This window comes from Hyperolius riggenbachi, chromosome 8, assembly GCF_040937935.1.
Source record: "Hyperolius riggenbachi isolate aHypRig1 chromosome 8, aHypRig1.pri, whole genome shotgun sequence".
Classification (NCBI taxonomy): Eukaryota; Metazoa; Chordata; class Amphibia; order Anura; family Hyperoliidae; genus Hyperolius; species Hyperolius riggenbachi.
The window spans coordinates 36,071,373-36,215,551 of NC_090653.1; the positions used below are offsets into that span (position 1 = coordinate 36,071,373).

The 144,179-nt window shown below is 47.1% G+C and overlaps 3 protein-coding genes and 1 long non-coding RNA gene across 4 annotated transcripts in view; 3 read left to right on the top strand and 1 right to left on the bottom strand.

Moving 5' to 3' along the window:
• Window positions 1-10,857: 10,857 nt before the first annotated feature.
• On the top strand, window positions 10,858-45,980 carry LOC137528720 (class I histocompatibility antigen, F10 alpha chain-like). The gene is made up of 8 exons (XM_068250231.1): window positions 10,858-10,974; window positions 11,797-12,057; window positions 32,456-32,734; window positions 34,173-34,448; window positions 39,482-39,583; window positions 41,143-41,181; window positions 42,562-42,610; window positions 44,427-45,980. Exons 1-7 carry the CDS (start codon window positions 10,926-10,928, stop codon window positions 42,582-42,584), a joined length of 1,029 nt encoding a protein of 342 aa, XP_068106332.1. The 5' UTR covers window positions 10,858-10,925; the 3' UTR covers window positions 42,585-42,610; window positions 44,427-45,980.
• Window positions 35,688-71,674, bottom strand: LOC137528722 (uncharacterized). The gene is made up of 3 exons (XR_011023459.1): window positions 71,597-71,674; window positions 55,577-55,686; window positions 35,688-35,748 (listed from the first exon to the last, which is right to left on the bottom strand). It is a non-coding gene; the product is annotated as an uncharacterized lncRNA (long non-coding RNA).
• A 65-nt stretch (window positions 71,675-71,739) lies between these two features.
• LOC137528721 (class I histocompatibility antigen, F10 alpha chain-like) lies at window positions 71,740-110,251 on the top strand. The gene is made up of 7 exons (XM_068250232.1): window positions 71,740-71,900; window positions 90,884-91,144; window positions 93,114-93,392; window positions 94,967-95,242; window positions 98,310-98,408; window positions 102,123-102,152; window positions 107,894-110,251. Exons 1-7 carry the CDS (start codon window positions 71,852-71,854, stop codon window positions 107,917-107,919), a joined length of 1,020 nt encoding a protein of 339 aa, XP_068106333.1. The 5' UTR covers window positions 71,740-71,851; the 3' UTR covers window positions 107,920-110,251.
• Window positions 110,252-127,550: 17,299 nt separating this feature from the next.
• Window positions 127,551-144,179, top strand: part of LOC137528719 (class I histocompatibility antigen, F10 alpha chain-like) — a 296,676-nt gene continuing 280,047 nt past the window's right edge. The window contains exon 1 of the mRNA XM_068250230.1: window positions 127,551-127,637. Within this exon, the coding sequence (XP_068106331.1) occupies window positions 127,589-127,637 (49 nt within the window). The 5' untranslated portion in view covers window positions 127,551-127,588. The remainder of the gene's footprint in view (window positions 127,638-144,179) is intronic.

The following is a 144,179-nucleotide window of genomic DNA, read 5'->3' on the forward strand; positions in this document are numbered from 1 at the left end:
TTGGTCACTGGGGGACTGGAATCCATATTCAGGAAAGTGGGTGGAGCTTAAAACAGCCAATCAAATTTCACCTATTGATTTTCAATTGGAATATTTACATTGCTGCCATTCTTACACTGTGAAGGTAGAGGTCTCAAATCTGGTACAGTTGGTCATTAGGTGACTGGGGTTCAAACTCTGAAAAGGGGCAGGCCACAAACAGCCAGATTTGTTGTTGTCTTTAAGAAAATACAAATTATTGATGCCAAGGACCCCAAAGCTCATAAACTTGGTCATTGAGTGACTGTATGTCAAGGCTAGAAACAGTGGGCGGAGCCAAAAAAGCCAACTTTTTACATGGGAAAATATAAACTGCAACCATTCTCACACTGTTAATGGCAGGGTTCTCAAACTTGGCATACTTGGTCACTGGGTGACTGGGATTAATATTCAGAAAAGTAAGTGGAGCCTACAACAGCCAATCAAAATTCACCTATTGATTTTCAAGGGGAATATTGAAGCTGCTGCCATTCTTACACTGTTAATGACAGAAGCCTCAAACCTGCTACATTAAGTGATTTGGATTCAAATTCACTAACTGGGCAGAGCCACAAAGGGCCAATCACATCTCTTTGCTGGATAATCTGCTTCCATTCACACAATTTTGATGCCAGGAACCTGAAAGCTTACAAACTTCATTGAAAGACTGTGTGTCAAGGTCACAAAAAGTGGGCAGAGCCAAATACAAATTTCACGGTGAAAATATAAACTGCAGCCATTCTTACACTGTTAATGGCAGGGTTCTCAAACTTTGCACAGTTGGTCACTGGGTGACTGGGATTAATATTCAGGAAAGTGGTGGAGCCTACAAAAGCCAATCAAAATTCACCTGTTTATTTTCAAAGGGAATATTTAAATTGCTGCCATTCTTGCACTGTTAAGGCACACGTAGCAGAACAGGATTGAAGCCCAACAAAGGCTATACAGCTGAAAGCTTGCTTACTCTTTTTCTTTTATGTTAGCCAATAAATGGTATCATCCTAATACAAAACTTCTTGCTTTTAATTGCCGAAGACTCAAACCTGGTCATTGGGTGAATGGGGTTCAAATTCAGAACAGGGGGTGGAGCCACAAACAGCCAATCAGATTTGTTTCATTTCAATGGGAAAATAAAATTATTGATGCCAAGGACCCCAAAGGTCACAAACTTGCAGTGCTGCTCATCCAGATTCCGGATATCCGGGTAACCCGGATATCCAAACTTTTTTCAGCTATCTGACCAAATTCGTATTCCGGATACCTGGGCCCAAATCCGGATAGCTATCTGCGGATAGTTGGCTGGAAATCCGGATACTGTAACTAAGTAGATGACGTCCAGGACGTCATTGAGCCAATCAGAGGGCTCCCAGCAGAAGTATTAGCAACCAATCACAGAAGGGAACCCTGGCCAGGCCCACCTGACCTCATTGAGCAAATCAGAGGGCTCCCAGTCTAAGCCCTGGCACCCAATCACAGAAGGGAACCCTGGCCAGCCCCCCCCCCCTGTATAATAAGGAGGGCTGCCATCATTTGCTTGCTTGTGAATGCTCACTGAGAGACATGCTCCAGTGCTGCTGGCCTAGCAAGTGCTGTATACAGTGATAAACCTAATGCTGTTCAGTGATTAACCCCTTCACTATCACTACACTATTGTTGTATTGTTAATGAGCTTGATTTCATTGTGTGACAGTCAGAGTGTGTGCTGCAGAGCTGCTGCAGGCAGCTGCTATGTGTCTGTGTGTGTGCTGTGCACAGACCAGGCCAGCTGCTGCCTGCTGGCCTGCTAGCCTTAGCTACAGTATAGGTTATGTTAGGGAATAGGATTACTGTGTTATTGTGTAGTTAGTACTGTAGTGCTGAGGTCAGTGCTAGTTAGTTGTTAGAGTAGTAGTACTACTGTGTTAGCTTACTACTGAACTGCTGTGCTGCTGAACAGTGCCAGTGTGACGACAAGTGTGCAAAGTGCCAAAAGCAAAGTGCAAAGAGCCAAGTGCAAAGTGCTAAGTGCCAATTGACAATGCTAATTGACAGCCATTTTTTTTCTTGGGGGGGGGGGGGATTTTAAGTCCCCACATCATCAAGTAGTGTTTCCCTTTAAAAAACATGATGCTACATGCCTCATTTACCCTAAAAAACATTTTAGAAGCAATTTAAAGGCCACTTCCGGTTTTCTATGCGGATATCCGAAACCGCCCAGATACCCCGGATACTGAGGTCGAATATCCGATTCGGATCGGAAAATTTTGAACTCGGATATCCGACCCGGATCCGGAAATCTGGTATCCGAATTCAATCCGGATTTTGAAAATGGGTATCCGAGAAGCACTGCAAACTTGATCATTGAGTGTTTGTGTGGTAAGGTTAGAAGAAGTGGGCGGAGCCAACAGCAGCCAAATACATACCCGGGCAACGCCGGGTCATCGGCTAGTTAACTACTAAATTCAGCGGCCGTTGAAAGATTTCCCACACTCAGATGAGAACTTTAAAATCGATTTTCTCAAAAAATATAAGGTCTCTTAAAAAAAAAAACTTTTTGAACCCACTGTCCTCTTTCACATACCCAGCACATTTGGTGTTTCTAACACGTAAGAAAGCGTTGCTATTAATCGCTAAAAGTCGGTGGCCATTGACTTCAATGTAATATGTGAATGCAAATTTGTTTCATAAAAATTTGCATAAAACGTGAATGGCGAACAGCTCAAGTTCACCAGGAATTGTCCGTCAGTAAACGGTTTGAGTCATCTCTAACAGGAAGACGCAATAAGATCCAGATCCTTCCGCCTCCATAGGTAAGTATCTGCCTTGCTCATGCATGAAGAGGAGTGCAGCCGCGATGTTCAGGAGGGTGCCAGGCAGCAGTGGAGGACAGCACCAAAGCTCTGGAGGATCCAAAGTCTTTCCTCTCCTTAGGTAAGAATTTAGCTTTTAATCCAACCTTGGGTTCTCTATAACCACTTCTGGACCTGTAATTGAAATATATGCCCTGTTTGGGACCTGTTATCCCTGCCAGGGCGTAGATTTCAATAACGCGCCACACGCTCCCACCACTACCGCCGCTCTCCCGTTGCTGCAGCTCACTCGCTCTGCTGTCAATATGACAGCAGAACTCCTTGAGCCGGTCAGGAGCCGATTTCATTGGCTCCTGACCCTGTGATCACTGTAATTGGTTCACAGTGATCACAGGGTCAGAAACCAATAAATCAGCTCCTGACTGAGCTCTGCTGTTATAGTGATAGCAGAGCGAGTGAGCTGCTGCAATGGGAGAGCAGCACGAAAGGTGAGAGAGACGGGTCCATGCGGCGTGATGTTGGTAAGTCCCATTTGTGTACCAGAAAGTGGCTGGTCCTTAAGAGGCCTGACACTTCTGGTACTAAAGTGGATAAAGTAAATCTGTAATCAAGAGAAAAAAAGTTCGATACTTACCTCTTGTAATGATTTGCACATGCAGATCACTATTGTGACAAGAAACGAACAGGAAATCACTTGCAAGAAAATACTGAGGTCTTCACAATAGATTTGAAATAAATTTGTCAATTTACAACACTGCAATATATCTCACTAATATTATAAATGTGAAAGTTTGGATGTTTGTTACTCGATCACGCAACAATGGCTGAACGGATTTGAATAACATTTGGCACACACATAATACATTACCTGGAATAACATATAGGATACTTTTTATTACCATAACCAAAAAGTGGGCGGAGACAAACACAAATTTTACTGGGAAAATGTAAACTGCAGCCATTCTTACACTGCTAATGGCAGGGTTCTCAAACTTTGCACAGTTGGTCACTGGGTGACAATAAAAATTCACCTATTGATTGTCAAAAGGAATATTTAATTGCTGCCATTCTTGCACTGTTAATGGCAAAAGCCTCAAACCTGCTACAGTTGGTCATTTCAATGCAAATGATTGATGCCAAAGACTGCAAAGCTCATAAACTTGGTCATTGAGTAATTATGTGTTAGGCCAACACCAGCTAAATACATACCCAGGCAACGTCGGGCCATCAGCTAGTATATGTATAATATATATATATATACATACATACATACATACATACATACATACATACATACATACTGTAACGATCGGTGTAACACAGAGAGGGTCTGATTACCGGTGAACTGCAGTATCACAGAGAATACAGAATATACCCGATTATTGGTGATCTGCAGTATCACCGATAATCAGATATATCTACTAACCTCTGGACACCTGATAGAACAAGTGAGTGTAATAACTGAGTGTTAGATGCAACAGTATACTTTGAGTACTTCTCCAGAAGTATGTTCCTTCCTCTGGCCTAGACTCTCCAGGAGGGAGGAGCTAGGCTGAGGGGAGGAAGGACAGAGCGTGAGTGACACCCGAGAGGTAGGGTGTCACTAACAGGTCTGGGAACTGCCTCTAACAGTAAGGCCAGTTCTCGAGGTCGGCAAGCCAGGTCGTTAACACACAGACAGATAAGGTACAGATTCAGGAGGCAGATACGGAATCCAATAAACAGACAGGGTTTGGCAACGGAGTATCAGAATAGCACAGTACAGAATCAGGAGGCCAATACAGAGTCCAGGAACGAGCAGAGATTGGCAACAGGGTAACAGAAATGGCGAGGTACAGAATCAGAGTTCAGAGGAATGGTCAGACAGGCAGAAGGTCATAACAAATCATACAGTTCAATATTCCTAATGCTAAGGTGTGAGTTCCTTGATCGTCAACACCTTTGGAAACTATGCTAGAACACAGATACAGACAAGGTCTGAGTGCTACCACGTAGTGATCGCAACGGCAGACAACCAGAGAATGACCAGCACCCAGTATATATAGTAAAAGCGCTCTCCAGTGCCCCCCCTAAGTGCTGGACCAATGGCAGGTGGTGAAAATGTCAGCTGACCCGCCTGGTCAGCTGACCCTTTTCTGGCTGTCATATAAGCTCTGCTTCTGAACGCGTGCGCGCGTCCTTCTGAACCTGTGTGGACTAGCAGTCCCAGCCACACCAGACATGTCTTACAATGTGACCACTGATTCAGGCGCGGGGACCGCCGCCCCGCTCTCTAAGCGAGCGGCGGTTTCCCCGCGTCCAGCCGCAATGCCAGGTGCTTTGCCATGCGTGCAATCCGCCGCATCCAACGCGGACTCCACCGCTCTGCCCATGCGGCATGCGGCGGTTTCTTCGTGTTGTGCCGCCATGTTAGACGCGGAAACAGCCGCCTCACTCTGAGCCCTTGCGGCGGCTTTTCCGCGTTTCCTCACACATACATACATACACACACACAACAATATGCATGTATTCGTACAATCAGTAACACATGGTGCACCACAGATTCCACCCTGACAAACTACACTAATATATACATTAGCAAATATGCAAGAGCACGGACCACACAATATATACACAAAGGCAAATATACAACAGAATCGGATCATACTGACTTGTATATCCAAATCAGCACATAGACCTTCAGCATCTACAGTATACGATATGGGTGAGATCACATTCTTGTCTTATAATCTACATTGGACTGTATACCTGTGATCCATATTGGACTATTAACTACTCACATTGAGCCTGTAAACTGTAATTGGGTGTTTAGGTGCTCTGGACTGAGTTGCCAAAGTCAGTCGATTGATCACCAATCTTTTATATCATAACCAATGGTTATGGTTTGCCAAGCTCTTTTGGTGTCCCCTTTGAAACGCATTCACTTACTGGCTTTTGATAAGCTAGCTGGAACTGTTTCCTGCTTGTGCTGATTGCTGTTACCCATGTGGAATGCTCTATTGATCTTGCTGTACTTAGTGGCAGTTGCAGTAATGTATTATGTATTATGATACAACATCAAGAGCTTTTCCTGAGTCTACCTCACACTGTAGAGTCAACCTCCACAGGAGAAGTCAGCTGCAGCATGCGATCAACATGCTTCGTTGCATAACGCAGTTCTTCCTTCCATACTGTTGATGTTATTTCTACCATAGATGGAAGCCTATGGAGCTGATTCTCTGGAGCTGATCCTCCACAAGCCCTCAGCCGCCTTCCAGGACACTTATCTTTGTAGCCAGGATCTCCCCAATGAACACGGCTGCACTGCGCAGGCCGTAATAGGTTTGTGCTTGTGCAGTAGCACAAAGCCGCACATGCACAAAGAAAAAAGCCCAGCACAAGAGTCTCAGGGCTATTGCTCAGGGCATACTTTGCGCTTGCACAGGGGGGCCACGCTCAAACATGGAGGGGCATGCAACCACAAGCAATATTCATTATTAAAGTTGAATACTGTGAAAGGGGGCCGAGCTCAGGAACGGAGGGACTAGGGAGACTGGATAAGGCTCTAGACCAGTGATGGCCAACCTTGGCACTCAAGCTGTGGTGGAACTACAAGTCCCATAAGGCATTACAATACTCTGACAGCTCTAAGCATACATCGGGGAGTCAGAGGCATGATGGGATTTGTAGTTTTGTCACAGCTGGAGTGCCAAGGTTAGCCATCACTGCTCCAGACCATCCAAAGGGTTCCCCGTACTGAAAAATCTCAGCGACTGAAAATAATTAGATCATAACATTGTATGCGCTGTCATCATCTGTGGCACTGACCAAAGTAGTGAGAACCTATCAATATCAAAACAAATGTGAGCAGTAGTTAGGAAGTACGGCATATCAACCTATAGCAAATTCATGCCTGTCTCGCCTTTAAAGGTACCACATAGGAAAAAAAATCTGTAAGGGAGCACAGGGCTATAGACATACAAATATTTATTGATAAATGTATTAGCCTAATCATATCAAAAATTGGACAGAGAAATATGAAACAAGAACTCCCTTTAAAACCAAACATTAGCAGCAAAGGGCACCGTCAGTTCAGGAATAGGAGTGCACTCCCAGTCCTTGCTGGGAGTGCACTCCTATTCCTGAACTGACGGTGCAATTCTTCAGACCCAATTGCACTTATTGCCAAACATAACGTCCTGGTGGGTAGTACTAGTAATGTGTAGTTTCCCACATTGCTGCACAACCCCGTGTCACAAAAGGTGCAAACCTCTGGGATTTGCCCTTACACAGCCATTACTGACACAAACAGTGTCAAACCTCCCTGCACATGTGCCAAGCATGGACCTTTGGACAGTGAGTGTCACAAACGCTGTTTGATACATTAACGTTACCCTCCTTAGTTGCGTTGTTGCCTGCCAGATATAGTTTCATAGTTATTTGGGTTGAAAAAAGACATACGTCCATCGAGTTCAACCAGAAATGCCTTAGAAGTCTTTCCACCCCCGTAGGGAGCGTTGCGCAGCAAAGTTCAGGCCATAACCACCATAGGCGGTGAGTTGACATCCACTAGCTCAAGCCACAGCCGCAATGTGGTACGCATAGTACGCGTGCATCAAAGGAACCACGCCATGCAGGGGAGGAAGGATGCAGAGGATGCAGAGGCCACTCAAGGATGTCACGCAACACGTGACGTGTTTCGTCCAATCCTGGACGTCTGCATGAGCAGTAGTCAGAAGGTAATCTGTACACTGTTTGCATAGTGTATGGAAGGCAGAGACCAGAAGACACCTAGTAGCCAGAGCTGGATCATCCACAAGGCAAACTTAGGCAGTTGCCTAGTGCCTGGAGAGAGTCTAGAGGCCTGCAGAATGCTGGTCCCCACCAAATCTTATAAAAAAAGACTGGTAACCATCAGCGGTGAGCAAAAACTGCTATCTTGCCCAGGAACCTATTACAGCTTAATCCATTTCTGCTAGTGGCTAGAGTTGTCCTGAACGGTTTGGCCGCAAACATATTCGCGTGAACATTGGTGGCAAACTTTATGGTGAGTTCGACCCGCCCCTATACCCCTATACTACATCATTGGGCTAAACTTTGACCCTCTACATCACAATCAGCAGGCACATGATAGCCAATCAGGCTGCACTCCCTTCTGAACCCCCCCATATAAGGTAGCAGCGTCGGCCGTTATCTCACTCGGTGTTGCTGCAGTAGTGAGAGAAGAGAGTTGCTGCAGAGATTAGGGAAAGCATAGATAGGCTCTTGTAGCTTGCTTCTAGCTGATATTTGTTGTTGAAAAGCACCACAAAAAGAGCTCTTTTCAGAGCTAATGTTCTTGTGAAGTTTTTTTTTTTTTATTTTGTGTGCCACTGACACTGCATTATACAGCCCTGTGTGTCGCAACTAGCCCCTGCTAATTGCTACACTGTGCAAGGCCCAGCACATTCAGTGCCTACCTTTTCACTGCACCTGTGTGTGACAGCTGCACATTTATAATACCAGTCCAACCGTGCATACCTGTTCATGTTCACTGCACCTGCATGACAGCACGCAGTGTTACATAATACCAGTCACTGCATAACTTTTCAATGCACCTGTGTGTGTGACAGCTGCACATTGTATTGTGTAATACCAGTCCGTGCAAACCTGTAACTGCACCTGTGACTGACCGCACATTGTATTATATACCAGCAGTCACTGCATACCTTTTACTGCACCTGTGTGTGTGACAGCTGCACATTGTATTGTGTAATACCTGTCAGTGCATACCTTTAACTGCACCTGTGACTGAACGCACATTGTATTGTATATCAGCAGTCGGTGCATTCATTTTCACTGGACCTGTGTTTTTGACATCTGCACATTGTATTGTGTAATACCAGTCCGTGCATACCAGTAACTGCACCTGTGTGTGTGACAGCTGCACATTGTATTGTGTAATACCTGTCAGTGCATACCTGTAACTGCACCTGTGACTGAACGCACATTGTATTATATATCAGCAGTCGGTGCATTCATTTTCACTGGACCTGTGTGTGTGACAGCTGCATATTGTATTGTGTAATACCAGTCCATGCATACCTGTAACTGCACCTGTGACCGCACATTGTATTATTTACCAGCACTCACTGCATACCTTTTACTGCACCTGTGTGACTGCACATTGTTGTACCAGCAGTCACGGTAACCTTTTCACTGCACCTGTGTAACCACACATTGTTGTACCAGCAGTCACTGCAACCTTTTCACTGCACCTGTGTAACCACACATTGTTGTACCAGCAGTCACTTTTTCACTGCACCTGTGTAACGGCGCATTGTATTAGACAAGTCAGTGCATACCTTTAACTTCATCCCCCCAATATGGACAAAACAAGAGGCAGAGCCAGAGGCAGGCCACCTGGCAGGTCTGTTCGAGGTCGAGGTTGCGTGATTTCGTGCGGCCCTGGACCAAAATACAGTGTTCAGAAGGCATGTACCGTCAACTCCCAAGATCGCCAAGACATACTTGACTATTTAACACAGAACACCTCATCTTCCTCAGCTACCTCAGCCCGACCATATGGGCTTGAAAACCGCCATCGACTGCACTCTCTCCATGGTGCGCACCAGTCCAGCACGGCTATCACTACACAAACAGCTGTTTGTGGTGTGTTACACAGTGACTTTAGTCTGTCAGTGTGAAGCAGTACACGAATTACACTACCTGATTGATGTATACACATGCAAGATGTTTTAAAGCACTTTAGGCCTCCAATTTAGCAATAAAATGTGATTTCTGCCCTTAAAACATGCTGTGCGTCAAATCCGGATTTTTCCCCAGGACTTTTGGTGTGTATCCCACTCCGCCATGCCCCCCTACAGGTGTTAGACCCCTTGAAACATCTTTTCCATCATGGCCACAATTAGTGTTTGTAGTTTTGAAAGTTCGCCTGCCCATTGACGTCTATGGCGGTTCGAAAAGTTTGCATGTTCGCAAACTTTTTTTGCATGTTCGAGTTCGAGGTTCGTGAACCAAAATCGGAGGTTCGCGACAACTTTACTAGTGGCTGCAGCGGGAGCACCGGAGAGACCTGATGGTGGGAGAGATAAGTCCCGGTGGTCACTGCTGCCGTGCTGATATGAGGGTTTTGACTTGTCAAAATGGACACAGCCAGCCAAGCAGGGAGGGGGGCCCTGGCAGAGGAAAGGAGAAGTACAGGCCCCTCCTCCCTGATGGGTCGGGAGTTAGAAGCTAAATGTAGGGAGGGGGAGCTCCCTAAAGGTTTTGCAAGAGTGCCCCTTTAATCATAGTTACGCCCCTGCCTGAGGCTCATTCTCCAACGTTTCATAACCTTTTGTATAATACATAATTTATTATTTCCTTTAAAGGACATCCGAGGTGAAAATAAACTGATGAGAAAAACAATTGTATCTATCCTCCTTCTCCTAAAAACGACTCCTAATGTTTTAGATATCCCACAGTTTTATTTTATAATTAAATCCAGTTTTTAAGTTTTTATTGTTTCATTGTTTCTGCTCAATGACACCTTCATTGAAGTGTGCCAGAGCTAAAATCTCTGAATTATTGACCCGTTTTATCTCTTTCCTGCTCTCAGAAGCCATTTACTGACAGGAAAGTATTTTATGGCTGTAGTTACTAATTAGTGAGGGTTATCGTGCCTATAGTCTGACCCAGTCCGACCCGGACAGGAACTGCCACTTACATACCTGATTTTTAACGCTTTCAGGCAGAGAAAGAAAAAAAGGAACACAGCCTAGTTATTTGTGTGCTTGGCACTATACATACCTGTCTATCTCATCACGTCACCTCAGTTGTCCTTAACAAATTGCCCTGAAAATCGAAACGCTTAGTGATTGGGTTTTTCAGTGTGAACTAAGGCTCGCTGTCGCTTATGTTCCTTGCAGTTTTTTCTTCCTTGTATCTTCCTTGTCTCTGCCCGGCAACAGCTGACTGCGCCTCAACTTATTCTCCTATTGGACAGAGATCAGTGTTCCTCTGCTATCTGTATAAGTAGCTTATGTTCCTTAGTATAATGTACACAGACTCCTTGCTGACTTGCTGTGTGACTTCCTGAGACTTTCAGAAGCTGCTGCTGGTGTTTGGGGGTGTCAATATCTCCCCAGAAGGAAGAAGATGGCTCCCCTCATCCTGCTTATCCTGGGGGTGTCAGGAGTGTATGGTGGTGAGTAGAGGGGGAGGGGAGATGAGAAATTATGAGGGGGATTCTGCTGGGTTCAGTGTGGACAGAGGTATAACTTAGCAAAGTAAATAATATCCTGCTTTGACATCCCTCTTTTCAAGGACAACTGTAGTGAGAGGTATATGGCAGCTGACATATGTATTTCCTTTTAAAGGACACCTAAAGTTAGAAGAATATGGAGGTTTTTTATTTCCTTTTAAACAATTCCAGTTGCCTGGCAGCCCTGCTGATCTATTTGGCTGCAAACAAACATGCAGCTAATCTTCACAGATCTGACAATATTGTCAGAAACACCTGATCTGCTGCATGCTTGTTCAGGGTCTATGGCTATTGCTGGATACACACCATGCGTTTCCGTGTCGAATGCGACCGTCGATACGCGTCGATTTGATTATTTCCGAGCATTTCCAAACGCATTTCGATGATTATTAGGTCGAATGCCATGTAAAGTATGGCAAATCGACCTAACGATCCATCGAACCGCGAATCGGACATGTCGGAAATAATCGAATTGACGCGTATCGACGGACGCAACGAACGCGGAAACGCATGGTGTGTATCCAGCATAAAAGTATTAGAAGCAGAGGATCAGCAGTATAGCCAGGCAACTGGTATTGCTTAAAAGAAAATAAATATGGCAGCCTCCGTATTCCTCTCACTAGAGTTGTCCTTTAAGTAGAGTCACACAATTGTCTTCACCTGTCTGCTGCTTTATGTGGTTTACACTGAAACACAAATGCTTGTAGGACTTTTTTTTTGCTCTCCAGCTAGCTGCATTCTGTCTCTGTGTCTCTCTCTCCCCAGACAGTCACACTCTGTGGGTTTATGTCACTACGGTCTCGACTCCAGGCTCTGGGCCGTTTCAGTTCTCCTCGGTGGGATATGTGGATGATAAGAAAGTCTTGAATTACAGCAGCGACACCCGTCAGCTTCTGCCCGAGGCGGAGTGGATGAAGAAGCTGGACGCGGAATACTGGGAGAGATATACGAAGATAAACAGAGCCAAGGAGCCATCCTACAAGCACTACGCCCAGACACTGATGCAGCGATTCAACCACACTCACGGTGAGGGACACATCTTTCATGCAAGCCGGCTGATGGTTTGGACAGAATTCATCACTTTGATCAAATACGCTTGAGATTTGTCACACCCATCATAACCTATCTATAATTTTCTGTCTTATAGTCTTATAGTCCAAAAAATACAGTACATATTTTTCAGTGAGTGGGAAGGATCAGTATCAATGTCCGCAAAGCTTTGTATTTTGTCAAGTGGTAGAAGGCTTAGCGGAGCAGAGGTTCAGCTGAGTCTGATTATCCATAGTGGTAGATCGATAACTGCTTCCCAATCATTTTCAGATCAGGCTGATATCAACCCATGTTGTTAGATGTGCACATTATAACACTAGAGATGTACCACACACTGGCCTATATGCAATTCACTTTTTCTCCTATGTTTTTTCCTTGGTGAAATTTTCCCACCTTAGTAATAAAACGGCTTTGAAGCCACCAGCAAGCAAGAAAATACTCAGAATAATTTTGGCAGTACTTTTTTACCTACCTTTTAGTATTATTTCAGTTGCAGAGCACTGAAAAGTTAGTTAAAACAGAAGATGAAAAATTATCTCCTAGGAGGAAACTTTGGAGATAAAGTGAATTGCATATGGCTTATTGGGCTCTATTCACAATGGGCAGTTTGGCAAATTCATTTTGGATGTTAAATACCTCATGTGGTATTTTACACTTTTTTCCAGATTCACTAAAGTTTTCCACCATGCGGTAGAAGTTTGGTAATGTACTGAACAAACATGCCTCAATTCACTAAGCCCTGCTTGGTAAGTGTCACTTACCAGCCTTCTAGCAGGGCAGCAGGGGCGTAATAGACCCTGCAAAGGATGCAGCCGCAGGGGAGCCCAGAAGCTGCAGAGGGCCCCATGGGGGGAGAAGTTTATTTTCCCTGTCCTGAGAGACTTAAAACTAAGAGCACAGAGAGAAAGCAACTTTCTGCACAATTGATCTAATGACTGCATCTGCTCAGCCACTGATAAGGAATCATACAAAGTTTTGCAGACAAAGATTTCTAGTCTGTTTTTATCTGCAATCTATCTATCTGGTGAAAGCACATTGAAGTGTGCACTAGCCAGTTGACTAACATACTCAGTTTACCTGCGCAGAAAGCGAGGGGGGAGGGGGCCCCATCTGAAGTTTTGCAAGGGGGCCCAGTGATTTCTAGTTACGACCCTGGCAGGGAGCTGTGTGTGTGACTCGGAGGTTCTCTGTCCTGTGCATCCAGTCATTCCTTTAGATGTGCTGCAGCCACCAGGGTAAGCTCTTCTGTATGTTAGAATACAGATTTACACATCTAAAGGGATGCAGGAAAGCCCTCAGAATTGTCAGCTTCCTCTACTTTGATACACTGAAAGACCCACCTGATACCCCTTCGCATCGAACCACAGTGAGAAGCAGGCTGTGTGGCTTTCCCTATTGGCTGCCTGGCTCTTCCCAAAGGCTGTCTGTCAAAACTACCGCACAGAGACAGCATGGGGAGAGCCAGTTATTGGCTGCTGTGAGCTGGAGAAAAATACCAAACACTTTTGGGCAGTAAATTAAATATGGAAATGTTTGTGAATTGACATTTCTTGACATTTTCCGAGGTAATTACCAGACAAGTCGGTAACTTACCACACTTGTCTGGAACTGTGATATTCTGTGCAGAGATAGGTTTAGTGAATTGTAATTTGGAAAGGTGATCAGTAAAATCAGCTGTTTTCAGCATTACCGAATGCAGTAATGCTTTGTGAATAGAGTCCATTATGTGTGCATTTGAATGCAATTTGTGACATGTTTACAGTTATTTTACTTATAACACACACAGTGCATTAAATAATGCATGTAGACCAGACCAGGCTGAGGGAGAGACTCTGGCTATGTATACAGCATGAGAGACTCTGGCTACCTATACTTGGGGGGGAATAAGACTACCTATACGGGAGGGAGTCAGGCATCATATATGGGGAGGCATAAGGCTAACTATGTTTGGGGGAAATCTAATTAATATTGGATGCACATTGGCTACCTGTACTGGGGGGGGGGGGGGGGGCCTTGGCATCTCTGCTTCGGGTGCTGGAGAACCTACATCAAAAATGACGGTGGCCGTGCTGGGCATCCTAATGCACATAGTGTGAGCCACCACATTCAAAGCTGTAAGTAGTGCATTGCTACTGTATGTGTTGATTATGTCCCTAAAAACACCATGCATGTAGTGTGAACAAGTCTTTGTCATATAAGAAAACCATAACATTATGTGTACAGCATTCACACTGTACACATTGAACGTAAGCTAATGGCTGTGAAGAAGCAAAAAGAAAGACACGGCTCTCAGGAGCTGTATGCAGCAACAAGCTGTATTGGAGCAAGCGATAACACTACATGTTTCGGGCGGAGCCCTTCCTCAGGTGTTAAGAAGCATGTTCAGTGTGATCACGTGACTTTTTTTTCTTTTTTTTTAGATTTTAATTTTCTGTGATCACTTCCTGTTTTAGCCTACACAATACACAGAAGTGACACATGACCATGAGCAGAGCCTTAAATTCTATCACTTGATCAAACTGGTCACATGCTTCCTTATGAGTTGTTAATTATAACTAGTGTGGGGCAAGCATACATTTTTTGAGGGAAGTTACTATGTGTTTTTTCCCAAATGTGTGGGTGAGCTAATCTAGTTTTTAAAAATCTTTAAAGTAACTCACCAGGCATAATAATATTATGTGTTGAGTGTGAGATTAGAAAACTTTCACCATTTATCACACAACACACCCAGTTACATAGCTATTTTGGTTGAAAAAAAAAGACTTCTGTCCATCAAGATCAACCTGTAGAGAAAATTAATAAATAGGTAAAAATAAGATACATTTCTGTCTTGCACCCGGCCCGCTGCAATTTGGCTGCAGTGGAAACAGGTCAGTACTGTACATGGCTGTCATTGCCATGCTATTGTGGATATAATACCTGTATATCCAATAGGAATACTGGGTATATTAGTATATGGTCTGTGTAGATGTATAATGTACATTTTTATTCCATCCAGAACTGATGTGGCTTTTATATACAGTAAATCTGGTATCATATTAAAGTCTAAATTCAGCAAGTAAGAAAAGCATCTTTATGGGCCTGATTCACTGTTCGGTGCTAACCCAGTTAGCACGCCTAAAGGCAGAAAAGTGAATCAGCTCGTGCGTGCAAAACTTTGCGCGCGCAAAGCCCGATGCGCGAGAAACGTCGAAAATGGCGTACCTGATGCGACTATAACAGCGCATTGGATGCGACCTTAACGTCGCACCCATGCGCCGTTTAGGTCGCATCTAATGCGCCGTTATAGTCGCATCAGGTGCACCGTTTTCGTCGCACCGGGCGTGCAAAGTTTTGCGCGCAGGACTTTGTGCGTGAGCGCTAGATAGCACGCACTAACTGCTTTTAGGCATGATAGCAGGCTTTTCACAAGCGTGCTAACAGTTAGCACCGCTTTGTGAATCAAGCCCTATATGTCTTATCAGGCACCCCATCTAGTGTAACATGTTTCACTTGTAATGAAGCAGTCACATAACTTAAGGCTTAAACTTATTGTAGTCATTTACACAAGCCTGATTTATTCAAACAAGGGGTCGTCAGACCCGCCCACGGGGCAGCCAATCTAGCGACAGTTTGTGTGTGTGTACAGTCTGTCGGCAGGCTGATAAGGCTGGTTTTGACGGATCCACGTGTGTACGCGCCTTTATAGTGATTAGATATGAATCTGATAGTATGATCTCAATTGTTCTGATCTTAATTTACATGACAGAACTTAAAAGGAAAGACCTGTGTGCGCAGCCAACTGACATTAACTGCATTTGTTTCAGGCTGGGAATGGGGCAGTATTTTTAGCCTGATGCTTACTATAACATCCTTACTGTCACAATATCACATGGAACCTATCCTTATCATATGGAACCACTCTAAACTTCAAGTACTCAATTCTCATGATGCTTTTCAGCCATTAATTACAAGTTACAGTTACAGAATTTTTAAAGGTTTCTGTCTTATCAGTACATAAAAATCTATATATATAATAGACTAAGTGCCTCAACCTTGGAGCAAGAAGAAGAAGTACTTTGCATGAGAAAATTTATGCGTGCTCAATTACCAAGTTTAAGGCCTCTTTTCCACGGACTGTTGAGCTGTGTGCTCAGCAAGCAGTTACCAGGGAGCAGCAAGCAGTTACCAGGCAGCAGTAAGCAGTTACCAGGCAGCAGCAAGCAGTTACCAGGCAGCAGCAAGCAGTTACCAGGCAGCAGCAAGGCAAGCAGTTACCAGGCAGCAGCAAGCAGTTACCAGGCAGCAGCAAGCAGTTACCAGGCAGCAGCAAGCAGTTACCAGGCAGCAGCAAGCAGTTACCAGGCAGCAGCAAGCAGTTACCAGGCAGCAGCAAGCAGTTACCAGGCAGCAGCAAGCAGTTACCAGGCAGCAGCAAGCAGTTACCAGGCAGCAGCAAGCAGTTACCGGGCAGTAGTGAGCAGTTGTAAGAGTTTGAGAGGCATTTTACTGCCTATCAACTGTCCGTGGTAAAGAGGCCTACCCTAGCAAGTCTGGCTTTGCAAATCTGGCCTAATTGGCTATTCATGAGGCAATGCTAATGCAAATTTGCTTTTGCATGCCAAACTATGCAGGGTCAAAAAACCAATACCGCAAAGCGGTCGCCCTGCTACATGCCAGTGATGAGCGAAAATGCAAAAATTTGTTTCGACAAATTTTTACCGAATTTTCGCCTAATTTCGTTTTGACAAGCAAATTTTCCATCTAATTTTTTCGCGTTAATTTTCGCCTAATGCCAGTCATTTTCGCGTTACTTGCGTATTATTGCTGACATTTTCCGCATAAGGGCATTAGCGTCCGCATTCAGAGAAGTTTCTTGCGCATCATTGCGGACATTTTTCCGTATAAACTTCCGCATAGACTGAATTTCCATGCGGATTATTGTGGACATTTTTCCGCATAAGGGCATAAGCATCCGCATACAATGAATTTTCGATGCTGGTCGAAAACGCAAATATTTCTGAAGATTTTCGTGAAAATTCGCCAAAAACGAAAATGGGATTTTCGATGCGAAACTGCTACATGCTACATTAGCACTATCCAGGAGCGCCACAGGGAGGATTCCCAATGCCCCCTTTTTATACAACCGGGGGGACCGCGGGTCCCAGGCTCTCTCACTGCCTGGGAACCACAGCGGCATCCCGGAGGGGGAGGCTAGGTGGTGCAGGCGACCCCCCCCCCAAGCGTGGCCAGTGCCGGGAGAGCCGTCTGCACCCACCTCCCAATATTAGAAACAGGCACTTACCTTAACGTCCATTGCGTTCTGCTACATGCGCATTAACTTGGGGGCACCACATGAGAAAGGAGTGAAGCATGGGTCACCCCAAGCTTTAGAGCTCAGGGCTGGCTCACATACAACACTCCAGAGGGGGGGGCAGGTGCAGACTACTCACTCCAGGGCTCACACCACCAGAGCAAGCCATCCACCACCTGCCTCCAAAGGATACAAACTGCAAAAAATGCTTTCCATGAGAAAATTAATGCGCATGTAGCAGAACGCAATGGACGTTAAGGTAAGTGCCTGTTTTTAATATTGGGAGGTGGGTGCGGACGGCTCTCCCTGGCGCTGGCCACACTTGGGGGGGGGGGGGGGGGGGGTCGGCTGCACCACCCAGCCTCCGGGGTGCCACTGTGGTTCCCAGGCAGTGAGAGAGCCTGGGACCCTGCGGTCTCCCCGGTTGTATAAAAAGGAGGGCATTGGGAATCCTCCCCGTGGCGCTCCTGGATAGTGCTAATGTAGCATGAACTTATTCCCGCAGGGCGACCGCTTTGCAGTATTGGTTTTTTGACCCTGCATAGTTTGGCATGCGAAAGCAAATGCATATTTGCATGAGCATTGCCTCATTAATAGCCAATTAGGCCAGATTTGGAAAGCCAGACTTGCTAGGGTTAAACTTGGTGTTTGAGCACACATACATTTTCTAATGGAAAGCCTAAAGGTGGGTACACACATCAGATAAAAGTCTTTGGAAAATGAAAGATCACAGACCAATGTTACCCCCTTCCATGTAGTATGAGAGCCATACCTACACAGTCTATTCTATTAAGCTGAACTCCCCATCAGATAAATTTTTTTGCAAGATGCTGCACACAAAGATGCTGTACACATGCAACAGATCAGTATCTGCAAAAGATCTGTTCCTGCAAAAAATCAGTTTCTGCAAAATGCATTCATAGTCTATGATATCTGCAGATCTCATGCTGGGCATACACGGTATGTTTTCTACCATGTAATCGAGCCGCTGATGGCTCGATTGATAATTTCCGACGTGTCCGATACCCCGCCGGATAGATTCTGCGCTCGATACCGGCGGGCAGGACAAAAGAAGAAACGAGTGGAAAATAAGAAAGCGCTCGATTACACGGTAGAAAATGTACCATGTATGCCCAGCATAATACACACCTTGTTTGACGGACATTCATCTGCAGATCAGACAATCATCTGCAGATCCAAAGATCCATCCTGGTTGATCTGATCTGCAGATGATTGTCCGTTAAACAAGGTGTGTATGAGATCTGCAGATATAGACTATGAATGTATTTTGTAGGTACTGATCTTTTGCAGGAACTGATCTTTTGCAGATACTGATCTTTTGTGTCTGTACAGCATCTGTGTGTGCAGCATCTTGCAAAGATTTCTATCTGATGGGGAGTTCAGCTCAATAGAATAGACTGTGTAGGTATGGCTCTCATACTACATGAAGGGTGGTAAGATTGGTCTGTGATCTTTGATTTTCCAAAGACTTTTATCTGATGTGTGTACCCACCTTTATTCTTCTTGCTTCAAGGTTGAGGCACGTACTCTATTAGATAGATAGAAGATGCGGCGTATGCTACGACGCGGGTCGGCTAGTAATAATAATAATAATACAAGGGGAATGTGCCATAGTGGAATTCTATCACCAGGGCAATATTATGATCTTGAATCAGTCTATAGGTACAGTAATGGGTAAAGGCCTTTAAGCCAGACGACTTCCAACAAAGTCATGCTAGACCCCTCTGGAGGAGCCTCTAGCAATGGCCATGCGTGTCACTTCCTCATCCTGCTTCATTCAGTGATGCACTTCTCTAACAGAGAGGACAGGGGTGACCTGGACGTTATAACATAGCCAAGATGGCAGCAGCAATTTTTAATTTGAAATAAAAAAAAAAACTATTTGGTGTAGTACGGCGATTCAGGCATCAAATGAAAGAGGAGAGCACAAGCTACAGAAAGGTATGCATCATCTTTAAAGGGGTTCTTTCGCGAAAAAAGTAGGCAGTTAAAAAATGTGACAGATGACAGGTTTTGGGCCAGTCCATCTTTTTAAGGGGGATTCTCAGGGCTTTCTTTGTTTTCAACAGCATTTCCTGAACAACAGTTTAACTGCCAAAATAGCAAGATACCAGCCGGCCTCCCTAATCACTTGCACACTCTTATGTCAGTTAGATTTTGCATCTGTTGTTCAGGAAATGCTGTTGAAAACAAAGAAAGCCCTGAGAATCCCCCTTAAAAAGATGGACTGGCCCAAAACCTGTCATCTGTCACATTTTTTAACTGCCTACTTTTTTCGCGAAAGAACTCCTTTAAGTACTTTGCAGTACTGGTCGGAGTCTTAAAGGCATGCCCATGAGAGGTGCTCGGAGTCCCTTTAAATGGGAATTTCCATGACATTCTACTTTTTGGCACTTGAGCCATGCCTAGGAGCCAGTTACGGCCGGTCTGTCTGCGGCCTGCTACACAATGTTCTGATTGTAGTGATTACACTGCCTTTTAAAAGATTTCTGCTGATATGCTTGTACTTCCTTCTATATCTTATGGCTGAATTCCATGAGGTAAAAATTAACTGGGAATGCCCCAATAAATATGTCCATTATGTAATTATGAAATGCCATGGAAGGTACTTGAGGACAGGAAAGAATGAGCACACATCAGAACATTGCACAGTGCATACTGCACAACCTCTCTTGCCTTGCTGCTGTCATGTTCTCCAGGCATACAGGCCATTCGTGGAGCACTACCAACACTGAATTTCTGAGGTAGATTCATGCAGTGTATAACCCTGAGTTACATTAAGGAACCACTGTTTTAGTAAGAAGACTGGCTGTGCAGAGCATCTCTTTAAAGAGACTATGTAAGGGCTGGTTCAGACGGACGTTTGTGCAGCGTCTACCGCCAGCGTTCGGGGCTTGGCGTTAAACGCTCCCATTCAAGTGAATGGGAGCGTTTGTACCAAGCTTTTACGCGCGTTTACACGAACGTGGCGTTCGGATCCCGATTTTCCCTGGCGTTCAAGGAGCCCCTGGAAGCTACATGTAGCTTCCAGGGGCGGTTAACCGCGACGGGTAATGTCCCTCTAGGGGAAGAAAAAACACGACCGAATGCGAACGCAACGCGAACGCTGCTGAAAGCCTGAACGCAACGCCAACGAACGCAACACCTCCGAACGTCCGTCTGAACCAGCCTAACACATTTTTCAGCCTTATTTCTTCTATCCTATAAGCAGTGGTGCTCATCTGAGCTAGGATAACCGAGGTACTCGGATATCCTAGCTCTTTTTTCACTATTCGAGCTCGAATACCGAGCTCGAATAGTATTAGCTATCCGGGCTGTGCTATCCGAGCACACTCGGATAGCAAGCAGCTATCCGGAGATATCCTAGCTATCCGAGCTCGGATAGCGTCACGACAGACGTCACCTCGAGTCCTCACAAGCGAATCAGAGGGCTCCCAGCCCTCTGACTGCAGCCAATCACAGAGGGGGAGCCTGGCCAAGCCCCCCTCTATACATAGCGGACGCCATCTTGCCTCACTCGTCCTGCTTGCGACTTACTGACTAAACTGTACTGAGAGACTGCTCCAGTGCTTTTTGTCTGTGTGCAAGTGCATTTATTGTGTTCTAAACCAAGCGTTCTTACACTCCAACACTTGATATTAAACTGTATTGCTTTGTATTGTAGATAGATTGTATTTTAGGCAGTTTAGTTTGTGTGATTACTAGGGACTAGGGAGGGAGATCGTCACTGGTGCTGCTGCAGGCCTGCAGCCAGCAGCTAGGCCCTGTGCCTAGGCAAGGCAGCCTGCCCTGCTCTGTGCTCTAGTCACCTTACCTGTGCTCTCACCTGTCCTACTCCTGTACTACTACTACTTCTGTGTTAGATAGATTTGTACTATTTTGTAGTTAGCAAGGCCCAGCTTTACTGCTATACCTATCCTGCTGTATCTGCTCTCTGTAATCTAGTCACACCTGTTCTATTATTTAGCTAGATTCTTCTATTGTTTAGTTAGTAGTACTGTAGTGTACTGTACTCTAGTCTGTGTATAGGGACCGTCCGTCACCGCGTTACCTAGGGTCTTTGTGTGCGCAGTGCACGTCTGTGCTGTCCGCACCCTCTCGTTAGTGCTACACCCGTCCTATTGTTTATATATTACTTCTATTGTGCATTCGCTGACTTGTACTGTAGTCTGTGTATAGGGACACCGTCAGTCAGCGTCAGCTAGGGTCTTTGTGTGCGTAGTGCACATCTGCGCAGTCCGCACCCTCTCGTTAGTGCTACACCCATCCTATTTTTTCTATTACTTCTATTGTGTATTTGCTGAATTTGTACTGTACTGTAGTCTGTGTATAGGGACACCGTCAGTCAGCGTCAGCTAGGGTCTATGTGTGCGCAGTGCACATCTGCGCGTTCTGCACCCTCTCGTTAGTGCTACACCCATCCTATTTTTTTCTATTACTTCTATTGTGTATTTGCTGAATTTGTACTACTGTAGTCTGTGTATAGGGACACCGTCAGTCAGCGTCAGCTAGGGTCTTTGTGTGCGCAGTGCGCACTCTCTCGTTAGCGCTACACCGATCTCTGCTGTAGAGTACACCTGTCCGTCACCTCACACACCCACCACCACCAGTCCCACCCCATTAAAGTGCCCCACTTGTCCCACCCGCCTTTACATACATAAGTTTTTTTTTTTTTTTTTTTCATTAGTATAATATTAAAAATATACAATGTCTGGCACTGGCAGCTGCGGTTTGGGCAGGGGCAGCAAGGGCATCGCCAAGAGAGGAGGTCATGGGCGTGGCAGCCGCGCCACCACCACCATGCGCAGTTCTGCATCTGCACCAGTGGCTATTCCGCCATTAGCCACTGGCCGTGGACGCCTTGGCCGCCCAACAGCTGGGAGTCACGCTGCAGAGACGCAGCAGCAGCAGCGTGTGGCCCAGATGTTCCTCCCACTGCCAGGTTGTAGCCGTCCTATTGAGGAGAAGGACGCAGACGCTGTGGTGGAACTGATGGTGGATGAGCAGGCCACCATTAGCTCTGGAACCGAGTCCTCCACCCCCGCCACCACTCCTGTTTGCAAGAGCAGCAGCAGCCGAACAGCACTGCCTGGGGGGGAGGAGTGCAGTTCTCCAGCCCCAGCGGGCGACACCAGCACCCTGTCACTCAGCACCTTCTTATCCCCAAGCACAGCAGGGTTATGGAGTGCTGTTGCGGCAGAAATGGAGGAGGAAGGAATGCTGATGGGCACTTTGGGGGATGATGCTTTCAACAGTCAGACAGTGGTGACTGTCCATCCGCCCAAGCATGCAGAAGGGGAGTTTGGGGGATCCCAGCAGGACATGTTTGCGGAGGGGGAGGATGATGATGACAGGGTGAAGGACAAAGACAGGGTGCCAGGTCCTGGGAGTGGGGATGTCATCAGCTCTGAGGAGGAGGATGCGTCTGTGGGCCTTGCTAGAAGGATCAGCATCGCAGGCATGGGCAGGATCACGAGTGGGCGTGGTATGCAGGCCACACAGCGTGCTGATCAGGAGACGAGTTCTGCCAGTGCCACCACCAGCCGCACCAAGAAACCCCCCCCCCAAACACCACAGGGAGACCAGCGGCAGCAGCACCTTCCAGCCGAAGGGGCAACTTCACCTCCCCAATATGGAATTTTTTCACCCTGCCATATTTGGAGTGCAAGTATGCCACCTGCAACCAGTGCCGCAAGCAGCTCAGCAGAGGGAAGGAGCCCTCTGCGTTTGGCACAACCTCTCTGGTCAACCATCTTGCAGGGAAACACTTTCACGAGTATGAGGAGTTCGTGAAGTTGAAGAAAGCTGGCAGTGGCAGACCCGCCACCACTGCGAAGCCGTCGGCAGCAGCCACCCGCTCTCCTCCACCTCCTCCAGCAGCACCAGCAGGAGTGTGTCAGCAACGCACTGCTCCTCCTCCCTCTGCAACTCCTGCCTGTTCTGGCAGCCAGTCCTCAGTGGCCTCCTCTGCTCCCTCCAGTGATTCCCGTGCCAGCAAAAGGCGTCGCCAGACCCTGCTCAGCGACACCTTCCAGGGGGTGGTCAGGGTTCTGCCTCCCAGCAGCCGTCGCGTGCGTCAGCTGAACGGCTTGCTGGCACGGGCCATGTGCTCCCAACTCCTGCCTTATTCCCTTGTGCAGGAGGGGAGCGACATGCGTGCGCTCCTGACGTGTGCAGCCCCCGATTGGCTAATCCCCAGCCGACATTATTTCGCACGCACGGCCATCCCTGCACTTCACCGCTCTGTGATGGCCAATGTCGGGAGAGGGCTGGAGCACGCGGTGGGTCAACGGGTCCACGTCACCATGGACTCGTGGAGCAGCCGGTTTGGGACAGGCCGCTATCTGTCCTTCACCGTGCATTGGGTCAGCTTGGTGGAAGGGGGTGAGGAGGGGGAGCAGCATCGGGCACTGTCAGAGCAGCAGCACCAACAACGCAGTGGGTGGTGCCACCATGCAGGGTCAGCGGAGCAGCAGCAGGTTCCTCTGATCCGCTTCCATCCTCCGGCACACCAGCCCAAACCCCCCGCCTCAGCAGCAGCGTGAAGCCCCGCCACTGCCAAGCGCTGCTGGAATTGGTCAGCCTGGGGAAGTCCAAACTGACGGCGAGCCACGTCCTGGCCAAACTCCGAGAGCAGGAGAGGAATTGGCTGACCCCCAGAGGCCTCAGAGTCGGAGAGGTGGTGTCCGACAATGGGGAAAACCTGGTTGCTGCCATCAGCAGGGGAGACCTGACCCACATCCCCTGCCTGGCGCACGTCCTGAACCTGGTAGTCCAAAAGTTCCTGCGGACCTACCAGGGGATGGACCGACTCCTTGAGTCAGCAAGGAAGGTCGTGCGTCATTTCCGGCTCTCGCCTGCAGCCGTAGCGAGCCTGGAAGAGGTGCAGAAGGAGCTGCACCTGCCACAGCACCGGCTCATGATCGATGTTCCAACTCGCTGGAACTCCACCCTGGCGATGTTGGAGCGTCTGGTTGAACAGAGGCAGGCTGTCAGCCAGTACCTTGCACGTGCAACAGTTGCCTCCATCACTGCAACTGGGCGTGCCGCCACCAACCTCCCGTCCATCATCTCCACAGAGGACTGGGGGTACATGCAGCAGGTGTGCTCAGTCCTGGCACCCTTCCTGCAGGCCACCAACATGGTCAGCAGGGACCATGCAATGGTGTGCGAGTGGGTCCCCTTGGTGTGTGTGCTGGACAGGGCCCTGTATGCACTGCTGGAAGAGGGAGCGGCAGCCTTGGACCAGCAGGAGCTGCAGGCAGCTTCACAGGCCACTTCTGAGGAGGAGGAGGGCTTGGAGTTGGTGGAGGTCCCTGACCTTGCTGCTGATGAGGGGGAGCAGCAGAGCACAGCTGGACTGGTGCGGGGGTGGAGAGAGGATGAGGTGAAGGGGGCAGAGGAAGAGGAGGACAGCACTGTCGGCTCTGGGGCTGCCGATGATGTGCCAACAGACGTGGCCAGACTCTTCCCAATGGCAGCGCACATGCTGAGGTGCCTGCGCAAGGACCCAAGGGTGATCCAGATGAAGCAGAGGGAGGACATCTGGATCTGCATGATGCTGGACCCACGTCTGCAGGGGAAGCTCAGCCAGTTCCTGCCTGCAGGAGGAGACCGTGCGCAACAAATGAGGGATTTGCAGCTGTCCCTTGTTGAGCGCTTGGAGGAAGCCTTCCCTCAGACATCCACCCCCACTGTCCAGCCAGCACAGAGGCAGCAGCAGGTGCTGCTGCCTGCATCCACCAGCAGCAAGCGCACACGCACCAAAGACCTGCTGTCTCTGAGCCAAGAGCTCTACATGAGTGTAGAGCTGCCAAGGACTACAGAGGAGGTGCCTGCAGCAGCATCCTTCTCCAGTCACAGGCAGCGCTTGACCCGCATGGTGGCTGACTACATGGGGTCCTTCAGCGGGCTTGACAGCGTGGCCCCTGTTGATCCCATGGAGTATTGGGTCAAGCACCTGCCGATCTGGAGCGAGCTTGCGCCGTACGCCCTGGAAGTGCTCTCCTGCCCCCCTTCCAGCGTACTGTCAGAACGTTGCTTCAGTGCAGCCGGTGGAGTCGCCACTGAGAAGCGATCTCGTCTGTCTCACAAGTCTGTGGACAGACTGACGTTTCTCAAAATGAAGAGGTGTCAGGGTTGAAAACTGTGCTGTCCCAATTGTATATTGGACACAATGTGGGCTTCACAACCGCTGTCTGGAACCTCCGCTAGGAACCAGGGCCTATTATGTCTCGCTGCCTGCCCTCCTGCCTGCTGCCAAATGCCAGTCTGCCACACACTTATCCTCCTCACGCTGCCTGCTGTTATATTTCCTCCTGCTGTCTGTGTGTCTCCACTGCCAGGGAACACATTACAAGGTGCTGCTGCCCATGCACCACCAGCTATTACGCTCAACAATAGCTGCATTCATTTGAAAAAAAAAAAATTGTAATTAATTTAGAGGTGTCCGGGTTGAAAACTGTGCTGTACCAATTGTGTATTGGACACAATGTGGGCTTCACAACCGCTGTCTGGAACCTCATGCTGTGTATTTACGGCCCTGGAACCACCGCTAGGAACCAGGGCCTATTATGTCTCGCTGCCTGCCCTCCTGCCTGCTGCCAAATGCCAGTCTGCCACACACTTATCCTCCTCACGCTGCCTGCTGTTATATTTCCTCGTGCTGTCTGTGTGTCTCCACTGCCAGGGAACACATTACAAGGTGCTTCTGCCCATGCGCCACCAGCTAATACGCTCAACAATAGCTGCATTAATTTGAAGAAAAAAAAAATTGTAATTAATTTAGAGGTGTCCGGGTTGAAAACTGTGCTGTCCCAATTGTGTATTGGACACAATGTGGGCTTCACGACCGCTGTCTGGAACCTCATGCTGTGTATTTATGGCCATGGAACCACCGCTAGGACCCAGGGCCTACTATGTCTTGCTGCCTGCCCTCCTGCCTGCTGCCAAATGCCAGTCTGCCACACACTTATCCTCCTCACGCTGCCTGCTGTTATATTTCCTCCTGCTGTCTGTGTGTCTCCACTGCCAGGGAACACATTACAAGGTGCTGCTGCCCATGCGCCACCAGCTATTACGCTGAACAATAGCTGCATTAATTTGAAAAAAAAAAATTGTAATTAATTTAGAGGTTACATAGTTACATAGTTATTTTGGTTGAAAAAAGACATACGTCCATCGAGCCCATGCGCCACCAGCTATTACGCTCAACAATAGCTGCATTAATTTGAAAAAAAAAAATTGTAATTAATTTAGAGGTGTCCGGGTTGAAAACTGTGCTGTCCCAATTGTGTATTGGACGCAATGTGGGCTTCACGACCGCTGTCTGGAACCTCATGCTGTGTATTTACGGCCCGGGAACCACCGCTAGGAACCAGGGCCTATTATGTCTCGCTGCCTGCCCTCCTGCCTGCTGCCAAATGCCAGTCTGCCACACACTTATCCTCCTCACGCTGCCTGCTGTTATATTTCCTCCTGCTGTCTGTGTGTCTCCACTGCCAGGGAACACATTACAAGGTGCTGCTGCCCATGCGCCACCAGCTATTACGCTCAACAATAGCTGCATTAATTTGAAAAAAAAAATTGTAATTAATTTAGAGGTGTCCGGGTTGAAAACTGTGCTGTCCCAATTGTGTATTGGACACAATGTGGGCTTCACGACCGCTGTCTGGAACCTCATGCTGTTTATTTACAGCCCTGGTACCACCGCTAGGAACCAGGGCCTATTATGTCAGTCACATCACACTGCCTGACACACACTACTCCTCCTCCTGTAGCTGCATTGAGCTTCTGCTGTCTGTGTGCTGCTACCACTGCCAGGGAGAACAGAAGAAGAACTATTTTCTGCTGCCACCTGCCCACCCACTCTCCTACCGAGTACCGACTATTACCACACACTACAAATAGCTGCAAACCTGCAACTACTTCCTCCTCCTGCTGATGTCTGTGTTTTACCACCGCCAGGGTACACAGAAAAAGGCGCTGTGGCTTGCAATGTGCCACTACCTACCTATTATGCCATCAACACAAATATAACTATGGTGTTATTAAAATAAAATATTTCCACAAATGAAGTATAAAAAAAATATTACAAAAGAAAGGAAAACCAAGACACATAATATAATGATAGAGAAGAAGAAGAGGAAGAAGAAGAAGAAGAAGAAGATATAGAAGAAGAAGAAGATATAGAAGAAGAAGAAGAAGAAGAAGATATAGAAGAAGAAGAAGAAGGATGATCTAGAAGAAGAAGAAGATATAAAAGAAGAAGATATAGAAGAAGAAGAAGAAGATATAGAAGAAGAAGAAGATATAAAAGAAGAAGAGGAAGAAGAAGAAGATATAGAAAAAGAAGAAGGTGTTAAAAAAGAAGAAAAGGAAGAAGAAGAAGATATAGAAGAAGAAGAAGGTATAAAAGAAGAAGAAGAGGAAGAAGAAGAAGATATAGAAGAAGAAGAAGGTATAAAAGAAGAAGAGGAAGAAGAAGAAGGTATAAAAGAAGAAGAAGAGGAAGAAGAAGAAGATATAGAAAAAGAAGAAGGTGTTAAAAAAGAAGAAAAGGAAGAAGAAGATATAGAAGAAGAAGAAGGTATAAAAGAAGAAGAAGAGGAAGAAGAAGAAGAAGGTATAAAAGAAGAAGGTATAAAAGAAGAAGAAGAGGAAGAAGAAGAAGATATAGAAGAAGAAGAAGAAGGTATAAAAGAAGAAGAAGGTATAAAAGAAGAAGAAGAAGAGGAAGAAGAAGAGGAAGAAGAAGAAGATATAGAAGAAGAAGAAGGTATAAAAGAAGAAGAAGAAGAAGAAGAAGATATAGAAGAAGAAGAAAGCATAAAAGAAGAAGAAGAGGAAGAAGAAGAAGATATAGAAGAAGAAGAAGAAGGTATAAAAGAAGAGGAAGAAGAAGAAGATATAGAAGAAGAAAAAGATATAGAAGAAAAAGATATAGAAGAAGAAAAAGATATAGAAGAAGAAAAAGATAATTGAAGAAGATATAGAAGAAGAAGAAAAAGAAGAAGATATAGAAGAAGAAGAAGATGAAGACGACGTAAATGAAGACTGTTACAACAACCATTTTGGACACACCTTCTCATGCAAACACTTTTCATGAAGTTAATTTACTATTTTTGATACCTTTTTTATAACTACTACATCACCACATAATCACTAGATGTTTTTCTTCATAAAAAAGGTGGTTTCATGCATCATTGACCTCCAATACAAGTTTTACAAGCTATTTAAAGTGAATGTTTACCAAGTTAAAAATAAAAAAGTCAGATACTCACCTAAGGAAAGGGAAGGCTCGGTCCTAATGAGCCTTCCCTCTCCTCTCCCGGTGCCCGGTCCCGCGCAGGATCCCCCGTGGCATTATTCGACCAGTTCGGTCAAATACTGCCACTTCCGCATGCCGAAGGGAGCTTTCGGAAGCCTTCGGGAGCACTCGGGCTCCCGAAGACGGGCCGCTCCATACTACGCATGCGCGAGCGCCCTCTATGACGCACTCGCGCATGCGTAGTATGGAGCGGCCCGTCTTCGGAAGCCCGAGTGCTCCCAAAGACCTCCGAAGTCCCTGCGGCGGCGGACGCGTACGGGGGAGCCAGCGCAGCACCGAGGCCACCGGGAGAGGAGAGGGAAGGCTCATTTGGACCGAGCCTTCCCTCTCCTTAGGTGAGTATCTGACTTTTTTATTTTGAAATTGGTAAACACTGGCTTTAAGGCCAGCTCGAATATTTTACTCGAATACAGACTCGGATAGTGACGTCGGATATCCGAGGTCGAATCGGATATTCGATTAAATCGGATATTGAACTTCGAGTGAATTCGGATAGTTTACTATCCGAATTCGACCAAACTCGGATAGGATAATGAGGTATCCGAGCAACACTGCCTATAAGTTCCTATACCTGTTCTAATGTGGTCTGTGTTACTGCAGCCTTTTCTAGTTGCACAGTGGCTGTGTTATCTCTGTTATATGATCTAATCTTCTCTCTTCTGTCGGCTGAGGCTGGAATGTGTGGAATGTGCTGCACTGCTTGTCATTGGCAGAAGCTATACACACCCTCTCCAAGCTCTGTATGAGTCAGAGACTGAGCAACTCTCAAGCCTATCACACTCTAGATAGAAGCCATGCCTTTTGTTTGTAAACACTGCCTAAAACTGGCAATTACAAGCCATGATTGCAGCAGGGAGTGGCAGAAACAGCACAGAGGGGCCCAGGAGAACATAAGGAATAGAATGGTATGCTTTTTATTGTAAGAATTTTAGAGTACAGATTCTCTTTAAGAGACATTTTCTAGAAACAATAGTTTATATTTCACCAAGGGCATAGAACAATTTATCAGGCTTGGGCCTAGACATTCAGTCTAGGGATGTATAAACAATTCCTAACAGAATAGAAACATGGTCAGCGAAAACCGAAAACATATTCAGCTAGAACATACCAGGGACATATTACCTCATTCTGAAGTATTGGTCCTTATCAGGCAGGCTGCATCTACGTCTGTGCAGTGTCCTGTCAGTCACATGACCACAGGAGCCAATAGTTGGCTCCTGTGATCTTCTACAGGTGATAGACTGATATGACACGATCAAGATACACCCCTCAGGTGATGTCACATTTAACTCTTTAGAGGATAGTATAAAAATCCAAACCTAAGCTGCAAAACTAAGCACATGCTACAGGATCCCATACAAAACCAAATACATGCTACAGGATTCCCACATAACTAGGCACATGCTACAGGTTCCCATACATAACTATGCACATGCTACAGGATCCCATACAAAACAAGCTACATGCAACAGGATGCCCTACAAAACTAGGCACATGCTACTGGACCCTTACAAAACTAGGCACATGCTACAGGACCCCTACAAAACTAGGCACATACTACAGGACCCCTACAAAACTAGGCACATGCTACAGGACCCCTACAAAACTATGCACATGCTACAGGACCCCTACAAAACTATGCACATGCTATTGGACCCCCTACAAAACTAGGCTCATGCTACAGGACCCCTACAAAACTAGACATATGCTACTGGACCCCCTACAAAACTAGGCACATGCTACTGGACCCCCTACAAAACTAGGCACATGCTATTGGACCCCCTACAAAACTAGGCACATGCTACTGGACCCCCTACAAAACTAGGAACATGCTACAGGACCCCTACAAAACTAGGCACATGCTACTGGACCCCCTACAAAACTAGGCCCATGCTACAGGACCCCTACAAAACTATGCACATGCTATTGGACCCCCTACAAAAACTAGGCCCATGCTGCAGGATGCCCTACAAAACTATGCACATGCTACTGGACCCCTTACAAAACTAGGCACATGCTACAGGACCCCTACAAAACTATGCACATGCTACTGGACCCCCTACAAAACTAGGCACATGCTACTGGACCCCCTACAAAACTAGGAACATGCTACAGGACCCCTACAAAACTAGGCACATGCTACTGAACCCCCTACAAAACTAGGCACATGCTACAGGACCCCTACAAAACTAGGCACATGCTACAGGACCCCCTACAAAACTAGGCACATGCTACTGGACCCCCTACAAAACTAGGCACATGCTACTGGACCCCCTACAAAACTAGGCACATGCTATTGGACCCCCTACAAAACTAGGCACATGCTATTGGACCCCCTACAAAACTAGGCACATGCTACAGGACCCCTACAAAACTAAACACATGCTACATGATTCCTACAAAATTAGGCCCATGCTGCAGGATGCCCTACAAAACACCCTCCAAACTAAGCACATGCTATAGGACCCCTCAATAACTAGGCATTGCTACAGGATCCCCTAGATAATAAGGCACATGCTACAGGATGGCCTACAAAAGTAGGCTCAAGTTACAGTGTCCCCATAAAGGAATTCATTCTTGGCGAGCAGAATACTTGCTGCTGATATCCTTCTACTTCCTTCTATATTCTATGGCTGAATTCCATGAAGTAAATAATTACTGGGAATGTCCCACTCCCAATGAATATGTCCAATATGTGATTATGAAATGCCATGGAAGGTACTTGAGGACAGGAAAGAATGAGCACACATCAGAACATTGCACAATACATACTGCACAACCTCTCTCGGCTTGCTGCAGTTATGTTCTCCAGGCACACAGGCCATTCGTGGAGCACTACCAGCACCAGCCAGTCACTACTATATTACCTAACAGAGGTTTCAGGGTAATTCACCTGCTCAGGCTCGTGACTTGCACACATCAGTGCCCATACCTGGGTCTGTGTGCCAAACCGTGGCCTTAGGAATGTCATGTTTCGATACGTGTACTTTTTTTGTGCAACCAGGGCTTCTCTACAAAACTAAGCACATGCTACAGGATTCCCAAATAACTAAGCACATGCTACAGGATTCCCACATACCTAGGCACATGCTACAGGATCCCATACAAAACCAAGTACATGCTACAGGATTCTCTACAAAACTAGCTGCATGCAACAGGATGCCCTACAAAACTACGGATATGCTACAGAACCCCTACAAAACTAAACACATGCTACATGATTCCTAAAAATCTAGGCACATGCTAGAGGACACCCTACAAAACTAGGGAGTAGGTACATCCTACATGATGCCCTATAAAACTAGAACCATACTACAAGATTACCCTCCAAACTAAGCACATGCTATAGGACCCCTTAATAACTAGGCATTGCTACAGGACCCCCTAGATAATTAGATACATGCTACAGGATGGCCTACAAAACTAGTCTAAAGGAATTTATTCTTGATGAGCAGAACACTTGAAAACTGGATGCAATACATGGGCTTTGGGAACCTTGAAATGATTGGAAGCTGGGAAGACATTGTGGGATGCACCTAAAGGTGGAAATGCTTTATGTTAAGAATTGTAAATCGAAACACTATTTACTATATACGGCTATGTCCACTTTTAGCCAAATACATCCCTACACCAATCTAATGTGTTTCCAGATCAGTCTTCATGAACCACAGATTGTACACGTGACACTATATGCGTTGGTCCTATGTAACATGTTATTTTGCCGTGTGCAGGGATCCATAATTACCAGCATATGTACGGATGCCAGCTACGAGAAGATGGCAGCACTGAGGTGTATAATCAGTATGGATATGATGGAACAGAGATCATATACATGGACACAAAGAGATGGATCTTCATCCCGGCCAAGAACGAGGCTCAGATGACCACACAAGCATGGAACAGGCCAGAGCGGGGAATGGAAGACATATGGAAGAACAATTTAGAAAAAGACTGTATCGGCTGGCTGAAGAAATACATCAGCAATGGGAGGGAAGATCTGGAGAAGAGAGGTAACGATACACTATACACCATACATATAATGCTGAGGAGGATTCACAGAATAACCAAAAAAGTGCCCTCACACATTCACAAAGCGAAAAATGCCCGTGCATACATTCGGGGGCAGCTGTCAGTGGCTGTACAGGAATTTACTAGGACTGAAGGGCCAGCAGCAATAATAAGAGGAAATAATGGGACAGACAGGCAGCAATGACATAATGGAGTACTAAGGAACCATAATTGTGGAGTCAGACAAACAGTAGTGATGAGTGGGATTATTGAGGAACGGTAATTAAGCAAGCAGCAGAGACAAGAGGGAGCATTAAGATGATGTAGTTATGGAAGAAGAAAAGCAGCAATGATGAGCTAGAGTACTTGGGAACAATAATTATGCAAGCAGCAATGACACAAGACAGTACTACTGAGGAAAGTAATTATGGAAGTAGACAAGCAGCAGTGATGCGAGAGTGTACTGGGGAATAGTGATTATGGGATCAGACAAGGTGCAGTGATGAGATGGAGTGCAGAGGGACAATAACTATGGAAGCAGACAAGCAGTAATGACGAGAGTTAATATAAGTAAAACACAAACAGCAACCCAAGAAGATCCTCACTGTGTTCTCTCTCCTGTCAGTGCAAAGCACACACAGCGCCCCCTTCTGTGCCCCCAGAAGCTCCTCACTGTGTTCTTTCTCCTGTCAGTGCAGAGCACACACAGCACCCCCTACTGTATCCCCAGCAGACCCTCACTGTGTTCTCTCTCCTGTCAGTGCAAAGCACACACAGCGCCCCCTTCTGTTCCCCCAGCAGCCCCTCACTGTGTTCTCTCTCCTGTCAGTGCAGAGCACACACAGCGCCCCCTTCCGTGCCCCCAGCAGACCCTCACTGTGTTCTCTCTCCTGTCAGTGCAGAGCACACACAGCACCCCCTACTGTATCCCCAGCAGCCCCTCAATGTGTTCTCTCTCCTGTCAGTGCAGAGCACACACAGCGCCCCCTTCTGTTCCCCCAGCAGACCCTCACTGTGTTCTCCCTCCTGTCAGTGCAGAGCACACACAGCACCCCCTTCTGTTCCCCAGCAGCCCCTCACTGTGTTCTCTCTCCTGTCAGTGCAAAGCACACACAGCGCCCCCTTCTGTTCCCCCAGCAGATCCTCACTGTGTTATCTCTCCTGTCAGTGCAGAGCACACACAGCGCCCCCTTCTGTTCCCCCAGCAGATCCTCACTGTGTTCTCTCTCCTGTCAGTGCAGAGCACACACAGCACCCCCTTCCGTGCCCCCAGCAGACCCTCACTGTGCTCTCTCTCCTGTCAGTGCAGAGCACACACAGCGCCCCCTTCCGTGCCCCCAGCAGACCCTCACTGTGTTCTCTCTCCTGTCAGTGCAGAGCACACACAGCGCCCCCTTCTGTTCCCCCAGCAGATTATCACTGTGTTCTCTCTCCTGTCAGTGCGGCCAGAAGTGAAGGTGTGGGGCCGTCAGCAGCCAGACGGGGTGACAAGACTTCAGTGTCTGGCGTACGGGTTTCACCCCCGAGCTGTGGATGTGAAGTGGGTGAGGAATGGAGAGGACCATATTCCTTCAGATGAAGCCAGTCCCATCCTCCCCCATCCTGACGGCACCTATCAGACCAGAGTCAGCGTGGAAGTGCCAACAAGGGAGGGCGACACTTACGCCTGCCATGTGGAGCACAGCAGCCTGGAGGAGACACTCACTGTCCCATGGGGTAAGTGGTATCTAGCCAGGGTGCATATGTTCCAAAACTCTCTTAAGTCTTCGCTCCTTAGCTGACTCTCTGTTAGGTCTTATGCATCAGTCTGTACATTTGTGAGAATATTTCCCGATACCCCAGTTTTTGTGTATCAGGAAATTAAAAAAAATATATATATCATTACATTCTTAACAAATGAAAAAAAAAATACAAAAAATACAATCTGAGATGAACAACAACACATGACCTGTTACTCGCTGTCGTAGCGTGTAACAGGTCATCGTAACAGTGGCGTAGCTAAGGAGCTCTGGGCCCGATGCAAGTTTGAAAATGGGGCCCCCCAAGCACTCTATAAATAACAGTTGATACGGCACATCAAAACCTGCCAATGGCAACTACAATATCAGAGGTGCAAGAAGGGAATGGGGAGCAGTTTGTTAATGGCTACTACTATTCAGAGTATCTATAGAAGTGATTATTATGAGCACAGGATCAATAGAGAGCTAATATTGCAGTTGAGGGAGGGCCCTTCGGGGCCCCTCTGGCCCAAGGGACCCGATGCTGTTGCAACCTCTGCAACCCCTATTGCTACGCCCCTGCACAGAAATAACTATGCTGTATTCCTTTTTCTCTTTATCTGCCTGAAAGTGTTAAACATCAGGTATGCAAGTGACAGTTTCTGTCCGGGTCGGGACGGGTTGGACTGGGTCAGACTATAGCATAACCCTCACTGATAAGTAATTACAGCCATAAAATACTTTCCTGTCTGTAAAATTGCTTCCGAGAGCTGGAAAGAGATAAAAAGGGTCAATAATTCAGAGATTTGAGCTCTATCATACTTCAGTGAAGGTGTCGTTGTGCAAAGACAATAAAACAGTAAAAACGTAAAAACTAGATTTAAATCCTATATAATAAAACCCCTGTGTCTCTGCGTCCTGTGTCTCTGCGTGTGTCCCTGCTTCCAGACTTGACAGTTTGCTGTCTGTGAACCTCATTGCATTGTGGGAAATAACAGCTTTTTCCAACTGCCAAGCAAGCAACATCTCCCTGTGTGCATATACTGCGGACAGCGGGGGAGGATGGGCGAGCGGGCCGCATCTGTGCTCGCGCTGCGGGGCGGGGGGTCTGCAGCGCCCGTAGCCTAGCGCCCATTTTTTAATGGGCGAGCTTCTTTGCTAGTATAAAATAAAACTGTGGGATATCTAAAAAAAAAAGGCAATTTTTAGGAGAAAGACGACAGATACAATTGTTTTTCTCATTCGTTTATCTTCACCTTGGATGTCCTTTAATTCACCAATAACAAGTGTGACTGGTTCTATAAAAGAAGAGAAGAGGGTTTAGAAGTTTGCTTGTTGGGAGCCTTCAGATGTGTGTTAGCATAATGCTAAGGAGGAGAGTCCTCAGCAATGATTTTATGCCTGGTACACACCATGCAATTTCCAGTCGATGGGTTGAAACAATAATTTCCAACAAGTCTGATTTTCCGATCGATTCTGTATAAAAGTGATCCGAAAATCATCCAGAAAACTGGAAATCTGATCGGACCTGCTGGAAATGACGGTTTTGACCAGTCGATCTGACGGGAAATCGCATGGTGTGTACCAGGCAATAGATAAGCAGTTGCTGCTTTCCGTCAATTGTATAATAGTTATAAGGTTTTGTCTAAACAATCTGAAGTCTATAATGCAACAGTGAAAAAATATGTACAAAGTGAAACACATTCAAGACCGTTGCCATTCTTCCCAGGAGTGGGCATGCTAGAAAGTTTACCCCAGGATCAGACTGTGCAATATTTAAAGAAATTACAGAAACCCAAGAGCCACATTTCAGACTCTACAGACCTTAATGTTAAAGTTCAATTATGGTTTGTTTGGAAGGGTTGTTAGGAGAAAGTCCCTTCTAGGGTTGTGGAGTTGGTACAAAAATCATTCAACACCACAGTTTATGAAACCACCCACTCCAGATACCCAAAATTGCTCCGACTCCTCGACTCCGACTCCTTGCAGGGCTATGGAGTGGGTACTAAAATCATCCAACTCCGACTCCTCAGTTTATGTAACCACCGACTCCAAGTGCCCAAAAATTACTCTGATTCCTCAACTCCACGGCTTTGCTGAAAAGAATGTGAAGTTGCATCTGTACAAACTACAAAACTTCGGACAGTGACCTTTGGAGAGAGATGAGACCAAAGTGTAGATGTCTGGTCATATTGCACAGCGCCACAGTTGTCAAAAAACAAATACAGTGGTGTGAAAAACTATTTGCCCCCTTCCTGATTTTTTATTCTTTTGCATGTTTATCACACTTAAATGTTTCTGCTCATCAAAAACCGTTAACTATTAGTCAAAGATAACATAACCAAACACAAAATGCAGTTTTAAATGATGGTTTTTATTATTTAGTGAGAAAAAAAACTCAAAACCTACATGGCCCTGTGTGAAAAAGAAATTGCCCCCTGAACCTAATAACTGTTTGGGCCACCCTTAGCAGCAATAACTGCAATCAAGCGTTTGCGATAACTTGCAACAAGTCTTTTACAGCGCTCTGGAGGAATTTTGGCCCACTCATCGTTGCAGAATTGTTGTAATTCAGCTTTATTTGAGGGTTTTCTAGCATGAACCGCCTTTTCAAGGTCATGCCACAACATCTCAATAGGATTCAGGTCAGGACTTTGACTAGGCCACTCCAAAGTCTTCATTTTGTTTTTCTTCAGCCATTCAGAGGTGGATTTGCTGGTGTGTTTTGGGTCATTGTCCTGCTGCAGCACCCAAGATCGCTTCAGCTTGAGTTGACAAACAGATGGCAGGACATTCTCCTTCAGGATTTTTTGGTAGACAGTAGAATTCATGGTTCCATCTATCACAGCAAGGTCCAGGTCCTGAGGCAGCAAAACAACCCCAGACCATCACACTACCACCACCATATTTTACTGTTGGTATGATGTTTTTTTGCAGAAATGCTGTGTTACTTCTACGCCAGATGTAACGGGACACACACCTTCCAAAACGTTCAACTTTTGTCTCGTCGGTCCACAAGGTATTTTCCCAAAAGTCTTGCCAATCATTGAGATGTTTTTTTAGCAAAATTGAGACGAGCCTTAATGTTCTTTTTGCTTAAAAGTGGTTTGCGCCTTGGATATCTGCCATGCAGGCCGTTTTTTGCCCAGTCTCTCTCTTATGGTGGAGTCGTGAACACTGACCTCAATTGAGGCAAGTGAGGCCTGCAGTTCTTTAGATGTTGTCCTGGGGTCTTTTGTGGCCTCTCGGATGAGTTTTCTCTGCACTCTTGGAGTAATTTTGGTCGGCCGGCCACTCCTGGGAAGGTTCATCACTGTTCCATGTTTTTGCCATTTGTGGATAATGGCTCTCACTGTGGTTCGCTGGAGTCCCAAAGCTTTAGAAATGGCTTTATAACCTTTACCAGACTGATAGATCTCAATTACAGTACTTTTGTTTTCATTTGTTCCTGAATTTCTTTGGATCTTGGCATGATGTCTAGCTTTTGAGGTGCTTTTGGTCTACTTCTCTGTGTCAGATAGCTCCTATTTAAGTGAAATTTTCGATTGAAACAGGTGTGGCAGTAATCAGGCCTGGGGGTGACTACAGAAATTGAACTCAGGTGTGATAAACCACAGTTAAGTTATTTTTTAACAAGGGGGGGCAATCACTTTTTCACACAGGGCCATGTAGATTTGGAGTTTTTTTCTCACTAAATAATAAAAACCATCATTTAAAACTGCATTTTGTGTTCAATTATGTTATCTTTGACTAATAGTTAACGGTTTTTGATGAGCAGAAACATTTAAGTGTGACAGACATGCAAAAGAATAAGAAATCAGGAAGGGGGCAAATAGTTTTTCACACCACTGTACATAACATGATGGTGTAGGGGTGACAGTGTGGGCCGTTTTGTAACCACTGAACGTGAGTACCTTCCAGTAATTTATTACGGAGGTTAAAGGGAGGTGGGGGGAGGGGGGGTTAAAAGGGTCTTTTTGATACGGCATTAAAAAAAAAATACCTCCTGTGAGACTCAGGAGGAAAGTTAGCTTAGCCAACGTGTAACAAAAGGCCCAACGTCCAGATCAATTTTAATGCTGTGGCAGGATCTAAAAGTAAATAATTTATCCATGTTTCACTATGTATAACACAAAAATTAACTTACATTCGGTTTACAAACAATCTCCTGGAATAGTACCAGTTTTTAAGAAGCAGGGCCGCCTTTATTTATTACAGCAGAATCTCGTTCTAGTAAACTCTGATATAGTAAATCTCCGGATACAGTAAACTCAGTCCTCAGGTCCAGGGATGAGCAGAAACTACGCCAGTGCGAATTTACGCATCGTAGTTCGCATCTATGCATCGTAGTTTGTAGATGCAGTTTTGAAAACTACGCTTCCGTACCGATATGCGTTACTCGCGTCAATTTTTCCGCATGCGTTTGTATGCGTACAAATTTACGCATTGGAAAGGGGAATGTATGCATAGAAGAGTTCCCGGTACAAGTAATTACAGAGGAATTCATGCGTAAAATGTCCTGCATACAGGCATAAGCATCCGCATACACTACGCTTCGCACTACACGTAACTGCGTATTTTAACGCGTAGTCTACGAAATGCATACGAAACGAATATTTGATTTCAAAGCCGTAGTTTGGCGAAGCGTAATTGCGGAAAACTACGCGTAGTTCCAGTGTAGCGAAGTTGGCTGACTACGACCATCCCTGCTCAGGTCCCAGCAAATGCATCTGTATAAATATACAATGAATGACTAGTTCTGATTTAGTAAACTTCTGATATAGTAAACTACTTTTCCTGGTCCCTCAGAGTTTACTATAAAGGGATTCTACTGTATTCCTTTACTCTCTGCCAGCTGTATACACATCACACATCCATGGATCTACAACCCAATATAGATTTTTTTTTATTCCCCAGTATATGTTGTTTATTATATTTCTATAGCAGTGAAATGTTCCTCAGCTCTGTACAGAGTGTGTCATGTATGATCTCTATAGTGTCTCATTTACCCACCATGTTTATCTCTTACAGACCCATCAGCCAATGGCCCCTCCCTCACAGTGATCAGTGGTGCTGTTATTGGTGGCCTTGCTGTTCCGGCACTTCTCGTTATTACCGTTATTGTCTATAAAAGTAAGTGTAAGAGTGGCGTGTGCCTGGTTATAGTTTGTATTTAATTTTGTGGGCAAATTAATGTAAAACTAAAATCGGAAAAAAGAAAGTAGCAGTATGCAGCGATGTTCAAAGTTCTGCCTTCTAAAATTACATTGTTTTCAATATATTACACTTAAAAGAGGAATCCGAGGAACTCGAACTCGAGGTGAGACATATATACAGGATGAAAATATATACAGGATGAAATATTTATTTCCTTATAAACAATACAGGAAATGAATATGGCAGCCTCCATATGTCTCTCACCTAGGTTTCCTTTTAAATGTTTGGGGAGCATGCCTTCTGAAGTTATTGTACTCTTATGCTAGACCTCTTTCTGGTATAGTTTTTACTGAGGATATATATATATATATATATATAGATAGATAGATAGATAGATAGATAGATAGATAGATAGATAGATAGATAGAGATATATATATATATATATAATCTGTCACCACCAGATTCTTATATCTCTAAGGGCTTGTTCACACTGCAGATGTTTTTGTTATTTTTTTAAGCGCAGCGATTTTTCGAAATTGCCCTGAAAGCGTTCACACGATTCTGTATGAGATAGTTCACATATGAGCGGCTCATTTGCGTTTCGCTTTGTAAAGCGGTGCTTGAGTCATTTTTGAGGTGATTTCGCCTCAATGGAAGGTATAGGAAAAACGCAAAACGCTCACAAAATCGCTTTGTGGAGCGATTGTGTTCATGTTTTTAAGAATAAATATATTGTATTTATTATTTTCCGGATCAAAGAGTTCACTTCCTGACTTGCGTCAGGGAGTGAATTACCAAAACGCTCAGGAAAAACGCGTCGGAAACCGCTAACCACAAAAACGAATTGCCCACCCAAGCGCAGGGAATTGGAAAAAAATGCCTCAAAAAATCCCACCGCGGACGGACGCGCAGACGGAACGCAATGTGAACAAGGCCTAAATAGGGTTGGTTCACAAGCGGGCAGTAACATTGCCCACTGTGCGATAATGTTGCTGCGTGGTACTCAAAAATGTAATGCTCGTTGCGGCGAGAAAACAAGCGTTATGGCAGCAACGCACGTAAACAGTGTACCAAGCGTTAGGAAGTAGTGAACGCTATTTCCGTACCACGTGTACACGCATTGCTGTGGTAACGTTAGTCGCAATATTGCCACGGCGAGCGTTACTATTTTCAGTGCCGGGCAGTATCATTGCCGCGCAGTGGGCAATGTTACCGGCCTTTTGTGAGTCAACTCCATTGACTCTGTTTGGCCAGATTACTGCTTTGCAGTTCCCAACTCCTCCCACCAGCTGCATTGGTTATATCTGTAGAGAGTGCAGTAGAAGAAGGGAGACTCCTCTTTATGAACAAATACTTTCTCCCTTAGCAGCTGAATTACCAGCTCTGTGCACAGCCTGTAACAAGCCGCGGTGTGTCTGGTAGAAAATGTCCCATTTACACAACAAGCACAGATGTTGATTTATTATGTGATAGGGGGTTTTGGGCCACATTTCTGCTTTCTGTTCCTGATTTCGTGTCTTCTGCTTATTTCAGAGAGGAAGACTAACAGCACTGAATACAGCAGCACCAACAGTGAGTTCCCTATTATGGGTGTACCCTAATATACCAGCGACTACATCATCCCATTATTATTGATGACCTGGGTCATACGCACACTAATATAGTATAACACTGACATCTACCAAATATGCATAATATGAGTATTAGTATTACTATTAGTTTATTAACATAGCTCCAATATCTTCCCTAGCATTGTACAGAGTACAAAAACGACAATAGTAAGTAACATAGATGCATGAGAAGTTCAACTCACAGTACAAACACAACATACAGCAGCACAATTACAAAATACGTACGTGGTTAGTGTATGGTTTAACCACCTCCCCACCATAGGTTATTTCCCCTTAAAACCAGAGCAATTTTCACACATCATGCTTATTCGCCATTAACTTTATCGCTTTACTCGAAAAAATAAAATTAAAAAAAATTCATTATTTCCAGTTTTCAACCATTACAAAAACCAAATGTGCTACAGAAGATAAAAGCCACACATTTTATTTGCCCATTTGTCCCGGTTATTGCAATGTTTTAATGATATTCCTAGTACAATGTATGGTGACAATATTTAGTTGGAAATAAAGGTGTATTTTTTTGGTTTTGTTTCTTTATACTTTATCAATAATTACAAGCCCTAATTTGCAAAAATAATAGTGATATACACTTATAACATACATGTTAAAAAAGCTGTGTGCCAAAGTTAACTGCTTATGTATTTGTTTTAATGCTATCCCTTTTTTTTCCACGTTCAGCTGCAAACTGCCAGATACAAGTGTCTATGCCTTTGTGCTGAAGTGAAGTCCACAGGGGTGTAAATATAGAAGCTTTCTCTTCTTTAAGGGGCAATTGAAGGTTTCCAGGCTCAGAGCATGATGGGCAAGCTGTGGGTGATGCTATGCTACACTTGGTGGGCCAGAACAGTAACTACAGCCTGATTTCTGGTGTGCCAGGGTTAAATACTTACTTGATCCGACATCTTCAGGTCAAGGGTGATGCTCCACCCCTCTCCTGTGTTGCTGCAGCCTGCCCCCAGCTCAGCAGCCATCAACTGAGTTGTGGGCAGGCTGCGGCAACGTAGATGGGAGTGGCCAGAGTCTCAGCGGCATTCACATTGGGGGCGGTGTAATCTCTTGCCTGGAGGGATAACTTCAGTACAGGTAAGTATTTAACCCTGACACCTCCCCCAGCCCATCCCCCCAACCTCCATCATTTTTACCTTAGGTACTCTTCAGAGTATTTAAAATCATTTAAATTGCTTTTCAATGCATACATACTGATTGAGGGCTATCCAGAGTTCTACTCTAGACAGCCTGTAATGAGTGTGTGATTGGATGATTCTGGTAGCAGTGTTAGCAGTGACTGGTAGCCATGGTGACCATTGTTTATGTGTTGCAGCTTCTGAGGCCTCGTCTGACTAAGCCAACAAGCCGCTGAAGGTTTGAGTGTAAGTATCCAATTATAGTCTCGAAGCTTCAGACATGGGGGCAGCATTGTCTGCCTTTTACCCCAACAGCCCAGGGGCGTAACAATAGACCCTGCAAGGGATGCAGCTGCAGGGGGGCCCAGAGGCCACAGAGGGCCCTGTCCTGACAGACTGACAACTAAGGGCAAGGAGAGAAAACATTTTCCGATCTTTGCTCAGTTGTTCTAATGACTGTATCTGCTCAGCCACTGATAAGGAATCATACAAAGTTTTGCAGACAAATATTTGTAGACAGTCCCTATTCAGTGGGCACTGGGCAGCAGGGTCTTGTGTACAGCGCTGAGCCCCGACCTCTCTATCCCTCCCCAAGAGCTGTGTACTGTAGTGATGCTTGAGAAGACTGGGCACGGAGAGAAGGCGAGAGGGGGCCCCATCCAAAGTTTCGCAGGGGGGCCCTGTGATTTCTAGTTACGCCCCTGCAACAGCCAATCAAGTTCCAGATCTCAATTCCTAATATGCATATCTGGTAAATCCAGCTTTTTCAGCTGAGCAACTGCTTCTCCCACTGACCAATCATTACTGGATGAAATCATGATTTACAACACTTGAAAGGGGTCGAGACCACACAGGCAGGGGCTGAAGCCATAAGCATAGGGATTGGAATTACACATACAGGGACTGGGACTGCAGTCACAGGGATTAAGTCTAAACTCACAGGGATTGTGACCACACTTTCAGGTAATAGGAGTACACTGTTACCAGGGGCATAGCAATAGCTGTAGAAGCCATAGCTGCATAGTGAGGAGTTTGAACCAAACACAGTACAGTCAGAGCCGGGACAAGGTCCTCCATCACCCAAGGCTGAGACACCAAAGTGTGCCCCTCCATCCCTCCCACCCCAGCCGTCACACACTAATTCTATTAGACTAAAGGGGCCCATACACCTAACGATTTTCCCGCCGGTATACGGACGATTCGATCACAGTGATCGAATCGGCTGTGAAATCGCGCGCACACCGCTGACCGAACGATCGATTTCCATCCGAAATCGATCGTTCCCGCCGATTCCGGACTATCCGTCCGTGCGGAAGTTTTTTCTCGATCGCCGGCGGGTCGGGAGTGCGTCGATAGCGGCGTTTGAATGCCCGGCGACCGACGCAATACAGAGGGTATACATTACCTGCTCCGCCTGCGCAAATCCCCGCTGTCACTGCTGTCTTCCCCGCTCTGATCTGGTCTGGTCTCCGGCATGCTTCACTTCTTCCTGCCCGGCAGGGAGTTTAAACAGTAGAGGAAGAAGTGAAGCATGCCGGAGACCAGAGCGGAGAAGACAGCAGTGACAGCGGGGATTCGCGCCGGCGGAGCAGGTTATGTATGCGGGCATACGGGCGGGGGGAGCGGCGGCAGCACCACCACCACCACAGATTGTGATCGGTTTCAGGCTGAAATCGGTTCACAATCTGTTTGCAGTAAAGGCAGCCATACGATCCCTCTCTGATCAGATTTGATCAGAGAGGGATCTAACTGTTGGTCGAATCTGATGGCAAATCGACCAGTGTATGGCCACCTTAAGAGGTGCCCCAGCGTCCCCCCCCCCCCCTTTAATCTCTAGTTATCTGGCTTGCAGTCACTGCCATGTACACCCTTTTCTTATTCCTCTCTGCTTCAAACACAATAGGGGAATGATAGCTGAGTGAGTTGTGCGCCCCCTCCTACACTGCACTCTGAGGCTGGAGCCTCTCTGCCTCGTCCAACCCTGAGTACAGTCACACTTTAAAGAGACATTAATTGGTATTGTAAAGACGATGAAAGTAAATAACTGTTACTGTTTCCACAGTACCATGGAAGACGGGAGCACTGCAGTCTCTGTCCGTTATACACCAGACCAAACACCTGCCTGACATCTGCAAGCAGCTTCTCTGATGATTCAGGACTCTGAATAGCCAGGTGGTGACATCTGGCAGCGGATCAGGTCATCTCCGCACCACGCTGTGCCCGACTTGGGGCCGCCATACACTGTAATGTTAAACGGTCTATAGCAGCGCAGGCGGATCTCTCAAGAAACCCCTGTAATGTGTGTATTGGCAATAGCCAGACCCTGAAAAACGTGTCTTCCTGGAGTTGCTACAATTCTGAGAGAGAATAGTATTTAAGGTATCACCAGAGTTTCAGTGGGAGCAGAGTGAGCTGTCTTTCGGCTAACCCTGCGTCCAACTGAACAGCGATGGGATCAATGTCAGACTGGACTGTTGTAAAGCTGAGGGAATCCACTTGCTGGCCAAGCAGCAGTAGTCAGCTGCTCACAGTGAAATCTTGCTGCAGGTTCCTATTGGGAGTGATAACACAGGGTTACTGCAGCTTGGTCAGCAGGTGGATTTCCTGAGCTTTTTCACCCCCGAGTCCGACACTGGATGGGATAATAACTACAGTCTGGCAGCTCCTCTGACTGCTGCTTCTTTCTAAAGAGGGTCTTTGCAAAGAGTTGAAATTGTTCCCTTTACTCAGCATCATGACGGCTGCTCAGTAATTTACTGCCATCAGCTTTTCTGATGGCAGTAATCAGATGGACTGATTCATCTACCAGCCTGTGTAGTTGGTCCCATCCTCCCGTAAATGTCAGTGTGCTGAGGGCTGTAAAGAGCTGACTGTCGTATGAGTATGGAATATTATGGACTTTTTTGTTTAAAAATATACATTGATAAGGCAGCAAACTGAAGAAAAAAGGTGTGTGTTCTGACCAGGTGTCACCTGACTCATATGTTGGCTACTGACTCATTAAAATGACATAGCATTTGCTTGCCAGAATATTCAGGGTCTAAAAGTTAGTCACTGCTATCCTGCAGGAGTTGGCCCACGCAAAATACTTTGTATCTCAACAGGAATGCCGCGTGTAGGCCCCCTATGCCCCTAAGAAATACTGTACATTTATAAAGAACTAGCAATCAGCTTTTGGAATCTTTATCTGAAGTGCAGCCCTAGTTAATTAGCCGTTCGCACTGGTAGGGCATTACAGCAGTGCTAGCACATGTGGGTTCTAGTTACTGAGAATGGAGCAATGGCCGCCATATAGACCAGGAAGTTACAATAAATGCTAAGAGGATTCTCAACCATAGCGCTAGCCTCATAGGTCTAAGCCTAAGAGTAGTATTAGGCCAAATATACAAAGACTTGTTGGTGCAGTTTGCTTTTATTCTTTGTTCAAGAGACTCTGAAGCGAGAATAAATCTCACTTCAGAGCTCATAGTTAGCAGGGGCACGTGTGCCCCTGCTAAAACGCCGCTATAGCGCCGCTAAACTGGGGTCCCTTCACCCCCAAACCCCCCACTGCGACACTTGGCCGCTGACTTGGTCGCTCCTGGAGGCAGGGCTAACCGCTGCAGCCCTGCCTCCAGTCGCGTCTATCAGCGGCGCATCGCCGCCTCTCCCCCGCCCCTCTCAGTGAAGGAAGACTGAGAGGGGCGGGGAGAGGCGGAGATACGCGCTGACAGACGCGCGTGGGGCAGGGCTGTGGCGGTTAGCCCTGCCCCAACCAGGAAGCGCTCCCCCGCTGAAACGAGGGGATTTGGGGGATCAGGGACCCCCGTTAAGCCACGGGATAGCGGCGGTTTAGCAGGGGCACACATGCCCCTGCTATCTATGAGGTCTGAAGCGAGATTTATTCTCGCTTCAGACTCTCTTTCAGTTCATGCCCAAGACATGCCAACCAATGGAAAATTGAGGTCAACCTGAACTGACAAAGCTTTGTGTACCCATAGCCCAGACTGAGTATCTGACTTTAAAGAGCAGCCGGAACTGAAATCAATCTTATATTGAATGTTGATATTAAGCTGAATTCAAAGGTCCACTACTCTGGATGTATCCCAAGCTAGGGGCCCACTATAGCGATTTCAGCTGTGGGTGATTTTCTTCTTTTAAATAAAGTTTTAACTACCTGCCTTGTCTACCGAGGTCAGTTCCAAACGTCTTCTGGCACGCAGCCTCTTCCACTTTCATAAAAAGGGGCGATGGATCATGGAACCTCGGGAGACCTGGCAGGTAGTTCAAACTTTGTTTAAAAAAAAAAAAAAAAAACGCAAGTCGATTTCAGCTGCAAATGCAAGTACTGTACAATCGCAGACAGTAAACTGTACAGCACTCGCAATCACAGCTGAAATCATGCCACAAAAATGCAAAGCGCTTGGGCTGCCCTCAGTGAGCCCCTGGCCTCAGGGCTATACTGTACATGGACTTCAGTGCAGGACTTCACTTCAGTTTCTGAGGGCAACATGAACTTAAACTGATATACAGACCTGTGACCTCCAGAATGATCAAATCCCTTCATACTCTGACTGACCTGCAGTTGATCAGTGCTGGACCTGGAATAATGTTGTTATTACAGTTGCACTGAAGGTCTGTGTACACTAGGCCAATGTCTGTTACAAGCTTATTAGTTGTCTTGGTAACACACATTAATCCTTCAGCAGATGCTGATTCTGTAACTGAAGCTTAGTGAATTAGAGAATTTCTGAGGCTCGCAAATCAAAAAAATGAGCAAACGTGGAGGGTTTGCTCAGAGCGATCAATTATGTTTGAGCTGTAGACTGAAGCAATGGTCATGTTTTCAGCTTTTGACTGAAACAACAGGGGCGTAGCAATAGGGGGTGCAGAGGTAGCGACCGCATCGGGGCCCTTGGGCCAGAGGGGCCCCAAAGGGCCCTCCCTCAACTACAGTATTAGCTCTCTATTGGTCCTGTGCTCATAATAATGACTTCTATAGATACTTTGAATAGTGTCAATCATTAACACACTGTTCCCCATCCCCTCCTTGCACCTCTGACACTGTAGTTGTCATTGGCAGGGTTTGGTGCGCCGTATCAATTGTAATGTATAGCGTGCTTGGGGGGGGGGGGCATTGTAAAACGTGCATCAGGGCCCACAGCTCCTTAGCTACGCCACTGTGAAACAAGGATTCTGATTGGTTGCACCAGGCAAAGGCTCCCCTTTTAGGGGCTGGAAGAAGCGCCAGGTAAGTAAAGCTTATCTCCCGCCACCTCAGTAGCCCAGATATCCTTGAAGTCCATGGTTGGAATCCAGGACATTACCTCCATGAAGTTCTCCTCCTGTTTGTATTGGTTCTCTCCCACAACCCAAAACACGCTGCTTTCCCCTAAACTGCTGAGGGATGTGACATTCAGAGATACTCTGAGGGACTTCAAGCGACTTAGAGCTGAAAACAAAATTATGATATAATGATTTGTAGGTGTAGTACAGCTAAGAAATAAAAAATTAGGAGCAGAGACATTGTTTCCAGTACAAGAGGAGTTAAAGAGACTCCGTAACAAAAATTGCATCTTGTTTTTTATCATCCTACAAGTTCCAAAAGCTATTCTAATGTGTTCTGGCTTACTGCAGCACTTTCTGCTATCACAGTCTCTGTAATAAATCAATGTATCTTTCCCCTGTCAGACTTGTCGGCCTGTGTCTGGAAGGCTGCCAAGTTCTTCAGTGTTGTGGTTCTGCTATGAACTCCCCCTTCCAGGCCCCTCTCTGCACACTGCCTGTGTGTTATTTAGATTATGGCAGATTCTCTCTTCTCTCTTATCTTTTACAAGCTGGATAAATCGTCCTCTGAGCTGGCTGGGCTTTCACATACTGAGGATTACAGACAAGGGCAAAGCTGTTTGCAAGAAGAAAAGAGCAGCCTGAAACTTCAGTGCATGAGAGCAGAACGGAGAAAGAAACACACAATGATCTCTTGAGATACAAAAGGAAGGGTGTATACAGCCTGCTTGTGTATGGATGTATTTTCTATGTGTGGACATACTGTACATCAACCTACTTCCTGTTTTGGTGGCCACTTTTAATGCGGCGAGGAGCGGCGAAATTGTGACAGAGGGTAATAGGAGATGTCCCCCTAGGACATCTCCTATTACCCTCTGTCACAATTTCGCTGCTCCCCGCCGCATTAAAAGTGGTTAAAAACAGTTTTAAAAAGTTTGTTTATAAACAAACAAAATGGCCACCAAAACAGGAAGTAGGTTGATGTACAGTATGTCCACACATAGAAAATACATCCATACACAATCAGGCTGTATACACCCTTCCTTTTGAATCTCAAGATATCATTTGTGTGTTTCTTTCCCCCTTCTGCTCTCATGCACTGAAGTGTCAGGCTGTTTCTTCCTGCATAGTGCAGACAGCTCTGCCCTTGTTTGTAATTCCTCAGTATGTGAAAGCCCAGCCAGCTCAGAGGACGATTTATCCAGCTTGTAAAAGATAAGAGAGAAGCTGCACTAATCTAAATAACACACAGGCAGTGTGCATAGAGGGGCCTGGAGGGGGGAGTGCATAGCAGAACCACAACACTGAAGAACTTGGCAGTCTTCCAGACACAGGACGACAAGTCTGACAGGGGAGAGATAAGCTGATTTATTACAGAGATGGTGATAGTAGTAAGTACTGCAGTAAGCCAGAGCACATTAGAATAGGTTTTGGAACTTGTAGGATTATAAAAAACAGGATGCAATTTTTGTTACAGAGTCTCTTTAAGAAACTCCAGTTGTTATCTATGCAAAAGAGCCATTGAACTCCATGACTGACTTTCAAAGTCGCAGAGAACTCTGTCTTCTGAAGCTTATTATCTCAAGTGTCTGGCACTGTATTGTTTGTTTGTTTTCTGCTGAAGACAGTTTAAAAGTTCACTGGCCTGCTCTGTAAAATCATTTAGAATGCTGTGTAGTGTGTAAACTGCAAATATTAGAGAGTGATGCAATGTTCTAAAAAAACCCAATATAACGGAAAATAAAAATATGAGAATATTTTCTTTGCTACTAATGTTCTAGTAGTTATCCGTACTACGCGACCAATTCATTATAATTTGTTTTTCGCTTCAGTGTCTCTTTAATGTCATGCAAATTGTTCCGTGCTCTCTGTTACCCACTGCAGAAAATGTGTCATTTTTCTATACGTGAATATTATTATTTAAAAAAATATATTTTTATGCAAAAGAAAAATCAATAACATTTTGTAAAAACACATAAGCATTTCTATTTTTTTTTATTTGTATGTATTTCTTCTGCATTTTTACAGATCTTAAGGTGTACCTGTAGGGGGAAAAAAGTGCCCCTGGGGAGTACTTACCTTGGGAGGGGGATAGCCTCTGGGTCCTTCCCCCTTCCTCCTAAGTAGAGGTGATCCAGCGCTGGCACCCCTGAAAATCCTCGGACACGGCTTGTTGGCGGTGCGCGCAGGCACAATACCGGCTTCCCACTTGGGCTCCAGTGAAAACAGCCAAGCCTGATTGGGTCTGCTGTACTGCGCAGAAGAGTGGACACGATTGGGCTCAGCTATTGCCACCGGAGCCCGAGGGGGAAACTGGTACTGCGCCTGCGCAGGAAAGCAGATTGTAAACATTGCTGTGTGCTGTTCGGGGGCTGCCAGCGCTGGATCTCCAAGGCTGAAGAGAATCGGGGGAAGCCTCAATAGGATCCAGAGGATCACAGAGGTAAATACCCCTAGGGGATTTTTTTTTTATTCATTACAGATATTCTGTACATTGAAAACAAACCAAAAAACATACCGTATTTTTCGGAATATAAGACACACTTTTTCTTCCCCAAAACTGGAGGATACAAGTGGGTGCATCTTATTTTCCAAAGGTACGGTTTTGGGTCCCTGAATATACTTACTGGATCCTACCGCCGCGTTTCTGTCCTCCGTCCGCAGTAATCCGAGGCTGCCCGATCATCCAGGTTTAGATCTTCTGCATCACGAGGCTGCCCACTCATGGAGGATCCAGCTCTTCAGCATCTCATCCGCCGCGCTCGTCATCACTGCAGTCTCAGACTGCATATAGACTGCAGCTTTCCGGTGTATGTGTGCCTCTGCCGACACCCTTCCTAGTTACAGCGTCATAGGCACTTCCTGGAAACAGTGCCTCTTCTGTGTGACCAGGAAGTGCATATGACGCTGAAACTAGGAAGGGAGTCGGCAGAGGCACGCGTACACCAGAAGGCTGCAGTCTATATACTGAGACTGCAGCGATGAGGAGCATGGCGGATGGGACACTGAAGAGCTGAATCTTTCATGAGTGGGCAGCCTTGTGATGCAGAAGACCTGAAACTGGGTGATCGGGCAGCCTCGGATTACAGACAGAGAACAGGAGTGCGGTGGCAGGATCAGGTGAGATGCAGAAAGGGTTGGTTAGTGAAGTGTAGTGTAGTTGGTGGCGGCAGCAGAGGTTAGTGAAGTGTAGAGTAGCTGGCCAGTGTAGCTTAGATACAGACATTTTAGAGGGGAGTAGGTCAATAAGACACCCCTGCACCAAAGACGCACCTAGGTTTAGTTTTTTTTTTTACCTGATTTTTGCCCTCTAAAACTAGGTGCGTCTTATATGTCGGAGCCTCTTATATTCCGAAAAATACGATAGTTTATACTATATGCCCAATCCAGAGTTGTCCCAAAGACTGACTAGCTGTGGTGCGTGTTGCAGTTTTGCAGCAGCAGGAAACTGTCTCATGACACGTCTGGATGTTTGCCCAGATGTAATTGCAAAATGACAGCTGCCACCCCACTGCCTATGCCAAGCACTTGCTATTGACCTACAGGTCCACAGTAGCAGCTGACAGACAGGCAGTGGATTCACCACCTGTAAGCCGCCCCCACTAATGCCTGGGACATACCATGCAATTTCCCGTCAGATAAGACGGGTCAAATCAATTAAGTTCAATCTGATTTCCAATCATTTTTCTGGTTGATTTTGTATAGAAGGGATCAGAAAACCAATCAGAAAAAAATGATTGTAAATTCCATACCTATTGGAAATAATCAATTCAACCATCTGGGAAATTGCATGGTGTGTACCAGGTATTAAAGAGGCGTATGGTCTAATTTTTCCAAACCACCGGTTGTTTGGAAGTCAAGTCAGACGTGTGTACAAACGATCGTTCTGCTGATAAGACTAGTTGTGACGGATCCACTTGGCGGATCGGCCAAAACCAGTCTCATCAGCTGAACAATCGTTTGTACACACGTCTGACTTGACGTCCAAACGGCCGGTCTGGTCGACCGGTGGTTTGGAAAAATCAGACGTGTGTACGCACCTTTAATGTAAGCTGACCTGTCTCAGTGTTTACATTCTTTGTTTATCACAGGATCAGGCAAAGTGATCTGGTAAAGTTTTCTCTCACCTGCCAAACAATGGAGAAGATTTGTAAAGGAAACTGGTATAACTGACAGGAAGTTCCCACAAGAAACAAGCTTGCCAACCTATCTTACCACAAGCCGTGCAGATGTTATACTGGTGGCAATGTAGTATCTGGGTATGCATACAATTACATCTGCTTACCACCTGAATGAGAGCTTTATCTGAGTGACAGTGGGGTTGATTCATTAAACATTGGTAATATTACCGTGCTCGCACAGCGCACTGCAATATGGTGTAATGGTTAAGGGCTCTGCCTCTGACACAGGAGACCTGCGTTCAAACCTTGGTTCTTCCTATTCAGTAAGCCAGCACCTATTTAGTAATGAGTTCTTGGCCAAGACTCCCTACCACTGCTACTGCCTACTGAGTGAGCTTTAGTAGCTGCCTTACAATCCTTTTCAGTCCAGCAGGATTATTCAAATATTGGAATCAGTATTAGTAATATTACCGTTACTTCCACATGTAAGTACTGCTGGATACGCTGGTAGCGTGACCTGCGGTACTCCAGTAGGAGACCTGGGTTGGAATCTCGGCTCTTCCTGTTCAGTAGACCAGCACCTATTCAATAAGGAGTCCTTGGACAAGAATCCCTAATAATGCATATTGAGTCTGCCATGAGGAAAGCGCAATAGAAATGTTATTTGTCTAGTCTTAGCTAATTCTTTGTAGAGTATGTACATATATAACATTTATATCGCGCTTTTCTCCTGGCAGACTCATAGCACCAGAGCTGCAGCCACTAGGGCGCGCTCTATAGGCAGTAGCAGTGTTAGGGAGACTTGCCTTAAGTCTCCTACTGAATAGGTGCTGGCTTACTGAACAGGCAGAGCCGAGATTCGAACCCCGGTCTCCTGCGTCAGAGGCAGAGCCCTTAACCATTACACCATCCAGCCACTAGCATGTATGTGTACATTGTCATTAACAATGTTTTAGCTTTATGTTTCAGTAATAATATATTTCAGTAATAATCTGGTAGAGGAGTTGCAGTGTAAACATCCTGTGGTAAGCGTGACCATTACCGTGAAGTGCAGATAATGTCACATTTCTAGGAAGCAGGGCCGTTATCAGAGGACACCAGGCACAGAGACTGTTTGGAGTCTGGCACTCCAGTCTGCCTCATCCATCCCCCCATAACTCAGGCTCCTCCTCTCTGCTCTACACCCGTTCCTGCACAAGACGAGTGAGGTCATTGCTTCTTCTTGAAGTGGTGATCTGTCGAAAACTGCCAATCGGGGTGTTCTCCAGTGTAGGCTATAGAGTACTTCACACTGAAAATGGCAAATGCTATTTGGCAATCTATGATCAAGGATATCAGAACCTTATAAATAGGACAATAATGGAATTAATGTCAGATTTTCTACAACAGTAGAGTCTCGGTTAACCGACACTGATAGGGATCGGCTGATTCTGGATAAGTGTCCTTTCTGGTTGCTGGAGACTCAATGATAAAAATAGGCCTAGCTAATACAGTACTATACCCCACTCTATATACATACCATGAACTCCATATACAATGTTTAAATACAGTAACTGAAAGTATATTACCCTTGGGAAAACCATGGATCCCAGTCTTTAAAGGATACCTGAGATGGGCAGTGGGGGTAAAAATATACATACCTGGTGCTTCCTCCAGCCCCCTCCAGGCTAATCGCTCCCTCACCGTCCCTCTGCCCCAATCGTCCGCAATTGGCCTCGGAAAATCCTTCAGAAAATCCTCCAGTCGGGGCCAGTAAGCGCAGGCACAGTCCGGGCGCGTGCGCTCCCCCGTAATGCTTCCGTAACCAGGAGCATTCTGTGACTGCGCAGTAGTACATTTCCAGGCCGTGCACACACAGTACCCCCCAGGCTGGAGGACTTACCGGGGCCAACTGCTGAAAGATCCAGACAGCAAAGGAGGGCAGCGTTGGAGCGATTAGCCAGGAGGGAGCTGGAGGAAGCCCCAGGTATGTATATTTTTTTCCCCACTGCTTATCTCAGGTTCACCTTAACCTCTCGAGCGATAACCAAAAGCATGGCTCGGGATAGCCACTGGAAGCTCAATGCAAAACAATGGTGCGCAGCGGGCGTTTTTACTCACCTCCCGGGGGATCCAGATGCCGGCAGCCATTTGCCTTCCTGTCCTCAAAGGCTCTGAATGCCTCTGGTGAGATCGACGTTGGCCATTTCAGAGCGCCACCCGGAGGATGGAGGGAAAATTGCAGTGCTGGATTCCAGGGAGGTGAGTGAGTGCAGGGGCTGCTGCAGGCATGATTTTTCCCTGATTTTAGGGTCTGAAACGTGCTGAAAAGACCCTAAAATCTGGAAATAATCATCCCGCCAGGAAGGTTAAGCACAGCAGAGCCCATAAACAGCCTAAGAAGCTGACCTTCACCACTGGGAGTGCTGCCGGAAAGTTGTGCAGGTTGGTTGAGACTTCTAGTTAGTTGAGTTCCTTATAATCGGGACTCTACTGTATTTTGGTGATCAAGAGGAAAGTAGTGATTCTGCATAACAGTGGTGATCATTTAAACTGACCAGCCTGTTTGTAAATAGAGAAATCTGGAAACAATAATGCTATTTGCCTTGTTATACACTGGCCCCATGTTAGGAAATGCAACCATAACGGCAGGCCCGGTCCGCCCATGAAGCTAAGTGAGGCGACTTCCTCAGGTGGTAGAAGTCTGGGGACAGCACCTGGCAGAAACAGGAAGTGAAGAGAGTGCCTGGCCAACCTATACTGGGGGCAACTGTACCTAGCTACTATTACTGGGGGCACCTATACCTGGCTAACCTACACTGGGGGCACCTATACCTATACTGAGGATGTTTTTTTTGGGGGGGGGGCCTCACCGCAGCTACAACGTGCGGTGCAAATTGTTGGGTTCTGTGCGACTATTCCAATGGGGGGGGCGCAGCCTCACAAGTTTGCTTCAGGCAGCAGAAAGTCTAGAACCAGCCCTGTGTAACGGGCTCAGGCGTTTTCCTGGAGTGAGGAAGTTTTCTAGCATGAGGCACATTTCCAACAGCTTCCCTGACTTATACTGAAAGTATCTGTAATAGTAAAGCAGACGTCAAAACTTTTGTGCAGTGTTCTTTTAATATTCGCTTATTTGTATAGCTGAGCAGCCGGAGACCCCGGGAGGAGTATGTTGGGACACTTCAATTTTTAGCACACTTTTCAATTTACTGTTGGTGCAGATCAAGCCCCAATTATTGTATATACTTCAATTATATCTTCTCTTCACAGCTTAGAAGAAAACTACTTCACACAAGGACTATGAGTTACTCTCTTTGGACGTCATACTGAACTTGTAGTATCTGCAGTAATAATTAACCCAGTTGCAAGTGTATGACTAGATAACACAAACTAGATAACGCTGGGCTCACCAGCAAAACCCTGGGTGCCCCCGCCCTCCCCCATCTACCAGGATTAGGTAGTCTTCATGCTCCCAAATATCAGATAGATAGCCTTTGTGCTACTCTGATATTAGTATTAGGCCATCTTTCTGAATATCAGTATTAGGTAGCCATTTTAGCACAAGTGAAAGTTCCCCCCTCCCAAGATATTGGTATTAGGTGGCCTTTGTAGAGACAATATATCAGTATTGGGTTTCCTTTTTGTGCTCCCATATATGAATAGCCCTTGTGCCCCCAGGTATCAGTATTAGGTGGCCTTTGTGCAGACAATATATCAGTATTAGGTAGTACTTTTGTAATCTTAGATATTAGTATTAGGTGGCCTTTATACCCCCAGGTGTCAATATAAGGTAGCCACACTGTTCTCACTCACCAAATGCAGAGTAAGGAGTGGAACATGAACTTACAGTCCTGCCGCCTTGCTGCTTCATTCTTCCCAGTCGCTGCTCTGGCCTCCTCATGTCTCCCTGCCACCAGCATTGCTGTTGCTGACTGATAACCACTGTGACATTCAAATCTAAAATATAAATATATTTGGAAATCAATTCCATTACTGCTCAATGTAACCAAGGATTGAACTTCATCCCGATCAGTAACTGATACCTCCTTTTCCACGAGAAATCTTTACCTTTTTGCAAAAAGATCATCAGGGGGCGCTGTATGACTGATATTGTGGTGAAACCCCTCCCACAGCACCTAGGATTGTTGCATTGTGGGAAATAACAGCTGTTTCCAACTGCCATAAAGCAAGCAGCATCTCCTTTCACAGACATCCCCTGACAGCAGTAAAGATGTCGCCATGTAATAAATGTCAGAATGTAAATCAGGAAGAGGAAAGATTTTACAATGGGCAAACATTGACCAAATCATTTATAAATAATTATTGTAAAAATTAAGCACTTTTTTTCATAAACGTTATTTTCACTGCAGTTCCGCTTTAACCTCCCTGGCGGTAACCCTGAGTTGAGCTTGGGGTAGGAAAAATTAGGCAGGAGCGGTAATGCCGAGCTCAGCTCGGGGTAGCTAAATACCTGTCTCCACATGCTCCAGCTGCATTCCTGGGTCCCACATGCGATTGGCGCTGCCCAATGCCTAGTGATGCGTCTGTACAGCACTATGGCCCCCAAACTGTCACCCTAGCGAACGCATCCGAATGCTACAGACGCGCAGGCTGAGGATAATGGTCCGCCACTTGCTCAGCTAGTAATAAAATATGGCATATGGGGTATCATTTTAACCAAATAATTCATTTTTATGTGTTTTATAACTGTGGGACGTGTCATGTGAAAATTAGGAAGGTGAGAAATGAAAAAATTGGGTATTTTCCACATTTTTGCTTTTGTTAGTGTGTTGGACACATAAGATGTTTTGTGTCTCCATGTCTAGTTACTAAGAAGCACATGTTTTTACATAACGTGGAAATGTTCTGTCTCCGGTGGTTTGATCTGGAATCTTGTCACAAACACTTGCATCCTTAGCAACACTCCCTAATGGCCCTTTCACACTGTCACGCTGCTGTGCAATGCAGATTGCTGTGTGTCTTAGTGCCCGTATAATGGAGCTGCAGGGAGGATCACAGATTCCTACCCTCAATCATCCCACCTGTAGGACCACAGATTCCTAACCTGCATTCAGCCCACCAATAGTAAGGGCTTGTTCACACTAAGGGCGTTTTCGCCTTTTTTTAAGCGCCGGCGATTTGCAAAATCACCCTAAAAGCGCTTGTGCAATGATGCCCTATGAGAGTGTTGACATCTGAGTGGTTCGATTACGATCCATTTTTGGGGGGTGGGAAGGGACGCAGGCGGGGACCGGAGCTATGGAGGAGGTGGGGGGAGCGGTGGAGAGCGACAGGACAAAGGTAAACACAGCCTGCTGTGTGTCAGCAGCATGGCTGTGATTTATGGGGGATAGCGGCTGTGATTTATGGGGGATAGCAGAGCGCAGGGGGAACTTAGGGGGGATTGAAATAGCAACAGAGGATGGGCAATATAAGCAGACCCAGCCTCTGAGCGCAGATTTCATTCTTAGAACCCCACCTCGGGTTCTCTTTAATATCTGAACTTGAACTGTTCCGCGGCGCGCTACACAGCTTCTTTACACAGGCGGCCAGCTTGGGGACACATCGTGCAGTGCTGATCAGGCACTTGTCATGTCATCCCTGCACACAGTTGATAAATCTGCTGTGCGCAAGGATGACAAGTGCCTGATCAGCACTGTAACAGTACAATAAGAAACAATAAGAGACGGGCAGCATGGGGACACATGTAGTGCTGATCAGGCACCTGACATGTCATCCTTGCACACAGCAGGTTTATAAACTGTGTGCAGGGATAACATGACAGGTGCCAAATAGTCATCACTGTATCAGTACAGTGAGCAGCAATAAGAGGCATCCAGCATGGGGACACATCTGCAGTGCCAATATAAGACATCCCCTGAAAATAAGTCCTAGCACACTTTCTGGAGCAAAAATTAATATAAGACACTGCCTTATTTTCGGGGAAACACGGGTATGTTGCACATGCAGTGAAGGCCTGAACACACTTGCACACTTCTGTCCGCTTCTGTAATGATTTCACCAACACATCAATGTTACATCGTGTTCACGGTACAGATCTGTGTTTCCTCTCATGCACTTGCTTTGCTTTTGTTTGTGTGTTGGACACATAAGATGTTTTCTGTCTCCATGCCAAGTTACTATGAAGCACATGATTTTACATAATGTGGAAATGTTCCGTCTCCTGTGGTTTGATTTGGAATCTTTTGTCACGAACACTTGCATCCTTAGCAACACTCCCTAATGGCCCTTTCACACTGTCACGCTGCTGTGCAATGCAGATTGCTGTGTGTCTTACAGAAATACACGGCACTTGCGTTGCTCTCTGCTGCAATGCTGACCCGTTCAGAGACACTGAATGGGACAGCGCTGCATGGCACACAGAAATACATATAGCAGTGCATTGTCAGAACTCAGTGCTGTGCAGTGCATTAGTGTGCCCATCGGACAGCGTTGTCTATGTACCATCTGGGGTGTAACCAGGGCTGTGGAGTCGGTACAAAAATCTTCCGACTGAAACCACCGACTCCGACTCCAACTCCGGGTACCCAAGACTCCGACTCCTTAGTCTAATACTTACCAAGGCTGAGGATTTCGTACAAAAATCATCCGACTCAGACTCCTCAGTTTATGAAATCCCCGGCTCCAACTCCGACTCCGGGTACCCAAAATTGCTCCTACTCCTCGACTCCAACTTCGACTCCACAGCCCTGTGTGTGCCCACAAATCATGGGGCTCCCATCAAAACTCACAGCCTGGGGGTCCATCTTGTAAGGGTCATAAAACAAGTGTGGCCATCATGCTCTTCACACCCATAACATGCGTAGCCACAAACACATCCGATCTGAAGGATGAACCCCTTTCTCAGAGGGAGTGGAGTAGTAGTTTGGGGCCTGTTACAGCTCTGGGCCCCTCCTGCGGTGGCAGGGACTGCTCCCCTGTAGTTACACCCATGATCTGATATTCCTGCGCATCACAACAACAATATGATAGCGCCCCCTGGCCCCAACTTAGATATTACTTGCTTTTACTTGAAACAACAACATATGTGTGCGGATATCAGTTGTTAAAGGACACCCGAAGCAAAAACAAACGAATGAAATCAATGATTGTATCTATCTTCATTCACTTAAAAATGAATTTTTAAGAAATTCCACAGTTTTATTTTATGTTTAAACCTGCTTTTTAAGTATTAACTGTTTTATTGTTTTTGCTCAATGACACATTCATTGAAGTATGCCAGAGCTAAAATCTATCAACTATTGACCCTTTTTATCTCTTCCCTGCTCTCAGAAGCCATTTTCTGCTTGGAAAGTGGTTTATAGTTGGAATTTCTTATCAGTGAGGGTCACACTGTAGTCACTTCCTGTCTGAGTCAGGACTTTCAGGCAGAGAAAGAAAAAAAAGGAACACAGCCTAGTTATTTGTGTGCTAGGCACTGTACATACCCATGTCTATCTCATCGTGTCACATGTCACCTCGGGTATCCTTTAAGTTTACTGCTGTTTTTCTGACACTTCCCTGCAGTGGTGTAGCCAGAGATCATGGGGCCCCATAGCAAAACTTTCATGGGGCCCTGAGATGTAGGCACGCTTAAGCAATGCCACATGCCCCTACCCTATGGATATGAGTTAACTGGGCAATTTACATTTTCATGCAATCAACACAGAACACAGTTCATGGGCACTGACACAAACCCTGGACTAACATATAAAAGTTCATGGTGAATATATTGAAGGGAAGCTAAACCAAAAGAAAGAAAAAGAGTATCACTTACCTGGGGCTTCTACCAGCCCCCTGCTGCCATCCTGTCCCGCACTGGTCCTCAACGATCCTCCGTTTCCCCCCAACTCAAATTAGTTTCGACTCTGCCGACTGAGAGTCAGCGGGCCATTGTGCCTGCGCGGCCCTGGCTGCGTGCGTCCTTGTTCGCGTTCCCGTCTGCAAGAGCATTTTCTCTTACTGCGCAGGACACTTTTGTGGACAGGTACACAAACAAGGATGTGCTCGGCCAGTCGGCAGAAACGAATCTAAGCCGCGGCGGGGGAACGGAGGATCGCTGAAGACCGGCTTGGGCACAGGATGGCTACAGGAGGCTGGTAGAAGCCCCATTGTAAGGGAAAATCTTTTTCTTTGCTTTGATTTAGGTACCCTTTAAAGCAGATCCGAGGTGAAAAAAAAACTATAACAAGCAACTTCTAAAGTGTAGATAGTTTACACAGCAAATCTAGCTGCAAACAGCTTCAACAGTATATGATTATTTCTTCCAGCCCTCAGCCTGTGAAAACTTCACTTCCCTCTCCTCCTCCCCTCTGCCTCTGAAACCTCTGGCTAGTAACACCTCCTCATCCTCCTGCCCAGACTGAGCTCCCATAGGCCCTTGCTACATGGCTCTCAGAGTGCCAAGCCTGTGGACGAGGCTTGTTTAGTTTATAAGAAATTAGAGTATTAAAAAAACAAAAAACAAAAAAGGCTTGAGGAATGCCCTATAAACTATATGAAAGGAACACAACTATGCAATGAGTAAAAGTTTATCTCGGATCCACTTTAAGTACCACCTAGACCCCGTTCACATCACAAACGCGGATGGCCATGCGTGCGGAACGCATGCGGACCGCAACGCGTACGAACGCACGCCATCCGCGTTTGTGTGCGTTGCGTGGCTGATCCCATCACTGAAAAGTGAATGGGACAGCCATGCGTTTTTACAAAAAATGCATGCAGCATGCGTTCTCGGACCGCACAGGTCCAGAACGCATGCAGTGTGAACATCAGACATTGCACTCTATGCAATGTCTGATGTCGTGCGTGTCGGCCACCTGCACGCGTTTCCAAAACGCGGCTGGAAACGCGTGCAGTGTGAACGGGGCCTAAGTTCTAGGTCCCCATAGTAGCTGCTATGGCTATTGCTACGCCCCTGCTTCCCTGACAGAATTCATAGAACTGGGGAGCCCGTTACACATAAATAGTTACGACGTTCCCCACCCAACGGGTTCTGCATGACAGACCACAGCCTGCCGAGTATCGTCACCAGGAGAGTTTAACAGGTCAGACCTGTTTTTAAGCCAAGTCATTCCATGATGATTCTGCCAATTTCACTGTGTACTCTAGAGTTTTAAAGATGAGCCACAAAAGTGAAAAAATGTACATGAGGCGAACCTCTCATCAGCCCCGCCCTCCTGTACACAGAGCTATTCACTCAATGCGTGACTTTTCCTGAGCTGCTTCTAGTGTCTGGGGGCTTTTAGTAGTGTTGGGCGAACAGTGTTCGCCACTGTTCGGGTTCTGCAGAACATCACCCTGTTCGGGTGATGTTCGAGTTCGGCCGAACACCTGATGGTGTTCGGCCTTTTAAGTTCGGGTTCGCCCCAAACTACTAAATGGCCGCCGAACAGGGCCCCTGTTCGGCCGAACAGGGCCCTGTTCGGCCGAATACTGCCCTCCTATGGGGTCGCAGGCATAAGGGGGGGAGCATGCCCCGATCGCGGGGGGGGGGGGGTGTCGGAAATTCCCCCCACCCCCTCCGCTAGCGCTCCCCCCTCTGCCCGCTTCCCCATACAAAAGTTTAAGGAAGTACCGGTCCGGTGGTAGTGGGTGGCTGGCAGTGGGCGGCACTGTGAAGTGAGTGACTGAGGAGGAGGAGTCCGGAGAGTGACGCGTTGAGGGAGGCCGGGCAGCGGGCGGTTCAGCAGTAGTACGGTACTACTGCTGAACCGCCCACTGCCCGGCCTCCCTCAACGCGTCACTCTCCGGACTCCTCCTCCTCAGTCACTCACTTCACAGTGCCGCCCACTGCCAGCCACCCACTACCACCGGACCGGTACTTCCTGAAACTTTTGTATGGGGAAGCGGGCAGAGGGGGGAGCGCTAGCGGAGGGGGTGGGGGGAATTTCCGACCCCCCCGCGATCGGGGCATGCTCCCCCCTTATGCCTGTGACCCCATAGGGCCCCCAAAAGCGGGATGTTCGGGGAGTTCGGGGTTCGGCCCGAACATGCCGAACATTGCGGCCATGTTCGGCGAACTTTCCCGAACCCGAACATCCAGGTGTTCGCCCAACACTAGCTCTTAGTAACCTCAGTACAAAAGAAAATCCCAGAGCTCAACTGTGTAGTAGTAATTCAGCATCAGGGAGTCAACCAGTCAGCACCTGGATCCAACAAGATGCATAAACAGTCATGCAAAGGAGAAAGGAAGACTGGGTCTCTACCTGGATTTAATCAATTGTAGCAAAGACTTTTATTGCGCCATAGCAAGTGAAAAAAACAACGTTTTGGCCTAGCGGCCTTTATGAAGTGTTACCAAATACAACCAGTGCTCAAATATATGTAACAAACTCAGTAAAAAAACACACCCAGAACTGGGCGGGCACATGCTTAGTTAGAAAGAGAGAGAGAGCAGCCATAATTTAAAGAGACAGTACAGAAATAGTACAAAAAATCTTTTTACAAAATTCCTTACAAAAAATGTCTCAGACTAAAATCATCATTCAGCAGGGATGGTCGTAGTCAGCCAACTTCGATACGCTGGAACTACGCGTAGTTTTACACAATTACGCTTCGCCAAACTACGGCTTCGAAATCAAATATTTGCTTCGTATGCATTTCGTAGAATACGCGTTAAAATACGCAATTACGCGTAGTGCGATGCGTAGTGTATGCGGATGCTTATGCACGTATGCAGAAAATTTTATGCATTAATTCCTCTTTAAACGCTTATAGCAGTAACTCCTCTATGCGTGCATTCCCCTTTCCAATGCGTAAATTTGTAAGCATACAATCGCACGCGAAAAGTAGACGCGAGTAACGCATTCGTAGTTCACTACACAATACACATGTTAACTACGCATAGTGGGCGTAAGCTACGCGTAGTGGTACTTCCCTACGCGTAAATTCGTAAGCGTAGTTTTGAAACTCCACCTACAAACTACGATGCGTAGATGCAAACTACGATGCGTAAATTCGCACGGGCGTAGTTTCTGCTCATCCCTGTCATTCAGTCCATTGGGAGTAAAGGTGCATACACACATCAGATAAAAGTCTTTGGAAAATGACAGATCACAGACCAATTTTACCCCCTTCCATGTAGTATGAGAGCCATACCTACAGTCTATTCTATGGAGCTGAACTCCCCATCAGACAGAAAGCTTTGCAAGATGCTGCACACAAAGATGCTGTACACATGCAACAGATCAGTATCTGCAAAAGATCAGTTCCTGCAAAAGATCAGTTCCTGCAAATTGCAGGAGTCTATGTTATGCTGGGTACAGACTATGAGATTTTCTGGTCGATTTACTGTCAGATCGATTATTTCCAACATGTTCGATTTGCCTTTCGATAGTTTTCCGAGCATTTTCCGATCGATTTCCTATTAAAGTGCACGGAAATCGATCGGAAAATGCTCGGAAAACGATCGAAAAGCAAATCGAACATGTTGGAAATAATCGATCTGACAGTAAATCGACCAGAAAATCTCATAGTGTGTACCCAGCATTCTATGATATCTGCAGATCTCATACACACCTCGTTTAAAGAGACTCTGAAGCGAGAATAAATCTCGCTTCAGAGCTCATAGTTAGCAGGGGCATGTGTGCCCCTGCTAAACCGCCGCTAAACGGGGGTCCCTTCACCCCCAAACCCACCCCCGCAATAGTTGGTCGTAGAGTTGGTTGTTCGTGGAGGCAGGGCTAACGGCTGCAGCCCTGCCTCCAGTCGCGTCTATCAGCGGCGCATCGCCGCCTCTCCCCCGCCCCTCTCAGTGAAGGAAGACTGAGAGGGGCGGGGGAGAGGCGGAGATACGCGCTGACAGACGCACGTGGGGCAGGGCTGCGGCGGTTAGCCCTGCCCCAACCAGGAAGCGCTCCCCCGCTGTACCGAGAAGATTTGGGGGTGAAGGGACCCCCGTTAAGCCGCAGGATAGCGGCGTTTTAGCAGGGGCACACATGCCCCTGCTATCTATGAGGTCTGAAGCGAGATTTATTCTCGCTTCAGACTCTCTTTAACAGACATCTGCAGATCAAATCCACCAGGATGGATCATCAGATGATTGTCAGATCTGCAGATGAATGTCTGTTAAACAAGGTGTGTATTGAGATCTGCAGATATCAAGATGCTGTACACATTCAAAAGATCTGTTCCTGCAAAAGATCCGTTCCTGCAAATTGCATTCATAGGGCTTGATTCACAAAAGAGTGCTAACTGGTAGCACGGCCGTTTTTCACGTGGATTTTTGCGTTCAATTAGCAGTTTTCGCGCGCAAACGCGAATTTTCGCGTGAAATCATTACCGTTTCGCGCAAAAAATCATGTTTGCGCGCGAAAACGATAAGGATTTCGCGCGAAAACAGTTAATTGCGCGTGAACGGCCGTGCTAACAGTTAGCACTCTTTTGTGAATCAAGCCCTATGAATGCAATTTGCAGGAACGGATCTTTTGCAGGAACAGATCTTTTGAATGTGTACAGCATCTTTGTGTGCAGCATCTTGCAAAGATTTTATCTGATGGGGAGTGCAGCTCCATAGAATAGACTGTGAAGGTATGGCTCTCATACTACATGAAGGGTGGTAAGATTGGTCTGTGATCTTTCATTTTCCAAAGACTATGGTCTGATGTGTGTATGCACCTTAAGAGTATTTAGCTTGTCAATCCATCTGCTTTCACGTCTCAATAGAGCAGTCTGCCCATCAGCAGCAGTATTCATTATCACTTTCTCAAGTACGCACCATCGCAGGTCTGTGGTCGCATTCAAAAAAGTGCTTACCTGCAGGAGAGACAATTTTTTTATTTGGATCATTAAAATACTTTCTATACAGTCTGATGTCACTGCGATGTTCCTTTATTCTTACACGTACTTCCCTTGTGGTTTGGCCTACGTAACCCACGCCACAAGGGCACTTCAGGAAATACACCACATTAGTGGTTACGCAGGACAATTTGCCATTCACTTTGATTTTAGTGCCTCTCATAGGGTGACATATATAGTCCCCTTTTATTATACTCGAACAATTCTGACAACTGAGGCATGGGAATGTTCCCATTTTTTTAGGTAGGCTCTCAGTATCCCCCCGGGAGACTGAAGATGCCCCTCCCTTTATCCTGCTTATCCTGGGGGCGTCAGCAGTGTATGGTGGGGAGTATACAGGGGAGGGGTTATTATGGGAGATTCTGCGAGGGTGTTTGGGGTCTCAGTATCCCCCCAGGAGGGAGAAGATGGCCCCCCTCATCCTGCTTATCCTGGGGGTGTCAGGAATGTATGGTGGTAAGTATAGAGGGGGAGGGGTTATTATGGGGGTATTCTGCTGGTGTTTGGGGGTCTCAGTGTACCCCCAGGGGGGAGAAGATACCCCCCTCATCCTGCTTATCCTGGGGGTGTCAGGAGTGTATGGTGGTGAGTATACAGGGGAGGGGTTATTATGGGGGGATTCTGCTGGTGTTTGGGGGTCTCAGTATCCCCCCAGGAGGGAGAAGATGCCCCCCCTCATCCTGCTTATCCTGGGGGTGACAGGAGTGTATGGTGGTGTGTATACAGGGGAGGGGTTATGGGGGATTCTGCTGGTGTTTGGGGTCTCAGTATCCCCCCAGGAGGGAGAAGATGACCCTCTCACCCTGCTTATCCTGGGGGTGTCAGGAATGTATGGTGGTAAGTATAGAGGGGGAGGGGTTATTATGGGGGTATTCTGCTGGTGTTTGGGGGTCTCAGTGTACCCCCAGGGGGGAGAAGATACCCCCCTCATCCTGCTTATCCTGGGGGTGTCAGGAGTGTATGGTGGTGAGTATACAGGGGAGGGGTTATTATGGGGGGATTCTGCTGGTGTTTGGGGGTCTCAGTATCCCCCCAGGAGGGAGAAGATGCCCCCCCTCATCCTGCTTATCCTGGGGGTGACAGGAGTGTATGGTGGTGAGTATACAGGGGAGGGGTTATGGGGGATTCTGCTGGTGTTTGGGGTCTCAGTATCCCCCCAGGAGGGAGAAGATGACCCTCTCACCCTGCTTATCCTGGGGGTGACAGGAGTGTATGGTGGTGAGTAGAGGGGGAGGGGTTATTATGGGGGATTCTGCTGGTGTTTGGGGTCTCAGTATCCCCCCAGGAGGGAGAAGATGACCCCCCTCATCCTGCTTATCCTGGGGGTGACAGGAGTGTATTGTGGTGAGTAGAAAGGTTGTTGGGGGGTCTCAGTATCCCACTATGCCAGGTGCTATGTGGTACAGGCGTCTACGGTAAAGTATACAGCTGTGAGGTGCAGAAATCATGTCAGCGGACAGGTGAGGTTTTGCGGATTGCGGGCATCGGGGGGACATTTTATACTTGGGAGGTGGCCAGACAGAAGATGGAAGTGGAAATGTCTGTAGTGTGTGGGCAGACAACAGATTACTCTCTCATCAAATTCGATCAGAGAAAGATCTGTCTCATGGTCGATGCCGACTGATGTATGAGCACGTTTACACTCACAGTGATGATGTTTAGGAGAACTCATGGAGAAGTATATGATCAGTTTGGCAGGTGATAGATTTGTAAGTCTCTGATTTGCTAGTTATGATCATGTGCTAAAGTAGGATGTGATTACTAAAATATATCAGCTGATCAAACAAATCACATGATCATTTATGAATTCTCCTAGACATGACCATCACTGCTCACAGAAGTTTGCCTGGCTGGATTGCTTTTACAATAAATCCACAATTGCACACTCTCCAGGAAGTCCCCACTGATTGCCCTCACATGAGTTCACTGACTGGAGCCTTCCCTGATCCCAATGATGGGAGCCTTTCCTGGATTCTCTGACAGGAGCCTTCCCAATCCCGCTGATGGGAAACTTCTCTGATCCCGCTGTCGGGAGCCTTTCCCCATCCCCCTTGAGCTCACCACTCCACCGCTGGGACCAGGGGCATAACTATGATGTGCCAGGCCCTCCAGGAAACATCTCCCAGCCCCCCCCCCCCTCCCCCACACACATCACAGTACATAGGTGCCCTCCAGCCCAGTCCATACCCCCTGACCCAAATTAGCCAGAGCGGCAGAGCTAAGGTGGCCAGCTCCTGTGACCAAATGTAGCGTTAAAGGGACACTTAAGTCAAACAAAAAAATGAGTTTTACTCACCTAGGGCTTCCAATAGCCCCCTGCAGCTGTCCGGTGCCCTCGCCGTCTCCCTCCAATCCTCCTGGCACCGCCGGCAGCCACTTCCTGTTTCGGTGACAGGAGCTGACAGGCTGGGGACACGAGTGATTCTTCGCGTTCCCAGACACATTAGCACCCTCTATGCAGCTACAGTATATGGTATATGATATATGCTATAGCAGCATAGATGGCGCTATTGTGGCCAGGAATGCGAAGAATTACTCGCGTCCCCAGCCTGTCAGCTCCTGTCACCGAAACAGGAAGTGGCTGCCGGCGGGGCCAGGAGGATCGGAGGGAGATGGCGAGGGCAGCGGACAGCTGCAGCGGGCTATTGCAAGCCCCAGGTGAGTAAAACTCATTTTTTTTGTTTGACTTAAGTGTCCCTTTAAATGCAAAGCAGTGGCAGAGGAGTGTTATACACAATTCCTGTTTACTTCTGTTCAGCATAGCCGCAACGACTCATCATGAGGCTCACCATGCTGGTCACTTGACAGGGAGAGGCGGGAGCCACATGGTGACTGGCTGCATAGCGCAGGGTCAGAGCCGGGACAAGGTCCTCCAGCACCCAAGGCTGAGACACCAAAGTGCGCCCCTCCGTACTTCCCACCCCAACCAGCACACACTGATTGCTGGGGGACTAAGAGGCGCCTCATGTCCCCCAACACCTAATCTCTAGTTATCTGGCTTGCAGTCACTGCCATGTATCCCCTTTTCTTATTTCTCTCTGCTTCAAACACAATAGGGGAATGATAGCTGAGTGAGTTGTGCCTCCCTCCTACACTGCGCCCTGAGCCTGGAGCCTCTCTCGCCTCTGTCTCGGGTTGCACTGTAGAGGGGTGAGGAGGACCTGTCCTGCTGCGTGTATAAAGCCATACTGCCTTTAAAGGGTCAGCTTCATGTGCGCTCCACGGCGTGGGTCACGTGGTGTAAGCGACGTCATCGGTGCAGAACTACTGCCCCTGCGCAGTTGAGACCCGATGATGTCACGTACACCACATGTCCCGCGCCGTGGGGCGCACATGAAGCCGACCTGGCGAGGTCAGCTTCTTCAGTGCAGGACACCGGGAGTGAAAGGAGCTGCGGCGAGGGCACAGATCGACTGGCAGGGGCTGGAAGAAGCCCCAGGTAAGTGGAGTTTGTTTTGGGTTTTTTTAGCTTGGCCCTTCCCTTTAAAGCCATGTGAAAAATGCCAGGACTATATATGTAAACAGCAAATAAATGTATTTAAAAAAAAATCTAGTGACAGAAAATAAAATGTTGAATGCAAGTTAGGCCCAGGTAAGTGTAATTAGGAAGGGTCTCTGAAGCCCAAACGTTTCATGGCATGCTGGAGAGATCTGCATTCATAGGACTCCTGTAAAAGTATAACATACTAGCCGACCCGCGTCGTAGCATACGCCGCATCTTCTATCTATCTAATACGTGCCTCAACCTTGAAGCAAGAAGAATAAAGGTGGGTACACACATCAGATAAAAGTCTTTGGAAAATCAAAGATCAAAGACCAATCTTACCACCCTTCATGTAGTATGAGAGCCATACTCTACACAGTCTATTCTATGGAGCTGAACTCCCCATCAGATAGAAATCTTTGCAAGATGCTGCACACACAGACGCTGTACAGACACAAAAGATCAGTATCTGCAAAAGATCAGTTCCTGCAAAAGATCAGTACCTACAAAATACATTCATAGTCTATATCTGCAGATCTCATACACACCTTGTTTAACGGACAATCATCTGCAAATCAGATCAACCAGGATGGATCTTTGGATCTGCAGATGATTGTCTGATCTGCAGATGAATGTCCGTCAAACAAGGTGTGTATTATGCTGGGCATACATGGTACATTTTCTACCGTGTAATCGAGCGCTTTCTTATTTTCCACTCGTTTCTTCTTTTGTCCTGCCCGCTGGTATCGAGCGCAGAATCGATCCGGCGGGGTATCAGACACGTCGGAAATTATCAATCGAGCCATCAGCGGCTCGATTACATGGTAGAAAACATACCGTGTATGCCCAGCATGAGATCTGCAGATATCATAGACTATGAATGCATTTTGCAGAAACTGATTTTTTGCAGGAACAGATCTTTTGCAGATACTGATCTGTTGCATGTGTACAGCATCTTGCAAAAAATTTTATCTGATGGGGAGTTCAGCTCAATAGAATAGACTGTGTAGGTATGGCTCTCGACTCATACTACATGGAAGGGGGTAACATTGGTCTGTGATCTTTCATTTTCCAAAGACTTTTATCTGATGTGTGTACCCACCTTTAGGCTTTCCATTAGAAAATGTATGCGTGCTCAAACACCAAGTTTAACCCTAGCAAGTCTGGCTTTCCAAATCTGGCCTAATTGGCTATTAATGAGGCAATGCTCATGCAAATATGCATTTGCTTTCGCATGCCAAACTATGCAGGGTCAAAAAACCAATACTGCAAAGCGGTCGCCCTGCGGGAATAAGTTCATGCTACATTAGCACTATCCAGGAGCGCCACGGGGAGGATTCCCAATGCCCCCCTTTTTATACAACCGGGGGTACCGCAGGGTCCCAGGCTCTCTCACTGCCTGGAAACCACAGTGGCACCCCGGAGGCTGGGTGGCGCAGCCGACCCCCCCCAAGTGTGGCCAGCACCAGGGAGAGCCGTCCGCACCCACCTCCCAATATTAAAAACAGGCACTTACCTTAACGTCCATTGCGTTCTGCTACATGCGCATTAACCTCCCTAGCGGTATGGACAGAAATGTCAGTTCCAAAAAAACATGCTGTGAACAGTGTAAACATGCATACACATCAATACTCTCCTGCACTGTATACTAGACCCTTGCTTGACACGTTTGGCAAGTTACAGAAAAAAAAAAGTTTTAAAAATAAATTTTATCACTGTTTGCACAGAAATCCTGGGGAAATTGAACGCTGGGGAGGTTAATTTTCTCATGGAAAGCATTTTTTGCAAAATTGTATCCTTTGGAGGCAGGTGGTGGATGGCTTGCTCTGGTGGTGTGAGCCCTGGAGTGAGTAGTCTGCGCCTGTCCCCCCCCCCCCCCCCTCTGGAGTGTTGTATGTGAGCCAGCCCTGAGCTCTAAAGCTTGGGGTGACCCATGCTTCACTCCTTTCTCATGTGGTGCCCCCAAGTTAATGCGCATGTAGCAGAACGCAATGGACGTTAAGGTAAGTGCCTGTTTCTAATATTGGGAGGTGGGTGCAGACGGCTCTCCCGGCACTGGCCACGCTTGGGGGGGGGGGGGTCGCCTGCACCACCTAGCCTCCCCCTCCGGGATGCCGTTGTGGTTCCCAGGCAGTGAGAGAGCCTGGGACCCGCGGTCCCCCCGGTTGTATAAAAAGGGGGCATTGGGAATCCTCCCTGTGGCGCTCCTGGATAGTGCTAATGTAGCATGTAGCAGTTTCGCATCGAAAATCCCGTTTTCGTTTTTGGCGAATTTTCACGAAAATCTTCAGAAATATTTGCGTTTTCGACCGGCATCGAAAATTCATTGTATGCGGATGCTTATGCCCTTATGCGGAAAAATGTCCACAATAATCTGCATGGAAATTCAGTCTATGCGGAAGTTTATACGGAAAAATGTCCGCAATGATGCGCAAGAAACTTCTCTGAATGCGGACGCTAATGCCCTTATGCGGAAAATGTCAGCAATAATACGCAAGTAACGCGAAAATGACTGGCATTAGGCGAAAATTAACGCGAAAAAATAGATGGAAAATTTGCTTGTCAAAACGAAATTAGGCGAAAATTCGGTAAAAATTTGTCGAAACAAATTTTTGCATTTTCGCTCATCACTGGCATGTAGCAGGGCGACCGCTTTGCGGTATTGGTTTTTTGACCCTGCATAGTTTGGCATGCAAAAGCAAATTTGCATTAGCATTGCCTCATGAATAGCCAATTAGGCCAGATTTGCAAAGCCAGACTTGCTAGGGTAGGCCTCTTTACCACGGACAGTTGATAGGCAGTAAAATGCCTCTCAAACTCTTACAACTGCTCACTACTGCCCGGTAACAGCTTGCTGCTGCCTGGTAACAGCTTGCTGCTGCCTGGTAACAGCTTGCTGCTGCCTGGTAACAGCTTGCTGCTGCCTGGTAACAGCTTGCTGCTGCCTGGTAACAGCTCGCTGCTGCCTGGTAACAGCTCGCTGCTGCCTGGTAACTGCTCGCTGCTGCCTGGTAACTGCTCGCTGCTGCCTGGTAACTGCTCGCTGCTGCCTGGTAACTGCTCGCTGCTGCCTGGTAACAGCTCGCTGCTGCCTGTTAACAGCTCGCTGCTGCCTGTTAACAGCTCGCTGCTGCCTATTAACAGCTCGCTGCTGCCTGGTAACAGCTCGCTGCTGCCTGGTAACAGCTCGCTGCTGCCTGGTAACTGCTCGCTGCTGCCTGGTAACTGCTCGCTGCTGCTCGCTGCTGCCTGGTAACAGCTCGCTGCTGCCTGGTAACTGCTCGCTTGGTAACTGCTCGCTGCTGCCTGGTAACTGCTCGCTGCTGCCTGGTAACTGCTCGCTGCTGCCTGGTAACTGCTTGCTGAGCACACAGCTCAACAGTCCGTGGAAAAGAGGCCTTAAACTTGGTAATTGAGCACGCATACATTTTCTCATGCAAAGTACTTCTTCTTCTTGCTCCAAGGTTGAGGCACTTAGTCTATTATATATATAGATATATTCTATCCTGTATCCTTTGTGTGTCTTCTTGTCTTGTATCGTGTAGTATTTGTAGCATCTTATCTTGTCTTTCCTGTACAACTTACACATTCCATTTATCCAGAGACGTCTCCAGGCTTCACTTTCACTTTCAGTTCTCAGTCTTCCTGACTTGTATCCTGTCCCGCCCCCGGCTGCTGCTGGCCACGCCTCTACTCATCCTCCCATCGGACAGACAGAGCGCAGAACAGCTTTCTCGATCAGCACAGCGCTCTGCCCTCCTGTACACAGAGCTATGCGTGACCTTTCCTGAGCTGCTGCTGGTGTTTGGGGGAACTCAGTGTCCAGCCAGGAGGGAGAAGATGCACCCCCTCATCCTGCTTATCCTGGGGGTGTCAGCAGTGTATGGTGGTGAGTACAGGGAGAGGGGGGTTATTATGTGGGATTCTGCTGGGCTCCATATGGAGAGAGAAATAACTTTATGGAGCAAATAGAAACAAGCACTGAGGCATAGCTCCCCAACTGTCCCTCTTTTGGAGGAATAGTCCCTATTTGGGAGCCCTGTCCGTCTTGCCTCCCTATTTGTCCCTCTTTCGGGACTTTGTCCCTCTATCTATGTAACAAAAAAAAAAAAAAAAAAAAAAAAAAATATATATATATATATATATATATATATATATAATGTTAATATGAGGAAAGAACCAGTGTGGTTTGAATGATAAAACAACACATTTTTCTTATGAAATCTTTATGGAATGCGTGACTAGGGATGTGGCTTAAAGAGAACCCGAGGTGTGTTTAAAGAAGGTTATCTGCATACAGAGGCTGGATCTGCCTATACAGCCCAGCCTCTGTTGCTATCCCAAACCCCACTAAGGTCCCCCTGCACTCTGCAATCCCTCATAAATCACAGCCGTGCTGTGAGGCTGTGTTTACATCTGTAGTGTCATTCTCAGCTGCTCCCCCGCCTCCTGCGTAGCTCCGGTCCCTGCCCCCGTCCCTTCCCTCCAATCAGCAGGGAGGGAAGGGATGAAGGCGGGGACCAGAGTTCTGCAGGAGGCGGGGAGAGCAGCAGACTGACACTATAGAGATAAACACAGCCAGCTCTGACAAGCTGTTTGTCAGCAGCGTGGCTGTGATTTATGAGGGATTGCAGAGTGCAGTGGGACCTTAGGGGGGTTTGGGATAGCAACAGAGGCTGGGCTGTATAGGCAGATCCATCCTCTGTATGCAGATAATAATCTTCAAACCCACCTCGGGTTCTCTTTAAGGCCTGGTGCACACCAAAAACCGCTAGCAGATCCGCAAAATGCTAGCAGATTTTGAAACGCTTTTTGTTATTTTTCTGTAGCGTTTCAGCTAGCATTTTGCGGTTTTGTGAGGCGTTTTTGGTGTAGTAGATTTCATGTATTGTTACAGTAAAGCGGTTACTGAACAGCTACTGTAACAAAAAACGCCTGGCAAACCGCTCTGAAGTGCCGTTTTTCAGAGCGGTTTGCGTTTTTCCTATACTTAACATTGAGGCAGAAACGCCTCCGCAATCCAAAATCTGCAGCAGCCCGGGAGTATGCGTTTCTGCAAAACGCCTCCCGCTCTGGTGTGCACCAGCCCATTGAAATACATTACCCAAGCGTATCCGCACACGCAAGCGGATCGCAAACCGCAGCGGAACCGCTCTGGTGTGCACTAGGCCTAAGTGTCCCTTTTTCTCATTTCAATAAGTTGGGAGGTATGCTGAGGTTCCCCATAAGTGTAATCACATCTATATCTGTCTTATGGCAGAACTCTGCTCTTGACACATTTAGATACATTTTGGGCATATCAGGTATGTATCTTATCAAGTTCTTGCACTGTACTAAAATACCGATAGCATTCACAGAATCTCTCCCTGATCATATTCACTGGATTGCACTCCAAAGTTAAAGGTCGCTATACATCAAGCGACTTGGCGGATTGACCATCCATTTTGATTGGACATGATTCAAAATGTAGGGCCAACTTGCTCGGTGTTAACTGCATGCGATATCGGGATGAGTGACAAAGGCACCGGAACCCCCAGCGCTGCCCCTCCCCCAATGTAAAATGTTCCCCACCCCGTAGAGTATACTTTACCTATCCATGTCCTCTGCTGGTTCCGTCTTCGCACATGCCCCCCACATGGTTGACGGCATAACATGGGCATGTGTGACGTCGCACACATGCCCAGGTAAACAAAGCAACCACCAGGGGCGCGTGTATGAAGAGGAAGCCAGCGGCGGACACGGACAGGTAAAGTACACCGTGGTGGGCACCAGGGGGGAACATTTTACAGGGGGGGGGGGGGGGGGAAGGGGAGACAGCGCAGAGTGGCAGATGTGGCATCACAAGGCAAATTTCCTGAGAGATTTGATGCTAAAATCGACCTGACAGCATGACACATGTGGCTTACTGCATGATATCAGCCCAATAGTCGTGTGTGTTGATCTACCAGTTGTATGTTTGACTATTATCAGTCACTCGTCTAGTTGTTTGACGCGTGTAAACACTCCCAACTATCACCCAAAAGACCAAGTTTGGACTATAGTTGGGCGGAAAAGTTGCACTTGTGTACGAGCCTTTAAGGTGCCCATACATCACTCAGTACTGCTGCCCGATCGACCTTCTCATTAAATAATTGTATTGAATCGAAAGAGAATTGGTGCCGCAACATGCCCCCTTGATCTTTTGAGTGATTTCCAGAAAGATCAGATATGCTGGAATATCTCGCTCACCCAGTACCTGTTTGCAGTGTTTTAATACCTTACCTCTCTGCCGGCGCAAATCCTGGCCATCAAAGTCATGTCCACCTTTACTGCAAGCACTTGTACCACATGGCATCAGGTGCGTGTGTGATGTCACACACACACCGGGTGCCACATGGTATATGTGTTTATGGTTAAGGACACGGCCCTCAAGGCCAGAAATCATGTCTATGGACAGTAAGATTTTATGGAGGGAGGGTGGGGAAGGGGGAGACAGATGGTGGAGACGGAAATGTCTGTGTTGTGTGGGCAAATTCAAGCAGAGAAAGATCTGTCTAATTAATGGCTGATGTGGCCTGATGTATGGGCACTAAGATAGTAATGGTCATGTCGAGGAGAACTCATGGAGAAGCATGTGATAAGTTTACAAAGGGAGAGAGAACCGAGAGCCCGATATGGTGTAGTAAGTTTAGGCAAATGGTATAATGAAAAAGAGTAAAATTATACTCACAAACCAGGGTTACCTCCAGGCAACCACTGTATAAGCAGGTGAGGAGTTTGACCTGTCCCCACTCAGGATTAAGAAGTCGCTCTCTGTAGACAAGAAAAATCATGTGATCAGTTTGGTCAGGTGATAGATTGGTAAGTCTCAGATTTACTAGTTATGATCATGTGATCACAACAAATCAGAGCTTTGCAAATCTATCAGCTGATCAATCAAATCACATGCTTCTCCATGAGTTCTAGAAACAACCATCACTACTACTTGCTTTAACTATAAATCCGCAATTGCACACTCTCCGGGAAGTTCATACTGATTGCCCTCACTCAATCTTTCTGACTAGAGTCTTCTTCGATTCTGCTGATGGGAACCTTCCCCGATTCCGCTGACGGAAGCCTTCCCCGATTCCGCTGACGGAAGCTTTCCCCGATCCCTCTGATGGGAGCCTTCCCCAATCCCTCTGACAAGAACCTCTCCTGATCCCTCTGATGTGAACCTTTCGCGATCCCACTGATGGGTGCCTTTCCCGATCCGTCTGACAGGAACCTTTCCCGATCGCTCTGACAGGAACCTTTCCCGATCCCATAGATGGGAACCTTTCCCGAGCCTTCCCCGATCCCTCTGATGGGAGCCTTCCCCAATCCCTCTGTTGGGTGCCTTTCCAGATCCCTCTGATGGGAGCCTTCTCTAGTCCCTCTGATGGGAGCCTTTCCCGATCTCCCTGATGGGAGTCTTTATCGATCCCTCTGATGGGAGCCTTCCCCAATCCTTCTGATGAGAGCCTTCCCTGATCCCTCTGATGGGATCCCACTGATGAGAGCCTTCCCCAAGCCTGCTGACAGGAACCTTCTCTGAGCATGCTGACAGGAGCCTTCACTGAGCCTGCTGATGGGAGCCTTCAGCCTTCACTGAGCCTGCTGACGGGAGCCTTCTCTGAGCCTGCTGACGGGAGCCTTCTCTGAGCATGCTGACGGGAGCCTTCCCTGAGCCTGCTGACGGGAGCCTTCCCTGAGCCTGCTGACGGGAGCCTTCCCTGAGCCTGCTGACGGGAGCCTTCCCTGAGCCTGCTGACGGGAGCCTTCCCTGAGCCTGCTGACGGGAGCCTTCCCTGAGCCTGCTGACGGGAGCCTTCCCTGAGCCTGCTGACGGGAGCCTCCCCTGAGCCTGCTGACGGGAGCCTCCCCTGAGCCTGCTGACGGGAGCCTCCCCTGAGCCTGCTGACGGGAGCCTCCCCTGAGCCTGCTGACGGGAGCCTCCCCTGAGCCTGCTGACGGGAGCCTCCCCTGAGCCTGCTGACGGGAGCCTTCCCTGAGCCTGCTGACGGGAGCCTTCCCTGAGCCTGCTGACGGGAGCCTTCCCTGAGCCTGCTGACGGGAGCCTTCCCTGAGCCTGCTGACGGGAGCCTTCCCTGAGCCTGCTGACGGGAGCCTTCCCTGAGCCTGCTGACGGGAGCCTTCCCTGAGCCTGCTGACGGGAGCCTTCCCTGAGCCTGCTGACGGGAGCCTTCCCTGAGCCTGCTGACGGGAGCCTTCACTGAGTCTGCTGACGGGAGCAGATTTCGGATTTACTAGTCCTGATCATGTGATCACAACAAATCAGAGCTTTGCAAATCTATCAGCTGATCAATCAAATCACATGCTTCTCCATGAGTTCTAGAAACAACCATCACTACTACTTGCTTTAAAAATAAATCCGCAATTGCACACTCTCCGGGAAGTTAATACTGATTGCCCTCACGCGATCCTTCTGACTGGAGTCTTCCTCGATTCTGCTGACGGGAACCTTCCATGATTCCACTCACAGAAGCCTTCTTCGATCCCTCTGGATGGAGCCTTCCCCAATCCCTGTGACAGGAACCTCCCCTGATCCTTCTGACGGGAACATTTTGCGATCCCTCTGACGGGAGCCTTTCCCGATCCCTCTGAAGGAAACCTTCCCCGATCCCTCTGACGGGAGCCTTCACTGAGCCTGCTGACGGGAGCCTTCACTGAGCCTGCTGACGGGAGCCTTCACTGAGCCTGCTGACGGGAGCCTTCACTGAGCCTGCTGACGGGAGCCTTCACTGAGCCTGCTGACGGGAGCCTTCACTGAGCCTGCTGACGGGAGCCTTCTCTGAGCCTGCTGACGGGAGCCTTCTCTGAGCCTGCTGACGGGAGCCTTCTCTGAGCCTGCTGACGGGAGCCTTCTCTGAGCCTGCTGACGGGAGCCTTCTCTGAGCCTGCTGACGGGAGCCTTCTCTGAGCCTGCTGACGGGAGCCTTCTCTGAGCCTGCTGACGGGAGCCTTCTCTGAGCCTGCTGACGGGAGCCTTCTCTGAGCCTGCTGACGGGAGCCTTCTCTAATCGCGCTGATGTGGAACCTTTCCAGATCGTACTGACTGGAATCTTTCCAGATTCCAATAACGGGAGCCTTTCTAGAGCCCAATGAGGTTCCCTGGTATTATTCACAGAAGCTCTTCCTGATCAAATCACTGTCACAAGTCACTGTCTTACTGGAGCTGACACTCTTTACACTCTCACCGCTGCCCCTGGAATTTAATGTTCCTAGAAAAAAAAGCCGTTTTTCAGTTTGGCTTACTGGCCCAAAATATTCAGATCTCAAAAGAATTGGAATCTGAACACCACTGTAGATAATGAGAAATGATTGAGCTGGTATGTACGGCCCCTATAGGGCAGCTATTGGCACCAAAATGGTTTGAGAAGTCCAACACATCTCTGAGGAACATGTTATTTTAGAAATGAAAGAAAGAGGAAATGCATTGGGGAGGTGCATGAGAAAGTCACAAGTTCCACAATCATCAGCTTTGTGATCCTTAAAGCGACACTAAAGTGAAAAAGAAAACAAAACAAAAAACTTGTTTCCACCACATTCCTTTAGAGCAGGGGTCTCAAACTCAATTTACCTGGGGGGCCGCAGGAGGCAAAGTCAGGATGAGGCTGGGCCGCATAAGGAATTTCACAATTGCGGTACATCGCTGCCTCTGCCCGCCCCTCACTCTCCCTTCACAGAGAGGGGCGGGGAGAGGTGGCGATCCGTGCGGCGATTGACGTCAGAAGGGGCAGAGCTGAAGCTGAAAGCTCTGCTCCTTCCAGGAAATGCTGGCGGATTGCCCCCTGGGCGATTTGGGGGCTCTGGAGCCCTCATTTAGCGGCGGGGATGCGGCGGATTACTTGGGAGCACTGATCAAACTATAAGTAAGCTTTTGCCGGCGAGGGCCACAAAATATTGTATCGAGGGCCGCAAATGGCCCGCGGGCCGCGAGTTTGAGACCCCTGCTTTAGAGTGTAAGCTCACAAGGGCAGGGCTCTCTTATCCTTTTGTGTCTTGGAATATTATTCATTTCATAGCTTGCACTCAGTTATACATTTTAGTCATCATGTTACATTTGTCATTGTTTTCACCAGTTCTGTATCTTGTACCAGTGTCTATATTTGATGTATATCATTGTCTGTATCATTATGTACCCCTTGTTTGTTTTCCTACTATGTACAGTGCCACAGAATATGTTGGCGCTTTATAAATAAACAATATTAATAAGTTGTATGTGTAGTACGGATACTTAATAGATCATTAGTAGCAAAGAAAAGAGTCTCATGTTTTTATTTTCAGTTATATAAGCTTTACTTATAACAATGCATCATTCTGTCATCTTTACAATTTACAAACCACACTCTGTATTTTAAACTATAAAACAGAGCAGAGCTAATGACCCTTTACACTTCCATGCAGTAAAACCTTAACACAAACGGTCTCTCACTGTTTCTTTGATATATAAGTGCTTTAGAAAACGGGCCTATCTTCCACCCAAGTTGGGTCAGAGAGCCCAGAGAAGCACTTTTGCACAGATATCAACTGAAGTTTCTTAACTCTTCATGTTCTAGGAAACAATATGAGACTATTTTCTTTGCTACTAATGTTCTATTTCTAGATAGATAATATCTAGATAATTCATTATCTGATAACTTTATTTTTGCTTCAGCTTTGCTTTAATGCTGTATTACAGAACCACTAAAGGACATGTCTGGGATTTCCAGCAGCAACACCCTATGTTTGCACCATGTAGTTTCCTACCTATGTGCAATAAAGGATGTTTTAATTAATGGTTGCTGGCTATAATTACCAGCTGTGTAAAGCTGAATCACAGTTTCATACAGCCATACAGTTAAAAACCTGTCACTCTAGTAATTTCCTGTATAATTATCCTACCTACCTTACACCTAAAAGTAATGTCATCTATGTAAAAATCACAATTCCCCCACACCAGCGTTTGGTGTGTAAACGGCCATCTTGTCTAATAATGTAAAATGCACTTCAATCAGAAAGCTTTGCAGTCAGTAAAATATCAATCACTGTACCTTGCTCAGAGAGGTTGCCTGCTGTGGATTAAGGCCGATACAGACGTCGGATTTTTCCGAACGACGGGTCGCCCGGCGGATCGCTCAAACTCAGTCTTATCACGCAGACGACAGTCTGTACACACGCCCGATTTGGCGTGCGGACGACTGAACGACGGGACGTTCAAACGACCGTCCGGAAAAATTCGACATCTGTATGGGCCTTAAAGTGGACCCAAACTAAAAATACAAGATTTCAGAAATAAAATCTATTTTCTAAATTATAATAATAAATAGCAGCCTTTTTTGAGCTGCATGATGACAAATATAAAATATTTTACATTTATTGGAGAAACCCCTCCCTTCCTTTCATATTGCCGGCAAATAATCCAGCAAACTGGTGGAGTAGATGGTGTCCAGCAAAGGAGGAATTGCTAATGGCTGCCACCTGTATAACCCTAGTTATGCAAAGAGGAGGGTGAAAAGCATGCACTGAAATGTTCATAGGCTTGAAGGAGTGTTTATTTATATTTGTATGTGTCAGAGTGGTGCAACTAAATATTTTGAATAAAAAAAATGTTTGGTTTGGGTCCGCTTTAAAGAGACACTGAAGCGAAAAAAAAAAATATGATATAATGAATTGGTTGTGTACTATGAATAATTACTAGAAGATTAGCAGCAAAGAAAATATTCTCATATTTTTATTTTCAGGTATATAGTGTTTTTTTTCTAACATTGCATCATTCTCTAATATGTGCAGATTACACAACACTTAGCATTCAAAATGAGTCTTTCAGAACAGTCTGTGAAGTAATGACCTCTCCTCTGGCAGAGAAAAAGTAAATTGTTCAATAACAGTTGAGATAATAAAAGTCAGAAGACAGCCCTCTCCAGGACTTTGAAAGTCGTAGAGATTAAAGGCTTTTTTGTATAGAGATAACAACTGGAGTTTCTTAACTCTTCCTGTACTGGAAACTATTAGACTGATGTATCTGATCTTAATGTTTTATTTCTTAGCTGTACTACACATACAAATCATAATATCATAATTTTTTTTTTCGCTTCAGTGTCTCTTTAAGTGTTTCATCATCTGTACTCAGAGATAAAACAATTGTTTCTTGGCAGTCTTGCAAGCTCCCTGCAGCTCAATGTCCACAACGATAAACATCTCGGGAAAAGATGAAACTAACTACTAACCCTTACAGGCACTTAAAGGGCCACTTTTGCAAAAATAAATAAATAAAATGAAATGAAAAAAAAACCTCACATAAATAAAAAGCAAGACGTTTTGAATCAGGATGATAACACTTTACTGCTTCTACTATAAATAAAAAGTACATTGCAAATGTGCTATAAAATACTTTGCTCCTATATTGCTGTCACTTACAGTAGGTAGTAGACATCTGACAGAACTGACAGGTTTTGGACTAGTCCAGGTCCTCGTGGGGGATTCTCAGGAAGCACATAGTGAATGGCAGTTGCTCAGTCCAACTGCCAGAATAGTGTGTAAACAGTTGAGGGGGGGGGGGGGTGGCTTGCATCTTTATATAGATCCTTTTCAGGGAGTGCTTTGGTAAAGAATAAAATAATTACTGAGAATCCCCCAATGAGGTTATGGACTAGTCAAAAACCTGTCAGGTCTGTCATATTTCTGCTAACTACTGTAAGTGACAGCAACATAGGAGAGGAATAATGTATAGCTCATGTTACTCTGGAAGAAACATACTTATTTGTATGTGTTTACATGTATTTAAAATGTTACTATTTTTTGCAATAGTGGTCCTTTAAAGGGGAACTGAAGAGAGAGCTATATGGAGGCTGCCATGTTTGTTTCCTTTTAAGCAATACCAGTTGCCTGGCAGCCCTGCTGATCCTCTGCCTCTAATACTATTAGCCATAGCCCCTGAACAAGCATGCAGCAGATCAGGTGTTTCAGACTTTAAAGTCAGATCTGACAAGACTAGCTGCATGCTTGTTTCTGGTGTTATTCAGATACTACTGCAGAGAAATAGTCCAACAGAGCTGCCCGGCAACTGGTATTGATTAAAAGGAAATAAATATGGCAGCCTCCATATACCTATTACTTCACTTCCCCTTTAAAAAGCATTTGTCCTTAGGACTTGTAACAGCATAGTTCATTGATTGGGAGAGAGGGAAATCTTGACTACTTCTCTGTTACATCGTGCTGCACTCCTCCCTGGTGCCTGGGTTGGACATAGTCGCTCATGAAATTTGAACATTAAAAGTTAATTAGCTGTCTCATGGATTTGAGAAGCTACAAAGGAGCAAAGCCACAGTAAAGAATTACGTTATTGTTTTATTTAGATGAGACACAGAAAATTTATATTGTGCTTTTCTCCTGGTAGACTCAAAGCCACTAGAGTGCACTCAGCAGGCAGTAACACTGTTAGGGAGTCTTGCCCAAGGTCTCCTACTGAATAGAAGCTGGCTTACTGAACAGGGAGAGACGGAATTCAAACACAGGTCTCCTGTGTCAGAGGCAGAACCCTTAAAGGACACCCGAGGAAAAAATAAACTAATGAAATAAACAAGTACTAGCCAACCCGCGTCGTAGCATACGCCGCATCTATCTATCTAATAGAGTACGTGCCTCAACCTTGAAGCAAGAAGAAGTAGGCTTTCCATGAGAAAATGTATGCGTGCTCAAACACCAAGTTTAACCCTAGCAAGTCTGGCTTTGCAAATCCGGCCTAATTGGCTATTCATGAGGCAATGCTCATGCAAATATGCATTTGCTTTCGCATGCCAAACTATGCAGGGTCAAAAAACCAATACTGCAAAGTGCTCTCTCGCTGCCTGGGAACCACAGCGGCACCCCGGAGTGGGAGGCTGGGTGGCGCAGCTGCCCCCCCCAAGCGTGGCCAGCGCTGGGGAGAGCCGTCCGCACCCACCTCCTAATATTAAAAACAGCCACTTACCTTAACGTCCATTGGGTTCTGCTACATGCGCATTAATTTTCTCATGGAAAGCATTTTGTGCAGTTTGTATCCTTTGGAGGCAGTTGGTGGATGAGTGCGCCTGTCCTCCCCCCCCCCCCCCCCCCCCCCCCCCCCTGGAGTGCTGTGTGTGAGCCAGCCCTGAGCTCTAAAGCTCGGGGTGACCCATGCTTCTCTCCTTTCTCATGTGGTGCCCCCAAATTAATGCGCATGTAGCAGAACGCAATGGACGTTAAGGTAAGTGCCTGTTTTTAATATTGGGAGGTGGGTGCAGACGGCTCTCCCCGGCGCTGGCCACACTTGGGGGGGGGGGGGGGGTCGTCCAGACGTCCACGCCACCCAGCCTCCCCCTCCGGGGTGCCGCTGTGGTTTCCAGGCAGTGAGAGAGCCTGGGACCCTGCGGTCCCCCCAGTTGTATAAAAAGGGGGCATTGGGAATCCTCCCCGTGGCGCTCCTGGAGGCCTGGAGCACACCAAAAACTGCTAGCATATCCGCAAAATGCTAGCAGATTTTGCAACGCTTTTTCTTATTTTTCTGTAGCATTTCACCTAGCATTTTGCGGTTTTGTAAAGCGTTTTTGGTGTAGTAGATTTCATATATTGTTACAGTAAAGCTGTTACTGAACAGCTTCTGTAACAAAAACGCCTGCAAAACCGATATGAACTGCCGTTTTTCAGAGCGGTTTGCGTTTTTAATATACTTTACATCGGAGGCAGAAACGCCTCCGCAATCCAAAAAATGCCTCACCTCGGGAGTATGCGTTTCAGCAAAACGCCTCCCGCTCTGGTGTGCACCAGCCCATTGAAATACATTACCCAAGCGTATCCGCAGCCGCAAGTGGATCGCAAAACGCTGCCGAACCGCTCTGGTGTGCACTAAGCCGGATAGTGCTAATGTAGCATGTAGCAGGGTTTGTGCATGCATTTGCATGAGCATTGCCTCATGAATAGCCAATTAGGCCAGATTTGCAATGTCAGACTTGCTAGGGTAAGGCCTCTTTTCCATGGACTGTGAATAGGCAGTGAAATGGCTCTCAAACTCTCACAACTGCTCACTGCTGCCTGGTAACTGCTTGCTGCTGCCTGGTAACTGCTCGCTGCTGCCTGGTAACTGCTCGCTGCTGCCTGGTAACTGCTCGCTGCTGCCTGGTAACTGCTCGCTGCTGCCTGGTAACTGCTCGCTGCTGCCTGGTAACTGCTCGCTGCTGCCTGGTAACTGCTCGCTGCTGCCTGGTAACTGCTCGCTGCTGCCTGGTAACTGCTCGCTGCTGCCTGGTAACTGCTCGCTGCTGCCTGGTATCTGCTCACTGCTGCCTGGTAACTGCTTGTTGCTGCCTGGTAACTGCTTGTTGCTGCCTGGTAACTGCTTGTTGCTGCCTGGTATCTGCTCCCTGCTGCCTGGTATCTGCTCACTGCTGCCTGGTAACTGCTTGCTGAGCACACAGCTCAACAGTCCGTGGAAAAGAGGCCTTAAACTTGGTGTTTGAGCACGCATACATTTTCTCATGCAAAGTACTTCTTCTTCTTGTTTGAAGGTTGAGGCACTTAGGCCACATACAGACATCAGACCATAGTCTTTGGAAAATGAAAGATCACAGACCAATCTTACCACCCTTCATGTAGTATGAGAGCCATACTCTACACAGTCTTTTCTATGGAGCTGAACTCCACATCAGGAAAAAATCTTTGCAAGATGCTGCACACACAGATGCTGTACAGACACAAAAGATCAGTATCTGCAAAAGATCTGTTCCTGCCAAAAATCCATTCCTGCAAATTGCAATGATAGTCTATGAGAACTGCAGATCATCATACACACATGATTTAACTGACATTCATCTGCAGATCAGATCCACCAGGATGGATTTTCAGATCTGCAGATCTGCAGATGAATGTCAGTTAAATCATGTGTGTATGATGATCTGCAGTTCTCATAGACTATCATTGCAATTTGCAGGATTGGATTTTTGGCAGGAACAGATCTTTTGCAGATACTGATCTTTTGTGTCTGTACAGCATCTGTGTGTGCAGCATCTTGCAAAGATTTCTGTCTGATGTGGAGTTCAGCTCCATAGAAAAGACTGTGTAGAGTATGGCTCTCATACTACATGAAGGGTGGTAAGATTGGTCTGTGATCTTTCATTTTCCAAAGACTATGGTCTGATGTCTGTATGTGGCCTTAGTCTATTATATATATACTAGCCGACCCGCGTCGTAGCATACGCCGCATCTTCTATCTATCTAATAGAGTACGTGCCTCAACCTTGAAGCAAGAAGAATAAAGGTGGGTACACACATCAGATAACAGTCTTTGGAAAATCAAAGATCACAGACCAATCTTACCACCCTTCATGTAGTATGAGAGCCATACCTACACAGTCTATGGAGCTGAACTCCCCATCAGATAGAAATCTTTGCAAGATGCTGCACACACAGATGCTGTACAGACACAAAAGATCAGTATCTGCAAAAGATCAGTTCCTGCAAAAGATCAGTACCTACAAAATACATTCATAGTCTATATCTGCAGATCTCATACACACCTTGTTTAACGGACAATCATCTGCAGATCAGATCAACCAGGATGGATCTTTGGATCTGCAGATGATTGTCTGATCTGCAGATGAATGTCCGTCAAACAAGGTGTGTATTATGCTGGGCATACATGGTACATTTTCTACCGTGTAATCGAGCGCTTTCTTATTTTCCACTCGTTTCTTCTTTTGTCCTGCCCGCTGGTATCGAGCGCAAAATCGATCCGGCGGGGCATCGGACACGTCGGAAATTATCAATCGAGCCATCAGCGGCTCGATTACATGGTAGAAAACATACCGTGTATGCCCAGCATGAGATCTGCAGATATCATAGACTATGAATACATTTTGCAGAAACTGATTTTTTGCAGGAACAGATCTTTTGCAGATACTGATCTGTTGCATGTGTACAGCATCTTTGTGTGCAGCATCTTGCAAAAAATTTTATCTGATGGGGAGTTCAGCTCAATAGAATAGACTGTGTAGGTATGGCTCTCATACTACATGGAAGGGGGTAACATTGGTCTGTGATCTTTCATTTTCCAAAGACTTTTATCTGATGTGTGTACCCACCTTTAGGCTTTCCATTAGAAAATGTATGCATGCTCAAACACCAAGTTTAACCCTAGCAAGTCTGGCTTTCCAAATCTGGCCTAATTGGCTATTAATGAGGCAATGCTCATGCAAATATGCATTTGCTTTCGCATGCCAAACTATGCAGGGTCAAAAAACCAATACTGCAAAGCGGTCGCCCTGCGGGAATAAGTTCATGCTACATTAGCACTATCCAGGAGCGCCACGGGGAGGATTCCCAATGCCCCCCTTTTTATACAACCGGGGGGACCGCAGGGTCCCAGGCTCTCTCACTGCCTGGGAACCACAGTGGCACCCTGGAGGGGGAGGCTGGGTGGCGCAGCCGACCCCCCCCCCCCCCCCCCCAAGTGTGGCCAGCGCCAGGGAGAGCCGTCCGCACCCACCTCCCAATATTAAAAACAGGCACTTACCTTAAAGTCCATTGCGTTCTGCTACATGCGCATTAATTTTCTCATGGAAAGCATTTTTTGCAGTTTGTATCCTTTGGAGGCAGGTGGTGGATGGCTTGCTCTGGTGGTGTGAGCCCTGGAGTGAGTAGTCTGCGCCTGTCCTCCCCCCCCCCCTCTGGAGTGTTGTATGTGAGCCAGCCCTGAGCTCTAAAGCTTGGGGTGACCCATGCTTCACTCCTTTCTCATGTGGTGCCCCCAAGTTAATGCGCATGTAGCAGAACGCAATGGACGTTAAGGTAAGTGCCTGTTTCTAATATTGGGAGGTGGGTGCAGACGGCTCTCCCGGCACTGGCCACGCTTGGGGGGGGTCACCTGCACCACCTAGCCTCCCCCTCCGGGATGCCGTTGTGGTTCCCAGGCAGTGAGAGAGCCTGGGACCCGCGGTCCCCCCGGTTGTATAAAAAGGGGGCATTGGGAATACTCCCTGTGGCGCTCCTGGATAGTGCTAATGTAGCATGTAGCAGTTTCGCATCGAAAATCCCGTTTTCGTTTTTGGCGAATTTTCACGAAAATCTTCAGAAATATTTGCGTTTTCGACCAGCATCGAAAATTCATTGTATGCGGATGCTTATGCCCTTATGCGGAAAAATGTCCACAATAATCCGCATGGAAATTCAGTCTATGCGGAAGTTTATACGGAAAAATGTCCGCAATGCTGCGCAAGAAACTTCTCTGAATGCGGACGCTAATGCCCTTATGCGGAAAATGTCAGCAATAATACGCAAGTAACGCGAAAATGACTGGCATTAGGCGAAAATTAACGCGAAAAAATTAGATGGAAAATTTGCTTGTCAAAACGAAATTAGGCGAAAATTCGGTAAAAATTTGTCGAAACAAATTTTTGCATTTTCGCTCATCACTGGCATGTAGCAGGGCGACCGCTTTGCGGTATTGGTTTTTTGACCCTGCATAGTTTTGCATGCAAAAGCAAATTTGCATTAACATTGCCTCATGAATAGCCAATTAGGCCAGATTTGCAAAGCCAGACTTGCTAGGGTAGGCCTCTTTACCACGGACAGTTGATAGGCAGTAAAATGCCTCTCAAACTCTTACAACTGCTCACTACTGCCTGGTAACTGCTCGCTGCTGCCTGGTAACTGCTCGCTGCTGCCTGTTAACAGCTCGCTGCTGCCTGGTAACTGCTCGCTGCTGCCTGGTAACTGCTCGCTGCTGCCTGATAACTGCTCGCTGCTGCCTGATAACTGCTCGCTGCTGCCTGGTAACTGCTTGCTGCTGCCTGTTAACAGCTCGCTGCTGCCTGGTAACAGCTCGCTGCTGCCTGGTAACAGCTCGCTGCTGCCTGGTAACTGCTTGCTGCTGCCAGGTAACTGCTTGCTGCTGCCAGGTAACTGCTTGCTGCTGCCTGATAACTGCTTGCTGCTGCCTGATAACTGCTTGCTGCTGCCTGATAACTGCTTGCTGCTGCCTGATAACTGCTTGCTGCTGCCTGATAACTGCTTGCTGCTGCCTGATAACTGCTTGCTGCTGCCTGGTAACTGCTTGCTGCTGCCTGGTAACTGTTTGCTGCTGCCTGGTAACTGTTTGCTGCTGCCTGGTAACTGCTTGCTGCTGCCTGGTTACTGCTTGCTGCTGCCTGGTTACTGCTTGCTGCTGCCTGGTTACTGCTTGCTGCTGCCTGGTAACTGCTTGCTGCTGCCTGGTAACTGCTTACTGCTGCCTGGTAACTGCTTGCTGAGCACACAGCTCAACAGTCCGTGGAAAAGAGGCCTTAAACTTGGTAATTGAGCACGCATAAATTTTCTCATGCAAAGTACTTCTTCTTCTTGCTCCAAGGTTGAGGCACTTAGTCTATTATATATATAGAAGATAGATATCTATCCTCCTTCTCCTAAAAATGACTTTTTAAAATATTCCACAGTTTTATTTTATATTTAAATCTACTTTTTATGTTTTTTCTGTTTTATTGTTTTTGCTCAATGACTCATTCATTGAAGTATGCCAGAGCTAAAATCTATGAACCAATGACCCTTTTTATCTCTTTCCTGCCTCTCAGAAACCATTTTCTGTTAGGAAAGTGTTTTATAGTTGTAATTTCTTATCCGTGAGGGTCACACTGTAGTCTGACCCAGTCCTGACTGGAACTGCCACTTACATACCTGATGTTTAACTCTTTCAGACAGAAAAAGAAAAAAGAAACACAGCCTAGTTATTTGTGTGCTACGTACTGTACATACCTGTCTATCTTATAATGTCACATGTCACCTCCGATATCCTTTAAAGGACAACTGTAGTGAGAGTATGTTGATGCTGCTTGGCTATCCTGCTGATCCTCTGCCTCTAATACTTTCAGCCATTAACCCTGAACAAGCATGCAGCAGATCAGGTGTTTCTGACATTATTGTCAGATCTGACGAGATTAGCCACATGTTTGTTTCTGGTGTTATTCAGAAACTACTGCAGCCAAATAGATCAGCAGGGCTGCCAAGCAACGGGTATTGTTTAAAACTAAATAAACCTGGCAGCCTGCACATACAGTGGTGTGAAAAACTATTTGCCCCCTTCCTGATTTCTTATTCTTTTGCATGTTTGTCACACTTAAATGTTTCTGCTCATCAAAAACCATTAACTATTAGTCAAAGATAACATAATTGAACACAAAATGCAGTTTTAAGTGATGGTTTTTAATATTTAGTGAGGAAAAAAACTGCAAATCTACATGGCCCTGTGTGAAAAAGTGATTGCCCCCCCCCTTGTTAAAAAATAACTTAACTGTGGTTTATCACACCTGAGTTCAATTTCTGTAGTCACCCCCAGGCCTGATTACTGCCACACCTGTTTCAATCAAGAAATCACTTAAATAGGAGCTATCTGACAAAGAGAAGTAGACCAAAAGCACCTCAAAAGCTAGACATCATACCAAGATCCAAAGAAATTCAGGAACAAATGAGAACAAAAGTACTGTAATTGAGATCTATCTGTCTGGTAAAGGTTATAAAGCCATTTCTAGGGCTGCACGGTTTTTCGGTTTAAAACCGAAACCGCGGTTCGTGGCAAGACGATCTGCTGATCGTCAGTACCATCGGTTTTTCGGTCCGCTGTTTAATACTTTGCTTCTGGCCCCGCTGTGCCCGGATTGGCCAGAAGCAGTGAATATGTATGAGGGTTAATGAGCAGGGGGGCGGATCCACTCCAGCGAGCGGCCGGGCACATACAGCATTACCAATCACTGGCTAGCGATGGAATGACGGCAGCGGTAGGCGGAGCTGTACAGAGCATACAGCTCCGCCTACTGCTGCCGTCATTCCATCGCTAGCCAGTGATTGGTAATGCTGTATGTGCCCGGCCGCTCGCTCGAGTGGATCCGCCCCCCGCTCATTAACGCTCATACATATTCACTGCTTCTGGCCAATCCGGTCCGCACTGCCTGGTTCGCTGTCTGTAATACTTTGCTTCTGGCCCCGCTGTGCGCGGATTGGCCAGAAGCAGTGAATATGTATGAGTGTTAATGAGCGGGGGGCGGATCCACTCGAGCGAGTGGCCGGGCACATACAGCAGCATTACCAATCACTGGCTAGCGATGGAATGACGGCAGCGGTAGGCGGAGCTGTATGCTCTGTACAGCTACGCCTACCGCTGCCGTCATTCCAACGCTAGCCAGTGATTGGTAATGCTGTATGTGCCCGGCCGCTCGCTGGAGTGGATCCGCCCCCTCCCCCTGCTCATTAACATTCATACATATTCACTGCTTCTGGCCAATCCGCGCACAGCGGGGCCAGAAGCAAAGTATTACAGACAGCGAACCGGGTAGTGCGGCGCCCCCCCCCCCCCCCCAGCATTTGAAAAAAAATCGGGGAAAAATCGAAATTGCAATTTCTGAGAGAAAAATCGCAATTTCGATTTTTCCCTAAAATCGTGCAGCCCTAGCCATTTCTAAAGGGTTGGGACTCCAGCGAACCACAGTGAGAGCCATTATCCACAAATGGCAAAAACATGGAACAGTGATGAACCTTCCCAGGAGTGGCCGGCTGACCAATATTACCCCAAGAGCGCAGAGAAAACTCATCCGAGAGGCCACAAAAGACCTCAGGACAACATCTAAAGAACTGCAGGCCTCACTTGCCTCAATTAAGGTCAATGTTCACGACTCCACCATAAGAAAGAGACTGGGCAAAAACGGCCTGCATGGCAGATATCCAAGGCGCAAACCACTTTTAAGCAAAAAGAACATTAAGGCTTGTCTCAATTTTGCTAAAAAAAAAACATCTCAATGATTGCCAAGACTTTTGGGAAAATACATTGTGGACCGACGAGACAAAAGTTGAACTTTTTGGAAGGTGTGTGTCCCGTTACATCTGGCATAGAAGTAACACAGCATTTCAGCAAAAGAACATCATACCAAGAGTAAAATGTGGTGGTAGTGTGATGGTCTGGGGTTGTTTTGCTGCTTCAGGACCTGGAAGGCTTGCTGTGATAGATGGAACCATGAATTCTACTGTCTAGCAAAAAATCCTGAAGGAGAATGTCCAGCCATCTGTTCGTCAACTCAAGCTGAAGCGATCTTGGGTGCTGCAGCAGGACAATGACCCAAAACACACCAGCAAATCCACCTCTGAATGGCTGAAGAAAAACAAAATGAAGACTTTGGAGTGGCCTAGTCAAAGTCCTGACCTGAATCCTATTGAGATGTTGTGGCACGACCTTAAAAAGGCGGTTCATGCTAGAAAACCCTCAAATAAAGCTGAATTACAACAATTCTGCAAAGATGAGTGGGCCAAAATTCCTCCAGAGCGCTGTAAAAGACTTGTTGCAAGTTATCACAAACGCTTGATTGCAGTTATTGCTGCTAAGGGTGGCCCAACCAGTTATTAGGTTCAGGGGGCAATTTCTTTTTCACACAGGGCCATGTAGGTTTTGAGTTATTTTCCTCACTAAATAATAAAAAACATAATTTAAAACTGCATTTTGTGTTCAATTATGTTATCTTTGACTAATAGTTAACGGTTTTTGATGAGCAGAAACATTTAAGTGTGACAAACATGCAAAAGAATAAGAAATCAGGAAGGGGGCAAATAGTTTTTCACACCACTGTATTTCTCGCTACAGTTATCCATTAATCAGCGCACTATCCAGCCACCACTGATCACAGGCCTCAGTTTCACAAGCACACTGCAAGGCCACGCTAGGTTTACACTAGGCAATGCAGGTGGCTGTGCTCATACAGCAACGCATGGCCTCTGCTTTGCTTTCTTTTTCAGTGCTTTTCAGAGTGAGCGTAGCTAAACAATCTATAAATGTCAGCTGCCTTGACAGAGCCTAATCCCCCTCACATATCATTTCTATTTCAGACTCGCACTCTCTGCGGTATTACTACACGGGCGTGTCGGGTCCGGGATTCGGGCTGCCTGAGTTCTCAGCTGTGGCGTATGTGGATGATCGGGAGATCCTGCATTATAACAGTGACACCCGCAAGCTGTACTCCAGGGCTGAGTGGATGAAGAAGATGGAGCCGGAATACTGGGAGAGATACACAAAATTATTCCACGTCCGCGAGCCCTCGTACAAGCAAGGCGTTCACACTATGATGGAGCGATTCAACCAGACTGAAGGTGGGACATTTCTTACTGTGTGTGTGTTATGTGACAAATGTATGTGACAGGTGGGAGGGGGCGCCCCAGGGTGTATATAGCTCTTGTGCGCTGTTGGAAACAATAAGTGGTCTTACCTCAGATGATGAATGAATTAAAATAGATATTTATTGGACACAAAGGCTGAGGCGTTTCACAGGCCTCACCCGCTTCTTCAGGTCAATATAACCGTGTCTGTTAGGAGAAACACCATAGACTTGGAGCCCCTGAGCACCGGCCAGTTTCATTGTTCTTCTAGCTCCCCCACCTGTGGGAATCCAAGTCGCACATTCTCCCTATGTCCCAGGCATAGCAACATACGCTATCCTGGAGGCTGATGATGCATCTGTAGTGTCGGTGGTGCTCTGTAGCCCAAGGGATCATGTATCAATCCATGCCAAGCGACAGAGAACTCCTGGTGTGTACAGGGCTATAGATAGCCCTCATCAAGAAGATTGACCAAAGGATCGGTTGATCAGAGATCTACAAATGTCTACTCATTGTGGAGCTGATGGATTTGATGTGGTATCCCAGATTAGGCAGATGCAGTCAAGTGAATGGTTTGGAGTGGCACACCTTTCCAGGTAGCTGGGTGGATAACCTGGGTGGCAAGCAACACCAATCCAATGCTATAAAGTCCAAAGTAGGTTAACACTCAACGGTTTGTTTAAAGTTGAATTAATTTTTCAAAGCTCAAGTCAACATGAAGTTTCGACAATTATTTGGGGGGCCACGTAGGGGCCCTTTCATCAGAATAAGTGCAGATAAACGTGTTTGTTTGCACTTATTCTGAGGAAGGAGACCCGCCATGGCCCCAAAACATTTGCCAGAACTTTGCGTTGACACATGCTTTGAAGAATTCAATTACTTTGGCTTTAAATAAACTGTGGTGTGCTAACCTACTTTGGACTTTATTGGATCGGGCAGATAATCTACTCACAAGTTAAGCATGGTACACACTTTCAATTATAATTGGCCAATCACTGATCAATTTTACCGCCTCCATGTAGTATGAGGGTTTACTTACACAATCTGCTCATAGTATTTCATACCTGTCCATACTACATTGAGCAGTGATTGGCCAACCACAATTGAAAGTGTGTACCAGGCTGAAGGCTGCACACACATCCAATTTAGATTTTTACAATTGTACCACCTCCATGTAGTTGCGTGCGGGCCAGCAGGTTTTTAATACTATAGCCAGATTTTGTAGGTAAGCTCTCGTTCTACATGGAGGTGGTAAAACTGTCCAGTGATTGGCCAATCAAAATTGGAGGTGTGTTTGTACCCTAATCATTACACAGGGATCATGGTTAATCTCCAGGCTGTGTTTATAGTCAGAGAAAGGCAATGGCATACAAAGGAATCTGACTGTCATACAAATTACATGCAAATTATGTGGTCAAATCAGAGGCACTTGTGGCCTTTCTTGATTAATCCAGTTTGAAGCTGCTTATCATTTTCATTTGAGCCAGGCTGTGAAGTCACTACAATAATCATCTGACTTCAACTCCGACTCTGACTCCTCAGTTTATGAAACCACTGACTCCGACTTCAAGGTACCCAAAATTGCTTAGACTCTGACTCCTTCGTTGAATACATACCAGGGCTGTGGAATTCGGTACAAAAAAATCAAACGACTTCTCAATTATGAAACCTCCGACTGCAGGTACCCAAAAACTGCTCCTACTCCTCGACTCCGACTCTACAGCCCTGATTGTATATTATTGGCCATTTCTGTTTATAGCGAACCCTCTCATGAATACAAGGTGACCATTGTGACTCTGGGATGGACAGTTCCAGTACACATCACATCTCCATCATCCAATACTGGAAATATCAGGAAGAGGAGGAAATTGTGAAAAAGTGTACCTGTCGGTCCACCCCAGTACATCACACACATGACCGCACACGCTCTGCTGCCATATAACATGTTCTGTGCTGTCTGCAGGGATCCATTGCCTCCAGTGGATGTACGGCTGTGAGCTGAGAGATGACGGCAGAACTGCGGGGTACGATCTGGATGGGTACGACGGCAGAGATTTCATCTATCTGGACATGGATAGTGGCGCACACATCCCAGTTGTGTACCAGGCTCATCTCACTATACAGTTATGGGACAGTCCAGACATGAGGCTGGGGGAGAGAATGAAGATTTACCTGGAGAATGAATGTCTGGAGGAGCTGAAGAGACACATCAACAATGGGAGAGAAGATCTGGAGAGGAGAGGTGACTGTGCACCATATATACAGTATATAATGATAAAGTGTATCCCTTCTGAGCATTCACATCAGCGATGCAGCCTTAACCCCCTTGGCGTTATGATTATTTCCAGATTTTAGGGTCGAAAAGCAGTGCAATTTTTTTCTCATGCTTTCAGACCCTAAAACCCGGAAAAAATCATGCTGCTAGGGAGATCTGCAGCAGCCCAGCACTCACTCACCTCCCTGGGATCCAGTGCTGCAGTTTTCCATCCGTCCTCCAGGGGGAAACGCTGTAACTCTGTAGTGAGATTTCCGGCTGTCATCATCAGGACAGACAGAAATCTCACCAGGGGGAAGCAGATCCTTGGAGAAGAGGAAGAAGAATGACGGCCGACATCGGGATCCCCCGGGAGGTAAGTTAAAACGCCCGCTGCGCACATTGCTCTGCATAGACCTCCCAGTGGCTACCATGAGTTCAGCTCGGGGTTAAAGGTAAAGGAATCACTATCAACATGTTTTGTTTTTTTCAATTGAGATAGGAATTGTTTGGGAAGTGCTGCTAAGTATGGGTGTATACATTTAAATTCTTATCTCTTTGTTTACTGTTATCAAATTCCTTTCACACTTCAGTGATGGCCAAAATCTGATGTACTACATCATTAAGGAAGGGGGATTCCCTCACACTGCATCTGTTAACCTTGTGTGTGAGAGAAACCTACCGTATGTGTGAGAGAAAGCTCTCACTGCCTGTCTCTGAGAGCTTTCTGCAGAGAGGAGAGGAAATGTATCTTATGTGCAGCATAAACATTTGTAATACTGTAGTGTGTGAAACCTGATACTAGATCCATTGCTCTGCTTTACTGTTACACTGTTCTTAACATGTCAGACTGCAGAGATTCGCCAATGCAAATGAGACATTCCAAATGTAGCTAAAATCTGCACACAATGAATTACAGCTTTTGCCTCTGGTAAAAAGTAGGACAATGTTTACACAGCTGCTTAGACATTGTCATTTTAGAACATTTGGTTTGATAGTGTTCCTTTAAGCCCTGATGTGTGATTTATTTAACTACAGTCCCATAGTGTGTGGAGTGCCACAAACATATTGCAGGCTTGGTGTTTAGCATGCTGTAATATGTCAAGTGACTGATGTTTTATTGTTCCCCTCTAGCACTTGTTTCTTCTGCCCATCACTGCCTAAAAGTCTTGGAGTTTTATTAACTTTGATCCTATCGGTTATAGACATTCATTGTACTTCGTGCAGAGCACACACAGCGCCCCCTCCTGTGCCCCCAGCAGCCCCTCACTGTGTTCTCTCTCCTGTCAGTGCAGAGCACACACAGCGCCCCCTTCTGTTCCCCCAGCAGCCCCTCACTGTGTTCTCTCTCCTGTCAGTGCAGAGCACACACAGCGCCCCCTTCTGTGTCCCCAGCAAATCCTCACTGTGTTCTCTCTCCTGTCAGTGCAGAGCACACACAGCGCCCCCTTCTGTTCCCCCAGCAGATCCTCACTGTGTTATCTCTCCTGTCAGTGCAGAGCACACACAGCGCCCCCTATTGTGTCCCCAGCAGCCCCTCACTGTGTTCTCTCTCCTGTCAGTGCGTCCGGAGGTGAAGGTGTGGGGCCGTCAGCAGCCAGACGGGGTGACAAGACTTCAGTGTCTGGCGTACGGGTTTCACCCCCGAGCTGTGGATGTGAAGTGGGTGAGGAATGGAGAGGACCATATTCCTTCAGATGAAGCCAGTCCCATCCTCCCCCATCCTGACGGCACCTATCAGACCAGAGTCAGCGTGGAAGTGCCAACAAGGGAGGGCGACACTTACTCCTGCCATGTGGAGCACAGCAGCCTGGAGGAGACCATCACCGTCACATGGGGTGAGTAAGTATGGTCTTAAAGGTTTGTACATTTCAGTTGAATAAATGCCTAACCATAGTCTACTTTTAAGAACCCAATTGCTGGATTTATTTTTAGGTTCCAGAGAATAATCTCCAAAATGAGACAAAAACCGAGAGCCAATCGAGATCGCTTTGCAAAATTGGCCTCAAACTGATGGACATATGTATATTACTAAAGGTGGACATACACTGGTCGATTTTGCCATCAGATTCGACCAACAGATAGATCCCTCTCTGATCGAATCTGATCAGAGAGGGATCTTATGGGCACCTTTACTGCAAACAGATTGTGAACCGATTTCAGCCTGAAACCATTCTCAATCGGTGGTGGTGGTGCTGCTGCCGCACCGCTCCCCCTCCGCCCCCCGCATACATCACCTGCTCCGCCGGCGCGAGTCCCCGCTGTCACTGCTGTCTTCTTCTCCGCTCTCGTCTGGTCTGGTCTTCGGCATGCTTCACTTCTTCCTGCCCGGCAGGAAGTTTAAACAGTAGAGCACCCTCTACTGTTTAAACTTCCTGCCGGGCAGGAAGAAGTGAAGCATGCCGGAGACCAGAGCGGAGAAGACAGCAGTGACAGCGGGGACTCGCGCCAGCCATAACAGGTAATGTATACCCGCTGTATTGCGTCGGTCGTCGGGCATTCGAACGCCGCTATCGACGCACTCCCGAACTGCCCTTCTGGGACAGTTAGAGACACAAGCATATGCTTTGTAATTATTGGCAGTTGAAAACAGCTGTAAACAGCTATTATCCACAATGCAATGAGGTTCACAGACAGGAAACTGTCAGTACCATGGTCCTGACATCACACTGTGGGAGGGGTTTCACCACAATATCAGCCACACAGAGCCCCCTGATGATCCATTTGAGAAAAGGAAAAGATTTCTCATGGGAAAGAATGTATCAGCTACTGATTGGGATGAAGTTCAATTCTTGGTTACGGTCGCCGGAGGTTTAATGGAAGTGAATGGAAGCAGCGGGGAGCTTTTACATACCTCCCGGGTGATCCAGATGTCGGTAGCCCTTCTATCTCCTGTCCTCCAAGGCTCTGAGTCACTCTGGTGAGATCGCCGTCATTGATCTCACCAAAGTGTAACAGCGCCACCCGGTGGATGAAGGTAAAATTGCAGCGCTGGAGCCCAGGGAGGTGAGCGAGAGCAGTGGCTGCTGCTGGCTTCCTGGCAGCATGATTGTTTCCTGATTTTAGGGTCTGAAATGTTCATAAAAGACCCTAAATTCTGTAAATAATCATCCTGCCAGGGAGGCTAAGAGATTTCAGCCTTTTCCAGGGTCATACTCAGGGGCGCCGAGAGGCACCAAGCAGACCACGCGGCCGCTTGGGGCCTCAAGGTCTTAGGGGCCTCGGCGGCACCGTGACGGCGGCGTGACGTCACTCTTTTCCCGCAGCCCCGCGGGGCTGGCAGAGCAGGGCTACGGGAAGATGGCCGCCGCCGAAGCCCTGCTCTGGAGACTATTTATGTCTCCAGTACAGGGCTTCGGGTGGCCATCTTCCCGTAGCCCTGCATTCAATCAGCGCGGGAGATTGGAGGAGGGAGGGAGCTCCGTGGGAACTGCGCGCCTGAGGAGCCGGCCAGGAGAGGAGACGGGGAGAGAAGACTTCTGCCAGTGCCAGGTGAGCAAATTCTTTTCTTTTTGCAGCCCTAATTGCGTTTATCTGCTGAAAATGTGCCCTAATTGTGTTTATCTGCTGAAAATGTGCCCTAATTGCGTTTGATTTCTGCTGAAAATGTGCCCTAATTGCGTTTGATTTCTGCTGAACTGTGCCCTAATTGCGTTTGATTTCTGCTGAACTATGCCCTAATTGCGTTTGATTTCTGCTGAAAATGTGCCCTAATTGCGTTTGATTTCTGCAGAAAATGTGCCCTAATTGCGTTTGATTTCTGCTGAAAATGTGCCCTAATTGCGTTTGATTTCTGCTGAAAATGTGCCCTAATTGCGTTTGATTTCTGCAGAAAATGTGCCCTAATTGCGTTTGATTTCTGCTGAAAATGTGCCCTAATTGCGTTTGATTTCTGCTGAAAATGTGCCCAAATTGCGTTTGATTTCTGCTGAAATGTGGCCCAAATTGCGTTTGATTTCTGCTGAAATGTGGCCCAAATTGCGTTTGATTTCTGCAGAAAATGTGCCCAAATTGCGTTTGATTTCTGCAGAAAATGTGCCCAAATTGCGTTTGATTTCTGCTGAAATGTGGCCCAAATTGCGTTTGATTTCTGCTGAAATGTGGCCCAAATTCTGTTTGTTTTCTGTTGAAATGTTGCACAAATTGCGTTTGTTTTCTGCTGAAATGTTGCACAAATTGCGTTTTTATTTTCTGGTGTCTGGGGTAACTGTTGCTGCATTTATTATTTAATGGTCATAGTTGGCTATATTTGCTGTGCTACGGTTAAGCTCCGCCCATACAATGTCATGGCCACGCCCATCCTTCGGCGCTGCGCGCGCCTCAATCACCCCCACATCCATTTTTCCCCGCAAACAGCCCCGCCCCAAGCTCCACCCACATGGCATGGCCACGCCCACTTATGCGGGGTAGCCACACCCATTTTTCGCCACTTACTATAGTCCGCTTGGGGCCACAAAAACCTTAGCTGCACCCCTGGTCATACTGAACTATGGTGGGTGACTGCACAACCTCTTATGCTGGCTCCACGCTATGCTGCATTGGGAACGTGGACAGTTACAGCAAATCTGATGTATGATCTGCTGTATCCATTCACTTTGGTTATGGTTGTCCGTCAGACAGCAAGGAAAACCATTGTCTGCGTGGTGTCTGAAAAAGTAACGCAGGGGGGCGGGGCTTTGCATTCAACTACCACAACGGACACAACAGATATGTTAAAAATGGACATGATCCTAAAATAACAGGATCTTGGTCCCCAAGCACAATGGAGGGATGGAGGAGGGGATGGGGCCTAGGTAAGTATCTAACTTTTACATTTTTTAGGCGCCAGGTTCACTTTGAGGTAATTCTGATCTCTTAAAATATTGGATCTCGGCATTATCACATCTCATTTTGTGTCTCTCTCAGAACCCGACAATGGCCTCCATCCTGCTGTGATTGCTGCTGCTGCCATCTGCTGTCTGCTTGTTGTCGCTGCAGTTACTGGTGGAGTCATTGCATATAAGAGTAAGTATTACCCCAGAGGATTTTAAATTCCCAGAGTTTATTTTTTCCAGTCTATCAATTTCCCCCCTGAGGCTGCAAAACTACAGATCCCTCTTTCACTGAAATCTGATTGTAAAGGGATTGATTCCTTCCACACACAGCACTCTGACTCTGAAATCTATTGAAAGCCAGTTAAACCAAAATGCTATGACTTGTGGATAATCACTGCTCCTGCCCCACCCCACTTGACCTAAAACTTCCCGCCCTGTCCGATTGATACTTCTGAAGGATTTTAGGCCCAAATCAATTGGAATTCAATCAATCGGTCATGATGGCTTTCTGGCAGATTAGTGCTTGAATCTGCCACTAATCAAACTGCAAAATCGATGCGTCTATAGCCTGCTTAAAGGACACATCCAGGGCAAAAAATTTTAAAAAATTAAATGTAGTTCGGCCTTCCTCCAGCCCCTGGCAGCTGTCCTGTGCCCTCGGCTCGTCACAGCTCTGCTCCCTGCCGGTGGCCCGGGCTCCCCTCCGGTATTAGAGGCCTAGTTCCGCTCCACAGTGCGTCTCATGTAGTCACGCTGACAGACTGTACTGTGCAGTAGTTCTGCGCCTGTGCAGTACAAACCGGAGGACGTCAGTGTGACTCCATGAGCCGCACATTGGAGCGCAAGTAGATGTCGACCTGGCGAGGTCGGCATCTGCACCGGAGGAGACTGGGAGCCATCAAAGCTGCAGCGAGGGCCCAGGACAGCTGCCAGGGGCTGAAGGAAGCTTGAGGTAAGTTGATTTTTGTTTAATTTTTACCCTGGACCTTCTCTTTAACTTTCCATTTTATTGTATACGAACGGCCACACAAAGTATAAAGCCGGGGTTTCCCATGAAATGACTGCTGGGCCAGCCTTAAAACCTTTGTGCTGTAATTTGATGTACCTTAGGGCCTGAGCCCACTAACATAGTTGTGTCCACCTCTGTCCCTTTTCCACATCTGTAACATTGATACTGAAAAATTAACCCATCTGAATTCTACAGGCTGTGAGCATGGAGGAGTTTCTGCAACCTCTGTGAGTTGGTGCCAGTCTGCTTGAGTGCCAGCCATTCCGCTTTCTTCTACTTTTGGGTACACCTTAATATATACTAAGTTCTGTATACAGGTGGTCAGTTTTTGTTCCAAGAGATTGTAAATTGAATTGGTTTGTAAGTTGAGTCCTGTGTTAAATTTTACCTAAAGCCAAGTAAAGAAAATGAGTTTCACTTACCTGGGGCTTCTACCAGCCCCCTGTGGCCATCCTCAGTGATCCTCTATCTCCCCGCCGCGGCTTAGTTTCGTTTTCCACACGTCTCCTTGTTTGCATTCCCGTCCGCAATAGCATCCTGCGTAGCAGCAGTATGAGAAAACCTGCGCAGGAAGTTCTTGCGGACGGGAATGCGAACAAGGATACGCGTTGACTGATCCGTGCAGGCACAGTGGCCCGCTGACTCCCAGTCGGCAAAACTGAAACAGCCGTGGCAGGGGAACAGAGGATCATTGAGGACAGCTGAAGGGGGCTGGTAGAAGCCCCAGGTAAGCGAAACTCATTTTCTTTACCTGGCTTTAGGTTTCCTTCAACCACATAATGACCGCCTAATGCCGATAGGTGGCTGCTGGTCGTTTGTGGGTTTCCATGGAAATGGCCGCACGAAGTTAACAGAGGGTGTCTCCGTGAACAGCCTGCGAACCTCCAATCGCGGCTCGCAGGCGAAATGTAAACACCCGGGGAAGAAATCCCCGGTGTTTACATCCTACGGCGCTGCTGTCGCAGCAGCGCCGTAAAGCAGATCGGCGATCCCCGGCCTCTGATTGGCCGGGGATCACCGCCGTCTGATAGGCTGAAACCTATCAGAGGCGGTACAGGACGGATCGCCGTCCTGTACCGCCCATAGAAAGGAGGAGAGCAGGGGAGGAGAGGGAGGGCAGAATAGTGCTGCGGAGGGGGGCTTTGAGGAGCCCCCCCCCCGCTACACACAAACAGGCGGCGCCGATCAGACCCCCCCAGCAGGTCATCCCCCTAGTGGGGAAAAAAGGGGGGAAGTCTGATCGCCCTGCCTCAAACCTGATCTGTGCTGTGGGCTGAAGATCCCACCCAGCACAGATCAATGAAAATTCACGTGGTCCTTAAGTGGTTAAAGGTAACCTAAACTGAGAAGGATATGGATTTTTCCTTTTAAAATAATACCACTTACCTGACTCTCCTGCTGATCCTGTGTCTCTTATACTTTTAGCCACAGCCCCTCAACAAGCATGCAGATCAGGTGCTCTGACTGAAGTCAGACTGGATTAGCTGCATGCTTGTTTCAGGCCTGTGATTCAGCCACTACTGCAGCCACAGAGATCAGCAGGACAGCCAGGCAACTCTTATTGTTTAAAAGGTAACATCCATACCCCTCTCAGTTAAGGTTCCCTTTAAACATGGTGAAACGTGGATAGATGCTTTACATTCGGACAACTCTGGGCTTTTAGGTCTCTTTCAGATGGACAGTTGACAGGCAGTGAATTCATGGAGTCATGGAGACCCATCTGAGCACGGCCACAGCTGCGATCAGATGCGACCTATTACGGCCCCTCTATCGCTGGGTTACACCATCGCATGTCCGCTCTTGGCATACATGGTGTTATAACCACTGCACTGTAGCGTGTGGAGGGATAAATCTGATAAATCCCTCTCAGATCAGATAATGATCCCAGAGGGCCGAACAAAAAATGGGAGCCACAACCAATAGAATGCCATGGATGAATTCAGTGATCCGAGAGGGATCTCTCTGTTGGCCACTGTGACTAGGGTGTGGCCATCTTAAGTCTCTGCTTTAATTGAAGAGACTCTGTACAAAAAAAAGTGCCCCTGGGGGCTACTTACCTCGGGTGAGGGGGAAGTCTCTGGATCCTATCAGGGCTTCCCCCGTCCTCTTCTGTCTCACAGTGGTCTCATTGTGCCCCTCGTAAGCCACAGCCGACAATTTGTCAGTGTGAGTACCCACCAGGGCATTTGTTTTTATACAGATTCTCTATACAATCACACTATACATTAAAATGATTTGATTTTCTCGATTGCTCAAAAATAAATTCTATTGTTTAGTAATAGCTAATCAACAAATCTTGATCAGTTTTATAGAAAATTCCACAAATGACCGGCTGGGCATGTTGAATTGATCATTTTAAAAAACTGAGGCAAAACTGAACTGTGTATGGCCACCTATACACAGCCAAACAATTCCAAATACAGTACAGTCCTGGTTATCCAGGACTCAGGAAACTGGCAGTCTCAACTAACCGGCATCCCTGGGAGGGGAGAAAATGGGGGTGTTCCTTTCAGAGTTTGCAGAGCACAGCTGAAACGACTCCAAGTGCCGGTGTTGTTCAGTCCTGCAGCTGTCGGCTGTTCTGTACTGCGTTGATGTTTGGCTCCTGGAATGTCACCTGAACTGCATCTGGTCACATGCACATGTAGGGGACGCAGCAAAGCAGCTGCAGGACTGAGGAAGACCAGCCCTGGAGGGCTTGTAAGTCTTTTGCGCTGTGCTCTGCAGTTTATCTGGAGGGGGTTAGTGTTAATTTTACGCTGGTTGTTTGACTTCTCGAGCAACTGGCAAGAACATGTATCAAGCACCAGGCAATACTGTATTTTTAATCAGATTCTATCTAGCTCATACTTGCTGATTTCTGTTTGTAATTCTATAACTGTTTTATATTTGCAGGGAGAACAAATGGCTACAGGGGCACCAGCAGTAAGTAGCTCCTTATGTGTCATTCCTGCAGGTTATTTATGTGTGCAGAATATGTCCTCCATTATTGTGTATTGTTGTCATTATTTACAGTGGTGCTTGTAAGTTTGAAACCCTTTTGTATTTTTTTATATTAATATAAAACGCTCCAGAATATAAGACACTCCGAGGGTTTAGAGGGCAAAAACTAAGAAAAAATACTAAACCTGGTGCATCCATGTTCCAGGATCATCTTGTACATGTTCTCCCCCCAATTGGTGTCCCCGTGTGTCCTCCTGTGTCCCTGTGTGTCCCCTTCTATCCCCATGTGTCTCCTTTTGTCCCCCATGTGTCCCCATTGTCCCCGCTCCACCCGTGTGTCTCCGCTCCCCCACGCTGTCTCTCCCTGGCGTATAATTAGCAGTGTAGCGGCAACATGTCTCACCTAATCCATGGCTTCCTCTCCTGTCTTGCACGGCTCCCACTAGTGACGTCTTTTGTTGATGATGTGATCAACAGAAGCCATCACTAGAGGAGCAGTGCGAAAGAGAAGAAGTCTCTGATCTTCGTGGGAACCATTGATTAGGTAAGACGCACTTCTGCTACACGTCTAATGATACATGGGGGAGCAGACACAAATGGGAAGGGGAAGCAGAATACTGGAGGGGCCAGGGACACACTGGGGACAGAAGGAGGGTTCATATCGGTGGGCGTTAGTAAGTTAGGGATTCCCTTCATTCTGTATGTAAGACTCAGGGACTTTTTCTCCCCATTTTTTGAGGCCAAAGACATCATCTGATTTTCAAACAAAGTCTTATAAGTAAATTAAAAAATCCTTGTTAAAATAACACAAAAATTATATCTAATCATGTATTTATTGAAAAAATTAAAACCTACATGTGTGTGGCAAAAGTACTGTATATACTCGTGTATAAGTCTAGAAATGTAGGTCTGATTCACTTAAAGAGAACCCGAGGTGTGTTTAAAGAATGTTATCTGCATACAGAGGCTGGATCTGCCTATACAGCCCAGCCTCTGTTGCTATCCCAAACCCCATTAAGGTCCCCCTGCACTCTGCAATCCCTCATAAATCACAGCCGTGCTGTGAGGCTGTGTTTACATCTGTAGTGTCAGTCTCAGCTGCTCCCCCGCCTCCTGCATAGCTCCGGTCCCTGCCCCCATCCCTTCCCTGCAATCAGCAGGGAGGGAAAGGATGCAGGCGGGGACCGGAGTTCTGCAGGAGGCGGGGAGAGCAGCAGACTGACACTATAGAGATAAACACAGCCAGCTCTGACAAGCTGTTTGTCAGCAGCGTGGCTGTGATTTATGAGGGATTGCAGAGTGCAGGGGGACCTTAGGGGGGTTTGGGATAGCAACAGAGGCTGGGCTGTATAGGCAGATCCAGCCTCTGTATGCAGATAATATTCTTCAAACCCACCTCGGGTTCTCTTTAATAAAAGTATAGGGGTCGACTTATACATGAGTCACAAGCAACACTGAGCACACTGTGTGTACCAATTGTTACATTCCCATTTGCAGCAATTTACCCTGTAGCAAGTGGCACTTTCTTGATAAAGGAACTGCTAAGAAAACACAGGTCTGAAAGTCCTGGCCACAACAATTAACAAGGAAAAGGGGGGGGGGGGGGGGGATACTGGGCTGCATAAAAGGGAGTGAATAATTGCAGCACTTGGGGGGCCTGGAGGAGGTATGGGCTGCACTTAAGGGACAGGACGGGATATTGGCTGCAATACTGTATGCAGTGCAGTTATTAACCCCTCAATGAGACCCAAGTGCATCCATTAAGTTTGCTGGGTAGACTTATACTTGAGTCAATAAAAAATTCCAGCTTAAGAGGGTTGAATATTGGAGTCGACTTATACACGAGGTCGACTTGTATTCGAGTATATACGGGTAAGTGAATTCTTATAATAATATAATTTGTAAGTGAGGTGTTTTCAGTCATTAGAAGGCCTCGTTCACACTTGGTATGTTTTTGTGCGCTTTTCAGAGCGCATTGCCCTGTGCGTTCTGCAAGGTATTGATTTTCCCATGTAATTAATGTGTCTGGCTCACATCTATGCGCTGCGCTGAGCTGCGTTACAAAAACGTAGTGTTGCATACATTTCTATGCGGTGAGCTGTAAAGCACATATAAGTGTATAGAAACGCATCCGTTTTTTTTACCCCTTATTAAAAAAAAATACATTTTCATATAAAAACAAAGCTTTATTAACAACTGCTACTGCTACAGTAAGCAAAACATGCTTAAAAAAAGCACACCGCAACGCACTGAAACGCGCCCTAAAGAGTGTACAAACGCATGCATTTTTCATCATGCGCTGTGACATGTTTCTCAACGCACCCAGTGTGAACGAGGCCTAGGGCCCTGTTCACACTGGTGACTGTCGGCTGCACATTTAGCCAATGCTAAATCCTTCTCTTCAAATGAGCAGAAGACCGTTCATTGGTTGGCATTGGTTCCCATTGTTCCTTTGGATGGAGCCCCCATAGGGTAGAGTGTAACCACAGAACGCACCCGCTGCTGGATGCTACACGCAGCACCTCAGGAATTTTGATTGAGCCCTAACAGTCAGGTACAAGTGACCCTGTTTTATTTAAAGGAAACCTGAAATCACTTACAAAAAAAAGTTACTTACCTGGGGCTTCTGCCTGCCTCCTGCAGCCACCCTGTGCCCCCGCCGTCATGGAACAATTCTCTGGTCCCCCCGCCGGGGCTAAGTTTCATAAGCGCAAATCAATGGCCTCTGTGCCTGCACGTTCGCATTCCCCTAGCCGGGAGCATTAGTGTTGATCGAACAGTGTTCGCCACTGTTCGTTCTTCCCCGAATAACGAGGTGTTCGGGTTCGGCTCGAGCTCATCCGAGCACGGTGCTCGGCCGAACAGCTGGAGGGGTAGCGGGAGGGAAGGGGGTATTGGGCCTAGTGGCGGGGAAGGGGGACGGACCCCCCCCCCCCCTCCCTCACCTAAGTCCCCTGACCTCCGCTCCCCTCCAGCTTTAAAAAGTTAAGTAGCATCCGCTACTATTAAGAGGTAACGGGCGGGGATCACTCACCTCTTCCGGTTCCAGCGTGCGTTCCACTGACGTCACTTCCTGCAACGCCGCCCACTGTATTGTAAGTGGACGGCGTTGCAGGAAGTGACGTCAGTGGAGTGCACGCTGGAACATGGAAGAGGTGAGTGATCCCCGCCCGTTACCTCTTAATAGTAGCGGATGCTACTTAACTTTTTAAAGCTGGAGGGGAGCGGAGGTCGGGGGACCCAGGTGAGGGAGGGGGGGGTCCGTCCCCCCTCCCCACCGCTAGGCCCAATACCTCCGTCCTGCCTGCTACCCCCTCCAGCTCTGCGGCCCCCCCATGGCTCGGGTCCCAATAGACTTCAATAGGGTTCTGTGTTCGGCCGAATATGCCGAACATCTGGACGATGTTTGGCCGAGCCGACCCGAACATCTGGGTGTTCGATCAACACTAGGGAGCATCCTGCGCAGGCACAGTACAAATAAACCTCATACTGTGTTGGCGCAGGACGCTCCCAGCGATGGGAATGCAAAGGAGGACGCCCACAGTCAAAGCCACACAGACGCAGTGGTCATCAACTTGCAAGTCGGCAATATCGAAACTTAGCTGTGGCAGGGGACCGGAGGATGGATCTGTGATGGCAGGGGGCTGGCAGAAGCCCCAGGTAATTGAAACTATTTTTCAGTAGTACTTCTGCACCTGCGCATAATGCTTCTGTCTACATGAACGCAAGTGGCTGCCGACCTTGACAGGTCAGCTGCTGCAATGGAAGAGATCCTGGGCCACCAGCTGGGAGCCGTTTATTGGCTGTTGCAGTCATCAAGACTTGCCTCAGCCAATAGAGTGCATTTACAGAAAGCAGGTTAAGCTGCAGAGTGCCTCTGTCACACTGCATATGGAAAACTAAGTGCGGGGGGGGGGGGGGGGAAGCTGCGGGATGACGCTGATCAGAACTGATCAGGTTGCTGCTGATGTGTCTGATTGCGCTGCCCTTCAAATTAAAGAAATAATCAAAATAAAAAATAAACAAAAATCAACCGTACCTGGGGCTTCTTCCAGCTTCTGGCAGCCGTCCTGTGCCCTCACCGCAGCTCCGCTCCCCACAGGTGTCCCAGGCTCCCCTCAGAGGCCTAGTTGCGCTCCACTGTGCATCTCATGTAGTCGTGCTGACATCATCCGTACTGTACTGTGCAGGCGCAGTAGTTCTGCGTCTGCACAGTAAAATCCGGATGATCAGTGGGACTCCATGAGTCACACATTGGAGCACAAGTAGATGCTGACCTGGCAAGGTTGGCATCTGCACCGTAGGAGACCGGAAGCCACCGGAGCTGTGGTGAGGGCACTGGACGGCTGCCAGGGGCTGGAGGAAGCCCGAGGTAAGTTGATTTTTGTTTATTTTTTAGCCTGAACCTTCCCTTTTAAAGTTGCGGAAAATCATGTGACTTCTTACAGGGCTTTTTAACACATGTGCAGATGAAGTCATTTTAAGCTGCCCCCTAGTACTATGCACACTGCAGCACTTCCATATACTGTACAGTGCCAGAGCACAGGTGCTGCAGTAATGAATGAAACTGTAGTGGTGAGATACATGCTCTGCCCAGCTGGATCCTGGGCTTGTTTCACGGAGTTCACCCTCAGCATCCTTCCTCTTGTCTCTGTCTATTAGAGACAGATCTGCGGAGTGCGGAATCATTGTGCTTGGTCAGACGTCTTTTGAAGTATGCAGCCAGCGCGGGCTGTGACATGCCTCTGCCTCCCCTCCCTCTCACAGGCTGTTCGCTCCTGGCTCCTTTCCTTTCAGTGAAAAAGTTTATAGTTACCAGCCCAGCTACCACAGTAAGAAACTCCTTGTGCTTTTTACTGCTGTGATTGAGAGAGCTCCGTTCTTAGTGCGGACTAAGCACGCCTGAACTTACTCTGCGCTGGGAGGGCAGCTCCGAGTCCGCAGAAGCACAAGCTGAGCTGCTGTAGCCTGTTTGATTGTGCTGCCGCTTACAAAGCAAGGAAGTGATGTGTGCGCATGTCAGGGCAGCATTGAGGCAGCACAATCTGACATTACACAGGCGCAGTTTCCGTGCAGAGCGCGGCTGACAGCTCTGCTGCGTACTTCGTAGTAACACACTTCCACACCAGACGGGTTTGCAGCTCAAGACCTGGAAGCCTGTACCAGAATCCCGCAGGGACACCACTCCCACAACCAACGGACTGTATAGCAAAAGAAGGAGACGGCACACTGTTCGCTTCTTCAAGTAAACTGTATTGTTACAACAACCTACAGCTTACAGAGCAGACCAGACACACAACATGTTTCGGGCTACACCTGAGGAAGGGCGTAGCCCGAAACATGTTGTGTGTCTGGTCTGCTCTGTAAGCCGTAGGTTGTTGTAACAATACAGTTTACTTGAAGAAGCGAACAGTGTGCCGTCTCCTTCTTTTGCTATACAGCTCTGCTGCATACCCCTGACTGTGGTCTTGCGTACTTCCTGGGGTACACGAACCACGTGCTGAGAATCTCTCCTTTATAGGATCTGAAGGCTTGCCTCTTCTTAGAAGAGGTTCGCCTCAGGTACACTTTAAAAGGGTTCACTAACTTGAAAGCACCACTGTATGTCATATAGCTGTAGTGATACTTCAGCAGCCCCCCTTATTAGGTCTGTACGCAGAGCAATCTCTACACAGAATGTTGTGTTTGTGATGCAGGACTAAGTGTTGATTCTTCTTTTGCAGCCGCAGAGACCAACATAAGGGTCTGAGTCTCCATCAGCTCTAGAGATACCAGCACAGAAGAAACCAGATGAGTTTAGACTTTTTATAGCGTGCATTTCATGTTAGGCTTCTCTTATCCATGCATCTGATGCATTGCTTGTTCAAGAAAACCTCCAATGTACTTTATTCTTTATCAGATGAACATAGCATTTTAGGGCATTTTGGGTGATCATGGAAATATCTTTCATCAGCCCAGTTGGTCGAAAAGTTTACCAGGTGAAATTTGCACTTTTGGAACTGAAGATCTGCTGGACCCCAAGGCTGGGATGATTAGAATCTGACCACTTACCTGGAATCTGACCACTTACCTGGAATCTGACCACTTACCTGGAATCTGACCACTTACCTGGAAACAGTCATTGGCACTCATCACTCTCTTGGAGGGCTGGATTATCCATGCGCCCCTTTATCACCACCTCTCATACATTTCATTTTAACAATGCCTGTGAAATTTTGAATGTGAACTGCTAGTGGGGTATCACAGACCCCTTACCAATCTTTTTGTTGGATATAAGCTACCGGTCAGGTTTAGGAAAACCCTTCCCACTTCAAGATCATGTTCAGTGTCACAGTTTCTTTCGATAACAGTTTTTCAATAACCCTCCTTCTTGTCATCATATGTTGTGCCACATGATGCATTTGCCGTGATTTTGAAAGTGAAACTCAAACCCTTCCTTTGTTTGAGCTATGATACACATCCATAAATGTGTTGTATCTGCACGTTTTTACTCCTACAGGCATACACATAATCTTGCATTATAACAAGTATAGGACATTGCATTTGATTCACAAAGAATGTTATTTATTTGTGCTTTGGTTCCTCACTAGTGGTGGTTTATCACTAAATAATACATTTTTATGTCAGTACGCACAGGTTTTTACCTCATGCTTTATTTTAAATATTATTTTTTTCTGTTAAGAATTTATATGGTATTTAATGGAACCCTGAACACAAGTAAAACATGCAATACTTACCTATAACTGGGGCTTCCTCCAGACCCGCCCCCCCCCCCCCCCCCCTCTTACCCAGTCTATGAGGTCCCTCTGCATTTTCTGGGCTCCCTCTATTCTCTTGCTTGTGGGTCTGTTAGCTACGCGACCCAGCCAGGAGTCGTGTGCAACTGCACATGGAAGTCTGTGCGCTCACGCGCCTGTTGGCGTGCGCACTCTGCGCATGCGTGGCTCTTGAAAGGAAGTCCCATCCTGTAGGCGCAAGCTGGGCCGCGCATGTGCAGCACACGACTCCCGGCCGGGTCGCGCAACTAACAGAGACACTTGCGGGAAAATAGAGAGCCCAGAGAATGCCAAGGGACCTCACGGAATCACTGGAGGAAGCCCCAAGTAAGTTCAGTATTGAAATTTTTTACTTGTGTTTATAGTCCCTATAATTTATTTTTTCAAGAATAAATGTGATATTTAATTAATTATTGTAAGAATTTAAGTGTCTTTTTTCCCAAGGATTTATGTGGTATTGCTTCTTTATTGCAGTATATGAGTATTGAAGCCAGCTGTGATACAATCATTTGTTATACGTGTATGAAAACTGCAGTGCTTTTATATTGTAAAACAAATGTGTATAAAATGTGTGACTATGGCTTTTAATCGCTTAATATGGGAAACACTTACCGTGCATACACAGACAGTGCAAGTTAATTTTACTGGGAGTTATGCAAACTAAGTAACATATAATAATAATGATGCAGTTTGTGTAACTTGCACGTTGTTTGTGTAAGGCATGTTATGCAAGCAGTGTATGTGTTGTCTGTCAGCAGGGTGGAATAGTGGATAGCACTCTCGCCTTGTGATATTGTCCCTGCCTACCAAGCAGGATATGAGCGTGCAATCTCCTGCAAAATGAAGCCCCAGGACTTAATCCGATCGGCGTTAGGCGGCCCTGGGGCTGCTGTCGCGGCCCCACCCATCGGTGTGACGCAGTCGGCAAGCAGTTAATACTACAACCCACCCATCCCATCCAACACTTTGTGACCTTATTTACTTCTGCACGCCAGAGTCATCCCATACAAGATGTTAAATAAAAATTGCATCCTATGAGACAATAGGAGAGACTAAGGTCCTAAGAAGCTCTTCTAATCCATAAGTAGCCTATTACATCTAAAAATACCAAAGTAAGTATTAGTGATGGTCATGTCTAGGAGAACTAATGGAGAAGCATGTGATTTACATGTACCAAGGGAGTTAAAGACCAGATCGTTTTGTAGGGATTAGTGGATTAACCTCTCAGTCGTTTTCACTTTATGCATCCAAGCAATGTTCACCTCCCATTCATTCGCCTATAACTTTATCACTACTTATCACAATGAACTGATCTATATCTTGTTTTTTCCGCCACCAATTAGGCTTTCTTTGGGGGGGGGGGGGTACATTTTGCTAAGAGCTACCTTACTGTAAATGGATTTTAACAGTAAGAATAAGAAAAAAATGAAAAAAAATCATTATTTCTCAGTTTTCGGCCATTATAGTTTTAAAATAATACATGCCTCCATAATTAAAACCCACGCATTATAATTGCCCATTTGTCACGGTTATTTCACCGTTTAAATTATGTCCCTATCACAATGTATGGCGACAATATTTTATTTGGAAATAAAAGAGCATTTTTTTCGTTTTGCATCCATCACTATTTACAAGCTTATAAAAAAATAAAATATATAGAAATATTTCATCTTTACATAGATATTTAAATAGTTTAGAGTCCAGGGGTCTCAAACTCAATTTACCTGGGGGCCGCAGGTAAATTGTACTCCCGGCCGCGGATTTGGTAGCCCAGGAATCAATGAATCGGGCTATGGTGCCTGATCACTGATTCCTCTCGGAAGCTTCGCTTTTTCTGAGTCTATGTCCCTCTAAGCGTACATTGCCATTCTTTAAAGAACGATTGTCAACCACAAAATCAAATTCCATTTACCCACTGCTCTGTGTTCATTATGCAGCTCGCAGCCTTACTCTGCATTGCAAGCATTACAATCTAATCAGAGGTGTTTCTGCTGTAATAAATCTTATTTCAGTCAGCCTGGCTCTATTCGGTACATTGCCAAGGAGAAGGTAGCTTGTCATCACCCCTCCCACATTCCTGCGCCTCACTGATTGGCTAAGGGCAGTTCAGTCAGAGGGAATCAAGATGGCAAATGCCTGAAACAGAATTCTCTTAATTTACTATATTAAATTAACTGAAATCAAAACATGGACAGTACAATATACTGTATCTGTTATGTAAGTGGAACAAGTAGTAATCTACTTATATATGTTTTATTTTTTCTTTTCCTGGCATAGTAAGGCTGACCATGCTGCTTTAAAGAGGAACTGTCGCATCTTAAAATTTAAAACACATACAAATATGAGGTACATTTCTCCCAGACTAAAATGAGCCATAAATTACTTTTCTCCTGTGTTGCTGTCACTTACAGTAGGAAGTAAAAATCTGACATTACAGACAGGTTTTGGGCTAGTCTATCTCTCCATATGGGATTCTCAGCATGGCCTTTATTCTTTATAAAGACACTCCTTGAAAAAGATTTACATAAAGATGCTGGCCAGCCTCCCTGCTCGCTGCACACTATTTTGGCAGTAGGACGGAGCAACTGCCATTCACTAAGTGCTTTTAAAAATAAAGAAAACCCTGAGAACCCCCCTATGAGAAGATGGGCTAGTCCAAAATCTGTCGGTAATGTCAGAATTCTAATACTTACTGTAAGTGACAGCAACATAGGAGAAAAGTAATTTATGGCTCATTTTACTCTGGGAGAAATGTACTTCTTATTTGTATGTGTTTTAAATTTTAAGATTTTCGCGACAGTTCCTCATTAAGGTACATAATGCACTTGTCCTAGTATTGTATAGTCAGCACCTATTCAACTTCAGATAGGAGTGCTATTTCCTAGCCGTCCTTCAGTACTTCTGGACCGTACAATGTAGTCATCCAGATTAGGTCAGCACCTCCAAAGGAATAATACCTTCCAGATAAGGTCAACACCTCCAAAGGAATTATACCTCCCAGATAAGGTCAGCACTTCCAAACGAATCATACCTTCCAGATAAGGTCAGCACCTCCAAAGGAATTATACCTTCCAGATAAGGTCAGCACCTCCAAAGGAATTATACCTCCCAGATAAGGTCAGCACCTCCAAAGGAATTATACCTCCCAGATAAGGTCAGCACCTCCAAAGGAATTATACCTTCCAGATAAGGTCAGCACCTCCAAAGGAATTATACCTTCCAGATAAGGTCAGCACCTCCAAAGGAATTATACCTCCAAGATAAGGTCAGCACCTCCAAAGGAATTATACCTTCCAGATAAGGTCAGCACCTCCAAAGGAATTATACCTCCCAGATAAGGTCAGCACTTCCAAACGAATCATACCTTCCAGATAAGGTCAGCACCTCCAAAGGAATCATACCTTCCAGATAAGGTCAGCACCTCCAAAGGAATTATACCTTCCAGATAAGGTCAGCACCTCCAAAGGAATTATACCTCCCAGATAAGGTCAGCACCTCCAAAGGAATTATACCTCCCAGATAAGGTCAGCACCTCCAAAGGAATTATACCTCCCAGATAAGGTCAGCACCTCCAAAGGAATTATACCTTCCAGATAAGGTCAGCACCTCCAAAGGAATTATACCTTCCAGATAAGGTCAGCACCTCCAAAGGAATTATACCTTCCAGATAAGGTCAGCACCTCCAAAGGAATTATACCTCCCAGATAAGGTCGGCACCTCCAAAGGAATTATACCTTCCAGATAAGGTCGGCACCTCCAAAGGAATTATACCTTCCAGATAAGGTCAGCACCTCCAAAGGAATTATACCTTCCAGATAAGGTCAGCACTTCCAAACGAATCATACCTTCCAGATAAGGTCAGCACCTCCAAAGGAATTATACCTCCCAGATAAGGTCAGCACCTCCAAAGGAATTATACCTTCCAGATAAGGTCAGCACCTCCAAAGGAATTATACCTTCCAGATAAGGTCAGCACCTCCAAAGGAATTATACCTTCCAGATAAGGTCAGCACCTCCAAAGGAATTATACAGTAGCACTTAAACGTAAAACATACCGTATTTTTCGGACTATAAGACGCTCCGGACTATAAGGCGGACCTAGGTTTAGAGGACAAAAACCAGGGAAAAAAAATAATATATACTAAACCTGGTGCGTCTGTGGTGCAGGCATCTTGTGGACCTTTCCACCACCAATTATGTCCCTGCGTGCCTTTCTTGTGTCTTTTGTGTCATCCTGCATCCCATTGTGTTATTCCTGTCCCTCTGTGTGCTCCTCTGTTCCACTGTGTCCTCCTCCATCCCCGTGTCCTCCTCGGTCTCTGTGTCCCTCTCTGTCCACCTGCTTACCTCAGTATCCTCCTCCATTCCATGTGTCTCTCTGCAGCTAATGAAGCAGCTAATTTGTAAACACAAGCTTTTAACCCTATGTCTGCTTCCATGAAAGCAGGAAGTAGACACACTGCAGATTTATTGCAGGATTTGTATCAGCTGTAACAAATATTTTTTCTTTAAAGGTTATTATGCTGCTGCTTATTTTTTTTTTAAGAGCAGAGAGGAAGTTTTGAGTTTTAATAACTGCTGTACTGGTTCTTATTACAGCCAGCTTGCACTCAATCCACGTTGCTGCTCTCATCCCATATGTAACTGCGGAAACAAGATGCCCCCACTGACAATGCCTGCACGCTGACCTGCACTATTTACATCATTATGATGGGCAAGTTAGTCTCATTGACTGGCACCACACAGACAGAAGCTGCGCAAAGCCGTTCATCTAAACAGCACGAACCACCGTCATAGACACAGGAAACGCGTGAAAGACACACATTAGCCAGGCTTGCCCGCCGAGATTCTGTTGCAGAGCGTGCTGCTGCTACTTGTCCGCCCAGTCTGTGTTACTCACGGATGTCGCAGAGCGTGCAGCCGCTACTTGTCCGCCCAGTCTGTGTTACTCACGGATGTCAGGGGTGCCCTCAGGCTGTCTCCTCCTGTGACTCCACTCGCTTCAAACCGCGCAGCTATTGCCATGCACGCCGCTGCTTATTGATTGGTGCAGAGCGTTCACCGGGTTTAACGGGCTTAAGCAAGCATTCCACCAATCAGGTGGGAGGCGCTGCCCCTGACCGCCTATCATGGCCGCCCACTGCTCCCTGCAGTAATTGGCCCCAATGACGGAGCTCTGGTCCCGCCTTCCTAAGTTCCTATCAAGCAAGCAGGGAGCAGTGGGCGGCCATGATAGGCGGTCAGGGGCAGCGCCTCCCACCTGATTGGTGGAATTCTTGCTTAAGCCCGTTAAACTCGGTGAACGCTCTGCACCAATCAATAAGCAGCGGCGTGCATGGCAATAGCTGCGCGGTTTGAAGCGAGTGGAGTCACAGGAGGAGACAGCCAGAGGGCACCCCTGACATCCATGAGTAACACAGACTGGGCGGACAAGTAGCGGCTGCACGCTCTGCAACATCCGTGAGTAACACAGGACAAGTAGCGGCAAATGGTTGCAAAACGTTTGGCATGTGTTAGGGGGACTTTATTCGTAGCATTCGGACTATAAGACGCAGTGACTTTTTCCCCCCCCACTTTTGGGGAAGAAAAAGTGCGTCTTATAGTCCGAAAAATACGGTAGCTCTTTATTGAAGTTCCATTACACACTACAGTGTGTGGGGCTGTCTGGCCTGAGGAAAGGCTTCAAAACCTGAAACACTGGGCTGTCGCTGGCTAACAGCCCCTCACAGTTTGTCACTTTTTTTAATGGAACTTCAATAAAGAGCTATGTTTTACGTTTAAAGGGAACCTAAACTGAGAGAGATATGGATGTTTCCTTTTAAACAATACCAGTTGCCTGGCAGTCCTGCTGATCTCTAGTTGCAGTAGAGGCTGAATCACAGACCTGAAACAAGCATGCAGCTAATCCAGTCTGACTTCAGTCAGAGCACCTGATCTGCAAGCTTGTTCAGGGGCTGTGGCAGAAAGTATCAGAGACACAGGATCAGCAGGAGAGTCAGGCAACTGGTTTTAAAAGGAAAAATCCATATCCTTCTCCGGTTCACATTAGCGTTTTTCTGCGGAGCCGGACATCAGGATCAGGAAAAACTGTCCGTTTTCTATATGTTACCATGTAGCTGCAAAACCTTCCGTGTCTGTTCCGCTGAGCAAAACGGTCCGGAAAATTGGGTCCTGCAGCATTTTTTCGTCCGCTCAGCGGAACGGACCACGGAACCGTACGGTCGGTTCCGTTGGCAAAAGCTAATATGAACCGGGCCTTAGGTTCCCTTTAAGAGCTGTAATTCCTTTGGAGGTGCTGACCTTATCTGGAAGAATGCTGTAAGGTAGCTATACATCAGACAATGATGGGCAGATTCGACCAAGAGACAAAACTCCTCTCCCTGATCAAATCTGATTAGAGAGATTTGTCAGCTGGCCATACACCGCAGGCTGATTTCCAATCAATTTCAGCATGCAATTTCTCAGGAATCCGCCGAGTCCACCGCCTTGCCACTGTTCCTCTAGTGCTATGCGCTGGCAGTGTGTATGGGGCTAATGGAAGAGTGGCGGATTCAGAAGACGGATGGGCACCGCGACACAGGTAATATATAGATGCACACATACATGAAAACAGCAGCAGGGTTTTGCTGTGTTTGCCGCTCGCCCCGATATTGCTCGCCTTTAACCCCGTGCACTGGATCGACGACGATAGCCCAACATCTTGCAGCGTGTCCTATCGACATGCTCGGCCTGATATTGGTTACATCCTCAATCAGGCATGCTTTTGGCAGCACCGATTTTCATGTGATTCAATTATTATAATCGAATTGGATGGTCGATCAGCCGCCAAGTCGCTATATGTAGGGCTAGTGTAAAACCCATCAAATATTCACACTATCAGTCCAGATCAGTGACTACCCAATAATCATGCAAATTTAAATGAAGGAAAATGCTTTTATGTTTTTTTTTAGGCGTTTAATCAACATTAACTTTCATCTTTGCCATCTTTACTGCTTCCTGCCACTCTCTCTCGTGCTCACGCTGGCGCAGCACAGAGCCGTCCGTCTTTGGGAGCACTTGGCTCCCGAAGACTTCTGAAGCTTCCTCAGGCGGGGGATTCAAACCGGTTAGCCAACGCTGCAACGAGAGGACCGTGAGAGGAGTGGGAAGGCTCTATAGGACCCAGACCCTTCCATCTCCTTAGTCAAGTATCTGGTTCATTTTTTTCAAATTCCTATTAGCTTTAAATTCCACTTCTTCAAACAATAGTATAGTTTTCCTTCAGCCACTGGCCAAGGTTGATGTCCCATGTGTAACTTACTCTCTACCTCATCTTCCTCCACTAGCCTTTTGGGAACTAAGCAGCTCCTGACTTCAAATAGCTTGAAGGGCTGCCATTGTTCAGAAGTACAACCCCCTGCTATTTTACAACTGGCTTTATCCAGGCTAGGTCTGTAACTGATGTTTTCTGTTTGAAGTGCAATGGGGGTTTGTTTGTGGTCAATTAAGTCTAATGAGGTGATTTCTTATCTGCCTTCCACCATCTCCTGCTCAGTGACCGGCCCCAGGTCCTTTATGGACAGACAAAGTGGCTATTTTAACCCTTAGATGTAAAAAAATGAGGTAAAATTAAAGTTTTTTTTTAAATAATAAACCACATTTTTAGAAAGCATTTTTAAAGAGAGTCTGAAGCGAGAATAGATCTCGCTTCAGACCTCATATATAGCAGGGGCACGTGTGCCCCTGCTAAAACGCCGCTATCCCGCGGCTTAACGGGGGTGCCTGTCCCCCCAAATCCCCTTCGTAATGCGGGGGAGCGCTTCCGCATTGGGGCAGGGCTAACCGCCGCAGCCCTGCCCCACGCGCGTCTGTCAGCGCGTATCTCCGCCTCTCCCCCGCCCCTCTCAGTCTTCCTTCACTGAGAGGGGCGGGGGAGAGGCGGCGATGCGCGTCTGATAGACGCGCTGGGAGGCAGGGCTGCAGCCGTTAGCCCTTGCCTCCAGTAAGCAAAAAGTGCGACCAAGTCTGCGACCAAGGTTTGCGGGGGGTGGGTTGGGGGGTCAGGGACCCTCGTGCAGCCGCGGGATAGCGGCGTTTTAGCAGGGGCACACATGCCCCTGCTATATATGAGAGCTGAAGCGAGATTTAGTCTCGCTTCAGTGTCTCTTTAATTTTCTATAGAGCTGCCCTGGGTGTAAAAAATGATGCTCGGTTCACTTTAAGCCTTTTGGATAAGAGGTTTATTGTAGCTGCTGTATGTGTAACGTGTTGTCGCCTTATAAATAACAGATGATAATATAAGTATAAATAATATATTTTATTAGACAACTGGCTATATGTATTGTGGCATACATTTTTGTTGTATACTACCTTTATATTTTTCATCATATTTAGTATTTATATTTTTGTACAGCCCTTTGGAAGATATAAAAGACAGAAATCAAAATATGAATGTTTATTGTGAAAATTGAATAAACCAAATCTAATTAAAAGCAACATGCTGTGCTTTTTTGTTTGTTTGTTGTTGTTTTTTTGCAGGATTTATAATTGTGTCATATGTCTAATGCCCCCCCCTTCTTCTTCTATACAGTGTACATGGTGTCTAGTGGTTCCCCCTCCCTCTCCCATAGCATGTTTCCCTGGTGTCTAGAGGTTTCCCGCCATCATTGTCTGTGTTCCCTTGCAGAGTACTGGCAGTGGAGGTGGTGGTAAAGCATCTTACTTGATCTGGAGCCGGACACACTGCGCCAGGTCTGCGTTTCTTCCTCTGCATCGGATTCAGCCTCCAGTGCTTGTAAAGAGCAAACACTAGAGGTTGAATCCAACACCAGGTACACTGTGTGATGGGAAGGGACTACTAGACACCAGGTACACTGTGTGATGGGAAGGGGCTACTAGACACCAGGTACACTGTGTGACACCAGGTACAATGTGTGACACCAGGTACAATGTGTGATGGGAAGGGACTACTAGACACTAGGTACACTGTGTGATGGGAAGGGACTACTAGACTCCAGGTACACTGTGTGATGGGAAGGGACTACTAGACACTAGGTACACTGTGTGATGGGAAGGGACTACTAGACACCAGGTACACTGTGTGATGGGAAGGGGCTACTAGACACCAGGTACACTGTGTGACACCAGGTACAATGTGTGATGGGAAGGGACTACTAGACACTAGGTACACTGTGTGATGGGAAGGGACTACTAGACTCCAGGTACACTGTGTGATGGGAAGGGACTACTAGACACTAGGTACACTGTGTGATGGGAAGGGACTACTAGACACCAGGTACACTGTGTGATGGGAAGGGACTACTAGACACCAGGTACACTGTGTGATGGGAAGGGGCTACTAGACACCAGGTACACTGTGTGACACCAGGTACAATGTGTGATGGGAAGGGACTACTAGACACTAGGTACACTGTGTGATGGGAAGGGACTACTAGACTCCAGGTACACTGTGTGATGGGAAGGGACTACTAGACACTAGGTACACTGTGTGATGGGAAGGGACTACTAGACACCAGGTACACTGTGTGATGGGAAGGGACTACTAGACACCAGGTACACTGTGTGATGGGAAGGGGCTACTAGACACCAGGTACACTGTGTGATGGGAAGGGACTACTAGACACCAGGTACACTGTGTGATGGGAAGGGACTACTAGACTCCAGGTACACTGTGTGATGGGAAGGGACTACTAGACACTAGGTACACTGTGTGATGGGAAGGGACTACTAGACACTAGAGACTCCAGGTACACTGTGTGATGGGAAGGGACTACTAGACACTAGGTACACTGTGTGATGGGAAGGGACTACTAGACACCAGGTACACTGTGTGATGGGAAGGGACTACTAGACACCAGGTACACTGTGTGACACCAGGTACAATGAGTGATGGGAAGGGACTACTAGACACTAGGTACACTGTGTGATGGGAAGGGACTACTAGACACCAGGTACACTGTGTGATGGGAAGGGACTACTAGACACCAGGTACACTGTGTGACACCAGGTACAATGAGTGATGGGAAGGGACTACTAGACACCAGGTACACTGTGTGATGGGAAGGGACTACTAGACTCCATGTACACTGTGTGATGGGAAGGGACTACTAGACACCAGGTACACTGTGTGATGGGAAGGGACTACTAGACTCCAGGTACACTGTGTGATGGGAAGGGACTACTAGACACTAGGTACACTGTGTGATGGGAAGGGAGTACTAGACACCAGGTACACTGTGTGATGGGAAGGGACTACTAGACACCAGGTACACTGTGTGATGGGAAGGGACTACTAGACACCAGGTACACTGTGTGATGGGAAGGGACTACTAGACACCAGGTACACTGTGTGATGGGAAGGGACTACTAGACTCCAGGTACACTGTGTGATGGGAAGGGACTACTAGACACCAGGTACACTGTGTGATGGGAAGGGACTACTAGACACCAGGTACACTGTGTGATGGGAAGGGACTACTAGACACCAGGTACACTGTGTGATGGGAAGGGACTACTAGACACCAGGTACACTGTGTGATGGGAAGGGACTACTAGACACCAGGTACACTGTGTGATGGGAAGGGACTACTAGACACCAGGTACACTGTATGGGGGAGGGAGGATCACTACACAGCTGGGAACTATACAAGGTAGGAAGGACCAGTAGACACATTGGCCCATATGCTATTCACTTTTTCTCCCGAGTTTTCTCCTAGGAGATAATTTTTCATTTTTGATTTAAAATAGTTTTCCAGCACTTTTTAACAAAAAGAAAATGTACCACAAAGTAGGTGAACATTTTCTAGCTTTCTGGTGGCTTAAAAGGCATTTTATCGACAAGTTTAAAAATATCACCTAGGAGAAAACTATGAATGGGCCCAGGTGCACTGTATAGGAGAGGAGGCCACTAGACACCAGGGAACTATATATGAAAGGGAGGACCACTAGACACCTGGTATGCTGTATGAGGGAGAGAGGGCCCTCTTGATGCCAGGTAGGCTTTAGAGCAGGGGTAGGGAACCTATGGCTCGGGAGCCAGACGCAGCTCTTTTGATGGCTACAACTAGCTCACAGTTAGGGTTTGATTCACTAAGCTACACTGTGCAAGCAGCACAGCTTAGTGTGACAGCGCAAGTAAAATTTTCAAAGTAGACACGCTACTGCTGTAGCACACACTACTAACGTATTCATGCTGCCCCCCAAAACTAACTCCACTTCACTCCATTTGTCCCACCCTGGACCCTGTCAGGTCCAGTGACTTGTAGGACGATATCCCCACACTTTGATTGGCTCAATAGGCTGTCTGTCACTTGAAAGGCAGCCTATTGGGCCAAAGTGTGGGGATCTTGTCCTAGAAAGTGAATCAACCCCCAAGTCCGCTAGTTAACTGTACAAGCTGTTAGTCGGTATTTCTCCTGTCTCTGGGAAATTGTTGATGTAGCTGAAACCCAAGAGAAGCTGAAGACGTGTCTGACACTTCTGCTGCCTGGGGATCAACTGTGTACACATCACCATGGCAACAGGGACATGAGCCCTCTGCTGCGCATTCGCAATGTCCCAGTTTGAAACATATTGTATGGCTCTCACAGAATGACATTTTGAAATATGTGGCGTTTATGGCTCTCTCAGCCAAAAAGGTTCCTGACCCCTGCTTTAGAGGGAGGGTGGAACACTAGACACTGGGTACGCTGTGTCAGGGAGGGAGTGGGGAATCACTGGACACCATAGAATGCTGTATGGGGAGGGAGGAACCACTAGACCACTAGAGAAGCAGTATAGTATGGTAAAAGTAGCGTCCTAGATTTCTACCCTATGTTAATAGTCGAGTCAAACAACGTTTCTAGTGTCTGAAGGAAAAAAAAAAGTTCCTTTGGTTTGTTTTTGTGTATATATGGTTGTCAGAGAGCTATAATTTGGCTAGCAAGGGAATATTTGAATATCAGTCCTTCGATTGGCTCAGGCAGATGGTGTACGTCTATTAACATGACTCCCTGTCTGCATGTGTCAGTTATATGACAGTACACTATCTTATCTCTCTGCAAGTGTACCAATAGGCAGGCGTGAATAATATACAGATTAAAGGACTACTAGTTCATGCACCATTTTTTCATTGCATAGAAATACAATTGTTTACATATAAAAATCAAAAGTAATAATCACCTGCTTTATTTAACCTTTTGGGGACCGTGCAGCGTAAATCCTACGCCGCACTTGCGGCTGCCTAACTGTGGCGTAGGATTTACACTACCTGCTATTCATGTGACAGCTGACATTTCCCCTCAGTGATCAGGAGCCATAGCGATTGGCACCTGATCACGTGATCACTACAATCGCTGACCGATCGTAATGATCAGTGTTAGCAACGGTGGTAGGAGGGGAAAGAAGAGGACTGGAACTCACCTTCCTAACGTTCCCCCAGCGATCAGCATTCCTCTCCGCTCTAGCCATGATCCCCGCTCACTCTGTCTTGAGTGTCAGGTCGCGGCTTGATGACGTCATCAAGCCGCGACCCGGAACTTAGCGGCAGTGTGAGCGGGCATGCCGGCCAGAGCGGAGGGGGCTAGAGCTGTTAATCGCTGGAGCCTGGGAGGTGAGTAAAGGCTGCTGGCAATATGGGGGACACCAGCCTACACTCTGGACACCATGACTATCTAGGTATACTAGGGATCTGGCTGCCTGATTCCCCCCCAAATGTGCCCCCTCCCCCACATGTAAAATGGCCTGGTCCTTAAAGTGAACCTAAAGGCTAGAAAAAAAAATGAGATGAACTCACCTGGGGCTTCCCTCAGCCCCCAGCAGACGATCGGTGCCCTCGCAGCTCCGCTCCGATGCCTCTGCACCCGCCGGCGACGACTTCCGGTTTCGCCGTCACCGGCCGACAGGCATGGGAACGCGAGTGATTGTTCGCGTTCCCAGCCTGTATATCGCCCCCTATGCTGCTATTGCGACCTCCTGGCCGCAATAGCAGCATAGGGGGCGATATACAGGCTGGGAACGCGAACAATCACTCGCGTTCCCATGCCTGTCGGCCGGTGACGGCCAAACCGGAAGTGTTCGCCGGCGGGTCCAGAGGCATCGGAGCGGAGCTGCGAGGGCACCGATCGTCTGCTGGGGGCTGAGGGAAGCCCCAGGTGAGTTAATCTCATTTTTTTTTCTAGCCTTTAGGTTCACTTTAAGGGAGGTTAGGCAACCGGTCCCCAGAGGGTTAAAGCAACTGCAACGACATAAAAAACAGACATTGTTACTCTTTGTCTCCTTCCTCCCCCATTCAAAATTGTTGCCATTAGGGCTTCTCAGAAGGCTTTGGAAGCAGTCGCCTATTTCTTCTGAAGACGGGTGCATTCGCACTGCACATGCACGGACTCGCACATGCACAGTGCAGATCTGGTCATTTTAGGACATGCTTGGGGGCGTGAGGCCTTCTGAAGGCCAAAGGCATATTAAGCCTGCAGATTGATTAGTTGCACCAGGGGGACGGAGCTGGAACAAGGACACAAGGTAGGACGGAGAAGGTTCTATTGGATAAAGAGCTTTTTCTCTTAGGTAAGCATATGGGGTTTTTTGCTTGCCCCAGGGTTGCTTTAAGCAGTTGTCAGATCTTTGTATGAGGTTTTCAATCCTTTTGCTATAGTTGAAACCAGTGCTGGGCCGAAATTACGCATTAGGGTAATTACGCATCGTAATTCACTACAAATGCACCGTAAGCGTTACGTGTAAGGTTACGGTATTACGTGTAGTTAATTACGCGTAGACCGTGGGTTACGTTTTTACGCGTAACAAATTACGCGTAAGACAGTAAACTCCCATTGAAATTACACAGTCTGCCGTAATCGCGTAATATTACGCTCCCGTATAATATAAAAAAGCCGCCGACTTTAAGGGTTAATAGCAAAGCCCCCTTAAGTGCTAAGAGCCTCAAATTTGGAGAATATATTAAGGAGATCAGAAGGAATAAGAGGAAAACATTTTTTTTCAAAAAGACCTTATAGTTTTTGAGAAAATCGATGTTAAAGTTTCAAAGGAAAAATATATACATTTAAAAACCTGCCGACTTTAACGGTTAATAGCAAAGCATGCTTAAAATTTAGAAACACCAAATTCACAGGGTATATTAAGGGGATCAGTGGGAATAAGAGGAAAAATTTTTTTTTCAAAAAGACCTTATAGTTTTTGAGAAAATCGATTTTTAAGTTTCAAGGGCAAAAATGTCTTTTAAATGCGGAAAATGTCAGTTTTTTTTGCACAGGTAACAATAGTGTTTTATTTTCATAGATTCCCCCAAGTGGGAAGAGTTTTACTTACTTCGTTCTGAGTGTGGGAAATATTGAAAAAAAAACGACGTGGGGTCCCCCCTCCCAGACCTCTTTAACCCCTTGTCCCCCATGCAGACTGGGATAGCCAGAATGCGGAGCACCGGCCGCGTGGGGCTCCGCACCCTGACTATACCAGCCCGCATGGTCCATGGATTGGGGGGTCTCGGAAGGGGAGGGGCAGCCAAGCTTTCCCCTCCCCCTCCGAGCCCTTGTCCAATCCAAGGACAAGGGGCTCTTCTCCACCTCCGATGGGCGATGGAGGTGGAGGCCGCGATTTCCTGGGGGCGGGGTTCATGGTGGCATCTGGGAGTCCCCTTTAAAAAGGGGTCCCCCAGATGCCCACCCCCCCTCCCAGGAGAAATGAGTATAGAGGTACTTGTACCCCTTACCCATTTCCTTTAAGAGTTAAAAGTAAATAAACACACAAACACATAGAAAAAGTATTTTAATTGAACAAAAAACATAACCACGAAAAAAGTCCTTTAATATTCTTAATTAACCATTAATTCTTACCTGTCCCTTTAAAAGCCAGTTCCCACGCAATATCCTCGGAAATATACTAATCAGTTACAATGTAACAAAGTTATTACAATGTAACAACTTTGTTACTTTGTAACACCACCGCACCCGACGTCACTCGCCGCTCACCCGCCGGCCGCCGCATACACGCTAAGTCCCCGCCGGCTCCCGCCGTCCACTCCGCCCACACCTGTCACCCATATACATGCTGGCACCCATGGGTGCCAGCATGTATATAGGTGACATGTGGGAGAGGCGGGGAGGGCAGCGGAGCCGGCGGGGACTTAGCGTCCCTTCACCCGACAGAGCTCTGAGCTAAATAGCTCAGAGCTCTCGAAAGCATCTTTGTATTTGGGCTCCAAGGAGCCCCATTGGTCCTTAGCAGACCAATGGGGTTCCTTCTGATTTGAAGGAACCCCATTGGTCTGCTAAGGACCAATGGGGCTCCTTGGAGCCCAAATACAAAGATGCTTTCGAGAGCTCTGAGCTATAGCTCAGAGCTCTTTCGGGTGAAGGGACGCTAAGTCCCCGCCGGCTCCGCTGCCCTCCCCGCCTCTCCCACATGTCACCTATATACATGCTGGCACCCATGGGTGCCAGCATGTATATGGGTGACAGGTGTGGGCGGAGTGGACGGCGGGAGCCGGCGGGGACTTAGCGTGTATGCGGCGGCCGGCGGGTGAGCGGCGAGTGACGTCGGGTGCGGTGGTGTTACAAAGTAACAAAGTTGTTACATTGTAATAACTTTGTTACATTGTAACTGATTAGTATATTTCCGAGGATATTGCGTGGGAACTGGCTTTTAAAGGGACAGGTAAGTATTAATGGTTAATTAAGAATATTAAAGGACTTTTTTCGTGGTTATGTTTTTGTTCAATTAAAATACTTTTTCTATGTGTTTGTGTGTTTATTTACTTTTAACTCTTAAAGGAAATGGGTAAGGGGTACAAGTACCTCTATACTCATTTCTCCTGGGAGGGGGGGTGGGCATCTGGGGGACCCCTTTTTAAAGGGGACTCCCAGATGCCACCATGAACCCCGCCCCCAGGAAATCGCGGCCTCCACCTCCACCGCCCATCGGAGGTGGAGAAGAGCCCCTTGTCCTTGGATTGGACAAGGGCTCGGAGGGGGAGGGGAAAGCTTGGCTGCCCCTCCCCTTCCGAGACCCCCCAATCCATGGACCATGCGGGCTGGTATAGTCAGGGTGCGGAGCCCCACGCGGCCGGTGCTCCACATTCTGGCTATCCCAGTCTGCATGGGGGACAAGGGGTTAAAGAGGTCTGGGAGGGGGGACCCCACGTCGTTTTTTTTTCAATATTTCCCACACTCAGAACGAAGTAAGTAAAACTCTTCCCACTTGGGGGAATCTATGAAAATAAAACACTATTGTTACCTGTGCAAAAAAAACTGACATTTTCCGCATTCAGGCTAATTTCACACCAGGACGTTGCGTTAGAGGGGGCGTTAAGGTCGCATAACGTCCCCCTAACTCAACGCCTGGTGGTGCTGGATCTGGACGTCAGAGTGAGCCGCGTTGTGCAGCTCACTCTGGCGTCAGTGATGCCGTGATGCGCACTCTTGTGCGCATGCGGCATCACGTGGTCCCGCCGGTCATTCGCCGCACAGAGCGGCTGCTCCAGGATGTAAACACTGCACTTCACAACGTGCAGTGCATAATAATTAGCCATGTGCCTGGCCGCTCTCCGCTCCTCCCCAACATTACTGAGCATGTGCAAGCAGTCTAACGCGGCTCAACCGCGTCCAAAGTACTGCATGCAGTACGTTGTCTGGTGACGCAGCGTTACAATGTAACGCAACGTCCGCACTGTGAACAGCCTCATTGATTTTTCATTGCTGTGCGGTGGGCTGCGTTACAGGCTGCTCTAACGTGCGCCTGTAACGTCCCACTGTGAAACCAGCCTCAAAAGACATTTTTGCCCTTGAAACTTAAAAATCGATTTTCTCAAAAACTATAAGGTCTTTTTGAAAAAAAATTTTCCTCTTATTCCCACTGATCCCCTTAATATACTCTGTGAATTTGGTGTTTCTAAATTTTAAGCAGGCTTTGCTATTAACCGTTAAAGTCGGCGGGTTTTTAAATGTATATATTTTTCCTTTGAAACTTTAACATCGATTTTCTCAAAAACTATAAGGTCTTTTTGAAAAAAATGTTTTTCCTCTTATTCCTTCTGATCTCCTTAATATATTCTCCAAATTTGAGGCTCTTAGCACTTAAGGGGGCTTTGCTATTAACCCTTAAAGTCGGCGGCTACCTAACATTGATCCATGCGTCAACTTTTCCGCTTGGCAGCATGACCTTACGCATTAATTGCTAGTAGGAATTTACGCGTAAGCCTATAACGTAACAACCTGAATTACGGTATTCTTACGCGTAATTGCGTAAGGGCAATGCGTAATTACAGACATGTACCGAAATTGATTGTCTATGCCGTAAGCGTAATTTCGTAATGCGTAATAGCGTAAAATTACGCGTAATGATCCGTAAGCGTAGCTTTTTCCATTACGACCAGCACTGGTTGAAACACTCTCCTCACCTATGAGCTGGAGGAAATAAGGGGTGGGGCAAGCTTCATGTTAATGCTGCTGAGCAAACAGTTGCTAACATTCTGCAATCGTGACAAGCGGTGCAGGGAGAGAATAGGTTAACCTGATCCCTTTCACAAACGGATCATCAGAGGGCTCTGTATGGCTGATATTGTGCTGAAACCCCTCCCACAGTGTGATGTCAGGACCATGATACTGACAGTTTCCTGTCTGTGAACCTTGTTGCATTGTGGGAAATAACAGCTGTTCCCAACTGCCAAAAAAGCAAGCAGCATCTCCTTCCACTGATATACCCTGCCAGCAGTAATAATGTTACCATGTGATAAATGTTAGAATGTAAATCAGGGAGAAGAAATATTTTACAATGGTAAACACTGACTAAATCATTTATACATAATTATTGTAAAATGTAAGCACTTTTTTATTACAGTATATTCACTGGAGTTCCTCTTTAAATCACACAGAAAGAATATCTCACGTGGCAGATAAAAGCAAATTGATTTTACCACTTGAAAGGTTTCTGAGAGAATTGGCCGCTGGGAGACTTGGGCGCAGGATACAGCCGGTATATGGCTTATCCTGCTGCTGCACAAGTTTCCGGCGGCGTTCAATATTATTCCCCCCCCAGGTCTACGTGTATTACAAAGTTTTCAAAGTAACTTCAGCTCCGTCTTCTGACGGCGCCGAAGCTACTGACTGCGCCGCTATAGCTGCAATCTTATTACGACCTATGGTGGCGCTGGCTGCGCCCATGTCTCCTGCGCTGCATTTGCAGTGTTCGCTTGAAAGACCCTTGCATTTTGGGCTCTGCAGGGTTTAATGCTCTGATACGCCTGCTTCCTATGTGCAGGACAGATGCGGTTCAGCTGGGATCCTCCTGCACATCTGCGGGATCCTGGCAATCCTGTCAATAGCACATGTACTGGACAAAATATCTTATTGTTGTAATATTTTATCCTATAGAAAATTAATTTTTAGGATTCAAATATAAAATAATTTCTCTGTATTCCTAACATATTGTGCTTGTAATGGGATGGGAGGGGGTCACTGTGCTCTTAGGTTTTCCACTGTGCTTTAGGTTTCCCAATCTTCTCACTGCCTCTCTTCCTACTGGACAGAGAGATGGGCTCCTCCAATCAGCACACACCCCACTCTTCTGTACTCGAGTTACAAACATACTGCGTGACACTTTCTGAGCTGCTGCAAAGTTTCTGCTGTTGTCTGTTTCTTTGGGGGGTCTTGAAAGATGGCCCCCTTCATCCTGCTTATCCTGGGGGTGTCAGGAGTATATGGTGGTGAGTAGAGGGGGAAGGGTTATTATTGGGGGGGGAGGGGGTATTCTGTTGGGATCAGTATAGAGGGAGAAATAATGTTACAGAGTCTATATTATATTATCCAGGTCTGATGTCTCTTCCTGGGTGGAGTCATAAATGTGTTTACAATACATGAAGAGATCTTATTAGGGTGGAGCACAGATATGCAGTGTTTTTCCTTTCAGGCTGTGGCAGATCTAGGATCGTATCTGAATAGCTGGGATAGATTTGTCTGCCATGGGCTGCGTTTGACTTGTGTGGCTTCTGCTCTACATTCACATCTGACAAATTCAATTGGGTCTAACAGGGTAGTTTGTTAAAGCTGTAAATGTCCTGGCAATCCAACAAATCTGATCTTCAGGCTAGGTTCACAGTGGGACTATGCAATGCGATATTAAGGTCACAATGCAAAATTACAACACAATGCAACAAAAAACTTAATGCTGCGTTACCGTCACAGCGTTACTAACGTTGCTAACGTGTGCGTTTAGAGGTAACGCACTGCAGCAGTTCTCCTCTTTCTGTTGTCCATGCTTAGTGTGGCACACACAGACTCACAATGCAAAGACTAAGTGAACATCTCCCCCCTTTTATCTGCTTTCAGGTGTCATTTTAAATTGCCCACACCTGTTACTTGCCCGAGTGAGTTTAACCACTTAAGCCTATCTGGACGAATATATCCGTCCAGATAGGCTGTGCTGCTGCCAGTGCGCACTCCCGCGCACGCTCCCACCACCTGCTGTTAGTCCCAAGATCAATGAATGGGAATATAAGTCCCCCGCAGACAAAACGCTTTTAAATAAAAAAAGCTTTTAAATAGTGATGGACGCAAATTTAAAAAAAATGCACCTTTATTTCCAAATAAAATTTCGGCGCCATAAATTGTGATAGGGGCATAATTTAAATGGTGTAATAACCGGGACAAATGGGCAAATAAAATACATGTGTTTTAATTACAGTAGCATGTATTAATTTAAAACTATAATGGCCAAAAACTGAGAAATAATGATTTTTTTTCCATTTCTTTCTTAATCTTCCAGTTAAAATGGATTTAGAATAAAATAATTCTTAGCAAAACGTACCACCCAAAGAAAGCCTAATTAGTGGCATAAAAAAACAAGCTATAGATCATTTCAGTGTGATAAGTAGTGATAAAGTTATAGGCGAATGAATGAGTGGTGAAAGTTGCTCGAATGCATAAGGTGAACAACACTGCAGGCTGAAGTGGTTAAGGCCTTGTTCACACTGCGTTCCGATAGCATTAGCGTTCGCGTTAGGCAGTTTTTGACCAAATTTTTTTTGCGATTCCCGACGCTTGGGTGGGCGGTGTGTTTTTGTTAAAAGCACTTTTCTAAGCGCTTTTCCAGGGCGTTTTTTTTAATTCATTCCCAAGTCAGGAAGTGAACTCTTTGACTCGGAAAAGAATAAATACAATGTATTTATTCTTAAAAACGTGAACACAATCGCTGCACAAAGCGATTTTGTGAGCGTTTTGCATTTTTCCTATACCTTCCAGCGAGGCAAAATCGGATCGGAAACAAACCGCTCAGATGTGAACTCTGTCATAGGGAATCATTGCACAAGCGTTTTTAGGGCGATTTTGAAAAATCGCCTGCGCTTGAAAAAAGGGAAAAAAACGCCCTTAGTGTGAACTAGCCCCGAAGGAGCATCACGTGCTTGAACCAATCTTATTTATCCACAATTTTTTAAAGGGTGCCAATAATTTTGGCCAGCCCATGTTTAGGAGTTTTGTGTGACATTATTTCCAATTTGGTTTTGTTTTCCTCCCTTTTTTTGTTTTGTTCCAATACACACAATTTGGGCTTGATTCACAAAGCGGTGCTAACTGTTAGCTAGTGTTGGGCGAACACCTAGATGTTCGGGTTCGCGAACGTTCGCCGAACATCGCCGCGATGTTCGGGTGTTCGCGCCGAACTCCGAACATAATGGAAGTCAATGGGGACCCGAACTTTCGTACTTTGCAGGGTATGTGCACCTTGGGAGTGGGTACAGAGGAAAAAAAAATATTTGAAAAAGAGCTTATAGTTTTTGAGAAAATTGATTGTAAAGTTTCAAAGGAAAAACTGTCTTTTAAATGTGGAAAATGTCATGTTTCTTTGCACAGGTAACATGCTTTTTGTCGCCATGCAGTCATAAATGTAATACAGATGAGAGGTTCAATAAACAGGGACTGGAAACGCTAACCCAGCAGCAGCACACGTGATGGAACTAGAGGAGGCGCAGGAGGAGAAGGCCACGCTTTTTGAGACACAACCCAGGCCTTGCATGAGGACAAAAAGCGTGCGGATATAGCAATGCTTTTTGCCGCCATGCAGTCATAAATGTAATACAGATGAGAGGTTCAATAAACAGGGACTGGAAACGCTAACCCAGCAGCAGCACACATAATGGAACAGGAGGAGGCGCAGGAGGAGAAGGCCACGCTTTTTGAGACGCAACCCAGGCCTTGCATGAGGACAAAAAGCGTGCGGATATAGCAATGCTTTTTGCCGCCATGCAGTCATAAATGTAATACAGATGAGAGGTTCAATAAACAGGGACTGGAAACGCTAACCCAGCAGCAGCACACATAATGGAACAGGAGGAGGCGCAGGAGGAGAAGGCCACGCTTTTTGAGACGCAACCCAGGCCTTGCATGAGGACAAAAAGCGTGCGGATATAGCAATGCTTTTTGCCGCCATGCAGTCATAAATGTAATACAGATGAGAGGTTCAATAAACAGAGACTGGAAACGCTAACCCAGCAGCAGCACACATGATGGAACAGGAGGAGGCGCAGGAGGAGAAGGCCACGCTTTTTGAGACGCAACCCAGGCCTTGCATGAGGACAAAAAGCGTGCAGATATAGCAATGCTTTTTGCCGCCATGCAGTCATAAATGTAATACAGATGAGAGGTTCAATAAACAGGGACTGGAAACGCTAACCCAGCAGCAGCACACATGATGGAACAGGAGGAGGCGCAGGAGGAGAAGGCCACGCTTTTTGAGACGCAACCCAGGCCTTGCATGAGGACAAAAAGCGTGCGGATATAGCAATGCTTTTTGCCGCCATGCAGTCATAAATGTAATACAGATGAGAGGTTCAATAAACAGGGACTGGAAACGCTAACCCAGCAGCAGCAGACGTGATGGAACAGGAGCAGGCGCAGGAGGAGAAGGCCAAGCTTTTTGAGACACAACAACACAGGCCTTGCATGAGGACAAAAAGCGTGCGGATATAGCAATGCTTTTTGCCGCCATGCAGTCATAAGTGTAATACAGATGAGAGGTTCCATAAACAGGGACCGGAAACGCTAACCCAGCAGCAGCAGCACACGTGATGGAACAGGAGCAGGCGCAGGAGGAGAAGGCCATGCTTTTTGAGACACAACAACCCAGGCCTTGCATGAGGACAAAAAGCGTGCGGATATAGCAGCAATGCTTTTTGCCGCCATGCAGTCATAAATGTAATACAGATGAGAGGTTCAATAAACAGGGACCGGAAACGCTAAACCATCCCAGATGTTCATTGGTCATGTTACTTGGTTGGGGTCCTGGAGTGTTGCGTAGTCGTTTCCAATCCAGGATTGATTCATTTTAATTTGAGTCAGACGGTCTGCATTTTCTGTGGAGAGGCGGATACGCCGATCTGTGACGATGCCTCCGGCAGCACTGAAACAGCGTTCCGACATAACGCTGGCTGCCGGGCAAGCCAGCACCTCTATTGCGTACATTGCCAGTTCGTGCCAGGTGTCTAGCTTCGATACCCAATAGTTGAAGGGTGCAGATGGATTATTAGACACAGCTACGCCATCTGACATGTAGTCCTTGACCATCTTCTCCAGGCGATCGGTGTTGGAGGTGGATCTGCACGCTTGCTGTTCTGTTCTGCTGCATGGGTGTCAGAAAATTTTCCCACTCCAAGGACACTGCCGATACCATTCCCTTTTGGGCACTAGCTGCGGCTTGTGTTGTTTGCTGCCCTCCTGGTCGTCCTGGGTTTGCGGAAGTCAGTCTGTCGGCGTACAACTGGCTAGAGGAGGGGGAGGATGTCAATCTCCTCTCTAAAGTCTCCACAAGGGCCTGCTGGTATTCTTCCATTTTGACCTGTCTGACTCTTTCTTCAAGCAGTTTTGGAACATTGTGTTTGTACCGTGGATCCAGAAGGGTATAAACCCAGTAATTGGTGTTGTCCAGAATGCGCACAATGCGTGGGTCGCGTTCAATGCAGTGTAGCATGAATTGAGCCATGTGTGCCAGAGTCCTACCAGAATCCTCATCATCCTCTTGTGAGCGTTGTGATAGTTGTTGTGATGCATCATAGTCGTCACCTTCTTCCTGGTCTGCTTCTGCTGACCATTCGCGCTGAATTGTGGAAGTCCAACGTGCACCGCTCTGGCCCTCGTCAGTGGTGGCAGGAAATTCCTGCTCCAACTCCAGCTGTTCCTCCTCCTCTTCTTCGTCATAGCTGCTGGGGCCAGCGTTTCCTGAGGCGGATGGCCTGATGTTGGTACCATCACGCTGATCGTTTTCTCCTTCAGATTCCTGCAGTTGCATCATCATGACAGCTGTTTCCTTGATTTTCAACATTGACCTCTTCAGTAAACACAGCAGTGGTATGGTAATGCTGACTGAAGAGTTGTCACTGCTCACAAGCAACGTGGATTGCTCAAAATTTTGGAGGACTTGGCAGAGGTCCAACATGTTGGCCCAATCGGATCCACAGAAGCTTGGCAGCTGGCCGGATGCGCCTCGGTACTGCGCCGTCATGTACTGGACCACTGCACTCTTCTGCTCGTAAAAGCGGGCTAGCATGTGCAGCGTAGAATTCCAGCGCGTAGGGACATCACACAGCAAGCGATGGTGGGGGAGATTGAAGCGCTCCTGCATCTTGGCGAGTGCCCCCGAAGCAGTACTGGAAGTTCTACAATGTTTGGCCACTCGACGCACCTTCAACAGAAGATCGGCCACACCTGGGTATGTCTTCAGGAACCGCTGAACTACTATGTTCATCACGTGCGCCAGGCAAGGGATGTGTGTCAGCTTAGCCAACCTTAAAGTGCGAATGAGATTACTCCCATTATCACACACAACCATGCCCGGTTTCAGGTCCAGCGGTGCCAGCTACAAATCCGTCTGTTTCTTTATTCCCCTCCAAATTTCCTCCCCTGTGTGCTGCTTATCCCCAAGGCAGATCAGCTTCAGCAACGCTTGCTGACGCATGCCAACAGCTGTGCTGCACTGCTTCCACGATCCTACTGCTGCTGGTGCTGGGTTAGCGTTTCCGGATGAGGTACAGCTTTGAGATGCGTTGGAGGAGAAGGAGTCAGAGAGGTAGGTGCTGCTGTTGTTATCCAGTGGGAGGGACGGCGGTGCGGCTGTTTGCGGCGTGGGCAACACCCGCGCCGTAGCAGGTGAGGAATCGCTGCCAGGCTCCACAAGGTTCACCCAGTGCGCGGTAAGGGAGATGTATCGACCCTGGCCGAACGCACTCGTCCAGGTGTCAGTGGTGAGGTGAACCTTGCAGGCAACGGCATTCTTCAAGCTTCGGGTTATTTTGCTGACCACGTGCTCATGCAACTCAGGCACTGCAGAGCGCGCAAAGTGGTAGCGGCTGGGAACCACGTAACGTGGGATGGCCACTGACATCATGCCCTTGAAGCTGTTTGTCTCCACCACTCGATATGGCAGCATTTCGCAGGCCAGAAGCTTGGCTATGCTGGCTGTTACTGCCACGGCCCGGGGGTCATTTGCTGGCAATTTCCTCTTGCGCTCAAACATCTCCGAGACAGACAACTGAACCGTAGGGCTGCACACTGAAGGGCTGTTGGTTGTTGTGTTTGATGAACACTGGGAGACCTCAAGAGCACTACTCCGGAAAGTGACAGTGTCAGCGTCGTCTGATGTTTGTGAATGTTGTGAACCACGCAATGGCTGGGCTACTGCTGCTGCTGAAGCGGGTCTGGTGGTGAGTCTGGTGAACCCAAGGGAGGCAGTGTTGCTGGTACCCTGTCCTGTCGAGTTTGCCCACAGAGTGGGATGTTTGGATAGCATGTGGCGGCTCATGCTGGTGGTGGAGAGGTTGTTAATACTTTTCCCCCTGCTCAGGCGGGTCTTGTTGGTTGTTGTGTTTGATGAACACTGGGAGACCTCAAGAGCAAATCGCCATGGTAACATCCTCAGTGCAGTCTTCAAAGAAAGCCCAGACTTTGGAGCACCTGCCTTGCTGGCGATTTCTGTTTGCGCCTCTTTTGCCTCTCACTTGAACTTCCACGCTTGTGGTGCCTGAAATTGCGCGCCGCCTACCTTGTGGCACAAGGCGAACTCGTGCAGCAGTGGGTTCTTCAACAGACTCATCTGTGCTGCTGCTACGACGGCGATGTTCTCGTTCACAAACAAAATCTGGGTCTATGTCCACATTGTCCATACCCTCCTCTTCCATCTCCTCAAACTCGTCATATGTCATTGTGGGGGTCCGCCGCCGTGGAGTAGAGCTCCCCAGAACAACCTCTGCGCAGCTCACTCCAACGTCGTCTTCCAGAGCTTCTCGGCCGACCTCCTGCAATTGCAACCCCTCCTGCCCAACTTGCTCTGGGATTTGGGTTTCAAAGTCATCGGACTCGCCTTGTTGTATTTCAGTGCCCGGTGCATTTCCCACAGTGAATGGTTGTGAATCCGGGCACAACATTTCTGGCTGTTCCTCCATTGACCTTTCAAAGGTGGAAGTTTGTTGGCCTGGGAATAGCTCCTGCGAATACCCCATTGTGTCCTGAGGTAATTCATCGGACTGGTTATCTGGCAGTTGTGTGCGTGGTGTCGCTGCCGGTTGTGTCAGCTTTGTGCCCACTGGCTCCTTGTAACTGGCTGAGGACTCGGACCTCGTGCGTGATGTGCTGGTGCTGCTTAACCCACTGCTGGACGCTTGAGAGGTCATCCAAGTAATTATCTGGTCCTGTTCTTTTGGATCTGTGAGGGTTGTTGTCCTGGACAACATGGGTGGTATTGAGTGGGTTTTCTTGGGTGCTCCCCTGTGGCCTGTACGTGAACCGTCAGGGGAAACACCTCTTGCCTTGCCCCTCCCTCTTTCACCGGATTTCTTCCTCATTTCACTTATCCTTAAAGTACACGCTGACTGGCAGCAGTACAGTGGCAGTACAGAAATGCTACACAGTGGTGGGTGAGCGGTGTACCACTATTGCCAGCAGCGACACAGAGCACAATGCTATACAGTGGCGGGTGAGCGGTGTACTACTGTTCCCAGCAGACACAGAGTGGCAGTAAACACAATGCTATATAGTGTGGCTGAGCCGTGTACACACAGTGGCAGTACACACAATGCTATATAGTCTGGCTGAGCGGTGTACACAGAGTGGCAGTACACACAATGCTATAGAGTCTGGCTGAGCGGTGTACACAGAGTGGCAGTACACACAATGCTATGTAGTCTGGCTGAGCGGTGTACACAGAGTGGCAGTACACACAATGCTATATAGTCTGGCTGAGCGGTGTACACAGAGTGGCAGTAAACAATGCTATATAGTCTGGCTGAGCGGTGTACACAGAGTGGCAGTAAACAATGCTATATAGTCTGGCTGAGCGGTGTACACAGAGTGGCAGTAAACAATGCTATATAGTCTGGCTGAGCGGTGTACACAGAGTGGCAGTACACACAATGCTATATAGTCTGGCTGAGCCGTGTACACAGAGTGGCAGTACACACAATGCTATATAGTGTGGCTAAGCGGTGTACACACAGTGGCAGTAAACAATGCTATATAGTCTGGCTGAGCGGTGTACACAGAGTGGCAGTACACACAATGCTATATAGTCTGGCTGAGCGGTGTACACAGAGTGGCAGTACACACAATGCTATAGAGTCTGGCTGAGCGGTGTACACAGAGTGGCAGTACACACAATGCTATGTAGTCTGGCTGAGCGGTGTACACAGAGTGGCAGTACACACAATGCTATAGAGTCTGGCTGAGCGGTATACACAGAGTGGCAGTACACACAATGCTATGTAGTCTGGCTGAGCGGTGTACACAGAGTGGCAGTACACACAATGCTATATAGTCTGGCTGAGCGGTGTACACAGAGTGGCAGTACACACAATGCTATAGAGTCTGGCTGAGCGGTGTACACAGAGTGGCAGTACACACAATGCTATGTAGTCTGGCTGAGCGGTGTACACAGAGTGGCAGTACACACAATGCTATATAGTCTGGCTGAGCGGTGTACACAGAGTGGCAGTAAACAATGCTATATAGTCTGGCTGAGCGGTGTACACAGAGTGGCAGTAAACAATGCTATATAGTCTGGCTGAGCGGTGTACACAGAGTGGCAGTACACACAATGCTATATAGTCTGGCTGAGCCGTGTACACAGAGTGGCAGTACACACAATGCTATATAGTCTGGCTGAGCCGTGTACACAGAGTGGCAGTACACACAATGCTATATAGTGTGGCTAAGCGGTGTACACACAGTGGCAGTAAACAATGCTATATAGTCTGGCTGAGCGGTGTACACAGAGTGGCAGTACACACAATGCTATATAGTCTGGCTGAGCGGTGTACACAGAGTGGCAGTACACACAATGCTATAGAGTCTGGCTGAGCGGTGTACACAGAGTGGCAGTACACACAATGCTATGTAGTCTGGCTGAGCGGTGTACACAGAGTGGCAGTAAACACAATGCAATATAGTGTGGCTGAGCGAGCGGTGTACTACTGTTCCCAGCAGACACAGAGTGGCAGTAAACACAATGCTATATAGTGTGGCTGAGCGGTGTACACAGAGTGGCAGTAAACACAATGCTATATAGTGTGGCTGAGCGAGCGGTGTACTACTGTTCCCAGCAGACACAGAGTGGCAGTAAACACAATGCTATATAGTGTGGCTGAGCCGTGTACACAGAGTGGCAGTAAACAATGCTATATAGTGTGGCTGAGCCGTGTACACAGAGTGGCAGTAAACACAATGCTATATAGTCTGGCTGAGCGGTGTACACAGAGTGGCAGTACACACAATGCTATATAGTCTGGCTGAGCCGTGTACACACAGTGGCAGTAAACAATGCTATATAGTCTGGCTGAGCGGTGTACACACAGTGGCAGTACACACAATGCTATATAGTCTGGCTGAGCGGTGTAAACACAGTGGCAGTACACACAATGCTATATAGTCTGGCTGAGCGGTGTACACAGAGTGGCAGTACACACAATGCTATATAGTCTGGCTGAGCCGTGTACACACAGTGGCAGTAAACAATGCTATATATAGCGTGGCTGAGCGAGGTACACAGTGGCAGTACACACAATGCTATATAGTGTGGCTGAGCGAGCGGTGTACTACTGTTCCCAGCAGCGACACACAATGACTGGGGGGACCCTGGCTAGCGTGGCTGGAGCGCGAACTACCCTGCCTGCCTACCCAAAGCTAAACCCACAGACAAATGGCGGAGATATGACGTGGTTCGGGTATTTATTTACCCGAACCACGTGACCGTTCGGCCAATCAGAGCGCGTTCGGGCCGAACCACGTGACCCGTTCGGCCAATCAGAGCGCGTTCGGGGTCCGAACCACGTGACCCGTTCGGCCAATCACAGCGCTAGCCGAACGTTCGGGGAACGTTCGGCCATGCGCTCTTAGTTCGGCCATGCGCCCGAACGGTTTGGCCGAGCACCATCAGGTGTTCGGCCGAACTCGAACATCACCCGAACAGGGTGATGTTCTGCAGAACCCGAACAGTGGCGAACACTGTTCGCCCAACACTACTGTTAGCACGCCTGTGAAAACCCCCTTAGCACGTCTAAACAAGCTTTTCGCGCATAAAACTTTGCGCGCGCAAAACTTTATGCGCGTAAAAGTTTACGCGCGTACTGCACAGAGCGCAGGGCGCTCCGCGCGAAGTGCCCATTAAAGCCTATGGGACTTAGCGCGCGTAAAACTTTGCGCGCGCAAAGTTAGCGCACAATCTGATTGAGAAATCCGGTGCTAACCTACTTAGCACCCTGGTTAGCACATCTAAAGACTTTAGACGTGCTAAGTAGGTTAGCACTGCTTTGTGAAACCATTACCTATTAGTCAAAGATAACATAATTGAACACAAAATGCAGTTTTAAATGATTGTTTTTATTATTTAGTGAGAAAAAAACCTCCAAATCTACATGGCCCTGTGTGAAAAAGTGATTGCCCCCCTTGTTAAAAAATAACACACCAGCAAATCCACCTCTGAATGGCTGAAGAAAAATAAAATCAAGACTTTGGAGTGGCCTAGTCAAAGTCCTGACCTGAATCCTATTGAGATGTTGTGGCATGACCTTAAAAAGGCGGTTCATGCTAGAAAACCCTAAAATAAAGCTGAATTACAACAATTCTGCAAAGATGAGTGGGCCAAAATTCCTCCAGAGCGCTGTAAAAGACTTGTTGCAAGTTATCACAAATGCTTGATTGCAGTTATTGCTGCTAAGGGTGGCCCAACCAGTTATTAGGTTCAGGGGGCAATTTCTTTTTCACACAGGGCCATGTAGGTTTTGAGTTTTTTTTTCCTCACTAAATAATAAAAACCATCATTTAAAACTGCATTTTGTGTTCAATTATGTTATTTTTGACTAATAGTTAACGTTTTTTGATGAGCAGAAACATTTAAGTGTGACAAACATGCAAAAGAATAAGAAATCAGGAAGGGGGCAAATAGTTTTTCACACCACTGTATATACTAAGTTGACAGCCAAACGGCCTACTCATTGGCACACTATTTTGGCAGTTGGACAGAGCGAGTACAATTCAGTGAGTATTTCAGAAACCCCCATGAAGAGATGAACTAGTCCAAAACCGGATCTGTCCATTTTTTTACTACCTACTGTAAGTGACCACAACATCAGAAAAAAAAAAAAACTTTACAGTGCATTTTATTCTGGGGCAAATTTACATCTTATACGTTTGCACCCATATTTTAACATTTTTCATTACAGTGGTCCTTAAAGTGTACCTGAGATAGGGCGAAATAAAAAATGTATACATTTTTGGGGTTTCCTCCAGCCCCCTCTGGCCTGATTGCTCGTTTGCCGCAGTCCTCCGCTGCCTGCAGTAATTAGTACAGTCGGGGCCAGTTAGTACAGGCGCACTCTGGCTGTGCGCACTCCACTGTCTCTCTCTCGTGGCTGGGAGCGTTCTGCACCTGCGCAGTACTACTACACAGGCACAGAATGCTCCCGGCTGTGATGCGATGCGTGCACACGCGCGGCAGTATGCCCCATACTGCACAGGCACAGAACGCTCCCGGCTGTGATGCGATGGGTGCACACGCGCGGCAGTATGCCCCATACTGCACAGGCACACAACGCTCCCGGCTGTGATGCGATGGGTGCACACGCGTGGCAGTATGCCCCATACTGCACAGGCACAGAGCGCTCCCGGCTGTGATGCGATGGGTGCACACGCGTGGCAGTATGCCCCATACTGCACAGGCACAGAACGCTCCCGGCCGTGATGCGATGGGTGCACACGCGTGGCAGTATGCCCCAGGCTAGAGGACTTTCCGGGTGATGTGCGGAGGCTGCAAGCAGTGGAGGACAGCGGCGAGGGAGTGATCAGGCCGGAGGGGAAGGAGGAAGCCCCAGGTATGTATACAGTTTTTTATTTCACCCCATCTCAGGTTCTCTTTAAAGTACCCCTGATGTGGTCCCCTCTCCCCAATACTTTTAAAGAGAACCCGAGGTTGCATTTCATTACGTTAGTGGGGCACAGAGGCTGGTTGTGCACACTAACACCAACCTCTGTTGCCCCATCGTGTGCCTCAAAGACCCCCCTGCTCGCCGCTATAGCCCCCGCAGTGCTGGCGACACGCAGCGCGTCGCCAGCACAATGTTTACCCTAGCGCTGTCTGTCAGTGCTGCTCCCCCGCCTCCTCCGCATCGCCCGCGTCCCTTCCCTCCAATCAGCGGAAGGGAAGGGACACGGGCGGGTAGCGCCGATTCTGAGGAGGCGGGGGAGCGGCGCTGACAGACAGAGCTTAGGTAAACATTGTGCTGGCGACACGCTGCGTGTCGCCAGCACTGCGGGGGTATAGCGGCGAGCAGGGGGATCTTTGAGGCACACGATGGGGCAACAGAGGCTGGTGTTAGTGTGCCCAACCAGCCTCTGTGCCCCACTAACGTAATGAAATGCCACCTCGGGTTCTCTTTAATATTGTTTTATTACTGGTGCTGTGACTCCAGTGCCCCCTGTGGCCACTGTTCTGCCATCAAATATGGGCAGGAGGAAGTGGCAGCTCTTCCTCCCCTCTGCCCCTCCTTAGTCCCACCCCCTCCACTTGCCGCTATAGTTCCACATATGATTCACTGCACACAGTGCGCAGGGGAGCTTTGCTGTGTGCAGACTTGAGGTAATTGAAGTCGGAAGGGTATCTGACCTCAATTACCACAAGCCAGCACACAACGCTGCTCCCCTGTGCGCTGTGTGCAGTGAATTAAATGTGGAACTATAGCGGTGAGTGAAGGGGGCAAAATTATGGACAGGCAAAGGGGAGAAAGAGCTGCCACTTCCTCCCCGCCCATATTCGACGATCTGTTCAATCAAAGATTATGAATGAGCAGAACGGGGGCTACAGGGGGTGCTGTAGGGGGGAGGATGGTGCTGTGACATAGTCACAGCACCAATAATAAGACAGTATTAAAAGTATATGGGATAAAAAGCAGGTCAGCAGTACTTTAAGGAAAGGTTTGCTGTAATGTGTGGTCCCAGAAGTGATTATGATGAACAATCCTGGTAGAGCTCAGTACAAGCAGAGGAGAGCAGGAGGTGCCACCTGCCTATGTGATAAGTACCTTATTGTGCTTGTAGTAGTCCACACCTAGGGTGAAATCCATGTTATATAAGCAGGGCCAGATTTACATCTCAGGAGCCTATAAATTCTGGGTCCCCAAACTCCACCCTCCCTGCAAATCCCAAAGCTAACATGTTTGCCTGCTGAAGCACACCACATATGTGCTGGCTGCCCCGCTTCCCTGGTCAGACTGGCCATCTGGCAATCGTCTCTACCTCCCCCTTCACTTGTTCAGTGTGCCTGTCATGCATGATACGGAAGTCGAGACAATTAGCGATTCTGTATCGTTCCGTAAAGCAGAGCAGAATGTCACTTTGTGTTTAAACGTACAACAGATGTCTTTTCCTTCTCTTCTGAGTGAAAGCAAACCCATCACCCACACTGGAAAAGAATTCCTTGCTATCCATTGACGTGTTAATTAGCCAAGGGGTGTGAACCCTAGCCTGGTGTAATATGTCAAAGGTTGTTCTAGCTGGTCACACTCAGCTGCTAATTGAGCACCAAAAGGTCCTTTCATCCAGGGGGAGCCAAAGGAAGCTAGCTCCCCAGGGGTCCACTGCCAACCTCAGACACAGAGGCACCCCTGGGGAACAGGTTTAAATGCATATGGGTTTTAATTTCGGTCTGTTAAATGAAAACCGTGTATAGCACAGCTATGAAATTAATATAATCTTGTTTGTTAAAATCTGCCCAATGTGCTGATATAAAATTCATAACAATAACCCGTCCGGTTATTGGTGTACGACCCTTCTCGGGGCCTAACGCACTCATGCAAGATGTCATATTATTCGGTATTTTCTGACAATTATGAATCTGCTATCCACCTAAATCTGACATGTATAGTTTATTAGTTACAGTGTTTTACAATTTAAGCTCAAAATCCTCCTAGGAGAAGGTGGACTGTCATTGGTGGGTAATTCAGAGGGGGCAGGCGTTGCCCCACCCACAAACCAGCTTCAACAAAAGCACATTGCCAGCAGGCGGACTTCAGTCTTCCAAATCCCATCTTCACGAGAGCCTGCTGCTGCTAACCAGAGAACCATGTGGTTAGCAGCCATCTTGGAACTGTAACATCTGCTTGGATTACAAAATATACCTAAAGGCCTATGATTCTGAAACCAAGGACTTTGCATTTCTTTTCCCAGGAGGAAATATCCCCACACAGGGCTTGATTCACAAAGCGGTGATAACTCAGTTATCACGCCTAAAAGACTTTAGGCGTGATAACCTGTGCACCACTGAGTTATCACTGATTTGTGCTGCTCTTCGCGCGAAGCTCCCGCGCGCAAACGCGCACGCACGCGCGCAAAGTCCCATGGGGCTCAATGGGCGCTGCGCGCGATGCACGGTACACTGCGCGTGCAGCGCGGTGCGCTACGCACACAAAACTTTGCGCACGGGAGATCGCGTGAGTTTCTTCTTATCACGCCTAAACTGAGTTTAGGCGTGATAAAGGGCTTTTCACAGGCGTGCAAACACTTTGCACCGCTTTGTGAATCAAGCCCACAGACTGCATTTCGGCTAAGTAAACCTTTCACAATTATTCCCTTTTATTTGAAGCTTTGTGTGTATATGTTAATTAGTGTATGTAAATGTGTGTAATGCATTTTTGTTATTAAAACATTTAAAAATCGTTTTACGGTTATGACCTGTTCCTGAACATACACAATCGTACTTACTCCTCCGAAACCGTTACCTTATGTTCTAGAGTAACTTGTATTTATAACCCGTATGCTTGAATCGGGCACAGATAGACAGATCTGGTGCCGATCCCTGCATACAGCTAAGGGTTAACTTACAGTGTTCACAGGGTGCTAATATACTTACAGTCATGTGCTGCCTCACATGTGGTGGCAAGCTTTTAAATTGTACGTGTGTGGTGAATCCTTTGGAGTCAGAATGCACCTCTCGGCTAGTCAGTTCATAGACTCTGAATCCACATATGGGCATCTATGCGCAAAGCGACAGCGAGACCGAGTTTCTGACTCTGAGCGATTGACCCGATCAAGGACCGGCCCATGCGGTCTATGACATTGGTTGGCAGCTTATTGGGATTTGTGTATGTTCTGAACATGAACGGCAACGTTAATTGATTAACCTGCCAGAACAGATCAAAATCTGTGGTCAATAACCGCTGCATTACCATTTATATAGACTAAACGTATAGCACAGAGCACCCCCCCCCCCCAACTCTTTTTTCTATCCTATCTTTTATTTTGCAACAATGGTTGATGCAGCGGGATACAGGCAAATGCAATTGCCTGAGCTGGCAAACTTGTGTGAAGAAAGAGGCATTGAGACTTCTAATAAAAAGAAAACGCAATTAATCGAGGACTTATTGCAACTGGGTACCCATCTGGATCAGATGCTGGAAGAGCACCTTGATGGTCCAGATGGTACTGCTGGGACTACGGAAAGCGAGCTGTTGAATCAAGTTGACACAGTTTCAGCCCCAGGGGAAAACAGCACCAAGTCTTAACGAATCACACTAAATGCTGAGGAGCATGGTAACTGGCAGGAGCCCGTCCATGCAAACCTTTCCTGTGTTCCTGATGCTGGAATGCAGCACGCTTTACAAAGTCTGTTGGATACAAATCCTGAGCTGTACCTGCAAATTGTCAGAGAAAACGCTGACCGTGCAGAATGCAGGCGACAGGGAAGCTTCAGAATGCTAGGCGGAAAGGAAAGCTTCAGAACGCCAGGCGGAAAGGGAAGCTTCAGAACGCCAAGCGGAACGAGAAGCTTCTTTGCGCCAGCTGCAGGCGGACAGAGAGGAGAGAGAAGCCGCATGCAGACATGACCTTGAAATGGCCAAACTGCGAGCGCAAGGCCAAAATCCCTCGCCAAGTGCTCTGGAGCCCCGGCCAACAGCAGGCCCGTTTGAGACTCCCAAGTTTAAGTTCCCTGAAATGGAGAAGGGAACCGACCCGGACACGTACTTGCAATCCTTTGAAAATATTTGTCGTAAGCATCATCTGCCCCAGGACCAGTGGGCGAGATTTCTGACCCCCAACTTGCGGGACAAAGCACTTGAGGCGTTTGTGGACTTACCCGCTGAAAAAGACAATGACTATACTGCAATAAAAGCTGCAATTATCGCTAAGTACCAGCTGACCCCAGAGGTATATCGCAAAAAGTTTAGGGCCCTGCAGAAAGGCACCACAGACACTTATGCACACCTGGCGGGTTGCCTGCTCACTGTGTTCAGGCAGTGGTCACGAGGCCTCAACAAAGACTCTCACCAAGGTCTGGAGGACCTCATCGTACAGGACCAGTTACTGCACTGTTGTCCACCAGAGGTCCGGCAGTTTGTCTTGGAGCGGAAGCCTGGATCCACCAAAGCTGCCACAGACCTTGCAGACACTTGTGTGGCCACACGTGTGCCAGACAGCTGCAAACCTTCAACCCAGGGCTGGAGAGGGGGGAGACCTATGCAACATAGCTCTCCTCCCCCTGCGAACCGTGGGAATCGGGTCCCACAGCCACAGAGGCCGGAAGCTGCACCAGCTACTCATTCGCCTGATGCGACATATGTTCCCAAGTGTTACCACTGTGGACAGCGAGGACACCTCAAGTCCGCCTGCCCCGAGGTGAGGATGCCGTCTCCAGAGCCTAGCCCGAGTCGGCTAACCCACCCTCTACTGCACATGCCTACCTCATCATTGGAGCAGTAAATCCTCGACTTTCCGGGAATCAT

What these genes read in the sequence shown, in the direction of transcription:
- LOC137528720 (XM_068250231.1), top strand. Translation starts at nt 10,926, where the DNA reads ATGGCTCCCCTCATCCTGCTTATCCTGGGGGTGTCAGGAGTGTATGGT. An exon ending in GGTGTCAGGAGTGTATGGTG is followed by an intron (nt 10,975 to 11,796) that starts GTGAGTAGAGGG and finishes CTCTCTCCCCAG; the next exon opens with ACAGTCACACTCTGTGGGTT. An exon ending in GACACTCACTGTCCCATGGG is followed by an intron (nt 34,449 to 39,481) that starts GTAAGTGGTATC and finishes TATCTCTTACAG; the next exon opens with ACCCATCAGCCAATGGCCCC.
- LOC137528721 (XM_068250232.1), top strand. Translation starts at nt 71,852, where the DNA reads ATGCACCCCCTCATCCTGCTTATCCTGGGGGTGTCAGCAGTGTATGGT. An exon ending in AGAAGATCTGGAGAGGAGAG is followed by an intron (nt 93,393 to 94,966) that starts GTGACTGTGCAC and finishes CTCTCCTGTCAG; the next exon opens with TGCGTCCGGAGGTGAAGGTG. An exon ending in GACCATCACCGTCACATGGG is followed by an intron (nt 95,243 to 98,309) that starts GTGAGTAAGTAT and finishes TGTCTCTCTCAG; the next exon opens with AACCCGACAATGGCCTCCAT.